A 144,179-nucleotide genomic window follows, 5' to 3' on the forward strand; every position below is an offset into this window, starting at 1 on the left:
AGCTAATTGCAATAGACATCTAGTACTTAGGAAAGGTGCTGAAGCTGTACCATATGTTACAGTGTTTAATTGTAAAACTTTAAGTGGTAGAGATGTATCTTCCAAATGACCTAAATCTAAATATTCTTTAATAAAATCTACATATTGTTTCTTAATATTAGGATTCTTATCTAACTTGTTTTCTAAACTAAAAAAACGCCTTTTGGCAATATTATATGAATCACCTAATGCTTCCTCTGGTGATTCTTTCAGTGGCATTTTAACTAAAAACCTACCACTTGGCAAGCGACTTGTATTTTGTTTAAAACTGTTTTCACATGCTTGTTCTTCAAGCGTGTAAGATATTTTATTTGAAGGCAATTCTTCTACCTCCCAAAATCTTTGTAATGAATCATGAATATCATCCTTTATAATACTACAATTTAAAACATTAATATATGAATTTTTATGTGACAAATTAGACTGTCCTATTCCTATAGGGCCAGTTACTAGCCAGCCTAACTTAGAGCTTTGTAATATAGGCCGATGTCTACCCAATCCTATTTGTTGGGTACCTACTATTTCCCAAAAAACGTCTGCCCCCAATAACATATCAATATCGGAGGGACAATGGAACTCAGGGTCTGCAAGGATTATGTTAGCCGGCAGCCCTAAACTTTTAACATCAACTTTTAGTGTTGGTAAACTACTAGTTATTTGTGGTACTACTAAACACATCATTTCTAAGTTAAATGATTTATCAATACATGAAAATAATTTCAAACTACAACTCTCTGTAATGTCACACTGCACATTACCAATGCCAGCGATACGTATTGGGTTTGAACATGGTGTCTGTAGACCTAGCTTTATTTTGAATTTATTTGTAATAAACGATGATTGACTACCTGTGTCAAGGAGAGCTCGAGCACGGTAAGAAATATTATTTTCAGGATTTACAATTTCCACTATAGCTGTACATAATAGTACCTGACTTGCAGAGACTGCTGAAAGTGTTGTGGGTAAAGTATTTGAAGGTAAGTTATTATTATTTGTATTTGAACTACTACTACTACATCCTACAGTAGAATCTTTATGCAACAAAGAGTTATGTTTCTTATTACAATATTTACAGGAACCTTTTAGGAAGCAATGTTTTGCAGTATGTCCACTTCGCAAACAGTTGAGACATAATTTCAACTTTAAGGCTGTATCTAACCTAGCTTCAGTTGACATATCATTAAACTTTGAACATGCATGCAAATGATGACTTTCATGACAAATATCACATGACTTTTTGTAAGAATTGTTGTTACTCATTGAACTAACAAAAGACTTAGAATTAGAATACTTTTGCTCCCTAGGACCTTGTGATTTATAATTATCATTCCTACTTATATTTTGAACTTGTGTTGTTTCTAAAACATCTGCCCTGTTACGCAAGAAATCATTGAATTGCTCTAAAGTAGGTAATTCTGGTAACCCATTTTTTAATTCTTCCCACTTTCTACTAGTGGTGCTATCTAGCTTTGTGGACACCATATAAATAATTAAAGCATCCCATTTATCTGTTGGCTGCCCTAAAGTATTTAGTGCTCTTAAGTTTTTTGAAACTAAATCAATTAAGAATCTTAAAGCTTTGTGAGATTCTCTTGTTAAGGCTTCTATATTAAATAATGCTTTTAAATGATTATTTATAAGTAAATTTTTATTATTATATCTTTGACAAACTAAATCCCATGCTACTTTATAATTGTTAGATGTGAATTCTATTGATTTGATAACTACTAGTGCTCCTCCTTCCAAGGATGACCTTAAATAATGAAACTTGTTTATGTTAGGAATATTTTCATTACTATTAATTAAACTGTCAAAAGTGTCTCTAAATTCCAGCCATTTAAGGTAATTTCCATCAAAAGATGGCAATTTTATTGTGGGCAATTTTACTGAACTAAACCTATGACTACATTGACTATTATTTACACTACCATATTCTGACTCATGCTTTTGATGTTCAGTTTTTGAAACACTTGCTCGATTCCTATTATTTCCTATCCTTTACGCGGCCAGTGGCCCTCCTCCCGCGCGTCCCGCATCCCCTTCTCGTACTGCACGGTGGATCGGTTTGGCGCGCCTGCACAGTGTGCGCGTTAACACACCCTAAACGCATATACCTGCTCCGTTCCGTCGTGGGTAATAAACGCATATACCTGCTCCGTTCCGTCGTGGGTAAAAACCGGTGGCGATCACCGAATTGTAAGAGCTTCGCTGAATATCAATGTTAAACTTGAAAGGTCCAGTCTGATGCAGTCTACGCTCCGACCTACTCGGTCCCATATTCAAAACCCGGAAAGCTTTCAACTCGAGCTCTCTAATCGCTTTGCTTGCCTTGAGAACTTAGTGTCAGTGGACGAGATCAACGACGGACTAGTGGAAACTGTCCGCACGGTAGGGTCTAAGTTTTTTAGACCCTGCCGTAAAGATAGACCTCAAAAACTGACTGAGCAAACCTTAAACCTCATGGCTGAACGACGCTTACTACAGTTGCAGTCTTCCAACGACGCGAAGTCATATAGGCAGCTCAATAGACGAATATCCAAGTCCTTGCGACGAGATCTGCGACTCTTTAATACGGATCGTGTTAAAGAGACCATACAGCGAAACCAAGGCTCCAAAGTGTTCGCAAAGGACAAGTCTATTGAACAAAGCCAGATGACTAAGCTGAAACGGGATGAATGGAACTCTATGCTGGATGCTGCCATCCAGCATAGCGTTGACCAAAGCAGAGGTTGTAGGCGAGATCGAGAGGTTCTATGGGCAGTTATACACGTCGGTTGCAAAGTCCGTTAACAGCGTGGCAGGAGATCCAAGAGCCAAGCTGTCCCGACATTATACTGAAGATATTCCGGACATCAGTCTGTACGAGATTAGGATGGCCCTGAAGCAGCTTAAGAAAAACAAGGCGCCGGGTGAGGACGGAATCACTTCGGAGCTTCTGAGAGCGGGTGGAACACCGGCACTTAAAGTCCTCCAGAAGCTCTTTAATTCCGTCCTGTCCGAGGGCAAAACGCCTGAAGCATGGAGCAGGGGTGGGGTGGTGTTGTTCTTCAAAAAAGGTGACAACAGCCTATTGAAGAACTACAGACCCATCACACTTCTAAGCCATGTTTATAAGCTGTTTTCAAGGGTTATCACGAACCGTCTCGAACACAGACTTGATGACTTCTAGCCTCCCGAACAAGCCGGTTTCCGAAGAGGCTATAGTACCATAGACCACATCCATACGCTGCGGCAAGTTATACAGAAGACCGAGGAGTATAACTTGCCATTATGCTTAACGTTTGTGGACTATGAGAAAGCCTTCGATTCGGTGGAAACATGGGCGGTACTTGAGTCACTCCAGCGATGCCATATTGACTATCGGTACATCGAGGTGTTGAAGTGTTTGTATAAAAACGCCACCATGTCGGTCCGAGTACAGGAGCATAGCACGAAGCCGATTCATTCCATTGAGAAGAGGCGTAAGACAGGGGTCGTTATCTCCCCGAAACTGTTTACCGCCGCAATGGAAGACGCCTTCAAGCTCCTGGAATGGCAAGGACTTGGCATCAACATCAACGGCGAATACATCACTCACCTTCGGCTTACCGATGACATCGTAGTCATGGCAAAGTCGATGGAGGAACTCAGTATGACGCTCGAGGGCCTCGACCGAGTTTCACAACGGGTGGGCCTAAAAATGAACATGGATAAGACGAAAATTATGTCAAATGTCCATGTTGAACCCACCCCAGTCTCTGCTGGAAGCTCGGTACTCGAAGTTGTTGACTCATATATCTACCTAGGACAAGTAGTCCAATTAGGCAGGTCCAAATTCGAGAAAGAGGTTAACCGTCGAATCCAACTCGGCTGGGCAGCGTTCGGGAAACTACGCAATGTCTTTTCGTCCGACATACCCCAGTGCCTCAAGACGAAAGTCTACAACCAATGTGTGTTACCAGTGATGACTTACGGCACCGAAACGTGGTCTCTCACTATCGGCCTCAGCTCAAAGCTCAAAGTCGCTCAACGAGCTATGGAGAGGGCTATGCTCGGTGTTTCTCTACGTGATCGAATCCAAAACGAGGAGATCCGTAGACGAAACAAAGTCACCTATATAGCCCACAGGATTAGCAAGTTGAAGTGGCAATGGGCAGGCCATATTGCTCGCAGAGCAGATGGCCGATGGGGCCGAAAAGTGCTGGAGTGGAGACCACGGACTAGGTCTGTCCACCAACAAGGTGGACAGACGACCTTATAAAGGTCGCCGGAAGACGCTGGATGCAGGTTGCCTCCAACAGGTATCTGCGGAGATCTAAGGGGGAGGCCTATGTCCAGCAGTGGACGTCCTATGGCTGAGATGATGATGATGATGATATACAGGGTTATTGGTAAAACACTAACAACCTCTCAGCACCAAATTACTAATATCATAAACTAAAACTTTTGTTCTAGGACTTTTAATAATTCTCAGATTTTAGAGTCATCTCACACAAAAATTAAAATATTTCAATTGTACGCTCTAAAATTTACGAAGTCTATGCGAAGCAAAAGAAAGCGCTAGTTAGGTAATCAGTAGTACAAAAGACAAGGGAGGGGAGCGGGGCTCGGGTGACGGCGGAGGAGCGTTTGAACTTGACCTATTTACGAGCTGCTGTCAGTCGGTTTTATGCGCCCGCGTCGCGTCATACGTGTCCTTGTAGCGAAATTGGATGGTGAGAACGTAATTATCTTTACAGTATGGCGTATTCAAATGTCGAGTACACGGAAATGGTGCGAATGCTTGCTAGATGTGATGACAATGGGCCATACGATTCCCAAACATCCCTACACCTAGCCGTTACAATGCTAGCCGCCACACAGTGCGCGGGAGGCGTGGGTAGATAAAGATCTTGCATTCATTCTAAAAATGCAAACCACCAAACGAATTTTTTGTAATGTGTGATAATCTCGACTCGTCCGCATCCTCTAAGGTCGACTAATCGCTCGACTGGTCTCGATCGGGCCTTTAGTTGGTAAAGAAATGGTAGGGGCGTGCAAAGGACAATGCTATTCTTTGTATGGAAGTTGGGCTCAAGTGTTGCCCACAGTAACTGCATAGTGTATTAGGTTCCATCGGCTTATATTAGATCCCAGACCAATTTATTTCGAAATCTATCCCAGGAGTCCTGAGAAAAACTGGTTTAACTCTTATTTAATATTACATAAAATAAGCTTACGAACTCTTAACTATTCCACTTTTATTACCTTAATTGAAATCAATTATATTCATTAACAAAAACGAGGTATTGTAAACGACAACGTTTTTAACCGACTTCCAAAAATGGAGGAGGTTCTTAGTTCATTTGTATTCTTTTTACGTTTGTACATGCATAACTCCGTCGTTTACCAACATATTTCAACAATTATTTTATTGTTTGAAAGGGCTTACTTCCTCAATGGTTCCTCTGTCATCCGGCCCAGGGTCTGGTGATGGAATCTCTAAAAAAACCGGGAGCGACTCTCGAAAATTGTAGGCACATATCGAGCAAAACCTTGTCATTCGGGTATATGTCTCAGACACCACAAAACAGTAAAGGTTAAGATCTGACCTGACAATGGAGACGACAGAGAGACGAGGGAACTCCTCAACGGTATCTACTAACTACCTCGTGTTCGAGCTTATTTGATTCGTCTTGATAAGATTTTTCTAGAAGATAGCTCATAGCGCAGGCGCCTTGTAGACTTAAACCGTAAATTCCAAAATATTGCGGCAATTGCCTTTTTTTCAGGAAATCAGGGTCAGTTCTTATTAGAATCCAACGCTTTTAGATTTCATTATAAAATGACAGTAAAAAAAAATAACCCTTTCCCACATTTCCCGGTACTGGATCCTGACAGCCAGATCCTGAGCATTGAGATTGACAATTTGAATAAGACTTATTTGGCCGAAAAGTCTTATCAGACCAATTTCTCGGGACCCCTTTGACCGATTTCAAAAATATTTGAATTTCGTGTTAACAGTGAAGTAAATAACCTATTTTGACCATTCCGACTACTGGGCAAATGCCTAAGACTTTGTTAAGTGACTATCTAAGGTGAACATTTGAACCGGTTTTCCTTGGGATCCCAGGGACCGATTTCAAAAATAATTTAATTTCATGTTAAGAGTGAAGTAAATAACCTATTTTAACCACTCCCACTACTGGGCAAATACTTAAGACTTTGTAAAGTGACTATCTAAGGTGAACATTTGAACCGGTTTTCCTCGGGACCTCAGGGACCGATTTCAAAAATATTTTAATTTCATGTTAAGAGTGAAGTAAAGAACCTATTTTGACCACTCCCACTACTGGGCAAATGCCTAAGACTTTGGTAAGTGACTATCTAAGGTGAACATTTGAACTGGTTTTCCTCGGGACCCCAGGGACCGATTTCAAAAATATTTTAATTTCATGTTAAGAGTGAAGTAAACAATCTATTCCAACCACTCCCACTGCTGGGCAAATGGCTCAAGCTTTGTATAGTGACTGTTCATCGAGAATATTTGAACCGGTTTTCCTAGGGACCCCAGGGAGCGATTTCAAAAATATTTGCATTACGTGTTCAGAGTGTACCAAGGAACCCCCTGGAACTACTCCCACTGCTGGGCAAACTATGAGCCCAGACCCTGGCATTGTCCTTTTATGTCTACAGTAAAATAGAGTTGAAATGTGGTAGATAGAACAATGAAATCTTGTATGTTTGTTTTTGGCAAATGTATCATGTTTTATAAAAAGTCATAGAACAAAAGTTGTAGTTTATGATGTTAGTAATACAGTCCTGCAAGTAGAGCTGCCACCTCTCCGGGTTTGACCCGGAGTTTACGGGTTTGCATGGTTCATGTCCGGGCTACGGGTTTAACATCGATATCTCCGGGTCCGATGGAACGGGAAGCGACAACACGTCATCACGCACCGGGCGCACGGCGCGGAGTGCGAAAATTAAACCAAGTATTTCCTCAGTTCGAACAATCTATTGATTCAACATTATCTGTTGATTTACGATGGGTTCAGCTTTTCAAAGTCACCTCAACTTTCACCGAACTGCCAAAAATAGTTGGTAAAATCTTTTCAGTCCCTATAAGCAATGCTTTCGTAGAACGCGTCTTTTCTTTAATGGGAAATTTGTGGACAGACGAGCGAAACTGCTTATCAGTGGACATGGTGAAAGCTGAGTTAATTGTAAAGATTAATTACAATATGAATTGCCAAGAATTTTTAAAATTTTTGAAGAAACCTGAGCAAGAAGAAATGCTGAAACAATCCCTGCAGAATAAAAAATATAATTTTAAGTGTCAAGCTAGTTCAAGTCAGCCTAGCACTAGCTAGGTAATTTATATTAAAAAAAAAAACGTTACATACCTACCTATATTAATTTACCATTACTTTGTACTTATTTCATTAAATACTTAAATCTTTAAAAAAATGTTTTATTTTATAATAAAAAAACGACATTTTTAAAATCTCCGGGTCTACTGTTTTTGAAAAGTGGCAGCCCTACCTGCAAGGTCGTTGGTGTTTTACCAATAACCCTGTATAATTTAGTGGTATATAATTACTACTAATGTTAGGCTATCCCCCGACACGACAAAATTTAGTTTAGTCTGACATGCTTTAGTTGGTACTTACGTAGTGTTAAAAGTTACCTATTTTTTTGCTTTTTATAGGGTTTAGCGTTTGTAACCTTATGTCATAATAATTGCGTACTTTTTTTGGGTCGGGGGTTTTTTTGTGCGGTGTTTTAAAATGCGCGCCAATCGGTGCGAACACGGTCTTGTAAGACTTATCGCCATTTACGGGAGTTCCTCGAACGAGACAGGTCGATTCTTGTTCGTGTGATGAAATAATATTTATGTTTTGATACAGTTTAGATTTAGTGGTATGATATTTAGTTTTAAGTACTTATACTCATAATATATTATCTCCAACAATATTATAAAACATGAATAATAGCAGATCAAAGTTATTGGTGGATATTGCGAAGTCCAGAAATAATGTTTTATGCGTTTCTGAAAATGGTAACATAATCCTACATTATTGGTCATAGAATTATTTCTAGAGCGTTTTGAACACAAATTACGCTCTCCTGTAAACCTCGGTTTTTCATTTGACCTTATGTACGTAGGATTCGTCGAATTGCACTAGCTTCCGCCAGCGTCTTCGCCCGCATGGTGTGTGCATAAAAAGTAACCTATGTGTTAATCCAGGGTATCACCTACATATACCAAACGAAATCGGTTCTGCCGTTTTTGCGTGATTGAATAACAAACATACATCCATACATTCTCACAAACTTTCACAATTATAATATTAGTAGGATTTATAAGTTGATACAAAATGCTATGCAATAGCTTTACCGCGGAAGTCCCCGAGTGCCACACGTCTTTTTTTATTTATTAACGTACGCTTTAAATTGAAATAAGTGTTTGCTTACAGATTTGATCGATATTTAATAAGCGCGCAAGGGCATATGACGCACATCGGATGTGGTGCACTGCAGTATGTGTTCGACAGGAAATGGTATAGCAACCCGTCAGCCAAGACAGGGGCAAACGTGAGTAGCTCATCTTAACTGTTTCCTGCACCTTAACCCGCTTAAACCGTCAAAATATCACGTTTATTGCATTCCATTATGCACTTAAGGTGGAAAATATAAAATAATAGAGATTGTCACAATTATGGACCCTGATGGGCACAGCAAAATAGTTATGTAGTGACCTACATAGGTATATAATATGTATCTATTTTATATATTCTAATTTGTCCACTCAATCTTAAATCTAAATTCTATTTCTAAATTATGTTTACTTTTATTATTTAATTTAAATTTTATATATTTTTTTTTATTTTTTTTTTTTTTATTTATATATTTCCACACTTACATCTATCTTTACAGGATCTTAACCTAATGCGATAGAGAAGTAAATAAAAATTCTAAACATATCAACTAAATTGAAACATAACCCTAAAAATATATATAATTAACAATTAAAGTTCTAGTTCGTAACATACTACCCTATATGCAATCCTTGTGAAGTCGTTCAACGAACAGGAAAACAAATCAACATGCTCAGCGATCGCGTTGAGCGTGCGCAGCGCGCGCGACATCGGCGCTTGCTGCAAGAGGTTAGTGCGTGCTGTTGGCACCACCAGCAGCCGCGGCCGCCGCCGCCGTCCCACATACTCATCTGGCACGCACAAACGAAGTTCTCCCAGTATTGCTGGATTACAATTTTTACCACGTAAAAGTTGAAATAAATAAGTAGCCAGCGATACTTCACGTCTAGCTCCTAGTTTATAATAGCCCACCATACCAAGCAAAAACAATGTTGGATATAGTAGCGGATAACCTGGGTAAACACTATGTAATTTAAAGTAAAGGAATCTTACGAACTTGTTCTGAATTCTTTCCAACATTGTTTTGTACTTGGCTTCACTTGGACTCCAAATGGCCGCATTGCATTCCAAATGACTTTTCACTAATGCCTCGTACAAAGCTTTTAAAGCTCTGACATTAGTGAAATCAGTGGCCTGACGTAAAACGAATCCAAGATTACGGTAGGCTTTCTTACAAACTTCAACAATATGCTTCCTGAAAGTTAGATCTGCAGTAAAGTGAATTCCCAAATCTCTGACCTCTGTAACACGTTGTATGGGTTCCCCTTCCATTTGATACGGGCAGTGACTAGGGTTACGTGTACGGGTGAAGGACAGTACCGAGCATTTTTTGACATTGAAATATAACTTATTCTCCTTACTCCACTTAATAGCATTATTTAAGTCCTGCTGCAACAGACTATGATCCACAGCTTTGTCTTTAACTATCATGCTTAGTTTGAGGTCATCTGCAAACAGAAGGCACGTGGAATATTCAACTACTTTTGGCAAATCATCAATCATAAGAACAAAAAGTAACGGTCCTAAATTACTCCCTTGACTGACGCCAGATCTTGTGTAATAAGGCTCGGAATGGTATCCACAACAGTCAACAAATTGACGTCTCTCGCGCAGGTAACTGGCGAAGAACTTCAATGTGTGAGGTGTAAAACCCATGTCAGCCAGCTTAAAGAGTAAGACGTCATTGTCGACTGTGTCAAAGGCCTTCCGGAAGTCCAAGTATACGACATCTACCTGCAGCCCAGCATCGACTGCTGGAATCATAGTCGCCATTTGATGTAGGAGATTGCCCGTCGTACTCCTTCCCGGGCGGAAGCCATGCTGTGCTTCAGATAAATGTCCGCTCAACTGTGCGTACAAGTTGTTGTGGATAGCCGCCTCAAATACTTTGGCTGGTGTTGAAAGAATAGCTACAGGTCGATAATCACTAGCTTCCTTACATACTTTACCCTTAGGTACCGGTACCACTCGCGTCAACTTCCAACGGTCGGGAAACTTCGCTGTTACAATGCATGTGTTAAACAAATGTAACAATGGTTCGACTAATGTAGTTCCACAGTCCTTAAATATAAAAGGAGGTATGCCATCCGGGCCCACTGAACGTTTGGCAGGTAGGTGCGCGAGCGCGCGCCGCACCTCGGACCGCTCGAGGCGGCCGAGGTGCGTCCATGCACCGGCGCCGCTGTGACTCCCCGACGCACTCGCTGCGGCTACGTCCAGAGAAGCCGGCTCCGTGCTGTACACGGACTGAAAGAACTGTGCAAACTCATCTGCACATTCGTGATCTGGTATTACATTTCCGTTTCTAAATAGTTTATATTGTCTGGTGTTACCTTTTTTTGACCTTACATAGCCCCAAAAAGCTTTTGGGTCCGAAGCCAGATGTTGCTGTACGCGGTCACGATAACCATCATGCGCTGCCTTAGTTTCCGCTTTGACTCTCGCCCTACACGCTGCAAACGCCTCGTAATCAGTGGGTGACTTGCTAATTTTATACTTTTTGTGTAAATTGTATTTAGCTACAATATCTTTAATAATATCGGATGTATACCACACTGGATAATTACGATTGCTAGCTTTAAAATTCTGCTTTTTAAGAGGTACACATGTGTCAATAGTCTCCATGATCCTATCATAAAAAAAATTTAAAGCTAAATCAGGATCTTCAATATTGTAAATATCCTTCCAATCTATTGTAGATAATAAATAATATAACTGAACAAAATCAGCTTTGGCAAAGTTCCACTGTTTAAATAATACACGTTGTTGATGAGTGTTAGTTGGAGAGGGACTTAGCGGCAAGGGCGAGGGAGTCGCGGAGACTTCGACGGCGACCGCGAGCGGCGGGTGATACGCATCCACTGGTTGCAAACCTGCTTGCTCTGCACAGACCGTCACACCACTACGCCCGCTCAAAACCAAATCTAACTGCCTGTTATTACAATTAGGTACCCCGTTACATTGGTGTGCGTTCGCGCAGCGGAATGTTGTTGAATTTAAAGATTTTAATTATGCAGATAATTAGTGTAAGACGTCCTATAATTGTGTATGGTAAATAAAAATTTGTGTATGCAGCCATTGTGGAGAAATTCACCTAAAACAGATTCCGCTGGGCGAACGTTGGCGAACGTTGTCCTGGCGGAACTTTTTTTAATCCATAGACTTTAGAAGAAAAGAGATGTGTCCGAAAATTAGTGTGTATTTGTGTATAATTAATTATGTATGAATGAAATCAGTGCATGCATAAACTTCGGAGAAATTCAAGTTTCCGCTACGCGAACGTTTAGCCATTAGCTAGTTTTCATATAAAGCGCTTACATAGAGAGCTGTAGATTTTTACATACGTTGTTTTGAATTTGTTTATATTTGTTTAAAAAACAGATTTAGAAAAAGTCGCAGGGTTTAAAAGATAAAAATATAAACGTAAAATACACTTATTAGGTCTTAGTTCTTAAAGTATGCAGTTTGGGGTCTAGATTTTCACGTTTACACAAACCTTGTAAGTGTCTCCAACATGTTGCCAAGTATCAATGATGTTCCGTTAGTAATTAAAAAGTTATAGGATATTTTACCATGAACAGATCACTGTTTACAAAGCAGTCGAATATCACGACGTTCTAAAGGAATTGCATGGTAAAATGTATGCCAATAATTAGTTTAATCATTCAACTATTCACTTGCAAAATTTCATGTCATTAAATTCAGTAATTAAAGAAAGACAATAAAAATATCGAAACCCTACATAATCCGACCAAGTTCGGATTGCTACAAAAAAGCGGCCGTGCCATATGTCTAAGCAACGTTCTTAACTTGGTAGGTTAGTATTTATTAATATGGTACAGTTGCGTACACAAGCGTTAGAAAAAAATAAAACAATTGTATTTCGTGATTGAAAAATATTTTTTAATAATAATGCCACTATCTACGATAAAAATAAATCTTCAATTAACAAGTACTTTTCTATTTAAATATCCGTGTACAAAAATATTTTTATTATTATTACTTACATAAATTACTTGACTACGTGATTAAAAATAACGTTAATAAACGTTATGTATTTTAACTAAAATGTCGTAGATAGTGGCATTATTATTAAAAAAATATTTTTCATTCAAGAAATGCAATTGTTTTATTTTTTCCTAACGGTTGTTTACGCAACTGTACCATATTAATAAATATACTAACCTTCCAAGTTAAGAACGTTGCTTAGACATATGGCACGGCCGCTTTTTTGTAGCTATCCGAACTTGGTCGGATTATGTAGGGTTTCGATCATAAAGTAAATAACCACTAGAGAGCGCACTCGCCAATTTCTTCTAAGAACACGACTCACCGCTGCGGGCGGGGGGAAGCGACATAATCCGCGGCTACTATTGGTCAGTTCAAGGTCGAGTTGCATGAGTACGCTCAGCAAGGGATTGCTCTCTTTCAATTAAAAAATATCGATAAAATGTATTTCATCGTAGTAATAAATACTCAATAAAAATCGTATAAGAATAATTAATAAAAATCAGTCTATTACAAAAAAGACCTCCGTACAAGAAAATTATTGATTCTTAAAATGTTATACTAAATTAATAAAGGCGAATGGCAGGCTTGTATGGGACTTTCGTACCGCTAATAAAATTTCGTGTTTTGGGATATTTTTTGTTTTAATTGATGGGTAATATGATAGACAAGCCCTTTGTAAATTCTTAGATTTTTAGAACTTGGGAAGTAAAAGTTATAACCAGTTTTGTTTTTTAAGGTTATGTACCACAGTATACCCATATAAGTTGTTTTAGCTAGGTACATAAACATTGTTATGGGTTATAATTGGTGGGTAATATGATAGGCAAGCCCTTTGTAAATTCTTAGATTTTTAGAACTTGGGAAGTAAAAGTTATAACCAGTTTTGTTTTTTAAGGTTATGTACTACAGTGTACCCATGTAAGTTGTTTTAGCTAGGTACATAAACATTGTTATGGTAATGATAAAATAAATGTTCTACCTAGCTTGTCTCTTAATCTTGGGTCTGTTTTAGGTAGGTACGTACAATTAGGGAAATAGATAGATAGATAAGGATCGTACCCACTCAGTAGAGTGCATTTAGGAGATACCTGTCCAGCAGCGGACTGCAACAGTTTGATAATGGTCAAGTTCTCGGGTTTCGAGTGTGGTATAATAAAACAACTTTGTTTTTGTAGGAATATACATCTATTTTATTGTTCTTATAATTATTTAATCTATTCTTAGTATTATTTCATCAACATAGAAACTCATGTGCAGAAATACCCAGACCCAGAACAACTACTTGCAGATCATTCAAATATTTGTTCCGTGCGGCAAACATGGTCAGCAGGTGTTATCTGGAAAATATTTAAGTGATTTTGAGTATGATTCAACATTGCTTTAAATAACTATTTTAACAGTGTTACACAAACCAAGTTAGGCAAGTAAACAATACATGTAAGAGATCACTCATATGTTTGTTAATGTACAAACACAACAATGATCGTTTACAGGACAAACTGTAAATATTATTACAACCACAACAATGTTTGTTATTTTTTCAAATAATGTTAAGATTAGTTTTAGGTACATTCATATTATTTTAGTATGAAATCGTGTAGTTTATATGGTGAGTCTACTTTTTAACACGTAAAAGTTCTCACTTCGTAACTGGCACACTCGTACGCAAAATGTTATTTGAAAACTACTTACATCTCTAGGATATGTCCACAGCCGAATAGTATTGACGATATCTTCACTCTCATCGGATAAAGCGTGCCTTCGTATTCGCGACAAGCGAACGTTGCAATTGATGCATTGCAAACTCGTCATTTTAAAGCACGTACACACACACACAACACAAGTAATAAAGCGTCCTTTCGCGAAAGTACTATCAACAGATAGAGTACGGAGGAGCAGTTCCTCGACTCATCGTAAAAATGACCAGATAATTTGCTTAAATTGCTCAGATGCAGTAACAAACCACAATCCAAAACAACAGCAAAGAACTGAACAGACACTGACAGACAGAGACTAGACACTAGACTCTGAAAGATATCCGTTACCTGGTTACCTGTCAATAAAATAATTGCCAATACAAAATAAAAACATTGATGGTGAAAATAATTTATATAATTAAATTGTTAATTATTAAGATAGTATGCAATAATTATTCATTTTAAGGTATAATATGTAATTGGTTAATTATATTTACAGTTATTTCTATGTTTAAATAATTATTTATCATTTCGAGCCTCGTGATATTTTACAAATGGCAACTTCTAAAAACAGAACTACGTTTAGTAGCGTTTAGTTTAAGATTATATTACGTTTAATTACTTGAATCTTTTAATTGGTATAATTAATTAATCCGGAGTTCTAAAAATACTACACTAACATGAAAATAAATGACTTAGTTGCCTTAATAATTGGTACAAATTCTATAACTGAACAACGACAAAAATATGCGGTACGAAATCTGCCATTCTCCTTTAGTATAACTTTTTCGAATTAACGTTTTAGGGCCCTGATTGTTTTTGGTAAAAAACGATAATCGAACGTCTACATATTTCTTGATATATTTTAAATAGGTACACGATGTAATTATTCCAAAATTATGAGGTTTATAAAAACTAAGATAGGCAAAAACATTCTTGGAATCGCTGAACTAAATAAACGTCGGCATTGTTTTAAATATTCAAAACAATTGAGAGTGAAGTGCCTCGAGCAAACAGCACTTTGTTATTGTTGGGGACCAATTTTCCATATTTCTGGAATCTTAAAAAATCTAAAATGAAAATATATTTTTTTATTACATTAAAAGTAATTTGGTCCATGGTCAGTTAATTAAATCATTAGCCAAAATAAAACATTTTTAATCAATGTAAATTTTACTATTATCGATATCCACTTCATCCTTAAAGGTAACAGCCCAAATTTCATCGATAAGAATACAAAGGGCAAGAAAGAGATGGACTTATTGGAATTTCTTAATGAAAGAAAGGGACTTTTCCAAAAGACATCAACGAGCGTGAGCGCGGTTCACCAACCACCAATTTAAATAGACCCCTGTGGTATTTCGTAATAAAATTAAATCAAAGCCAAATTTTGGTATTGATACTTGCCGATGCCATCCTTTTTGTAACTAGATGTCCTGGATTGTTTCCCGCACCATTTCATCGCGCATGTAGGCATTTTTTTTGTTTTTTACTAAATAAAATCCTCAATAATTTAGCGTGTTCGGAGGTCATAGACTTGGTCGCTACTAAAGGATCGTACTGATCGTAGCCTTATAGTACGCGCAAAATTGCTAACTTTTGGCGAGCGTCGGGGCACTGTATGCGCAGTCAAGTGGTTTTATAGTCTTTGGTTTCGATGCTCCGTCAGTATTATAATTGTCTTTCTTTAATTACTGAATTTAATGACATGAAATTTTGCAAGTGAATAGTTGAACGATTAAACTAATTATTGGCATACATTTTACCATGCAATTCCTTTAGAACGTCGTGATATTCGACTGCTTTGTAAACAGTGATCTGTTCATGGTAAAATATCCTATAACTTTTTAATTACTAACGGAACATCATTGATACTTGGCAACATGTTGGACACACTTACAAGGTTTGTGTAAACGTGAAAATCTAGACCCCAAACTGCATACTTTAAGAACTAAGACCTAATAAGTGTATTTTACGTTTATATTTTTATCTTTTAAAACCTACGACTTTTTCTGAATCTGTTTTTTAAACAAATATAAACAAATTAAAAACAACGTATGTAAAAATCTACAGCTCTCTATGTAAGCGCTTTATATGAAAACTAGCTAATGGCTAAACGTTCGCGTAGCGGAAACTTGAATTTCTCCGAAGTTTATGCATGCACTGATTTCATTCATACATAATCAATTATACACAAATACACACTAATTTTCGGACACATCTCTTTTCTTCTAAAGTCTATGGATTAAAAAAAGTTCCGCCAGGACAACGTTCGCCAACGTTCGCCCAGCGGAATCTGTTTTTGGTGAATTTCTCCACAATGGCTGCATACACAAATTTTTATTTACCATACACAATTATAGGACGTCTTACACTAATTATCTGCATAATTAAAATCTTTAAATTCAACAACATTCCGCTGCGCGAACGCACACGTTACATTGAACCACTTCACAATAAGCTATAAAATATTCATAACAGTTACTTATATTATTATTGCACGAAAACAAATTAAAATCTCCTAATATTATCACATTATTATTGTATTTATTACATATTGTTTCTAATATCCTAAACATTAACATGTACTCGTCCTCATTAGTTTGCGGTGGAATATACACTACACAACAAGTAAAAAGAAACCTATTTTGCTTATAAACAGTAGCACAAATTAATTCGAATTGACATTTGCCTATATCAATACTATGTGGTGTAGGTACCTGTCGCAGTTCAAACCTCGGTGTGGCCACGAGGAGCACTCCGCCTTGTTTGCGTCCATCTGTTCTGTCACATCGCAATATTCGGTATCCTGGTAATATTAATTCGGCGTCGTAAATGGACTCATTACAGCCAGTTTCAGTGATCGCAAATAAATCTGAAGCTGAAGATTCCAATAGTGATAAAAATTTTGAGGTCTTTGTTCTAAGTCCCCTCACATTTTGGTAAAAGATGTTCAAAGTTCTTCTAGATATTTGCTTGTGCTTGGCCTGAATTTGAGGTTGGGCGTCGAAAAAAGATCCATTCACTGAATTCCGTGTTTAATGGCCATACCTCCGAATCACATAGTTTATTAAATTTACTTTCTATTAAGCCTATTTTAAATGAGGCATAATCTCTTTCAGTTTTCGGTTTTAGTTTCTCGATAGTTATTTCCGAGTCCTCTCCTATTAGTTTCTTAATATACTAATAATATCTAATAAATTCTCCTCAGTTGTTGCTTTGTCTAACCTCCAGACGTGCAAGTATTTCTTACGTTCTATTGCTTTTATAGATACAACCATACTGTTTCCTCCTCTCTTAATCGGATTTTTTCTTTTTACTTCCGTCCAACTACTGTAAGTTTCCGCTCCCGCTGCGCTCTTGGCCACACTCGCATAGGTAGCTTCCAACGGCTGCGACTGCAGGGGCGCGGGGCGCACGGGTGCCGCGGCCGCCGCGACCAACACAGCGTTGCCGTCGTCTGCGCGTGCGCGAGCCGCGCTCTGGAATGGCTGCGACAGCAGCGCCGGCGATGAGTTCATGTTGACAACTTTTATAATCTCTTGCGGTATATTTTGACTCTTAGGCACAGATTTCGCGGGCAACTTTATTTCGGAACTACTAGTATTTACCTCCTGGTGCGTGTTATTTCTCCTTTCCGATTTAAGAACTTTAATTTCATCTTCTAAAGTGACACATTTCTTACTGGCAGTATTCAGGTCTCGTCTCAGTTGACTGTTTTCATGTACTAAATCCGAAACCGTAGTCTTGATCTCGTGAATAAGTTTAGTTTCCAAAGCATTTATATTAGTGGCAATAATTTCCTTAACCATTTCTAGAAAACCTGACATATTATCTTGAATTGTCTTTTGTATGACTAACGAGATTCCCTCCATGTTGCTATTATTCTCCATAGATTGACTAAATTGTTGCTTTTCCATTGAACTTGATCTAGTGTTCATGCCTCGTACCGGCGTATCATCTGTTACCCGGACGCGTTGTGTTATATTTAAGCATGAATCGCACTTATACTTGCTCTTTAATTGAGACTGTTTATCCGAGTACTGGGCCGAGGTAATATTTACACAAGAGTAGTGGTATCCCACCTTACATTTTGTGCATTTAAGCAGCTGCCCGAGTTCAACTTTGTTGTTGCACACAAAACAATTCATTCTTCAAATTCGCTAAATCACCGCGCGACCGAGATGGATAGACGTACTCGCTTAAGGAGTGAAAGAGAACGGTGCGCGCTCGCGGCTCGCGCGCCACTGACCACTACAATTATTGTCACTCAATGTTCGCTAGCAATTTATAATGTTTAATAACTAAAGAAATCCATTGAATTAACACTGTACTCCATTTGTGCGAGTTTATAATTGTTCAATAAACACATTAACCATATTTTTAACACTGCACAGTCATTATTTACCAAATTATAAACAAACAATCCGGAGCCGGCGTGCGATCGGCTGACGTCGACACACATGTGGTCAAACACATTTATTTTATTAGTAGTGAATCTCATTAGCAACTAGCGATCGACCGACCTTCGACAGCTACGTCCCAGCATAGACACAGCGGCGCGCGAGCGAGACCGCACTAGGCGGCGTCGCACTCGCGCACGCGGGACAAGGCCTGGGGCCCGATTCTCCTAATTTTTAACCCCCGACGCAAAAACGACGGGGTGTTATAAGTTTGACGTGTCTGTGTGTGTGTGTGTGTGTGTGTGTATGTGGCATCGTAGCTCCCAAACGGATGATCCGATTGTAATGCGGTTTTTTTTTTGTTTAAAAGGTATGTCATTCGGGAGTGTTCTTAGCTATGTTTGGTGGAAATCGGTTCAGGTCTTCAAGGTCATCAGCTCGTTTGCTAGATGTGATAGGAATGTTACACGCTCAGTTTACTTGCAAGTATATGTGGGATCTGAAATTTGAAACACAAATGTCTTTTGGAACCACTGAGCTGGTCTGCTGTTAGGGCACGAAGGTAGGAGACGTAACCCTGAACTGCCTTTTAGTAAACCCATCGAGTTTGGGCTCGTTGAATTTGTCTTGACGAGTTCTCTTCATGTTTCTGATTGACGAGAACCTGATGCTGGAAATGGGATGTGGCGGATGAAACCCTGGAATGCCGGAATTAAACGGATAAACCGATTTATATTTTTGCTGAAAATCTAGAATGTCCAAAGGTGAATCTTTATTGTTTCTCAATCTTTGCAATTCTCCCAGAGCCAGTTTGTCATGAGGATTGTTAAACAGCTTCCATTGGCGGAGATCGCATACAGCGACCCCATCTTAAGATAAAATAAATTAAATGAAAGAAGGAAAAATTAAGGAGCTCCTTTAAAAAGCATGAAATAAAATTAAATTATAAATTAAAAAAAAAAACCCCGACCCAAAAAAAGTACGCAATAATTATGACAAAAGGTTAATAAAAACGCTAAACCCTATAAAAAGCAAAAAATAACTTTTAACACTACGTAAACTAAATTTTGACGTGTCGGGGGACCGCTTTTTACCTTCATAAATACTTACATAAATCAAATGATACCTACCTAATTACAACATTCGTTTAAAAAAGTATCACGTATCTAAAGTAATGAATTAGAGCGGTCCCCCATCATCCTCCGAGCCTTTTCCCAAACTATGTTGGGGTCGGCTTCCAGTCTAACCGGATTCAGCTGAGTACCAGTGCTTTATAGAAAAGTTGCATTGGTACTTGCCTGACCTGGAATCGAACCCGCGCCCTCATACTCGAGAGGTTGGTTCTTTGCCCACTAGGCCACCACGACTTTTTGAATTAGAGCGGTCCCCCGACACGACAAAATTTAGTTTACGTAGTGTTAAAAGTTATTTTTTGCTTTTTATAGCGTTTAGCGTTTTTAACCTTTTGTCATAATTATTGCGTACTTTTTTTGGGTCGGGGTTTTTTTTTAATTTTACTTAAGCAACATACGATTCACGTTCGACTGCGATATGTTTTAAATCACTGAGTACCTGGTGCCAGTTTTAGTCACTTAGTTCAAAACATTAAGTTGTCTAAGCTTATCCCAGGTTCAACTGTTATATTAATTTATGGTGATAGCTTGGCAGTAAGTAGAAAAGAGTTATTAGATTATGTAAGTCTAATAATTTTTTCAGATTTTTTGTGTTTTTTTTTTGTAAATCAAATCCTATACCTCTTAAAAATCACCCGTTATAATGGGTGGAGGTTTGTTTGGGCGTTTCTCTTTGTTTTCAGGCTCATTATCTACCTGATCAATCTGAAGGCTATTCCTAAGGTTATTCCTATTGTTAGTTTCAATTGCTTCAGGAGATGGGGTTTGTGACAACTTTTTCCGCTTGTTGCCTCTAGTTGTTGGTACTCTTCGCCATTCCGGTGGGCAGGGTGTGCTATTGCTTGATGTTTGCATATTGTGTTCCTCTGTCAGGGGAGTAGCGTTAGTTGTTACTAGCTGATCTTCTAAGGGAAGGACTCCTTGGTCTATTCATAAATAAGCTAGGGTGAAAAGCTTGCTGGACATATCGTTTTCCAGTAGCATTCGCTATTATAGGTGGCTGGTTACTCATAACTGGGTGAATTTCCCGGGACCAAAAATTGCGTGGCGTCGATGAAATCGGTACTAAAAATCATTGTTATAATATTCTAATAATTTTTTCTAAGTAGATGAAATAGTAATCTATGTGTAGCACTAAATATTTTGTTAATAGGATTAATTGGTTCTCCAAAAAAAAAAATTAAACCTCAAAATCTTTCATTGCCGTGTTTGTCCACACGTCACCTTGATGTGTACTAGACCTTATTGATAAAAATGTATTAGTTATTTATATTAAAACCTACTTTTATTTGATTCGTGAATAGTTAAAGTATTGTTACGGACTACATTTGTTCAAATATTTAAACAATACAACAAATGGTAAATAAAAAATAGTTTGTCCCAGAACTACCATTCATCACCATGTCCTAAACATATTTGAGAATATTGCCTTTTCTAACGGTTTGCGTCCCTCCCGCTGTGCGCTAAATGTTGCATATTAGTAGACGTCAAGTGTTCGACGTGGAATGACGTGTGCACGTGCCTGCGTTTTCGCGCCATAAATGCAAGTATGCAATTTTTTTATCACTGGTCATTTTTTCTTTCATCGCCGTGGATAGGTCTTACTTCTGTTTGAATAAGTTTGTCCTCTTAATTGATCATTCGGTACAATGCCATCTATCTTATGTTTATTTGTGACGTGTTAATTACTGTGAATTATTAACAGATTTTTAGTTTTTTGATGTTTTTGCCTTGATATTCATTGCCGTGCTCTCATTCCCGTGGTTTCCGTGGTCAAAATTTGCTATGGAAATGAAAAAAAATACACAGCAATGAAACAATTTTCATTGCCATGCCTTGTAAAACAATTTCGTTTCATTGCCGTGGCCGCATGTTTCATTACCGTGACTTATGTTTTCATCGCCACGGCATGATTAAGAAAAAAAACATTTTGTACTATATAGTCAACTACAAAAAGATATTTCCACGTTCACCTCACAAAATGATAAACTTACACACCACTTCAGGTTCAGGTTCACTTAGGTTGTTTTACTAGAGGAGTATTTAAGAAAAGAAAGAGAAAGATATGTCAAAACGATGGCTGCAGGAATAGTTTTCATTGCCATGGACGCATGTTTCATTGCCGTGCATGCAAGTTTCACCGCCGTGGTATGAAAATTTTAGTCTTGTATATCTCGTTAGTTTTTTAAGCTATCTACTAGATATTAAGTAAGAATACATATCTTATCAAAAACTTTAGTAAACACTAATTTTTCTTGTTCTAAAGTTGAAGTATAAAAAATCCACGGAAATGAAGATTTTATTGGACCTGTTGAAATTCACCCAACTACGCAGTCGGCGCTTGTTTCATTTGGTGCGTGATTCCCAGCTTCCACTAAATTTCCAACATTTTCCGAGCTCATAGTAGAATTTTATTTATTATCACTATTGCAACACTTTTCCATATGTCAGATGAAATATTTATTTCAAATGTCAAAGACAAATAATTAAAATTATTAAAAAATATGAGGGTGGTTAAAGAAAAATTTGGAAATTTGATTGTCACTCTGGGTTTTTAGATAAAGTTTTCTGCTTTAATCACTATCACTTTTCTTTCACTAACAATGTCACATCGAAAACACTGACTAAATAATGTTTTTATCACTATTCTATAAAGATTTGTACAGTTTTATACTAGTTTTCACTAAAATCTCCAACAGCACTTTCGCGCGTGTTGACAGTTGACAGTTCTAAATAAATTACTACTAATAAATTACTAATTTTTTTGATGTCACTTAATAGTAGGCATTTAAGAAGGGGAAATAATAAGTGTAGCCACAAAATTATTTATTGGACACATCATTAAACTTCTAATTTTATAACTAAGCAACGAGGAAATGACATAGCCTCTAATAAACTAATTCGTCTTTTTTACAACGCCATCTACTAGAAAGCTTCAATAAAAGATCATCAATTATTGTAACTTGTCCTTCTTATATTTATACATTGTCATCTAATTTACTAATTCGGCCTCATTTTTCCAAAAACGAGCTGGTGAGGCGTGTAAATAGCCTCATCAGGGGAAAATAATAAAAATTAATTAATGTAATTGGGAGAAATTTAAAGGGTTGAAGGAAGAAAGAAAGAGAAATGCGGGGGCGGTGATTTCAAATGTTGAAAATCGAATGCGGGACAAAACAATATGGCGGTGAAACTCAAATCGTAATTCAATTAAATCCCTGCTGATGATATTCCGTTAGACACCAATACCCACTACAACTATTTGCAGCAATAAAGCCCACGTACCTTGTGAATCCAGGGACCTCACTTACAACCAGCGAGATGTGAAGATGCCTCGTTCCAGGGCGCATGGTCGCGGTAATTGCTGCCGGCCGGCGAGCTAAATCTAGGTTCATCCACCGGTGGACTGGTTAAAACTCGTGAAATAAGCACTGCACTATAAGTCCGCAATGTCTTCTAGCATAGGTTCAATTATTACACGAGAATCTTCAGGAAATCACATATAGGGAAATAATGACGCGGAGCGGTATGTATTCGACACAATGCGAATGGCGGCGGGAGAAGTACTACGTCCGTCCTTGGCGGTGGCCAGACGCAACTGCAGGCTTGATGCGAGTATCTTCTAGAACACTCGATCCCACCCAAAACAAAAATGTGAAAGACTGCCAAGTTCGATAATATGGGAATGCTTCGCCTATAAAAGAAGTGAGATCTGAATAAGTACCAAGTTCCATACACATACCTCAGTTAAAATAGTTACTTTTTAATGATGTTACTTGGCAAGTTTTCATACACCTTGTTTTAAACCTACTAAACGCAATGAATCAAGTATTTAATTTTCTATTAAAACTTGCCAAGTAATCATCATTAAAAAGTAACTATTTTTAACTGAGGTATGTGTATGGAACTTGGTACTTATTCAGATTTCACTTCTTTTATAGGCGAAGCATTCCCATATTATCGAACTTGGCAGTCTTTCACATTTTTTTTTTTGGGTGGGATTTCATTTATTTTTGTAAGGTTGTTTATTTTATTTTTTTCTTATGATGAAGTTAGTTAAAGAAATGTCTCATTTATACTATCTTTTAGATTTTTTAATATGCACTATGTTTCTTACAAAGAAATGAACTAGATTAACTATGACTAGATTTACCAACTGACTGACATGACATGTTATCATATTCTAGGAAAATAAGACCAGAAGTGATTTTTTAAAAACAATTTTTAATACTACCTACTAATCAATAAATCTTAACAAAAGAAATTCACAAGCGATACAACAATTTGTACACAATACACAAAAATAGAACACCAGACTACACTAATTACAATGAAAATGCATTAATTACAAAATAGTCACACAGTAATCGGACAGAGTAACACCCTACCTCGACAACAGTTGGCAGCAGAAAGAGAGCTGTGCTGTCAAAGCACGGCCTTTTATAGACAACCCCCTTCCCTCCTAACTAATATCCTACACGGCCTTTCCTGACGGGAGGCCGTCCTCGGGCTCCATCTTCTAACTCTGGAGATCAGTCTCTAGAGTTGGCATTGATGCTCCTGATTCTTGATCCGAGGAAACGCTGAGCGACGCCAGCAGAGCAGGCCTGTCTTCGCTTCTCTGTTTCCCGGACGTGCTGGGCTGTGGCTCCATCATGTCACCAGGCACCTCAACTCCAGGAGGCTGGCCGACACTCGGAGTGGTGGACTTCTCATTCTCATCGTCTGCTTCTGTAAAAACGAAAACAACGGCACAGTACTATTTTCAATAATAAACACAACAGGACAACTATGTGCCCACATAACGCTACTTTACGACACATATCATATAAGTGTACCTAAGTGCACATTCGGCGTTATGTAAACTAAACTCGCCTAGCTCAACACTAGCACAACGGTATAAAACAAACTAATATCCGTACCAATCACCTGGGGCATCACCCGTCGGGGGAGTGCCACCTCACGACTCGCTAGAGATCTACGCGTACTTGCGTGAGACATAACTTTGCGTGTGTGATTTGGTTCCACATATAAGCGTGTTTTTACCCAAACTATCAATGACTCACAAACAATGTTAACTACTCAAACAATGGTATAAAACAAACTAATATCCGTACCAATCACCTGGGGCAAAACCCGTCGGGGGAGTGCCACCTCACGACTCGTTAGAGATCTACGCGTACTTGCGTGAGACATAACTTTGCGTATGTGATTTGGTTCCACATATGAGCGTGTCTTTACCCAAACTATCAATAACACACATACAATGTTTACCACTGAAACAAGTTTCACACCACGACTCGTCAGTCAACCCTGTGACATGATCAAGCGTGTAAGTACTATACATAGCTCCAGGACCATAAGTCCGAACCACAAAAATAAAACAAAAACACCCAAAGCATGTCTCATATACTAGGATCGCATATCCGAGCACACTCCAGGACAGCATCCAATAATATGAAACCCTACTCCACTTGAAGCGTATCCGTCAGTCAGGATAGCATATCTCACTCTGAGGCAAGCTATACCAACTGCAAGATAAGACTTCCCTTGGCATGTTTACTCTCTCAGAAAATATTTCACCCCTAGGTAAATTATCATTCTCACTTACTTAAAGTTTACAAAAATATAATAAAAACAGTTTGAACAAATATCAAGTATTGAAATAATTCGGATAACTCACCACAAAAAAAATCAGCGCACAAATCGGGAGTCCACTCTCCTTGCCACGGAATCATATACTCCGCAGCCGCTTGTGTCGACTTCCCATACGATCCAGCCAAGAGTCGAAGCTCATAACGACCATGTGGGAGTACTTTCACCACACGATATGGCCCTCGCATGCAGGAGTCCAGCTTCCCAGTTGACTGCGCCTGTTTTCTAACAAAAACTAATGAATTTAGTTCGAAAGTACGAGGCAACTTACGACCTTGGTTGACGTAGCTATCTTGACCCTCTTGATTTGAACGGAGGCGTTCAGACGCCCTTTGCCGACTCATCTCGCGAAGAGCCTCTCTGTTTGGACTGGAACCTTCTATAGCTACATCCCGTACCAAACTTCGAATGAGTGGAGTTGCCGCATCGATACCTACCAGCAGATTAAGCGCCGACAGCTGAGTGGTTCTGTGTTTGGTCATATTGAGAATCAAATCAAATCAAAAATATTTATTTGTCAGAATATGGTACAATAGATGGTACAAATTTCTGGTTCCAACATATCCTGCCATACTATGGCGTACAAAATATTTATAATGAAATTGAAATTACATTATATTATTATTGTAATTATATTATTATTGTAATTATGTCATTTTTGAATATTATATAGTATGTACAGTCAAATATATTTATTTATTATGTCACTAGCGATTCATCCTCCAAGTATTCTTTGATACTGTAGTAATTTTTTTCTAATAACAGTCTAAATAGCACTCTTTTAAATAATAACAATGGTAAAGGTAAAAGAACCAACTGCAACTTCCACAGGACGGTTGGCCACCTCTGTTGCCTGTAATTGCACTCGATACGTACCATGTTAAGTACAGTCCGACAGTATCGTTCCACCTGTCCGTTGGATTGATGCATCTCTGGTGTTATCAGATGTGTATCGCACCCCATATCCCTAACCCAATTGAGGAATTCAACACTCTGGAACATTCTACCCCTATCTGCTACTAACAATTTAGGTGTACCAAACAGTGAAATTAAGTTCGTGAAATGATGTTTTAATTCGCCAGCATCTTGGCGATACATTGGGTATAATAAGGTGAATTTGGAAAACGCATCAACGGCGATTAGAACATAACGATAGCCATCGGCTTCGGGTAAGGGGCCTAGTGCATCCATATGGATCGTTTCAAACGGGACGTCTGGTTTTTCCCAGGAGTGAATGGGTTGAAGAGGAGCACGGGCAACTTTCTTGTGGGAAAGGCACACCAAACAATGTGTTATGTACTTCACTACAAAAGCTCTTAACCCTGGGAACCAGAAATGTTTTGTGATAAGGTCGACAGTTTTATCTACACATGGATGGTCATGTTCATCATGAAAGATGCGGAGAAGGCTAAGCCTGTGACCTTTGGGGATAAAGCAGAGGAGCTTTGGGTTTTCACCAGTAGGTGTGGACTTATAATAAAGGATGTCATTCTTAAGAATGTAACGCGAAGAGTCTAACTGGCCATCTGACAAGCTCTGTATGAGAGACCGCGTCTCTTCATCCGAAGCCTGAGCAACTTGAGCCCAGTTCAAAGGTTTCGGAATGGAAATCACATTTACCGGGTTCCGACTAAGATAATCGGCATGGGACAAAAGAGAACCCTTACGGTAGTCAAGGCAGAAGTCAAAATCTTGGAGGTACATCCACCACCGAGCCACTCTAGGCAACAAATCCTTCTTGCGCTGAGTAAGTTTTAGCGCGTTGCAATCAGTGACTACAGTGAAGTGGCACCCCACAAGATAATGCCTAAAATTTTGGAGAGCTTTAACGACGGCAAGTGTCTCCAGCTCATACGAGTGGTATTTACTTTCAGCCCCTTGGGTAAGCTTGCTGAAGTATGATACCACTCGCTTGCGATTACCCTCATGTACCTGGATCAGAACAGCTCCATAACCAATAGAGCTCGCGTCTGTGTGGACCTCTATTGGTAACGAAGGGTCATAGATCGCCAATACTGGCTCGCTCGTCAGACATTCTAAAATGTACTTTCGAGCTGCCCGTTGTTCTAAACCCCAATTAAAAGGAACACCCTTTTTAGTTAATGCAGCAATACATGCAGTTTTCTGGGCAAAGTCAGCTATATACCGTCTAAAATAGCTGGCTAAGCCCATGAACTGCCGGACTTGTTTAATGTTTTGCGGTTGGGCTGAGTCAATCAAAGCTCTCACCTTATCATGACTCGGCCTAACCTGATTTTCACTAATTGTCCGACCCAAATACTCGATCTCAGTCGCCAAAAACGAGCATTTCTTCAAATTAATAGAAAAGCCAGCTTTTGTCAAAGTATCAAGAACCTTGCGCAATAAAATGAGACCCTGATCTATCGTTTTACTTAATATTAGGACGTCGTCGATGTACACTAGGATGTCACCAGATTCGATGAACTCGCGAAGTGTTTTCGTGATAATTCGCTGATAAACAACCGGGGCATTCGCCAAACCATAAGGCATTTTCAAATATTGATAATGGCCCTCAGGCGTGACGAATCCCGTAAGCGGTACCGACTCCTGGTCCAAAGGTATCTGGTGAAATCCAGTGGCCATATCAAGGCTACTGAAGTATTTATTGCGCCCCAAACGATCTATGTGATCATCTATTCGAGGTAGTGGAAACCGATCCTTAATTGTAACATCATTGAGCTTACGAAAGTCTACACACATCCTATCCGACCCGTCTTTCTTTTTGACGAGTAGGATAGGACTCATACTCGGAATCTGATTCCTCGATTATGCCCTTATCCAAAAGGTCTTTGATTATATCACGAACACGGAGAGTCTCAGCGTATGAAAGTCGGTAAGGGCGATAGTTAACGGGTGTGTTGGAATTAAGTTTGATTGACATACACCCTGTATTGACAGTTGAAGTTGCAGTACCGGAAATAAAAAAATGTGAAAAGTCATTAATAATTTTGAGCAACTCTTGTAAACGACTGTCAACAAGGGGTGTATTAATTGGAATTGAAGCCTGAGTTTCAATCGTCATTACCCTATTCAAACAACTATCATCCCTTGTTAGCGATTGATAATCCTTAGTTCGCACATATTTAACACCTTCTCTATTCAAAATGTCTGTACCTACAATTACAGGAATGTTCATGTACTGGGACGATACTATGAATAAGTCTACATCAAGAGTCAATCCATCAAACTCAACAGGCAATGTAACATAGGAGGTACTTTCGACTTCTTGACTACCTAATCCTTTTAAAATCCTAAAAGCGGGTTTTACTGAGCACTTAAAATGTTTTAGTAAAGATGACGACATTAAAGAGATACTGGAACCACTATCGATTAAGACATCTACCGGTACGTCTTGTATAATAGCTGCTACTACATCACTATTAGTTGAAGTTACTAAAATATTACAACAATTAACCGTGTTCTTGTTTGTTGGTTCGGATCTTTGTTTGGCAAAACAAGTGTCAACTCTGTGACCCAGTTTCTTGCAAAAAGAACAAGGTTCAGGCCTATTCGGAGTGAAAACAGTCTTTGTAGACGAAGCACCCGACGTACTTCTCGTACCCTGATCAACTTTAGGTCGTTTATTACAAAAAGCCTGCCTATGACCTAACTGACCACATGAAAAACACTTAACATCACTACTGCTCCGCTTTCGTAAAGAATCTGTAGCAAAGTTACCTTTAACACTGTTGTTCTGAATTGGACGTGAAAAATGATTCTTAGTACTAGGCGGTTTAGTGTAAATAGAGAAAAATTCGATTAAATTATCAGGCAACAATTTGGCATTTGTTGCAGCCGCTCTGATATTAGGATCAGTAATACCGCGTATAATAATCGCCACAATCAATTCGTCACTAAGTCCCCGCACTATACGCAAACGAAGTAAAGAACGACGTGCATAATCCGCATATGTAGGGTACTTATCACAGTTCGTATTTATAACATCAGCCAGTATATTCGCAATATCGGGTGTCTTTGGACATAACGGCCTAAATTCCTTTTTAAAATTGCTCCACGTGCGATCGTTAGATACCCACTCGTTTAGCCATGATCGAGCTTCCCCTTTCAGGCAATTACCGATACGAGAAAGACACTCATAATCACTCCAGTTATTAATAGATTTCGCACGGTCTACCTCCGCACACCAATCATCGATATTATGTAGATTCGGATCAAAACTTGAAATATAAAAATGTTGATTCGATCTCCCTGCGTAATTAATTGAACGGATCGCGTCAACAATACGATCAGTAACCGTAGAATGCTCCGGTGCTCTGCTAGAAATAGGTTCCGAGTTACGTAGCGGTGATCTGGAATAAGCACGTTGGTGTCGACTTTCACAAAAAGTAGGCGACGCTAATCTACGACTACGGCTCGACGGCGGCGCACGCGGTGACCTGCGATGCACACGTGATTCCCTACGCTCAGGTGATTGTGACAGAACTCGTTTGGACGACGGTGACACTCGGTCACGCCGCGATGGTGACCTGTGATGATCAGCAATCTCCGACACCCTCGTATCACAATCGCCCGAACGTCCTGGCTTAGGTGAAGACCGATACCTTTCCTCCAATGCCCTAAGACGTGACAACATCACTTCCATCTCGAGTCTCAACCGTAGATTTTCATCAGGCGACCCCTCACGAAGCCTACTGTTCCGATGACCACGACTAGGGCTACGGCTGCCGCAGCGATTTACACTAAGCTCACGTTCACGATTCGACATAATGAAAGAAACACTACCAAAATCAAATGAATAGAACTAACACAAATATACCACTAACCAAAACCAAGGTACGAGAACAAAGAACGGCTGTAAAACAATCCAACAATGCTAACCTATATGCAAACTACCCTGCTTTAAAATAAAATCACGCGAACTGTAAACCAATAACTCTCTAAGCTAAAAAAAATAAGTGGGCTAAGTAAGAACTATCCCACTTCTGATCTAGGAAAATAAGACCAGAAGTGATTTTTTAAAAACAATTTTTAATACTACCTACTAATCAATAAATCTTAACAAAAGAAATTCACAAGCGATACAACAATTTGTACACAATACACAAAAATAGAACACCAGACTACACTAATTACAATGAAAATGCATTAATTACAAAATAGTCACACAGTAATCGGACAGAGTAACACCCTACCTCGACAACAGTTGGCAGCAGAAAGAGAGCTGTGCTTTTTGGTATGGCATCTCGCAGTTCAGCCTAGGAGGCCGTGTACTGCTTAACCGGACTTTTCCCTGTGGATGCCTAGAATTTAAGGCCTCCAGCCAGGGGCGTAAAACAACTTATAAACTAAGCGACTGCGCTAAGGGTACCCCCTGTGGGGTCGGACCTCGGCTTAGGGCGTCGCTGGGGAGGCAGCAAAGGGACAGGCTGGATCATATGATCATTATTATTAAATGGGGAATTTAAAGCTACTGGCTCAGCTCGCGGGCTGGCTCGATGAGCAAGGGTCGGGAGGACAGAGAACGGGTCGTCGCGGCGGACCTCGGCGGCGAGGTTTGTACGAACGCGGTTTGTGTTTGTATAGGGTGCTAGTGAGTTTACTACTCTCTTGGAGGACAGTTATCTCATCGTCAGGTTCTAGAAGGGCATGCCTAGGGCGGCGAATCCTACTGATGCGGGAGGGAGTGTAATTACTGGCTGACACGATAAGTGAGTTATCGTGTTTCTCAGCGCGTTCGAAGTACCGTATGGCGGCACGCTTCATATACTGGCGGATGGTAGGGATTTTTAAGTCGACATGAAGAATCTCATTTCGAACATAATAGGGAGCTCCTGTGATTTTCCGTAAGGCACGGTTTTGAAGGGCTTGCATTCTGTGAAGGAGGCGATGGCTTGCCTGTGCGAACACAGGGCAAGCATACATCATGACGGGGCGTATGCACGATCCGTAGAGGCGTAACTTGGATTTAAGAGATAACTTGCTCTTTGAATTGAGCAAGAAGTGCAATCTGCCGTACACAAAGGCTGCTCTAGAGCGCACCTTACGTATGTGCTCGGCGAATGAGAGGCGCTGGTCTAAGATTACACCTAGATATTTGGCATGCTCCTTCCAAGGAATCGGCCTACCAAACATGGTGACTGACGGGGGCGCGGGAGGAAGCCTACGGTGGGGGCTCGAAAAGAGTATGGCCTGGCTTTTGTCGGGGTGGAGTTCGATTCTCCATAGCCTAGTCCAGACACCTAGGGTGTTGCAATAGGCTTGGAGATGTCTCACTATGGCGGCTGGGCTGCGGCCTGAGCAGTAGATTGCCGTGTCGTCGGCGAATAGGGCTAATTGAACATGCTTGTTCTTAGGAATATCGCTAGTGTATAGCGTGAAGAGAATGGGGGAGAGTACCGAGCCTTGTGGGACGCCAGCTTTTATAGGGTGGGCCGAAGAAAGAGTGCCGTCTATGCGATAGCGAAAGGTGCGATTCGACAAAAAGTCTCGTAAGATGACGACGAGACGGTCTGGGACACCGAGTTGGTAAAGCTTGTAAATCAAGCCTTTGTGCCAGACTTTGTCGAATGCCTTTGCTATGTCGAAGAGAATCGTGCCGGTGAGTAGGCCACGTTGGAATCCGTGGCTCACACCTTCCACGATGCGGTGGACTTGTTGGACACAAGAGTGATGGGTTCGAAAACCAAACTGTTCTAATGGAATAAGACTCTTTGCTTCGACGTAATCTTTGAGACGCTTATAGATAAGTATCTCGTAGATCTTGCCGAACACATTGAGTAAACTGATAGGGCGATAGCTGGACGGGTCTGATTTTGGTTTACCGGGTTTGGGAATACCGATTACGGTTGCCTCTTTCCATGCCTGTGGGAACAGGTTATGGGTCATGGCGCAATTGAAGATCGCGGTCATGAGTATTACGAGGGAAGCGGGTAGGATTTTGAAAACTTTATTGGTTATTCTATCTGGGCCCGGAGCTTTACGGGGTTTGAGACGTTTGATGATCTCTGCCACTTCGTCTGGAGTGACGGGAGGCAAGGGATCGTCGGGGTCTTCTTGCGGTGGTAGGGAGGATCTGCGCTCGACCTCGGCTTCGACCTTTAGTAGGTGAGCCGGGTCGACCGGTTGGGTACTAGGCGAGCATTGAGCCTCGAGGCTGTCGGCCAGACATTCCGCTTTTTCATCGTCCTCGAAGGCGAGGGAATTGTCGGGGCGTTTGATCGGCGGGGTGGAAGCTACTTCATCGGATTTGAGTTTCCTTTGAAGCTGCCAGAAGGCTTGATGAGTCGGCTCGAGTTCGCTCAGCGTCATGTCCCAGCGCGTTTGACGCATCTCAGCAAGGCGTTCCTTTACAGCACGCTGTAAGTTACGCATGTGAGACTTGTTAGCGTCGCAGGAAAAGTACTGTAGGCACGGACAGCCGCGTTCTTCTCGGTCACCAGAGCACGCACGTCATCCGGGAGCTTGAAGCGATGAAAGCTCGTCGCTTCAACTCTACGTGAACACTTGTCCACGGTGGATTGTACGTGCTCGGTGAACGAGCCGATCGCGCCCGTCATGTCAGCGACTGAGTTGATTTCATCGGGAATTGATTCTAACTGGGCGGAGGAGGATTTCAAGCTTTCGCTTAGCATTCTCCAGTCCGTGACAATCTGGGTGGGAGGAGGGCGATCCGGGTCGAGTGGGCCTGAGCGCGAGGCTAGTTCCACAAGAACCGGTCTGTGGTCGGAGGTGAGCTCGTGTAGTACCTCGATCGAATGTAAACGTAAGTTTACGTTCTTGAGGAGCGCTACATCGAGAACGTCGGGAAGGTGGTCGACTATATTAGGAAAGTGAGTGGGATGCATCGGAGCGATGACATCGAAGTTGAGGGATTCACACTGATTGAATAGCAACCTGCCTCTTGGAGTAGTGTTGCTATTCCAGGCGGGATGTTTGGCGTTTAGATCGCCTGCTATTATTACAGAGTCGCTCAGGCCTAGTAAGGCTCTGAGATCGTTCGTGAAAGGATCGGGTCGTAGGACTGAAAGGATGAGGACGTGGGAGGGCAGTAGGCCGATACGAGAGTGATCGACTGGTGCTGGGACATGGCTAGTCGACAGATCGAGGCTTCAATGCAGCTTAAGTCGGGGGTGATCTCTACACAATGTAGCGATCTTTTATAATAGATAAGCGTGCCGCCCTTGTGGCGTGTGATCCTGTCATTTCTAATTAACTTATAGTTAGCTATATTAGGGCCGCGTACACGCGGCTTTAGGAAGGTCTCTTGTACGAGAAGAATGTCTATCTTATGGGATTGTAGGAAGGCGGAAATCTCGTCGCGTTGGCCGAGAATACCGTTGGCATTATAATAGCCAAGCCTAAGGGAATGGGGTTTAATTTTGGATGTATTATCCATTTCTATTTCCTAAAGTGAGGCAGGTTTTGAACTGCCTGGGCGACGTCTGAATACTCCTGCATAACGGAGTAGAGTTTGATAAGGTCGCCATTGCTGGCGACTATCTCCCTCGAAAGTTGTTGAGCTCTGTCGCTCGTGAATACACTGAACGTGCTCAGTATAACGTTCATAGAACTGAGCGCTGATACTGGGCTAGAAGAGGGCGCGACGGATTTGGATGGCGCTTGCGCTTGCGCGGGCTTGGCGGCTATAGGAGCCGCGGAGGGCGCGGAGGGCGCGGAGGGCGCGGAGGGAAGGACGGGAGGGACGCGAGGTAAGCTCGCGGGCGCCGCGGTGGAATTATTCACCGGGGCGGGAGTTGGATGGGGCTGAGTTGGCCTCGGGGTTGGAAAGGCTCTCTGATGGTTGAGAGGGTTCCATGGGGAGGGCCGTTGTGGGCTGAGACGCTCGGGAAGTTGAGCGGTAGGTAGCCTCGCTGATGGGCTTTCCCTTAGCTGGCGGGCGTTTGCACGCTTGGCCAGCTTGGGAGACGTTTTTGGGGCCTTTGGGCAGCCGCGGTAGTTGGCGGGATGGCCTGAGGCGCCGCAGAGTACACAGCTCGGAGGCTCGGTGCACAGAGTGCGGTCCTTGGGTCGCGGGCAGTCGGAGGTGCCGTGTTGGCCTAGGCATTTCACGCACCTAGGCTGGGCGAAACAGTTGCGCTGTGAGTGACCCCACAGTTGGCAACGGTGGCATTGGGATACAATGCCAGATCTATTTGGCTTCTCGATTGAGATGCCGGTTAAATTACACACCGATTTGATGTTAAAAATCGGGTGGATTTTGGAAGGACACGGCTCGCATACTACGAGCACCATGTCGAAGGCGTGGCCGCTGCGGGCGCGGTGCATCCTATGGACTTGCGTCGCAGGGATGTTTTGTGACTTAAGGTCACTTAAAATGTCATCCGAAGGGATTTCCTTCGGAATACGGGTAATGACGACCCGGAGAGGTTTTTCCTCAGGGAGGGAGTACGTATGGAACGAAATGTTCCTCGCTCTTAGCGCTTTAGTTATTTCCCTATAGTCGTCTGACGTAGGGAGGACGATTTTGATACCGTTGCCGGTATTGGAGGCCGATCTGTAGTTGATCTTACGATCAACACACAGCTTGGACACTTCGGTCCATTTCGCCTTGTCCTGTAAGTATACAGGCGGCGGAGGTTTGCTTTTAGGTGCGCTTTTGGGCTTAGCGGCACCTTGGGAGGAAGCGACCTGCGAGGTCGAGGGTGACGGGCGGGGATGCTGTAGACACAGCGGGCGGGCTAGGGAGAGGAGATGCGGCAAGGGCGATGGTCTTGCGCGCCTTGTCGTTGTTTTTGTTCTTTTTCCTCTTACCTCCCTGTACGACGGTGAAGTCTTCGTCGGAGGAAGAGGAGTCAGAGGGCTCGGAGGGTTGAGCATCCTCAGGGACGGGTGAGGCAGAGCGGGAGGACGAGGTGTCCATGCATTCGGCGTCGACGTTTGACGCAGGTGCACTCGCCTGAGTTATTTCCATTGTCTGTGAGACAATGGGATTAGAAACAATGGTCGAGTGCAGCTGGGCATCGACCATTGTATTGGGGATTACCGTTTCCGCTAATGCGGCGGTTTTCCCCGAAGAGACAATTATAGGCTCGACAATGGGGCGCGGCACAGCTGCGCCGGCCTCCTTTGTTGAGCCGTTATCTATAACACAATAGCGCGCTAGGCGCGGGTCCTTGATATCAAGGTTACTAATAATGTCGCCATATTTGGCGACGATGTCTTGGTCCTTGAGGAGGACCTCAAAGAAGAACTTAATTACTTCGGTAGTCATTTTCCCGTGAGGGAAGAGGGCTACCGAGCTAAAAGAGGTGGGGGCCTAATTATAAAAACCTAACAACCTATCTCCTATCTCCCCGGGTGGATGGGCCCGGGGATGTGTAACCCTCCCTGCCGGGTATAGGCAGGGAGGTGAGTACCTATTGGTGAGCCCTAAGCTTGTAAACCGTTCGCCAGTCTTATTGTGCGAACGGGCCCTAGCCAGTCTAGTGCGAAGGGTATAGAGATACCCAACCGACACCAGGTGTGTAGCTGTGAAAGCAAACCAGATGCAAGGCACGACTAGGAGATCCCCCAAGGCCGAAATCCGAGCTCCCGTCCAATTGACTGCCTTGCCCTGAAGGGGTTCGGCGGGTGTGATTGGGTCAACACCCTCTCGGCTTCGTTGTCACCGTATGGTTTCAACCGAGAACCACGAAACTGTGGCTTTTACCCAGAAGGGGTCAACTGAGTTTACTTGACACAAACGTTTTAGAAACAGGATAATCGTCCGCCGCTTTGAAAAAAGCAGCTTTAGATTGATATATTTGTAGTCGGCAGAGCGACTACGGTGAGCGTTACGTCGGGCGTAACAAAGACAAAAGTCGTAAACGGGCGAGCGCAGAGCGACACGTCCGTACACGACGAGAGTCAGAAGTGGAGTCATCAGAGCTGTGCTGTCAAAGCACGGCCTTTTATAGACAACCCCCTTCCCTCCTAACTAATATCCTACTCTTAAAAACCAGAAGCAGGTTTGTTTAACGAGGAAATTACAAGAAATAGTTTTAACATGAAAATCAACTAAGATTAGTCAAGAACGCGGCAAAATCGCATTCTGTCAAACGATAACATGTCTTGTCACAATGACGTTCGAAAAAAGAATCTTCCAAGCATAGATGCACGGCTGAATGGCGAGGTGTCTATGGTCGCTCGTCTCTGCTGCCCTCTTTGTAACTACTGGCAGCTAACACGGCCTCTCCTGACACCCTGACGTCCTCGGCAGGATCTGGGTGAGCCTGGTTGAGTCTCGGAACACCTGCACATTCAATAAGCGAGTTGGACCTGGCTCAATTTCGTCATATTTAAATCACGATTGGTTAACGTGGTCATCATCGGTTTTCTGAGCACATGACACTTTCAGAATAAAAATTATTCGAGGACTTACAAACCTCAAACAAAATACTAATCCATTTAAAGAAAGAAAAATAAGTAACATCAACTTTAAATCAAATAACAAGTGCAAAATGAATAACAGAACACTGGTATACCACCCAGTGACTCGCAAATAAATAACGTCAACTTTAAATCAAATAACAGGTACAAAATTAATAACAGAACACTGGTATACCACCCAGCGACTCGAAAATAAATAACGTCAACTTTAAATCAATTAACAGATACAAAATTAATAACAGAACACTGGTATACCACCCAGTGTAAGTGTGTCGAGTGTAAGGCTGAAACATATTAGTTGTACACATATAAACACACAACATACAAAGAAATCATGTAAAATATTAACCTGGTTTGGAGTGTAAAGCTGAAACATATTAGTTGTAAGAAGAAATACGATTACTTTTACTTATAGTTAAACCGTGGGTGCAAGCGTGCACTCAAGCGCAAGAAATATGTTATCAAGAACAAATACTCGAACTATACGGTATAAGTCATAGTCAAGCCAGGGGCTCAAAATATACGGAAGTCATGGTCAAGGCAAGTCATAGTCAAGCCAGTTGTTCAGACTATACGGAAGCCATAAGCCAGGGGCTCAGACTATACGGAAGCCATAAGCCAGAGGCTCAGACTATACGGAAGCCATAAGCCAGAGGCTCAGACTATTCGGAAGCCATAAGCCATGGGCCCAGACCATACAGAAGCCATAAGCCAGAGGCTCAGACTATTCGGAAGGCATAAGCCAATAGAACCAGCAGGAGCAGCAGCACAGCAGCGCTCGTGCCGCGATCAAGAGCAGCACCGGCAGAGCAGCGCTCGTGCTGCAATTAGCAGCACCAGCACAGAAGCGCTTGGGCCAGGACACGGCCGGTACACATTCTCGTGTATAAGTCTGCGAACAAGCACTTACGACAAACATTTCGTTCGGCCACTTCTGACCATTAAAATCTGGAAAGCTTTTCGCTCTCAAAGAAATAAATTCAAGGCATAACTTTGAAACTATGTCTCAGAAATATCATTATTACTAATCATGTATCAGCAACGCTGAAAACACAACTACCATTACGGTTTTATAAGTTACGTGTAGTTAACTTCACTTCAGCTTTTGCCACACAGAATACTCAATACCAATGGTTGGTACATTATTACACATTTTTCCATTTAATACAGCTAAGAGCATAATTACTTCCGATGTGTAATCAAAACAATAGAACAGATCACCTGACCTCAAAGCATGATACGCCAGGTCTACTATCCACTGGCTTTCATTACCGGAGTATGCCAAACGAGATACTGGCGGTCAACACTCCGTACAGCATGCAAAGCTTGTGCAGCAGCACAGCACCCGGGGAGCATGAAGTGTCACAGCACTCTTACTATGTCAAACGACACAGCACCTGGAGCGCTTACACCATCACCTCACACAGCTTAGGCTTATCCTCAATACCTGTAGTTAAAAGACAAGCAAGCAAGCATCTGGCTAAGGTAACCAAACGTTCATTTGACAGACTCTCAAGCATTGTCATGGTACAGATTTGAACATTAGTTAACATCAAAAATTAATGCAATCGAATTACATAATCAGTAAAAGAAAATAAAAACTAAGGTCTGAAAACAGACTTTCAATTTGTAAATTGTAAAATGGCACCAAAAATCTAGAGCCTGATGCACAATTTTAACTATTCCATTTCAATGAAAACAATTTGAGTAAGTCAATATCAAATCAGTGTGCATTTATACCACAAAAGCAGTAAACTTATATTTCTGTGTAGGTACTTGTTGAAACTCTCATGAGCAGAAAGTTTAGAAATAAATATTATTGAGCTCATTTACATAGTAAGCCTGTTAGTTATCTAACTCAAGTTCTCATACACATTCAGTATGTCTTTAACCAATAAACCACCAAGATGGATTACAAGACATGTATTACATAAAGGCTATAAATCGGATTGATCTCACCATTCACATACAGGTAGGTACATTACAGAATTCTTCCCATAACATCTGGAGCATAGTAGGAGCAAGGCATGTTGTTCACGGATACCACAGCAATACATAGGCAGAAACTTATTCCACCCAAAACACACGAGAGCAGCATCAGCGTACTAAGCTCGGGCAATTCTCGAGCTGTCTGCATAGCATTTGAATCTACCGTTGCGTAGATTGCAACGCACTGCAATCCATTACAAAATAAAATAGAACGGCAAAAGCTTCAGTAATGGCGGTTATCCTTACACCGCGTCGTACTTAATAAAAGTGCCAATGAATCTAAACTGAAATCAAAAACTTTATAGTGGGAGTGAGACTATCCCACTTCTGATCTTAAAAACCAGAAGCAGGTTTGTTTAACGAGGAAATTACAAGAAATAGTTTTAACATGAAAATCAACTAAGATTAGTCAAGAACGCGGCAAAATCGCATTCTGTCAAACGATAACATGTCTTGTCACAATGACGTTCGAAAAAAGAATCTTCCAAGCATAGATGCACGGCTGAATGGCGAGGTGTCTATGGTCGCTCGTCTCTGCTGCCCTCTTTGTAACTACTGGCAGCTAACACTACAATATATTATATTATGTTCGTGGATCAAAGTTACACATTCGTTATTTTCGAAAGTGATTCACACTTGGCCGTTTTCAGATTTTTACTTTACTTTGACTAAATACAAACCTTTGTACCATTCGAAGATATATTATATAAATATAGATAAATTTAGTTCGTTTTAGTTCCTTAGGGGTATAAATTTACACCGGGTATAAAACACCTTCATTATTTTGAAACCGACTCACACTTGGCCATTTTCAGATTTTTCCCTTTACCTTGACATAAAGACCTACCTCCATGCCAAATTTCAAGTCAATACGACCATTGGAAGTGGTCTAGGTTTTTGATGAGTGAGTCAGTGAATCAGTGAATAAGTGAATAAGAGAATAAGTGAATAAGTGAATCAGTGTATAGTAAAAATAGCGATTTTCTGACGTCAATATCTCAAGACCTACAATAGGTATATTAATGAAATTTTGTATTTTAGATAAGTGAGGGGGTCTCAACAGATACTAGAAATTTGATATGCGTAAATAAAATAGATTTTGAGTTACAGGGGGGTCGAATTTGGCCCGAAATGGTTCGTGTAATATAACCCACGGCCGGTGTGTCGCCTTTTTTGCTCGAACTTGGCGGACACACTGCCGTGTGTCTAGATACGAACCAATGGGCGCTGCGGTAGCTAGTATAAAAACGTTGATCTCGTTTTTCTTGGCTCGTTTTTTTTTTGATGGTAGAATTTCATTTGGATTAATTTTATTTAGCATATTGCCATTTATAACCTTCAATTAAAAAACATTGTATTAAAAATTTAAGTTAGTGACGAAAACGAATCACTGCAAAACCGACTCCACGTAGTCTTGTCTGCCCTACCCCTAGAGTGCAATTCAAAACCGCGTAGGCGCGGAGGGGCGAGGCGGCCTGCGAGCTGAGGCGCAGGTAGTTTTAACGCCCGCCGACGCGGCTGAGGCTGGCCGGCTGTGACGGCCAGCAAGCCGAAGCTGCGGTGGTGAGCGTGAAAACCATCTACGACGATAAGCTCGCATGGGACCGCCGCCACATTGGTCCGGATTTTCAAAAAGGTGGACATAGGATCGAAAATGCATATTTAACTCAACAAATGTATAGGAAATTTAACACTGATTAATACTTATTACTGCAACTTTTCAAAAAAACTGCTCCTTCACCTAAAAAAAAATAAATATCGAAAATAAAAAACCGGCCAAGTGCGAGTCGGACTCGCGCACCGAGGGTTCCGTACAAATCCTGTATATCTAGACCCACCAAAAACATTAAGTGTAAAAAAATGCCAAGTCTCTCGACGCAGTCTTTCCATCGTAAAAAGTTTTGAGATCTCATAGAAGCCAAGTCCTAGTCAAAATATTTTGTAGTTATAAATCAACATTTAGTAATTGTATCAATAGTTTTCTTTATATTATAATTATAGTGACTTGGCAATGAGCACAAATTAAAAGCTGCTTGCTGCCTGGAATTATGTGCAAATGTTACTGACGAGACCAGTGATCAGATTATTTGTTATGTGTGAATCATGATGGTCACTACCGACTACATGCTCCAATACAATAATTAAGAATACCTTACGGGCCATCGCTTTATGAAAGTAAATGAATCGAGAGTACACTAAGACTGACTGCCGTTGCCGAAATTCGGTTGGGACGACACGGATAAACCAAAAGAAAATTAATTTTGTGATATTAATGTTTACGCATGCGGTGTGTGTAACTTTCAACTCCTCCAAATATGCCGTTTTATTTGTTTCTTCTTGTGCTCATTGCCAAGTCACTATAATTATAATATAAAGAAAACTATTGATACAATTACTAAATGTTGATTTATAACTACAAAATATTTTGACTAGGACTTGGCTTCTATGAGATCTCAAAACTTTTTACGATGGAAAGACTGCGTCGAGAGACTTGGCATTTTTTTACACTTAATGTTTTTGGTAGGATCTCATTTATTTCTTGTAAGTGTATTTCTTTCTTTTTTTTTAGGTGACCTCATAATTTCTTGGACTTCAGCTACTGCTTTGCTTAGAACCCATTCTCTATCTCTATCTCTTTTGTTTCTTCTCTGAGGCTTCGTTACTTCTAAGGTAGACAAGTCATTCTAACTATGTCATTACAAGTCATTATATGCATAGACTTGCATAATATCATCCCAATTCTCCACTACATAATGGACGACAGCACGACTAATATCGTTTGACGAGTGAAAACTCCCATACATGCAGTATGACAACGAATGAAATAAACACGACCCATCTCCAGGAATAGAGATGCCTCTGTGTGGACAAAGGTCGCCATTTATGTACAATATTTCACGTTCCATTACACTATATTATTTACAATTACTACTATAACAATATATTAATAGGGCTTAAACGTATATATATATGCATATGTATATGTATAATAAATAACTAACAAACTAAACCAACTAACAAATAACTAACTAAATAAATATATATCTACTAACTTACAAACTATAACTAAACTAAACTAAATAACACGTAAGTAAAGTTCTCCGAATATCAATTATCACTACAATATTTTTTAGTTTCGAAATGGTTTTTCATAGACAGATGGCGCTATCAAATGAAAATTATTGAATTATTTTGAAGTACTACTTAGACTGCGCTTTGTAACGAAACCATAGCGCGATTCAGACAAGTACAACGCCATCTATCGAGCGCGCATACAATATTTATCGCAATACAATGGAGTTTCAGCTTTATTAATTTAATGAATTATGAACTTTATGTATTAATTTGTATTAATGATAGTCTATGTATTACATTTATATTATTCTTTTCTATCCTATGTATGTATTCATCCAATTGAATAGGTACTTAAACAACGAACAAAGTTAACAATGCAGTCAAAATCCATACATAATGTTCTTGCCAAACCGCAAATATAAAATTGTTTTCTATGGCATATTATTTTTTAATGTTTTTATAATTTTTCCTTTATATGTGGCTAATGACCTATCTTGGTGCAAAATTTGAAGTTTCTACGTCTGCTAGAAGTACCTTAGATTTTTGATGATCTGTCAGTGAGTCAGTGAGTGACAAAATGGTGTAACTTTGATCGACCGTAACTCCTAAACTATTAATTCAATTGGCATGTAATTTCGAACTTAAGCTTGTTCTAATGCCTACTATGATTCACCGAAAACCTAAACTCCTAGCCCTGTCCACGTCGAAGATATAGGGGGGGCGAAACAGCCGCGAATCGCTTCGAGAAAAGATGGTACGGCCGTGCCCGTTTTGCTCGAGACTTGGCTGGGGCACTGCCGTGCCCCCAGATAAAAAGTGAATCTCGCGCCAACCGTTCAGTTTAGAACAATCATAGTTATGGTAATTTCGTGAGAGTCAAAATAGTTAATATTTTTTATTTTATAATATAACTAAAATAGTTGACCAGTAACTTGTAAAAGTTATTTTATTAAAGTTATTTATATACAGCATTTTATAGTAATCATTCAGAAATTTGATTGAAAATAACTAATTATGTCTTAAAGGTCATTGGGCATATCTGACCCGCTTTGTAAAAAGTGGCGGACATGAATCAAAGTAGTTTTAAATCGTGGAGAATGGTATGACGTTTCTTTGAATATAAATATTTTATTAAAATTCCATGGAGACGAATGTCCAGGATCGTTTGAAAAATATTAAAGACTTCATAAAGAAGGAAAATGCCAATTCGGATGACCAGAATCTGATGAGAATCTGGAAACCCTGAGAAATCGAGGGCAACTCTTGAATATTGTAGGCACGCATCGAGTCATAACTAGACATGTGAGTGTATTTTTGAGAGTACTGGTAAACATTGAAGGCTTGGAGCTGATTTGATTATGGAGACTACAGAGAGTCGAGGGAACTCCTGAGCGGTATGTTTTAGTTACGTCGTGTTTGGGCTTATATTATTCGTATTGAAGAGAACTTTTCACAAAAGTGAAAAATAAAAACTTTTTACAAAAAAAAAACAACTTCTAAAAACAACAAGAAAACTGTTTATATGCATATTCTCGTCAATACGAAAATTATAAGCCAACACGACGTAACTAAAACATACCGTTAAGGAGTTCTCTCGACTTTCTCACGTCTCCATCATCAAGTAAGCTCTAAACCTTCACTGTTTGATAGTATCACCAGACATACATCTGACAATCAAGTTTTAATCCTATGCATGCCTACAATTTCTGATAGTTGCCCTCGATTTCTCAGGATTTCCATCATCAGATCCTGACCTGATGACAATGGAAATAAACTGTGAGTATACTCTTTCGTAGTGAAAAAGTATACTCACCGTTTTTTAAAGAAATGATTTCTCAAATCCGTCAAACGTGGTCGTTTAAATTCCCCATTGAAATGAGGAAAATATTTGATGTTTACACCTGATTTGCTCTAGATTCCCATGGTTCACATTGATGCGACTAATGCCATAGTAAATCAGAGCCTTTATCATTATACTGTGCTATATTTCGTTCGTATTCGCCGTGGGTATGGTTTTCATACTAAGGTGCCCAATGACCTTTGAATGATTTAAAATTTTTCACAGTTTAGAGGCAATTATATTTAAGAAGTGTTAGATATGAATTTCACTTTTTATTCAAAACTTTAATATCTCTACGCGTTCATGTGGAAAAGGGTAGGTAGTAAGTTCATAATTATTAAAAAAATATTTTATGTCATGTAAGCAAAAATAATATTTTAATATTTTATGTAACTTCAAATTTATCATTTTCGCAATTTTCCCTTTATCTGTACTATATAACGTTGCTTCGTGCCGAATTTCAAGATTCTGAGTTCACGGGAAGTACCTTGTAGGTTTTGATTCCCTAGCTTTCTTTCTTTCTTTCTTTCTCCTGCCCTGTTCCCAAATATTACTTGGGGTCGGCGCAATATGTCATTTTCTTCCATTTTCCCCTGTCACACGTACTCCCTTCCTATTCATATCATCTTTCAGGCAATCCATCCATCTTTTCTTAGGTCTTCCTCTTCCTCTCCATCCATCTACATTCATACTTAGCACACACTTTGTTGCATGCGTATCATCCCTCCTCATTACATGTCCATACCACGACAATCTTCTACTTCTCATCTTTTCTGTAACTGGCGCTACTTTCAGACTTCCTCTAATGTAATCATTCCTCACTTTATCCATTCTTGTAACACCACACATCCATCTCAGCATTCTCATTTCTGTTACATGCACTCTCTTCTCGTCCCTCTTTTTCAATGCCCAACACTCCGATCCATACAGGACGACAGGTCTAATGACGGATTTGTAAATTTTGCCCTTCAGTTTGAGGGGCATCCGCGGGTCACAAATAGCGCTAGTTACCTGTCGCCACTTCATCCATCCAGTATTGATCCGATGCGTAACGTCCCTGTTCACCTCACCGTCACTTTGGACGAGTGAACCAAGGTACCGGAAGTCGGAGCAAACTGGTAGGGGCATGCCGGCTAAAGTTAGTCCCGAAATACCGCCAAAATCACAATGAAGGTATTCGGTTTTACTCCTGCTCACCTTTAAACCCACTGTCTCCAGTCTCAGCCGCCATGCCTCCAATCTACTCTGGACCTCTGGCCCACTCTCCCCCACCAGAACAATGTCATCGGCGAAAAGCATACACCAGGGTGCCTCCTCCCGTATATCTGCCGTAAGCGCGTCCATTACAAGCAGGAAGAGATACGGGCTGAGGGCCGATCCCTGGTGTAAGCCAACACCTACACTGAAGCTGGCGGTAGTGCCCGCTGCGGACCGGACTTCTGTACGGCATCTGCCGTACATCGCTCGGATCAACTGCACATACTTCCCTGGTATACCTTTCTCCTCAAGGGCCCACCACAAAACCTCACGAGGTACCCGGTCATATGCCTTCTCGAGGTCAACGAACACCATATGCAAGTTTTTGTGTGCACCCCTGTACTTTTCGCACAATTGGCGAATACAGAATATAGCGTCCGTTGTACTCCGACCAGGCATAAAACCGAATTGATTTCGTGCGATATCACTCTCTTCTCTCAGCCTCCTTTCAATAACTTTCTCCCACACTTTCATACTATGTGACATTAGCTTTATTCCTCTATAGTTGTTGCAATTCAACACATCACCCTTGTTCTTAAAAATGGGCACCAGGAAACTATTGCACCACTCGTCTGGTATAGTTTCCTCTTGCAACAACTTATTGAAGAATAAAGCCAGCCATTTCCATCCATCCATCTTTAATAATTTCCACACTTCCACTGGTATTCCATCTGGCCCTATCGCTTTTCCATTTTTCATTCCATTCACTGCTAATCTGACCTCATCCTCACATACATTTCTTACAAGGCCCTCGTTCACCGCTTTATGATGGAGCACACCGCTCCACTCATTTTCTTCATTCATCAGTCTTTCAAAATATTCCTTCCACCTACCTTGAATCACATCATTCGAAAGGACCGTTCCGTCTCCATTCTTTACACACCTTATCTGGCATACATCTCTTGTCATTTTCTCCCTAGATTTAACCAATCGGTAAAAGTCATTTTGACCAGCTGGGCTATCTAGAGTCATATCCTCCGCTTTTGCCCTTGAAACAGCCACAATCTTCTTTGCTTTCTTCTTACATTCATCATATTCAGCCTTTTTTCGTGCTTTTTCACTATCATCATTGTCTTCCGTCCGCTGCCATTCCTTGAATTTCGTCTTCTTTTCCTTTAATACACTCTGCACTTCTTCCACCCACCACCAAGTTTCCTTCTCTATCACTCCATTCCCTTTTGATTCTCCTAGAATGCTTCTTGCCGCTTTCCTTATACACGTCGCCTTTCCACTCCAGCATTCATTCACATTCTTTTCATTCATTTCTCCCATTTCAATCATCTTATCAACCACTACTCTTCTTAATTCCTGGGCCAACTCAGCCTTCCCCAACAGATGCCATTTGATTTTGGGGGGCCGTCTCTCTTTGGCTTTTGGCCGGGAAGTTAAAATCACATCCATAATTAGGGGTCGGTGCTGCGAGACTACGGCTTCGCCTGGTATTACCTTGCAGTCTTTGATGTTCTTTAAACTACTGCGTCTGACCAAAAAGTAATCTATTTGTGTCACGTGGTGACCGCTTTTATAGGTGATCAGATGTTCGATGTTCTTTTGAAACCACGTATTTACCACTGCTAGGTCAAACGCAGTAGCAGCCTGTAGCAGGGCTTCACCCTCGTCGTTCTGGCAACCGAACCCCCACCCTCCATGCACTCTTTCATAATTCCCTCTCATTCTGCCAACATGGCCATTAAAGTCTCCTCCCACAAATACCTGTTCATTCGTCGGCACATTCATCATTACTGCATCGAAATCCGTCCAAAATTGTTCTTTCACCCTGTCATCACAACCGACTTGAGGAGCATACACACTTATAACATTTATTATCAAACTTTCATACATTATTTTAACAACTATTATTCTATCATTCACTCTCTTTACATCTATCACACTTTCTTTCAAGTTCTTATCTAACACAATGATTCCCCCATTCCTTTTCCCATCACTTCCACAATAATAAAACTTGTATCCTTCCCCAATTTCTCTAGCTTTCGTGCCCTTCCATTTAGTCTCTTGCAAACATGCCACATTTATTCGTCTTCTCTTTAATACATCCGCTAACTCTCTGGCTCTTCCAGTCATCGTTCCTACATTCCAACTTGCATACCTCAATCTTACTTCCCGGACTCGCTTCTTACATTGCACCCGCCCAGGTTGGTGCAAAAACCCTTGTCCACTTCCCACAGGGGCCGGGTGCTGCCCCTGCGCGTCGCCTGAGGGGTGCGCCCTAGCCCTATCGCTCATCTCTTCAACATTCGACATATTGCTATATGATTTGGCATTGTGTTTTTACGACCGGCCGCCTGCCTGACGTCAACCCTCTTTGGGAATGCAATTGTTGGTGGTCACTCTCCTGCCACCTAAGGATTGGTGTATTTTAGGATACATACATTAAAATATTAAACATATGTTTTGATTATGTTTTGATTCCCTAGCGTGTGACGGAAATTATCTAAGGTGTCGGTAAAACTGCTGTATCTTTTGATCGCTTTAACTTAGAAGTTTGATTTTTTCATTGCTTAAAGGGACAATAGACCTAGGTATTTGGTATAAATTTCAATTTGGTACCTTTATTCGTTCGTGAGAAATAAGGTAGTAAGTACATTAAATGACTAATAAATGTGATTTTCGCAATTTTATATAGCAATGCTTCATGCCAAATTTCAAGATTCTGAGTTTACGGGAAGTACCCTGTAGGTTTTGATTCCTTTGCGAGTGTCGAAAATTTGTTGAAAATATCGACATAATCGGTTGTATCTTTTTATTGGCTTGGCTTAGAAGTTTGATATTTTCACAGCTTATGGGGGCAATAGATTCGAGTATTTCATGTTGAATTTCAGCTTAATACGTCCACGCGTTCTTAAGAGAGACAGACGGACAACAAAGTGATCCTATAAGGGTTCCGTTTTTTCCTTTCGAGGTACGGAACCCTAAAAATATATGGGAGAAAATCTATTTTTTTTTCTCCGTTCGGTATCAAAGTATAGCAACCAAATCTTATATTCTGGTAAGTACCTATTGTCCTTAATATGACAAAATATAAATTGCTTGCGTATCCCTGCGGCCTTGGCGCCTACGATGCTTCAAAGTTTACAATTTTAAAGTTGAATTATCTTAACATTATTAACGAGGTTTTCTAAGTTTTTCTATTGAAATTAATACAGAATATCATTTTTAATAAAAAAAAGCCCCCCGCGCGCACCAACCGTGTTTTAGACTCGCCCCTACTATTTGGGACTTAAATATACCTACTACTGGCGAAATGACAGTATACTTTTGTGTAGTATACAACTTTGCCGAACCCTTCGGGGATTACCTTTAATGCGTGACTGCCATAATTGACCTCCTCAACCCAGTTACTCGGACAACACAATACCCCTTGGTTAGACTGGTGTCAGACTTACTGGCTTCTGACTACCCGTAACGAAGTTCACAAAGAAGTGAAGATGTAGACTTCAGTGATTCATTGGTTTTCATGTCAAGTCTTGTCCCTCTTAAATTAGTTTCAAATAATAGCAGCATATGGGAAAACCCAGCACCTTCTTTAACACATTATAGCAGGCCCATTAAGTTCGAGTTTTGTAAAGAGACAGCAGAATACATCAAGCAAGAAGAAGCTGCATTGAAGGAAGAAATAATTAAAAGCCAAGTGCGTGTCGGACCCGCGCACGAAGGGTCCCGTACCATTCAAAATAATATTCCATTCATGTATATATGTCACCGTAAGATTACAAACATCGTTAGATTACAATCTATCTCGAGAAATTGTAAACGGTCGAATTATTGTGAACCGTAACAACTGATTGCAATTTAACGCATTATTTTTCGCTATATTTTAGTCTATCGATGAGAAATTGTCAAATTGTCAACTGGCGCAGAACGGAATGCATCTTGCGCGCTGATTGGTAGAACGTAATGTGCCCCCGCGCCGCTCCGGCTTTCGCCATTTTGTTTGTTTATTTCGTTTGTTGTCGATTGTGTAAATTGGGCATTGTGAAATGTTAAAACTAATGACTATATTCAATAATCCCCCGCAGCTAGTTTTTTTTCGCTTTATCCGAATCTCGGGCGGTATGATCCATAACAAGGACTGGCCATCTAATTAAAGACACTCCATTTGCTCAGAGGAAGAAATACAAATTATTAATATTATTGGAGTTACCTTTCCACAACAACATTCCCTACTCTAAAATTAAACATTCGAATAAGTAATAATATTTGGTTTATTTCCTTTTACCTCAATAACAGTACGACATCCCTGAACGAGCAAGCGGTCAGTTTTGTAGAAGTCGCTAAGGAAATTTTCTTCCATGCTTAATTAAAATCTGTGAAAAATTGATCGGCATTCCATGTACGACTTATTGCCATGGGATTTGTCGCCCATTACTAGTTTTTGTTTCATTGGATTTGCGATAGGCCAAACCAAAACCGTCATAAGTTGCCCAATCAAAGAGTTATTTTTACTACTCTTGCAGTGTTTTTCAGAACTTTTCTAATTTGGAAAGTCCTAATGGCCGGTAATTTATGCTTAGCTTATAATAATATGCTTGTTTCTGAAATATTATAGTTCTTGAATTCGCCTGTTTTTAATAATACCTTTCTGAAGGGTCTTACACTAAACAGTGGCGAGCAGCCCCACACTATAACATTTTCGCCTCCTACTTTTGAAAACTTTCTTGGTGTACTTTGGTTCCATCATATGTTTTGGAGGTGAGTAAAATCAATTTATGTTTTTAGAATTCATCAAATTCCTTTGTTTTATGACATAAAAAAATCATTTTTCAATACTTGTTCAGAGCAACTTTCACCTTTGATAGAAAACGCCAACTACAGTATGGACTCGCGGTGCTTTCGCAAAAGTAACACCTTCAGATACCCATGCCCTACAACTTTTCCCGACCCGGTTAAAGTCTAAAAGTTCTGCAGACACATTTGTTGTCCTTTTAGCATCAGAAGACTCCCAAAAGAACCAGTACCGAATCATGTAAATGGTTCACTATCTTCTTATAACACCACTGTAAAGTCTGTTTGCGGACAAGTTTTCCTTGGCGTCGGTTTTCAGTTGCTCTCAAACCTTGACTTTTTTAGTGCCATTAACAAGGCATCTTTAATGATAAACTTATTACCATGCCCTTATTACATTTCAAGTGGTATGAATGAATCCGCATGACAACACTTTATTTAAAAAAGCCTAAAACATTTTACTTACCAGAATTTTTGTTTTAGTCGTATTGATTGGACTAAAATGAAAAATTTGAATGAAGGAAACCTAAATTATTACCTAATTTGAGTTCTCATAAATATTTTACTCACTTTAAGAAAAAAGAATGGCGACTATTTTTATCTTTCGTTTTTTTTCCTTAACTTAGCTTCTACTGTCTTTAATTAGCTGACCAGCCAAGTATCCGCTACAAAAGTTAGTGTTCAGTTCCCATAGAGCGGTATATCTAAAGTATTAAAGAAAGTAATTATTTTTTGTCCTTAATTTAAAGAACATAATGTAATGTTTGTTTTAATAATAATTACATTACATTTTATACCGTTCTTAAGCTCATGTCAGTACCATAACTATTTGTTTCACTTCGAGTCATAGTTGACCATGACTGTATATGTATTTATCGAAATCGAGCAAAAATTAGCAAAACAATCACGTTTGTTGTATGGGAGTCCCCCAAAATATTTATTTGATTCTAGGTTTCATTTGTTGTTATAGCGGCAACAGCGAGAACATCATCTGTGAAAATTTCAACTCTCTAACTATCACGTTTCATGAGATACAGCCTGGTGACAGACGGACGGACGGATAGAGGAGCGAAAACAATAGGGTCCCGTTTTACCCTTTAGGTACGGAACTAAGGAACCCTAATAACATCGATTCTACAAAATGGGCAGAGCTTGAGATTAGTCACGAGCTTCATATGACAATGATCGACGGAAAAGTGGCCACTATTATAACGGATACTTCGTGCATCTGCCTGCAATATTTGCCTTTAGCAAGGCCGACCGAGATGAACAAGCTGTCAGAAGTATTTTAAGACCTGTTCGAGAAGATGTTTATAAATATGGACTTTCTACTCTTCATATGTGGATTCGTTGTATGGAGTATTTTCTACACATATCTTACAACATGGACTTTGAGTTGTGGACTGCACGAGGTGCTAACAAGCAACTAAAAGCTGCGAAGAAACATTTGACTCAAGAAGAATTCGTACAGCAAATGATAATACTTTTGGATTTTGTGAAGCAAGGCTTTAGAACCACAAACGACGGAAACACAGCCAGAAGGTTTTTTAGAGATTATGATAAATCTGCCGAAATAACTAAAATTGACAAAGGCCTACTAAAGCATTTGCGGTTATTCTTCAAACGATTTCATCAGGATGTGCTATAGATATTGAAAGATTCAGGACTTATTGCAGAGAAACAGCTGAGATCTTTGTGCATTTACACAAGCTACTCATACACGGTGCAGACATTTGTCATCACTTTGGCCTCCTACCAATTAGCATTCTTTCCGAAGAAGCGGGCGAAGCAAGAAATAAAGAGTTTCGAAGAGTTCGTGAATATCATACAAGCAATATCAATCATGCAAGCACGTTAAACTGTAGGTCCCAGCTGTTATTGAACATCTTTGGCAGTCGTTACGGGTAGTCAGAAGCCAGTAAGTCTGACACCAGTCTTACCAAGGGGTATTGTGTTGTCCGAGTAACTGGATTGAGGAGGTCAATTAGGGCAGTCGCTCCTTGTAAAACAAATCCCACCCAAAACAAAAATGTGAAAGACTGCCAAGTTCGATAATATGGGAATGCTTCGCCTATAAAAGAATTGAGATCTGAAAAAATAGTTACTTTTTAATGATGTTACTTGGCAAGTTTTCATACACCTTGTTATAAACCTACTAAACGCAATGAATCAAGTATTTAATTTTCTATTAAAACTTGCCAAGTAATCATCATTAAAAAGTAACTATTTTTAACTGAGGTATGTGTATGGAACTTGGTACTTATTCAGATCTCAATTCTTTTATAGGCGAAGCATTCCCATATTATCGAACTTGGCAGTCTTTCACATTTTTGTTTTGGGTGGGATTTCATTTATTTTTGTAAGGCTGTTTATTTTATTTTTTTCTTATGATTAAGTTAGTTAAGTAAATGTCTCATTTATACTATCTTTCAGATTTTTAAATATGCACTATGCTTCTTACAAAGAAATGAACTAGATTAACTAAATGGACTAGATTTACCAACTGACTGACATGACATGTTATCATATATTATGTTCGTGGATCAAAGTTACACATTCGTTATTTTCGAAAGTGACTCACACTTGGCCGTTTTCAGATTTTTACTTTGACTAAATACAAACCTTTGTAACGAATTTCAGATCGGTACGACCATTCAAAGATATATTATATAAATATAGATAAATTTAGTTCGTTTTAGTTCCTTAGGGGTATAAATTTACACTGGGTATTTTACACCTTCATTATTGTTACTTGGCAAGTTTTCATACACCTTGTTATAAACCTACTAAACGCAATGAATCAAGTATTTAATTTTCTATTAAAACTTGCCAAGTAATCATCATTAAAAAGTAACTATTTTTAACTGAGGTATGTGTATGGAACTTGGTACTTATTCAGATCTCAATTCTTTTATAGGCGAAGCATTCCCATATTATCGAACTTGGCAGTCTTTCACATTTTTGTTTTGGGTGGGATTTCATTTATTTTTGTAAGGCTGTTTATTTTATTTTTTTCTTATGATTAAGTTAGTTAAGTAAATGTCTCATTTATACTATCTTTCAGATTTTTAAATATGCACTATGCTTCTTACAAAGAAATGAACTAGATTAACTAAATGGACTAGATTTACCAACTGACTGACATGACATGTTATCATATATTATGTTCGTGGATCAAAGTTACACATTCGTTATTTTCGAAAGTGACTCACACTTGGCCGTTTTCAGATTTTTACTTTGACTAAATACAAACCTTTGTAACGAATTTCAGATCGGTACGACCATTCAAAGATATATTATATAAATATAGATAAATTTAGTTCGTTTTAGTTCCTTAGGGGTATAAATTTACACTGGGTATTTTACACCTTCATTATTTTGAAACCGACTCACACTTGGCCATTTTCAGATTTTTTCCTTTACCTTGACACAAAGACCTACCTCCATGGCAAATTTCAAGTCAATACGACCATTGGAAGTGGTCTAGGTTTTTGATGAGTGAGTCAGTGAATCAGTGAATAAGTGAATCAGTCAGTGAGTGTATAGTAAAAATAGCGATTTTCTGACGTCAATATCTCAAGACCTACAATAGGTATATTAATGAAATTTTGTATTTTAGATGAGTGAGGGGGTCTCAACAGATACTAGAAATTTGATATGCGTAAATAAAATAGATTTTGAGTTACAGGGGGGTCGAATTTGGCCCGAAATGGTTCGTGTAATATAACCCACGGCCGGTGTGTCGCTTTTTTTGCTCGAACTTGGCGGACACACTGCCGTGTGTCTAGATACTGGTACTGTGCTACATTCGTTAAGACTGGAAGCCGACCCCAACATAGTTGGGAAAAGGCTCGGAAAATGATGATTGTTATATAAAAAATGTAATATATTTCTTGTAATATAACAAATATGCTTATTTTGTCATAACATCACGCTTTATAGGTATTCCCCGAAGGGTTCGGCAAAGTTGTATACTACACAAAAGTATACTGTCATTTCGCCAGTAGTATATTTAAGTCCCAAGTAGTAGGGGGCGAACCTAATACATGGTTGGTGCGCGCGGGGGGCTTTTTTTTATTAAAAATGAGATTCTGTATTAATTTCAATAGAAAAACTCAGAAAATCTCTTTAATAATGTTAAGATAATTCAACTTTAAAATTGTAAACTTTGAAGCATCGTAGGCACCAAGGCCGCAGGGATACGCAAGCAATTTATATTTTGTCATATTAAGAACAATAGGTACTTACCAGAATATAAGATTTGGTTGCTATACTTTGATACTGAACGGAGAAAAAAAATAAAATAGATTTTCTCCCATACATTTTTATTTTCGATATTTTTTTTTTAGGTGAAGGAGCAGTTTTTTTGAAAAGTTGTAATAATAAGTATTAATCAGTGTTAAATTTCCTATACATTTGTTGAGTTAAATATGCATTTTCGATCCTATGTCCACCTTTTTGAAAATCCGGACCGCTGTGCTACGTGCTTCCATGCTGCATGCCTGCTTGCATGCTTCGTTTCAATCCCCTTCCCTCGCTCCGCTATCCCCCGCTTACCCCTTGATATCTTAATTATACATTTCCGATTACTATTTAGGAAATGTAGAGATTTCCTAGGAAATGTGTCTAATGTAATTTATTTCACACATTTTGTATTCGAAACACTTCATTTAAGATAAAATGCCGCTCAGTATAAAAAATACATTTGCCAAATATTGAAAAAAATGCAGGACGTAACGTTGACACTCAAACAAATATTAAGTCGCTCAAATATTATGAAGCTGCTCATTTTGTATTTTAAGTAACTCAAATTAATGTTTGTAAGATACTATTCTGTTGATTTTTCGTCACTTACAGTCAGTCGCTCACTTAGTAATTATATAAGTTATACGGCTAGTATTATTATTATTATTTCGTTAGTGTTCTTTTTTGTCTCCCTTTGAAGGGGTATTGTAAATCTAACCACACGGGTCGTGGCCAAGCGTGGTTAGGGGGTTACCTAATGGAATATGTTTTTGAAACGGACGATGTTGTTAAGAATTTCCTAGTTATGCGGCATGTGTTTAATATCACGGCTTTCTGGACTGTGTGGAGTGTATGCTGTGGGACTTGTAGGATATCAAGGCTGCATGTCAGGCTCTTGGGGATAACTCCAGTTGCAGATATGACTATTGGGACTATATGGATGGTTTGTGCTTGCGTTGGCGTTTAAGCTCAATGGCTAAGTCCTGGTATTTATTTAGTTTGTCGGCTATTGTGGATTGAATGTTGTGTGTATTTGGTACAGCTATGTCGATTAGGTAAGCAGTTCTGTTGTCTTTATCAAAAAATGTGATGTCCGGTCTATTAAAGTGGATGGTTTTATCAGTAATAATAGTTCTGTCCCAATACAACATGTAACTTAATTAACGCACATCCTGAAATTAGTTTGTTCAGAATCGTTTACTGAATTGATTTATATCATTTTTAATATAGTTAATTTTTTATCCCAAAAATAATTAAAACTACGGAAATTATTGTCTTATTGTCCCTGTACAGTCAAAACAAATTCAAATAGACCGTAACTCAAAGTAATAAGACTTCGTGTATTGTCGGCTTTTTCCGTAGTTTCGTTATGTTGTGTCGAGTCGAGCGGCGCGCGGCGCGATATTTGCGTGCGTAGTAGTATGACCAAAAAGTTCTCCAAGAATTGGTATAACTAATTTAGTAAATAACAATGCATATACATGTTAAATTAAAAATTCAGTATATGTATTATGATTGTAACATAATATTCTAATTAGGGTGTTTGAGGGTGTGCGTTAATTACGTTACATGTTGTATACATATACGGTAGTGATTATTTTCTAGTATAGTGTCTGGTTTGTACTTGTATTATGCTGTTTTTTAGGTATAAAGGACCATGAGACAAATTGGGCTCATTGTCCAACAGAGTTATAGCATATGCCGTTGTGAAGGTTTTTGTTTGTACTAAAATTGTTACTATGGGCACTACCTTCAATTCCACGGCAAAATAATAGTTTAAAAAAAACTAAAAAACACGCTTTTTATAGAAAACCGAATTAAAAAAAGGAAAATAAATTTTAATGAATTTAAATTAAGAAAATAATGTTAAAAATTTCAATGAATATAAATTAATAATAGTGTGAATACAAAAAAAAATATTTAAAAAAGCGTGGGGTGCATGGTGTCAATAGTTATAAATATTTTATTGACAGATATGAGTAGAGTGATTTTCATTTCGATAATATCTTAAAAAGCACCCCACGCTTTTTTTAAATATTTTTTTTTGTATTCACACTATTATTAATTTATATTCATTGAAATTTTTAACATTATTTTCTTAATTTAAATTCATTAAAATTTATTTTCCTTTTTAGTTCGGTTTTTATATAAAAACTATTATTTACTTTTAGTTTGTTTTAAAACTATTACTTGTTTTGTAGAATTAAAATTCTCTTTAGTATACAAAAATTTGTCAATATTAGAGAAAACGGCTAAAGATAATATTATTGGAAATAAAAATTAACATCGAGTCCTGCCTTATCGACTGTAGATGAAAATTATATAAAATAACAAAAATCATATTTTGCAAATTGAAAACCCTAGAAGTCGGTGTCTAATGGATGTTACTAAGTTAATTTTGCCACCGACTTCTAGGCCGATGCGCTTAAAATTATTTTTTTTTGCTTTTTAGTGTTTTGGGAAGTCGGTTTAATTTTTTTGTAAAAAAGTTTTTTATTTAAAGCTTTTCAGTGATACGAATAGTTGTCACTATCCATACAAGTAGGAAGTTCTCATCAATACAAAGAATATAAGTCCAAACGAGGTATTTTACATATTCAGTTGTCGAGTTCCCTCGACTTTCTCTGGTCTCCATCATCAGGCCAGCTCCAAACCTTCACTGTTGCATAGGTCTTGTCAATACAAATAATTTGAGCCCAAACACGAGGTAGTTTACATATTCAGTTGTCGAGTTCCCTCGACTTTCTCTGGTCTCCATCATCAGGTCAGCTCCAAACCTTCACTGTTGCAAAGCTCTTGTCAATACAAATAATTTAAGCCCAAACACGAGGTAGTTTCAAATTCAGTTGTCGAGTTCCCTCGACCCTCTCTGGTCTCCATCATCAGGTCAGCTCCAAATCTTCACAGTTAGAATAGTGCTTTTAGGCGTACACCTGAGTGTCAAGTTTTTACCCTATGTATGCCTACAACTTTCGAAGGTTGCCCTCGATTTCTCAGGGTTTCCATCATCAGATCCTGACCTGATGACTATGGGACCAACTGGCAGCTATTCCGAGTCGAACAAAAAAAGAATCACGTAAATCGGTCTATAAACCTCGGAGTAATCGATGTGTATGTGAAATCTCCTCCTTTTTGGGAAGTCGGTTAAAAATCTAATATGTTATGTTACAGCCTTTTTATCGTCCCACTGCTGGGCACAGGCCTCCTCTCACACAGAGAAGGATTGAGCATTAATCACCACGCTTGCTCAATGCGGGTTGGTGATTTCAGACTTTATAGTCCAGGTTTCCTCAAGATGTTTTCCTTCACCTTTTTATCAGCCATTGGTGTCTAAGTATACTTAGAAAGTACATACAAACTTAGAAAAGTTGCATTGGTACTTGCCTGACCCTGGAATCGAACCCACACCCTCATACTCGAAAGGTTGGTTCTTTACCCACTAGGCCACCACGACTTTAAAAATACGGTTAAAAATCTAATAATTTTATCAAATTAGTGTATTGTCATCGGTCCTCAATAAATCTACAAAGTTTGAATGAAATCTGGCCGTTTAAAGTGGGTCAAAATCGCGCCCAAAGAAGTCGGTTACAAACATACAAACATACAGGTGAAGTTAATAAAAAGCGTGTAAAAAAATAATAGTTTAAAAAAACTAAAAAACACGCTTTTTATAGAAAACCGAACTAAAAAATTGAAAATAAATTTAAATTAAGAAAATAGTGTTAAAAATTTCAATGAATATAAATTAATAATAGTGTGAATACAAAAAAAAAATATTTAAAAAAAGCGTGGGGTGCATGGTGTCAATAGTTATAAATATTTTATTGACAGATATGAGTAGAGTGATTTTCATTTCTATAATATCTTAAAAAGCACCCCACGCTTTTCTTAATTTTTTTTTTGTATTCACACTATTATTAATTTATATTCATTGAAATTTTTAACACTATTTTCTCAATTTAAATTTATTTTCAATTTTTTAGTTCGGTTTTCTATAAAAAGCGTGTTTTTAGTTTTTATTCTACTTTTAGTTTGTTTTAAAACTATTATTTGTTTTGTAGAATTAAAATTCTCTTTAGTATACAAAAATTTGTCAATATTAGAGAAAACGGCTAAAGAAAATTATCTATACATATAATAAATCTGTAAAAAAACTGTGTCTGTACATTGAATATATTAAAAAAATAATAATTGGGTGGGGTTTAGAAACAGTAATGGAGCACAAATCCAAAAAAAAAATTCTGTCTGTTTGTCTGTATGTCTGTATGTCTGTATGTCTGTTTGTTTGTACACGCTAATCTTCGGAACTACTGAACGGATTTCAATGATTCTTTCTTTGTTGTATCGGTATTAAACCTGGTCAACATATAGGCTATAATTTATCTTCGAAACTTGAAGACCTGATGCAGAACTCCAACAGACCAACAAAACTATAAAAGATACAAAATTGGTGCCATGGCAAAATTGTTTCATGGGATAAGCATTTTCTGCTGAGATAATAAATTTGAAGATCTGGAACACCTGATGTGAAACCCCAAGAGCTCAGCTACTCTGTACCATATAAAGGTATGACGTTTGAGCAAAAGTTGTTCAATCTGATAAGCACTTTCTATTGAATTACAAAAATTGAAGATCTAAAACACCTGATGTGGAACTCCAGAAGCCCAGCCAGACTATAGCATATAAAGGTATGACGTCTTAGCAAAAGTTGTTCAATCTGATAAGCACTCTCTAATGACTTATAAAAATTGAAGATCTAAAACACCTGATGTGGAACTCCGGGAGCCCAGGTAGACAATAGCATATAAAGGTATGACGTTTTAGCGTTCAATCTGATAAGCACACTCTATTGACGTAAAATAGGTATTGTGAATCAAAAAATTAAGTCGTAGTCAGAGCGGCTGAAGGGCGAGGATACCTCGGCGGACTTAAAACGCAGATCACGCGCTCCCTGTGGGTCCAGCATCACCGGCCCAGTCGCCACTTACCAGGAAGCACCTGCCCTCCGAGAAGGGCTACTAACCATGCTCTAGCGACTCCACTCTGGACGGCAAACCCCCGTCATGGTTCACTCTGGCCGGCCGGAGGTGGGAGACAGTATACTCTCCCTGGAGCACTCGGTATATATAGCCCCGCGGGGTCGCTACTCCCCGTCATCAGCCTCAGATGTCCTGCGGTGCTTATATCTCATTATTATTGTCGTTATTATCTCAAGAGCCTTTGTCCCAATTATGTTAGGGTGGACTTCCAGTCACGATGCAACTGAGTACCAGTGTTATACAAGGAGCGACTGTCTATCTGACCTCCACAACCCGGTTACCCGCTCAATCCAACACCCCTTGGTAAGACTTATTGGCTTCTGACTACCCATAACGACTGCCAAGAATGTTCAATGACAGCGGGAACCTACAGTTTAACATCCCCTCCAAATAACGGTCATTGGTATCCAAAATATACGCAGAAAGTACATACGAACTTAGAAAAGTTGCATTGGCAGGTACTTGCCAGATCTGGAATCAAAGTCACACGCTCATACTTGAGAGATTGGTTCTCTACCCACTAAACCACCACGACTTCCACTAAGTCACCACGAATTAGTCATCTTAGTTATATTTCATTTTTTTTACGTAATAATACGTGCAATATTTTCGTCACACACAACTTAAATGCGGACTAATTAGAATCACTACTTTTATCCCTATGGTCACGTCTATTGCGCTTCAGTTCTCAGCGTTTTGTTTAGTCTGCTGTGCTTTTGCCGTTGAAGTACAAAAATTAAATATATGGAACGTTTCTAATGGTTATGCGTATTCCGTTGTTTTCAAGTCAACGGGCCCTTAAAATTCAATATCAGACGATTCAGATCTTTGATTTTGCTGACCCCGTGGTCGCTGGCATAAGGGACTGGATCCGCGTACGAAGTCGCGGGCAGAAGCTAGTTGGAAATAAAAATTAACATCGAGTCCTGCCTTATCGACTGTAGAGAAAATTTTAGAAAATTGTAATAAATTTTCCTACCTTATCGACTATAGATGAAAATTATATAAATCATATTTTGCAAATTGAAAAGCCTAGAAGTCGGTGTCTAATGGATGTTACTAAGTTAATTTTGCCACCGACTTCTAGGCCGATGCACCTAAAATTAGTTTTTTTGCTTTTTGTGCTTTGGGAATGGGTTTTTTCTTTAAAGCTTTTCAGTGATACGAATAGTTGTCACTATCCATACAAGTGGGAAGTTCTAATCAATACAAAGAATATAAGTCCAAACAAGGTATTTTACATATTCAGTTGTCGAGTTCCCTCGACTTTCTCTGGTCTCCATCATCAGGTCAGCTCCGAACCTTCACTGTTGCATAGGTCTTGTCAATACAAATAATTTAAGCCCAAACACGAGGTAGATTACACATTCAGTTGTCGAGTTCCCTCGTCTTTCTCTGGTCTCCATCATCAGGTCAGCTCCAAACCTTCACTGTTGCAAAGGTCTTGTCAATACAAATAATTTAAGCCCAAACACGAGGTAGTTTACATATTCAGTTGTCGAGTTCCCTCGACCCTCTCTGGTCTCCATCATCAGGTCAGCTCCAAATCTTCACAGTTGAATAGTGCTTTTAGGCGTACACCTGAGTGTTAAGTGTTTACTCTATGTATGCCTACAACTTTCGAAGGTTGCTCTCGATTTCTCAGGGTTTCCATCATCAGATCATGACCTGATGACTATGGGACCAACTGGCAGCTATTCCGAGTCGAACAAAAAAAGAATCACGTAAATCGGTCTATAAACCTCGGAGTAATCGATGTGTATGTGTAACCTCCTCCTTTTTGGGAAGTCGGTTAAAAATGGAATAATTTTATCAAATTAGTGTATTGTCATCGGTCCTCAATAAATCTACAAAGTTTGAACGAAATCTGACCGTTTAAAGTGGGTCAAAATCGCGCCCAAAGAAGTCGGTTACAAACAAACATACAAACCTACAAACCTACAAACATACAAACATACAAACATACAGGTGAAGCTAATAAAAAGCGTGTAAAAAGATATGCACCTAAATAGGTTTTGTAGAAAAAGACGATTGTTAGGAGTCGTAGTGCGCTTAATTCGCAGGATTTATATTATTAACCGACTTCTCAAAAAGGAGGAGGTTCTCAATTCGTCAAGATCTTTTTTTTTCTTTTTTTTGTATGTTCACCGATTACTCGGAGACTCCTAGACCGATTTGGCTATTAAGAGGAAGGATATAGTCAAGACATGTTCGTGCACGTTCATATTACGTATACATCTAGACACACGGCAGTGTGTCCGCCAAGTTCGAGCAAAAAAGCGACACACCGGCCGTGGGTTATATTACACGAACCATTTCGGGCCAAATTCGACCCCCCTATAACTCAAAATCTATTTTATTTACGCATATCAAATTTCTAGTATCTGTTGAGACCCCCTCACTTATCTAAAATACAAAATTTCATTAATACCTATACCTATTGTAGGTCTTGAGATATTGACGTCAGAAAATCGCTATTTTTACCCACGACGGAACGGAGCAGGTATATGCGTTTGGGGTGAGAGATGTGCGTTTGTGTGTGCGTTTGTGTGTGCGTTTGTGCAAAGTAATGTTCCCACCTATCTTCTAAACTAATGATCTGATTTTGATGTGGTTTTCAATAACAGATTTGCGTTCAACGTGTTCATGTTCTTAGATAGGTGTCATGGCTGAAACTCACTAGGGGGCGCCACAATATTAGTGCAAACAGCAAAGTAATGTTCCCTCCTATCTTCTAAACTAATGATCTGATTTTGATGCGGTTTTCAATAACGTATGGCTTATGTTTAACTGATCACCAGAAATAGTAACAAATAGCAGACAAAAATAGTAAATGATCACCAAAATGAAACTCGCATTTTAATGTAAAATGATAACCAAAGTTTTAACACTTTGCTATCCCATTTAAGTGAAATTACTCCAAAATAAATCATGCGCAAGCCAAAAATAGTAAATGATCACCAAAATTAAACCACCATTTTAAAGTAAAATGATAACCAAAGTTTTTACATTCTGCTATCCTATTTAAGCAAAATGAGTCCAAATAAATCATTGTTATCCCAAAAGTAGTAAATGATCACCAAAAGTAGTGAATGATCATCAAAATTATACCAGCGTTTTAATATAAAATGATAATCAAAGTTTTTACATCTTGCTATCCTGTTTAAGTAAACTGACTCCAAAAAAATAAGTTCGGCCTGATACAATAAATGTAATTACATTATGGGGACCCTTTTCCTGCACTAGGGTGGAAAATTGTCTATTGCATGCCTCTAAACAGTGCGATAAGAGTGTGTTTTCGAGGGAGTGTATTGAGAAACACATTCTTCTTCTTCTTTCTCCTGCCCTGTTCCCAATTTTACTTGGGGTCGGCGCAATATGTCATTTTCTTCCATTTTCCCCTGTCACTCGTCATACTGACACTCACGCATGCATTGCAAGCCGGACACATAACTTAATATGGCATCATAATACTTTATTTGATAATAAGCCTACATTTTATGGCAATCACAGTGACTTATTTAGGCAAAAATAATACATTAATTTGGTCGTCAAGAGTTGGTGATCATTTACTAAATTTGGTGGTCGAATACAATTTAAAGTGAAGTCGTGACTAAAATAGCTGGTACTATTACATTTTTAGACTTTATTTTTCTGGTGTTCAGTAGATTTTTCTGGTTGCAAAACTAAGGGTATCAAAGCATTTTATGGTGGTCATTATATTTGTTCCCATAACGTATTTGTGTTGGATGAGTTCATGTTCTTAGATAGGTGTCATGACTGTAACACACTAGAGGGCGCCACAATATTAGTGCAAAACAGCAAAGTAATGTTCCCTCCTATCTTCTAAACTAATGATCTGATTTTGATGCGGTTTTCAATAACGTATTTGTGTTGGATGAGTTCATGTTCTTAGACAGGTGTCATGACTGTAACTCACTAGAGGGCGCCACAATATTAGAGCAAAACAGCAAAGTAATGTTCCCTCCTATCTTCTAAACTAATGATCTGATTTTGAGACAGTTTTCAATAACGGATTTGTGTTCCATAAGTTCACGTTCTTAAACAGGTGTCATGGCTGTAGCTCACTAGGGGGCGCCACAATTTTAGTGCAAAACAGTAATGTTCCCACCTACCTTCTAAACTAATGATCCGATTTTGATGCGGTTTTCAATAACGGTATTGTGTTCGATGAGTTCATGTTCTTAGATAGGTGTCATGGCTATAACTCACTAGGGGGCACCACAATATTAGTGCCAAACAATGTTGCAATATAATCAAAACGTCTGATTACAATTCTGTTTTCATCAGCAATGTGTACGTGCTTAATGCATGTTCCCAAATAATAAAAATTACGCCAGTAACTCACTAGAGGGCGCTACAATATCAGTGCAAAATAATATTGCAATAACATATTATGTAGACTATAATTCGTATATGCTGTCGAAGTCGAATTCGAAGTCGTGGTGGCCTAGTGGGCAAAGAACCGACCTCTCGAGTATGAGGGCACGGGTTCGATCCCAGGTCAGGCAAGTACCAATGCAACTTTTCTAAGTTTGTATGTACTTTCTAAGTATATCTTAGACACCAATGACTGTGTTTCGGATGGCACGTTAAACTGTAGGTCCCGGCTGTCATTGAACATCCTTGGCAGTCGTTACGGGTAGTCAGAAGCCAGTAAGTCTGACACCAGTCTAACCAAGGGGTATCGGGTTGCCCGGGTAACTGGGTTGAGGAGGTCAGATAGGCAGTCGCTTCTTGTAAAGCACTGGTACTCAGCTGAATCCGGTTAGACTGGAAGCCGACCCCAACATAGTTTGGGAAAAGGCTCGGAGGATGATGATGATGATGATAATTCGTATATGCTCTCTAAAAAGTCTGAAATAAAATTAAGCAAAATTAAAAATTTTGAAAAACCCCCGACGGTAAAAATCTTATTGAAAAATAATAAAATAACTCAAAACCCCCGACTTAACCCAATTATATAGGAATAACCGTCGGGGGCTGCCTTTTCTATATGAAAATTCAATAATTACTATACACTCACTGACTGACTCACTCATCAAAAACCTAGACCACTTCCAATGGTCGTATTGACTTGAAATTTGGCATGGAGGTAGGTCTTTATGTCAAAGTAAAGGGAAAAATCTGAAAATGGCCAAGTGTGAGTCGGTTTCAAAATAATGAAGGTGTTTTATACCCCTAAGGAACTAAAACGAACTAAATTCATCTGTGTTTATACAATATATCTTTGAATGGTCGTACCGATCTGAAATTCGTTACAAAGGTTTGTATTTGGTCAAAGTAAAGTAAAAATCTGAAAACGGCCAAGTGTGAGTCACTTTCGAAAATAACGAATGTTGATCCACGAACATAATATATATGATAACAATGTCATGTCAGTCAGTTGGTAAATCTAGTCCATTTACTTAATCTAGTTAATTTCTTTGTAAGAAGCATAGTGCATATTCAAAAATCTGAAAGATAGTATAAATGAGACATTTCCTTAAGTAACTTAATGATAAGAAAAAAATTAAATAAATAACCTTACAAAAATAAATGAAATCCCACCCAAAACAAAAATGTGAAAGGCTGCCAAGTTCGATAATATGGGAATGCTTCGCCTATAAAAGAAGTGAGATCTGAATAAGTACCAAGTTCTATACACATACCTCAGTTAAAAATAGTTACTTTTTAATGATGTTACTTGGCAAGTTTTAATAGAAAATTAAATACTTGATTCATTGCGTTTAGTATGTTTATAACAAGGTGTGTGAAAACTTGCCAAGAAACATCATCAAAAAGAAACTATTTTTAACTGAGGTATGTGTATGGAACTTGGTACTTATTCAGATCTCACTTCTTTTATAGGCGAAGCATTCCCATATTATCGAACTTGGCAGCCTTTCACATTTTTGTTTTGGGTGGGATTCTGGTTAACAGAAACGAAATGTGTCGAGATGCCATCGCTCAGTATTACTGCTCGTGTCTAATAGCTAGACGCACAGTAGGAAGTTGTGCTCATATCATTTCAATAATATGATATCTAGGGTTAGGCAGGCACACACAATTTAATCCACCGGCAGGATATTTAGATGACATTATTATTGATATTGATTGAAATGTTAACAAAAATATTTTTAACTGATAGCAGCTGCTTTTTTTTTCATGTATACATTAAACCTGGAATTAAAACTAGTTAAAGGCGTTCAATAACAAAACCTACAATGCCATAACAGCACAACTTTTTGCAGAATATTAGTTTATTTATGGTTGGAGAAAAATATTTATATAGCAAAATAACCCCATGGATTCTTCTCAAAAATGAGTTTAAATCTTTATATTTAGTGCTTTACAAGTATATTCAAAGTGGTCTCATCTCTGTTGGTGGGTGAGCCCAGGCTTCATACATTTTTGCCCATGGTCCTTTATATTTGTGTGCTAGATGTTGATGTATAATAGATGCTACCTGGTCGTGGTGATGCTTATAATCGGTTTGCGCGAGAGATCTGCAGGCAGAAATTATATGTTGGATGGTTTCAGGGCTAGAGTGGCAATGTCTACACGTGTCTGTGGGAAGGTTGGGTATACGTATAATGTGTTTCTGGTAGTTACGGGTGTCAATTACTTGGTCTTGAATCGCCATCATAAAAGCTTCTGTCTCCGGGAACAGCTCGCCACGCTGCAGCCACGCGTTCGACGCTTGTTTATCGATATATGGTTGCAGATCGTGGTAGTGCCGTCCGTGGAGAGACTTCTGCCTCCATAAAGCGGTCTTTTCCTTGGTATCGGTTATCTTTTCGTTTCTTTGCAGGTTTCGGTCAGCAAGATTTAGTGGGGTGAGGTGGTTGTCTATCAGTGCTGCAATTTCGTGAAGTATAGATTGTTGTGAATGATTGTGAAAGTATTGTCTTAGATTTGAAATTTGTTTATTATGTAAATTAGCTATGTCTATTACCCCTCGTCCACCTTCGCTCCTTGAGAGAGTCATCCTTTGCACGCAAGATCTTGGGTGGTGCTTTCGGTTAGCTGTCAGCGAGGTGTTTATTAGGCGCTGTAGGTTCAGAAGATCACCTTGAGACCAGTTTATTATGCCGAACGACTATGTCAGTACAGGGATTGCATAGCTGGGATCTAAATAGTATATTGAGGCGGTGTTTCAACTTTTTCTTCAGGCTTTCCTTGGTTTCCTTCTGATTAATTTGTCTTGCTTGTTGAAAACCTAAATATTTGTAAGATGTGTGTGGTTCCAAAGGTTCGATTCATCAGCATCATCATCAGCCTATCGCAGTCCACTGCTGGACATAGGCCTCTCCAAGTGCACGCCACTGAGATCGATTTTCGGCTTCTCGCATCCAGCTCCTGCCAGCCGTCTTGCGCAAGTCATCACTCCACCGTGCCTGAGGACGTCCTACACTACGTTTGCCGAGGCGTGGTCTCCACTCTAGAACTCGTTTACCCCAACGGTTATCGGTTCTTCGGCTAATATGGCCAGCCCACTGCCACTTCAGCTTGCTGATTCGGTGGGCTATGTCGATGACCTTGGTTCTCTGACGGATTACCTCATTTCTGATGCGATCCCTCAGAGAAATGCCGAGCATAGCCCTTTCCATAGCCCGCTGAGCGACTTTAAACTTGTGAACCAGCCGTACCGACAGTGTCCACGTTTCGGCTCCGTAGGTCATGACAGGTTTGGACGCACTGATTGAAGACTTTTGTCTTTAGGCACTGTGGGATCGACGATGTTAGGACTCGACGTAGCTTCCCAAATGCAGCCCAACCCAACTGAATTCTCCTATTCACCTCGTCCTCAAAGTTGTTTCTACCTAACTGCAATGTCTGCCCGAGGTATACATATTTCCGAACAACTTCGAGAACGGCGCCGTGTATCGCAATCGGTCCCGGTAGAACACGTTCATTGAACATGACCTTGGTTTTGTCCAAGTTCATCCGTAGGCCGACGCGTAGAGAAGATTCAGCCAGGTCGTTCAGCATCTGTTGTAGGTCCTGCAGCGTTTCCGCCATGATGACGATATCGTCAGCAAATCGCAAGTGAGAGATGTGTTTGCCATTGATGTTGATGCCGCGTCCTTTCCAGTTCAGCGTCTTGAACATACCCTCCATTGCATTAGTGAACAGTTTCGGGGAAATAACATCCCCTTGTCTCACTCCTCGATGCAACGGTATGGGCCTTGTTTGCTGATTCTGTACTTGGACGGACATTGTAGCGGCTTCGTAGAGACATCTCATCACTTGGATGTATCGCCAATCTACTTGACAACGCTGCAGGGACTCCAGATGGGACCAGATTTCAACCGAGTCAAAGGCCTTCTCATAGTCCACAAATGCTAGACACAGGGGCTGATTATACTCTTCGGTCTTCTGTATAATCTGCCGCACTGTGTGGATGTGGTCTATGGTGCCGTATCCGCTCCGAAACCCAGCCTGCTCCGGTGGTTGAAATTCGTCGAGTCTTCGCGCAAGTCGGTTCGTGATCACTCTTGAGAACAGCTTATAGACGTGGCTTAGGAGGGAAATGGGTCGATAGTTCTTCAGCTGGGTTTTGTCTCCCTTTTTGAAGAACAGGACGACAACACTCCTACTCCACGCCTCTGGAGTTCTCCCTTCAAACAGGACGGCATTAAAAAGCTTCTGGAGCTCCCCCAGTAAGGGGTTTCCTCCTGCTTTTAATAGCTCTGTTGTAATGCCATCCTCGCCAGGGGCTTTTCCATTTTTGAGCTGTCTCAGAGCGATCTCGATTTCGCCACTGCTGACTTTTGGCAGGTCTTCGGTGAAATGGCGTGTTAATGTGGCTCTAGAATCTTCATTTCCGGGATCAGGTCGAGATGCATGAGATGCGTATAACCGGCCATAGAAATTTTCCACTTCCGAAAGGACTGCCGGCACCGAAGAAACGACTTCTCCACTTGTTGTGGTCACCTTCGTCAAGTGGCTTCTTCCAAGAGATTGTACGAACACCTTTGACCCCCGATTCAGCTCAATTGCTCTTTCAATGGCAAGAGTATTGGAGCACCGGAGCAACGGATATTTAATATTTTGCGCAGACATTTGAGGTGGAAGCGGTCTAGTTGCTTGATGTGGCGTCGGTACGGTGTCCATGTTTCCGCTGAGTAGAGTATACAAGGCAACACAACTGCCATATACACAGAGACCTTTGTGGATATCTTTAGGTCATGGGAGCTGAAGACCTTCTTGTCGAATTTGCCGAAAGCAGCGGCTGCAGCACCAATTCTGCTATTGATTTCGGCGTCAAGGTCGCACTTTGATGTTATAGTGCTCCCCAAATATCGAAATTTATCGACCTGCTTCAGCACATCTTCACCAAGCATAATGCTTGACGTCCGTGATTGTTTAAAGACATCACTTCTGTCTTTTTGATGCTGATTTTTAGACCAAATGTACAGCACTGCTTGTGAAGGTTCGTGACTAGCTGTTGCAGGACCTCAGGGGATTCAGCCACGAAACAGAGGTCATCTGCATACATAATGTCCTGTATATGTGCATAGGACACCTTTGTGGTCGCCTTGAGTCTATTCAGGTTGAAAAGTTTGCCGTCAGTCCGATAACGAATACGAACTCCTTCAGGAGAAGGAGTCAATACTTCCCGGACTACAACTGCGAAATATAATGCAAACAATGTGGAAGCCAGGACACAACCTTGCTTCACTCCACAGGTGACGGAGAAGAAGCTCTATTGGTCATCTTCAACCGCTACACAACATTGTGAGTCGCAGGAGTCTTATGAACTTCTCTGTACACCCCAACTTTCTCAGTACATTCCAGAGGGCCTCGCAAGGGACGCAGTCAAAGGCTTTTTCCAGATCAATAGAGCAGAGATACAAGTGCTGTCCCTGCTCTCTACTTTTTTTCCTGGAGTTGACGGACTGCGAATATTGCCTCACAAGTTCTTCTGTCTGGTCTGAAACCAAATTGGGTTTCCGGCAGAATCTTTTCAGAGAGGTTCCTGAGGCGGTTTAGAAGTACTCTGGCGAAGACTTTTCCAGAGACAGAGAGCAGTGAAATACCGCAGTAAGAACCACATTCCGACCGGTCGCCTTTGTTCTTATAGAGAGCCCTGACGCGTGATAACTTAAAAGTTTCAGGAACTTGTTCTTTCTCCCACATAAGCACAAACATTTCCCGGACGCGCGAATTCAGTTCCTCGTCGCCGTACTTCAAAAGTTCACCTGGTATAAGGTCTAGGCTGACCGCACGCTGATTTTGATGTTGTTTGATGGCACAAAGCACCTCATGTTTAGACAAGGCATCATCCAATTATCTGCTATTTGAAGTTGAGGCAAACTGTCTATGTAGTGTAGATCGGCTGTTCGATCTACATTAAGTAGATTATTTAAGAGTTCTGCCCAACGATCTAACACTTCATTTTTGCTTTTCAGCATACTTTTACCATCCAGCGACTTCAGTGGTACCTTTATGAAGTTGGTGGTACCCAGGAGATTGCAAATTTCGCTATAGAAATCACCGAGCTGATTACTATCAGGAGGCCACTGGATGTATTGAGCCTTGTCTTGCCAGCATTTATCTTTAGTGTGTCTCGTGACACGGCGGTGTGGTCATGTATCAGTTCAGCTATGCATCCTGTGAGTATTTTATAGATAGTCTGCAAACAAGTAATTGGGCGATATTTTGCGGGATTTTGATAGTCGTTAATGTCTTTTGGTATCATGTATGTTAGAACCTGAGTGATAAAATGCGGCATAGAATTCGACGTCTGTAAAAAGTTATTTATATGTGTGTGTATTAAAGCGTGTAGTGTTGTAAGCTTCTTATACCAGTAGTTGTGTATATGGTCGCTCCCGGGTGCTTTCCAATTATGTGCTTTGTTAAGCACTCTGATGAACACATTTACTGGTATAAATTCTTCATTTTTGCTCCGTTGCAGATAGCGGCTGTGTATGCGGCACAGTATACTATAGTTGGGTGTTTTCAAAATTTTGTTCTGCTGTAATGTACTCAGGTAGTATTTTTGTGTTAATAAAATTGACAATAAGGGCTAGTTTTCTAGAAGATTTTTGTTTAGGTATATAAGGTCGGTCGGTAGGGTTTGTGTGACGAAACTTTTCTAGCGTGTTTTTAAACTCTTCTTCGATTTTGTTTGGGTCGTTAGGATTAACTTCTTGATTTTGATGAAGTTCTGGTTCTGAGTTACTGAGAGTCGGCAGTAACTGCGAGTGAGTGAATGTTGACTGATTTAATGTATTGTGTGTTCATTGATTGTCAGGCTCGGCAACGTCTTCCAATTCTATTGTTGGTGTTGTGTGTGTATTTAAAGCATTATCAGCGTTGTTAGAATTAATTATATTCGTTACCTCATGCCGTATTTCTTCGAGTCTCTGTTCAGAGACCATTTTGTTATTGAATACTACGCGAAGTTGGTCTGAAATTCTTTGTTGTGACACTCCACTTAGCTCTGGGTGTTCTGCTATCCTTCTCCGTGTGAGAGGAGGCCTGTGCCCAGCAGTGGGACGATAAAAAAGGCTGTAACTGTAACTGTACCTGTTCTGCTATAACTGCTTGATGTAGGGGTTGACGATAAGCTGATCTATTGCGTTCTATTTCGGTTATTTTGTAGTAGTTTCGAACAATACTTTCGTTTTGTTCTGTAGTCCACCGTCTTCTCTGCCCATTCGTTGGATGAATGTCAATGTGTGGTTGTGTGCTTATGTCTGTGTGTTCTTCGTTAGTTATTTGATTTAGTGTTTCTTGTGAGAGTAGGTTATTTCTCTGTATAGCTCTGCACTGGTCCCCCAGCCTTTGCCTAGATACTTGCATTTCCGGAAACTTTTTCGTGAATTCTGTGTGTAAGTGTTGGAGGTATATTTTACTAGTGTTTAATTTCATAGCTATTAGATACGTGCGCCAGATGAATTTGTTCATTTCTTCTGACCATCTTTTGCGTGCACGGCTTGTATCCGAGGTGGGTGCAGGTTCAGTGGCATAAGCCTCCTGCGCAACATCCTCAGATATGGAGTTAGTGGTTGTAATTTCGTGTGGGATAGGATTATTTTCAGAATTTAAGCTAATTGTGGAGGGAGATGACAATATTGAAGGAACATAAGATGCTGTACTTGGACTAAATGGTTCTACTGGGCTATTTATTATATCTAATTCGTCGTCGGCTGTAGCATATTGCATGATGGGAGCCCGCCTGCTCAACTCCTCACCACTGACGGATCGCATGCTGAGACACCCAGCGTCAGCTCCAGGTGTGCCCCGGAGATCGCCCCCGGGCAGCGGCCCTAAACGTTTCTTCTTTTTTGACCTAGTTTCCATATTGCAGGGGTTGTTTTGGGACCGTTAGTTGGAAGGGTTGTCGAGATGTTAGTGACTGTTATTTAGAACCTCCTGACTTTGTTTCAGGGTTGGGTCTAGCTGTTACGACCTCTGATTATTAGGTAGTTCATGCCTCCTCTAAGCCCCCACCGCGGCAAGGTGATCCCTTGGGGGGGGGTTATTATTATTATTTTGTATGTCTCTACTAGACCTCGAGACTATGGAGTCCCGGATTTTTGGGAGGCGAACGTGGGGCCGAAGCCAACACGCTGAAGCCCTTTCGAGACAACTTTAATGAAATGGTGACACAAAACCGACGATTATCCCAGTATACACTATAGAAATGTAGCCAAGGATAATCCCCGGTTCTGTGCTAAACTATTGCTAACTATGGATGAAAACTACTTGGGCTATTGTGATGGACTAGGAATGGGGAAACTACGGGAACTATGGCACCTGCCGATAACAATGTAATAAATACACGTAAAAATGGCAGGTGGAGACTCGCCAGCTCACTTACCGGGCCTCCGGGAATCAGTCACTGAATAGCAACAAGAGGGCAACAGGTACATGAGCGGCTGAAGGGTGAGGATACCTCGGCGGACTTTAAACGCAGAACACGCGCTTCCTGTGGGTCCAGCATCACCGGCCCACTCGCCACTTACCACGAGGCACCTACCCTCCGAGCGGGCTGCTAACCCTACTCTAGCGACTCCACTCTGACGATGAAGGCAAGCCAAGAGGCGGGAGACCCATCCCCAGTCATGCTTCACTCCGGCAAGCCGGAGATGGGGGACAGTATACTCTCCCTGGAGCACTCGGATATATAGCCCCGCGGGGTCGCTACTCCCCGTCATCCGCCTCAGATGCCCTGCGGGGCTTATTATTATTGTTATTTTAGCCCATACTGTCCCACTGCTGGGCAAAGGCCTCCCCATCTTGCTTCCACACTTCTCGATCTTTCGACCGAGCCCACCAGTCTAGGATAGGCGTCAAGGTCGTCACGCCATCTCTTCCGGGGCCTACTCCGCCTACGGTGTCCATCCTGAGATGTGGGCCGAAAGTCGGCAATATTAAAGTGGAACTAAGCCGGACACGTCAGCCGAATGCATCCAGAAAGATGGGCCACTATCGTCGCTCAGTGGACGGCTAGTATAACTAAGAAATAAACAAATTAGCCAACAATATGACAAAATGTAGGATAAGCGACGAGCCAGTATTGACTAGTTATTCTAACAATACTGTGATTGATTGTTTAAACTAGATTCTAAGACAATAGAAAAGCGTAGCGATAACCTCATCCTATTTCATCAGAATGTAAACCGTTTTTCTGGCAAAATATTAGACATTGAACTTTTAACTGATAAGTTTTCTATAGATATATTATGTCTTTGTGAGACATGGCTCAAGCCTGAGAAAATGTTATTTAATATTAATAATTTCAAGGTCGCTAGTGTATTTAATAGGGTAACTGCAGAGGGTGGGGGTACATTGATATTGTGTAAAAATAACTTAAAATTTAAGGATAGAAGCGACATCACTTCGAGCTCTGTTAATCGCCTGTGCGAGGTAGCATGTGCAGAAATAGGAAGTCATTTATTCTTATGTGTATATAGACCACCAGCAAGTAACTTTTCATTATTTATTACAAATATGGAGGAAATACTTAGGAAGATTTTTAAGTCAAATAAACTAGTTTTCATTTGCGGTGACTTTAACATAGATATATCTTCTGAATCTTCTGATAAATATCAACTGTTATCTCTATTCCAATCTTTTAATTTAAAACATTTGTTTAATGAACCCACAAGAATTACAGCTTCCTCAAGTTCATGTTTAGACAATATTTTTACAAATTGTGTGGTTCAGCATTCTTCCATTATTGCTGGTGTGAGATCGGATCACTTGGGGCAGCTTGTTAGCTTTCCTGGTAATAAAAACACTCCGTCAAGCATAGTAATTAAATACAGACAATTAACAGACAGAACCTTAGAAACCTTTAAAAATAATATTGTCAATAAATTATGCAGTAGTTTTAAATCAGAGGACCCGAATACTAAATTTAATAAGTTATTTAACACACTTTGTCTAGAATTTAATAAATCATGTCCTATTAAGAAACTAAAAATCGATAATAAATTAAAATTCAACGAATGGTGTACAAAAGGGATTAGGATAAGCAGAGATGTATTGTATAATCTGTATCGAGAAAAATCAATGACATCTGATAAATCTTTTCATGATCATGTACGGAACTACTCTAAGGTATTCAAAAGTGTATGTATTCTTGCAAAGTCTAAATCAATTAGTGACAGAATAACTAAATCGGATAATAAAATAAAAACCGTTTGGAAAATAATAAATGCGGAAACGGGTCAAATTAAAGTCCGGGATACTGAACTATCGTTAACGATTAATGATGCAACTGTGTCGGAGAATGTGCAGGTTGCTAACGCGTTTGACAATTTTTTCTCTAATGTACCAGTAGAGGTTACTAAATCACTTAACTCGTCCTCTACACTTGCAGAGTCATTACTTAAACAAAATTTTACTAAAGAAGTACCGGATTTCGGATTCCATTACATAACTTCAAATACAGTAATAAAAGCTTTCAAAAACCTAAATTTAAAAAAAACGGAAGACTTATGGGGCATCTCTGTTAAAGCCCTGAGCTCCGTGATTGACAATATTGCACCAACACTCAGTCGAATCTTTAACTCATGTATAGATGAAGGCACCTTTCCTGATTTGATGAAACACAGTAAGGTAATTCCAATATTTAAGTCAGGTTGTAAGAAAAATCCGTCAAACTACAGACCCATTTCTATTCTCCCGGCTCTAAGTAAAATATTTGAAAGGATCATGCTTGATCAGATGTTAAACCATTTCAACTTAAACGATATACTGCACGACCGTCAATTCGGCTTTACAAAGGGTAGGTCCACTACGGACGCAAGTGCGCGGTTAGTCACTCAAATTTTGGAAGCGTGGGAGAGTTCGCAGGATGCCGTCGGTATATTCTGTGATCTCTCCAAGGCGTTTGATTGTGTGGACCACGATACACTCATTTCTAAGCTGAGACACTACGGCATTCGTGGAAAATCTCTTGAACTTGTCCGGTCTTATTTATCCAACAGACAGCAAAAAGTGGATGTCTGCGGCTCAACATCTTCGGGGACAGTTGTAAAAATGGGCGTGCCTCAAGGCTCTATACTGGGTCCATTTCTGTTCCTAGCTTATATAAATGACCTTCCATTTGTGTTGTCTGATATTTCGGATGTTATTTTGTTTGCGGATGACACTTCCCTTGTTTTTAAAGTTAAGCGTAAGAACCCCAATGTTAGTCACATTAATGAAAGCCTAGAAATTCTCTCCAAATGGTTCGCAGCCAATAATTTATTATTAAACGCTTCCAAGACTAAATGTCTTAAGTTCTGTTTGCCTAACGTCACTGCGGTTGAAACAAATATAATGCTCGATAAGAGCAAATTAGAGTTAATTAACAGCACAGTATTTCTGGGCATTACCATTGACAGTAAATTGCAATGGGGTCCCCATATATCCTCCCTATCAGGGCGACTTGGTTCTGCTGCTTTTGCAGTCAGAAAAATCAGACAACTGACCGATATAGCTACGGCCAGGCTTGTATACTTCGCCTATTTCCATTGCGTGATGTCATATGGCATTTTGCTATGGGGGGCAGCGGCTGATGTCCAATCAATTTTTGTTTTGCAAAAAAGGGCGATCCGAGCGATCTATGGCATGGGCTCTCGCGAATCTCTTAGAGAATTCTTTAAGGAAATTAATATACTTACATTACCTTCCTTGTATATTTTTGAAAATATTATGTTTGTTCGCAAAAACATCCATAAATTCACAGTTAAAAGTGACATTCACCAGATAAATACACGTAACAAACATAAATTAGTGGTTCCCAAGTTTAGGCTAACAAAAACAAATAAGTCGTTCTTAGGGAATTGTGTACGTTTTTATAACAAGCTACCTAAATGTATCCTCGATCTCACTGATAAAAAGTTTAAGAATGTAGTTAAAAACATTTTGATCAAAAAGGCGTATTATAAAATTCAGGATTACATTAATGACAGTGATGCCTGGCGTTAAATTAATATTGTTTTTTTTTTTTCTCTGCACATGTGGCTCCCCCGGCGACCACGGGCACGGGAGTGCCTCCGCCCAGACCAGCCAAGCCCAAGCCAGCTAGACCCCAAATTGCATTATATAAAAAATTGGTTACTCAATTTATATATATATTTTTTTCTTTGAATTGTATAAATTATTTTTCCAGTAACGATTGCACTAAAATTATTTTGTATAATTTAATAATACATTTTTAGCTCAATTTGGATTGTATAGCATTCTCAGGACTAGATAGAAAACTGTATGTTTGTAATTATTTTTATTTTCTTTTAAAAAGAGTGTCCATGGAGTTTCTTGCCGGTTCTTCTCCATGAGACCAACTCTTTGGAACCGTGCACCTAGCTTTGACGTTTCGAAAGAGCTTTCATAGGCCTATTTGAAATAAAAAATTTTGAGTTTGAGTTTGAGTTTGAGTTTGAATTAAATACAATAAAAATGTCATTACAAACGACTGAAATTCTCCCTTAAAAACTGACAGCTGTCAACTGGTCAAAACATTCAATACACCTAACCTTATCTCTGCTTTACACATGATGTTGTGAATTATGAAAACGAAAAATGACTCCTGTGGCTAAACCACTGAATGGATTGTATTTTTTTTTTACAATTCGCCATCGATACTATTTATACAGTATATGTGATAGGATTTAATGTGATTAGGTACGACACACCTGATTTAATATGTACCTAAAGTGTTATTGTCACACCTCGATCTGTGTCGCCATAATAAACAGCGGCAGGTTATATCCGCAGATTGTGTCGGTTGTGTGCTACGGGTCGACGACCACCCGTCCGGGGCAGCCGTATTTCAACACGACGCGGCCCGTGCTCGGCCACGGGTTCACGCCGAACTGCGGCTGCCCGCGCAACTACCGGGAAGGAGACGGCTGCCTGTGCGAAGAGTATTTCCCATCCTGTGAGTTACTGCACCCCTCGTTCCGCACCCCTGTCTGTCCACCTGCCTCGCAACTTTGCACACCAATCAACAGAATGTTTTGTTTCGCAGCTCTCTCGACACCACCGGTTTACGACAAAGCGACTCACAGTGATAGAAAACTAAGAGGTACCTTCCTCTAACGTTAGCTCACAAACTATGTATGTATTTAACTATGCTAAAAACCCAATCGCGTTAAAAAAGAGTGAAACAACAAGGTTACAAGCGCAGCTGCGCACTCCGGCGCCGAGAGCTCCGCTGTGGAGCGCAGTCGTGACGTGAGCCAAGTACTGCTGCATTTTTGAATTCTTGGAATTGTCGATACGACGTATCTATGACTCCTCGTAATTTCAATTTTTGAAATATGTTTAGTAAATTTCAATATTGTGGTTAACTTGTCCGACAAGGTCATGCTGCATATGGAGTGTCAACCATACCAAAAATGTTGATATGGCGTCAGTATGTATCCCCGTACATACATGCGGCTGTTCTCATGTGAGGATATCAGCCAACTACGTGTGTGTGCAGTGCACCAGCATTTGCTTGGACACAGGTGCACTCCCTATTCCTTCACTCTCATAGCCCGATGGGACAGCAATCCGACACGACCGGAGAGAGATCAGACGCAGGGCGGACATTTACGTGCTCTCCGATGCACGGGTGTATCAATCACCAACTTCCAGGCTCCGGGCTGCTTTGTGAAAGTCTTCTAAAACCCACAAAGCGATTTCGGCCCGACTCGGGAATCGAACCCGAGACCTCGTGCTCAGCACCCTCACTTGTGACAGCTAGACCAACGAGGCAGTTAGCGAACAATAATAGGAACGATAGATAATATAGATAACGATAGATATTACTTATTCTAAATGCAAATATTGACTTATCCGGAAGTGCGTAAAATAAAGATTCCAAAGAAAAAAAGGCAAAACATTGAAATGGACAAAATAAAACTTTTTATATGGCCCCTTGTGGCTGGCAAAATAAACACTGTGAACAGACCTTCATATTACATTGGTGCATGGCAGAGTCGACGGTGCTGGAGGCGCCGAGCAGCGCCGCCCCGAAGGCCTGCGGCCGCACGGTAGTGCTGCTGCCCGTGATCCCCGTGCGCCCTCGCCCCCGCGTGGACCCCCGCCCCCCCGCGCCCCTGCGCCCCCGGTAACTCCATACTTACCTTTTCCAAAGACATTTAAAGCAGAACCAAAATCACTTGCATCATACATTTCGAAAATTATCGCTCCGAAGGTAAAAAAAAATCACCCTCCTCCGAGCCTTTTCCCAACTATGTGCGGGTCGGCTTCCAGTCTAACCGGATGTAGCTGAGTATCAGTGTTTTACAAGAAGCGACTGCCTATCTGACATGTCAGTGAACCTGGCAGATCATTGTCTAGCAGATCAATTTTTTTTTGAGTTCGTATCGCATGCAGATGAGTTCTATAGTTCCTGATAGTTTTCAGGAATAGTTCTGCCATTTTCAGCTGAAAAACGATAGTTCACCAAATGATCTGCTAACTTCCGGTAGCAGAGCATTTCTCAGAAAATAAAAAAAAAAACTGAGATATTGTCACATAAAGATGAGTTCTATAGTTCCTCATACTTTTCAGGAATAGTTCTGGCGTATTTCAGCTGAAAAATATTTTTTTCCCAATTCACGTTTGAGTGTTAAAAGAGCATGAATAAAGATTAAAGTGTTATTTTCAAAGTTCAATCCAGATAAAAGGGCGAAAACTCATTTGTTTTCGATAGATGCTTCATGAACTGTAATCTAGACTTCAATTCAAATCTAGAACTGTCATTAAAGTATCAGCAGAGCATGGCTGAAAGTAAGAAACTGTGAAATTTCACATTTTAATATGAAAAAATATTTCCATAATATAACAGCAGATTCAAACTCAGAACTCTCACTAAAGTATCAGCAGAGCATGGTTGAAAGTAAGAAACTGTGAAATTTCACGTTTTGATATGAAAAAATATTTTCGCGGTTCCAATTACCCAAGAAGGCGGGAACTATCGCGTTTCTGATAGAAGAATACTAGCACCATTATATAGATACAGATTCAAAACCAGAACTCTCACTAAAGTATCAGCAGAACATGGTTGAATGTAAGAAACTGTGTTTCACGTTTTGATATGAAAAAATACTCAAAAAAATATTTTCGCGGTTCCAATTACCCAAGAAGGCGGGAACTATCGCGTTTCTGATAGAAGAATACTAGCACCATTATATAGATACAGATTCAAAACCAGAACTCTCACTAAAGTATCAGCAGAACATGGTTGAATGTAAGAAACTGTGTTTCACGTTTTGATATGAAAAAATACTCAAAAAAATATTTTCGCGGTTCCAATTACCCAAGAAGGCGGGAACTATCGCGTTTCTGATAGAAGAATACTAGCACCATTATATAGATACAGATTCAAAACCAGAACTCTCACTAAAGTATCAGCAGAGCATGGTTGAATGTAAGAAACTGTGTTTCACGTTTTGATATGAAAAAATACTCAAAAAAATATTTTCGCGGTTCCAATTACCCAAGAAGGCGGGAACTATCGCGTTTCTGATAGAAGAATACTAGCACCATTATATAGATACAGATTCAAAACCAGAACTCTCACTAAAGTATCAGCAGAACATGGTTGAATGTAAGAAACTGTGTTTCACGTTTTGATATGAAAAAATACTCAAAAAAATATTTTCGCGGTTCCAATTACCCAAGAAGGCGGGAACTATCGCGTTTCTGATAGAAGAATACTAGCACCATTATATAGATACAGATTCAAAACCAGAACTCTCACTAAAGTATCAGCAGAACATGGTTGAATGTAAGAAACTGTGTTTCACGTTTTGATATGAAAAAATACTCAAAAAAATATTTTCGCGGTTCCAATTACCCAAGAAGGCGGGAACTATCGCGTTTCTGATAGAAGAATACTAGCACCATTATATAGATACAGATTCAAAACCAGAACTCTCACTAAAGTATCAGCAGAGCATGGTTGAATGTAAGAAACTGTGTTTCACGTTTTGATATGAAAAAATACTCAAAAAAATATTTTCGCGGTTCCAATTACCCAAGAAGGCGGGAACTATCGCGTTTCTGATAGAAGAATACTAGCACCATTATATAGATACAGATTCAAAACCAGAACTCTCACTAAAGTATCAGCAGAGCATGGTTGAATGTAAGAAACTGTGTTTCACGTTTTGATATGAAAAAATACTCAAAAAAATATTTTCGCGGTTCCAATTACCCAAGAAGGCGGGAACTATCGCGTTTCTGATAGAAGAATACTAGCACCATTATATAGATACAGATTCAAAACCAGAACTCTCACTAAAGTATCAGCAGAACATGGTTGAATGTAAGAAACTGTGTTTCACGTTTTGATATGAAAAAATACTCAAAAAAATATTTTCGCGGTTCCAATTACCCAAGAAGGCGGGAACTATCGCGTTTCTGATAGAAGAATACTAGCACCATTATATAGATACAGATTCAAAACCAGAACTCTCACTAAAGTATCAGCAGAGCATGGTTGAATGTAAGAAACTGTGTTTCACGTTTTGATATGAAAAAATACTCAAAAAAATATTTTCGCGGTTCCAATTACCCAAGAAGGCGGGAACTATCGCGTTTCTGATAGAAGAATACTAGCACCATTATATAGATACAGATTCAAAACCAGAACTCTCACTAAAGTATCAGCAGAGCATGGTTGAAAGTAAGAAACTGTGAAATTTCACGTTTTAATATGAAAAAATATTCAAAAAAATATTTTCGCGGTTCCAATTACTCTAGGTTAATTAATCTGTTTCTATATTATGATGCTGATATTCTTCTATCAGAAACGCCATAGTTCCCGCCTCCTATAGTAATTGGAACTGCGAAAATATTTTTTTCAATATTTTTTCATATTAAAACGTGAAATTTCACAGTTTCTTACTCAACCATGCTCTGCTGATACTTTAGTGAGAGTTCTGGGTTTGAATCTGCTTCTATACAGGGTTATAGGTAACACACTAACAACCTCTCAGGACCATATCACTAATATCATAAACTAAAACTTTTGTTCTACGACTTTTAATAACTCTCAGATTTTAATTCATCAAAATTTTCACACAAAAATGAAAATATTTCAAGTGTACGCTCTAAAATTTACGAAGTCTATGGGAAGCAAAAGAAAGCGCTAGTTAGGTAAACAGTAGTACAAAAGACAGCGGAGGGGAGCGGGGCTCGGGCGACGGCGGGGGAGCGTTTGAACTTGACCTATTTACGAGCGGGCGTCAGTCGTTTTTATGCGCCCGCGTCGCGTCATACGTGTCCATGTAGCGAAATTCGGTTGTGGGAACGTAATTATCTTTACAGTGTGGCGTATCGATATTCAAATGTCGAGTACACGGAAATGGTGCGAATGCTTGCTAGGTGTGATGACAATGTTTCGAAAGCCTGTCGCTAAAACGCCATACGATTCCCAAACATCCCTACACCTCGCTGAGTAACAATGCTAGCCGCCACACAGCGGTTACGAGATTACGGGCAATTCCGGCATGCCATCAAGGATAGTGGTCGTCCACCGAGGCACACAGTACGTGAAGAAGACGATATTTTTTTTTTTTTTGACTTGTTACCAATTCAAAAGTATGACTAGGTACGAGAATAGTGCGCGGGAGGCGTGGGTAGGTGAAGATCTTGCATTCATTCTAAAAGTGCAAACTCTCTACACCAAACGAATTCATTGTAATGTGTGATGATAATCTCGACTCGTCCACACACTCTAAGGTCGACTAATCGCTCGACTGGTCTCGATCGGGCCATTAGTTGGTGAAGAAATGGTGGGGCGTGCAAATTTTATCACTATAGCAGAATAGAGTTGAAATGTGTTAGATAGAACAATGAAATCTTGTAGGTTTGTTTTTGGCAAATGTATTATGTTTTATAAAAAGTTGTTGTTATGATGTTAGTAATACAGTCCTGAGAGGTTGTTAGTGTGTTACCTATAACCCTGTATAATGGTGCATGTATTCTTCTATCAGAAACGCGATAGTTCCCGCCTCCTAGGGTAATTGGAACCGCGAAAATATTTTTTTGAATATTTTTCATATTAAAATATAAAATTTCACAGTTTCTTACTTTCAGCCATGCTCTGCTGATACTTTAATGATAGTTCTAGATTTGAATTGAAGTCTAGATTACAGTTTCATGAAGCATCTATCGAAAACAAATGAGTTTTCGCCCTTTTATCTGGATTGAACTTTGAAAATAACACTTTAATCTTTATTCATGCTCTTTTAACACTCAAACGTGAATTGGGAAAAAAAATATTTTTCAGCTGAAATATGCCAGAACTATTCCTGAAAAGTATGAGGAACTATGGAACTCATCTTTATGTGACAATATCTCAGTTTTTTTTTTGATTTTCTGAAAAATGCTCTGCTACCGGAAGTTAGCAGATCATTTGGTGAACTATCGTTTTTCAGCTGAAAATGGCAGAACTATTCCTGAAAACTATCAGGAACTATAGAACTCATCTGCATGCGATACGAACTCAAAAAAAAGTTGATCTGCTAGACAATGATCTGCCAGGTTCACTGACATCTATCTGACCTCCTCAACCCAGTTACCCGGGCAACCCCATACCCCTTAGTTAGACTGGTGTCAGACTTACTGGCTTCTGACTACCTGTAACGACTGCCAAGGATGTTCAATGACAGCCGGGACCAACAGTTTAACATGCCATCAGAAACACAGTCATTTTCACTATACTCGGGAAACGAAACCCTACATTGAGCGTGTATACGCCTATAACACGTAGTCTATTTATACATGTGCAAGTCTGTGATATTTTTTTTTAGATTTGGTGATGCCAATAAGATATCGAGCGCAAAATCAAGACAGGATACAAGCATGCTCTCCAATATTTCGGAAGAACAAACTGAAACGGTATACCTAATATTTAATTAAAATAGTTTGATGATGTCTGTAGTGTACTGTATTATCACCGATATCTGTCGTCTCGTTGTCGCATAGACGCGGAGAGTGCACACTATACTCTATGGCCAGTTGGCGGGAAACCGGGAGAGTGTGTGGCACGGGAGTAAGACGTTATGTGGGCAAGCGAGCCGATATCCTAATTATCGGATGGTAATTACAGAGACACAGGTAGGGCGAACACTACATTTGGCGACGAGTGAAAATATTATATTGGCGGCGTGTCTGTAAGTAGCAAACATTATTTCTTTTGAATTGAAAAGAAAGGAAGGGGCAGGTATGGTAAGTTCAGTTTGCGGATTAGAAGTCCCCCTAAACAGCCGAAATCTGAACAAGTTGGCCGTCTGTCCAAAGAACGTGCAAGTTAAAGTATCTAGTAAGGATGCTAGTATGGTATCCAGTCACCGACTCGACTATAAATTATTGTACGAGACTTTAAAGAATTGTCACACCAGTGCTCATGTCTAGGTTTTACTTGGAAAGTTTAATTGTGTGTTCTTTGAAGCATATAAGTAAGTTGTACGTTAGTAATTGGAGCATTTTTGTACTTTAATTAATTCCCATTAAGATTTGTTGGGACAATGCTGCTTTATTTACCTAACTGGGGTTTCACATCTGTGACAAAATCTTATAAGAATGAAACATGGAAGGAGTTTCAATATAGATACTTACTCTGGGTACTGTCTAATGATTTAGATTTCATAATTTGGTGATTGCTTGTGCTTCTAAAATATAACCTTCAAGATTCAGGCTTGAGTGGATTTTAATTGGTATCACAATTGACTGACATTGGTGCAGTTTAACAGAGTAGCCCTCATTGTAATATTGCTATTTATTTGTAAATTATACTTTACAGTATTGCAGTGCCCAACAAGAATTATAAGTGTAAACTAAATAAACTTACATAGAAAGTTGTTGGGAGAATAACATAACCAAGACATGAAATAGAATCCATTTATTGATTTGAGATTAATACATCTATCTTTTGAAGTAGGTACAATGTGTAGCCTTCTCAGTTGTTGGCTACAAATGTTCTTGGCATACTGATTGTTGTTGTTGCTTTGCCGCCCACTTGTGAAACCTGGAGATGCCTGCTGACCGAACAGTTTCTTGAAATTTTCAAAGCAGCGGCACCGAGCTGCCTGGGTCCTGTGGCACCTGCATTTTATCTGCGGCGCTTGGTTGTTCACTAAGTAGGTACCTACTTCATAGGTTCTAGGTTTCTATTCGGCGTTGGTGGGCGCATGAATTGGGAATCCTGCGGCCAATCTATAGGTGGACGGACGTTGTAGAGGGGTCGGCGATCGTTTCTACAGGGGGAATTGTGTATCGACGGGAGCGCTGTTTGTGAGTTGCTGTTCACTTTGATGAAAGGAGGAGGAACAGTAGTTGAGAGTCTCTATTGATGGATTCTATTCTATGTTAAGGTGTTTGTTTGTGTTTTGTAGTTTCACTGAATGTCACTGTGACATTCAGTGAAACTGTGACATTGTCACAGCTACAGATTACCATCGAGCTTAGAATTATAAGGAGACGCCGTTTTGATATTGACGTATCTATAGTTATATAAATATGAAACAAACTATGCAACATAGTTCTGTCTCACTCTTTCTAAGCAGATAAGTGTATTTGAAAACAGGGACAACAATATTTTTGTGATTGCGTAAAATGGTGACATTTACTTTTGAAATCCTCCTGTTTGTAGGTGCGTGCCATATCTGGCCATATATATGTCATGGTAGTTGTGCTGTCAAATAAGTGCTCTTCGTGATTTATTTTTGCTATTTTATAGAATATCACTCGTGTTTACTTTTAAGACTTTACTATTTCAATAGTGAAATAATCAACGAATATGCCTATGTGTTGTATTGTGAAGTGTGGTGCTAGGAAGCACCAAAATCAAGCTGGATTGTCTTTACACAGGTTAGGAACCTATTTTTGCTAGAAACTACATAAAATAATTCACATTTTATAAAAAATATGTTACGGGAACATGAATTGATGGTGAAAGTACTTATATTTTGGTTTATTTATAGTTATATGTCAATGCAGATTACAAAGCTGATGACACCTGTCAAAGCGCGTTTCGTTGCACGACGTAGTTGTTAACTAAAATCCTAAAATCTGATAAGTTAAACGTAACTATAAAGCAACGGCTTTATAGGTGCCTACGTTATAATCGTAACGTACACATAGCACTAAAGTTAAATTTGTAGAATTGCGCCCTGGACACTCATTGATGTAGAACGCTCGAAGCTTAGGTATATCAGAATTCTTTTAGAGAGTGTATCTGCAGAAGCATGCAAGTGCCAGCGCTGATCCATACGGTTGAAAACCAGATTACTTGTTGCAATGCTGAGATAAGGAATTAAGCTTTGAAATATTCCACTCTCAATTAATAAAAGGAAACTGTTACCAAAATTAGTTGAGTTTGATTCATATTATGCTTTAAGCATTTGCTATTAATTTCATTTGTAATAATTTAAATAATTTTGCAATGCGGTGTCAAATTAGATGTGAACGGTGGCTGGTCCAAGCGATCTGTAACTATGTAAACATGATTGCTAGGTAGGTTGGTTCCGAGTCTAATAGGAATACCTACCTTTACTTAACACATTAGTAGTGCACTAAACTGTTAGTGCTCTGTTGTCATCGAGATTAAATGTAATTCCCCTAGTAGTACAATTTTTAGAACAGTTAACGATACAACATGAGTAAACGAGATATCTTTTCCGTCAGGAGAGCTGCGTTTCGACCGTTTAAGTTTTAAACATTGTATAATAGGTATACTGGCACCTAGACACGTTGAAAAGCAGATTGGAAATACAAAGGTATTTCATTTGTAGACACAATTTACCACTTAGGTACAACCGTATAAATTATTGTGTTATGTTGTTATCAATAAAAAAAAAAAACTTCTGAACTATAATTCTACTTTTAGTCATTATGTATGTGTAGGTACTGGCAGAAATCTGCTAGTTCACGGGCCCACTGCGGAAGTCAACCGGGTACGTACGTTTGTGTGATCATAATTACTATGTATTTATGTACATGTTTGAAAAACTAGAGATCGTACGGCAGTACTAAATAGTAGAACTATTATATTTGTATTCGTAAAGCTTTGCGAGGCACGTTCCACTGTTGCTAACAGTAAGGTCCGTGAGAAATCGTAAAGTTGCGCGAAAGTATTAAATAGAAGAACTATTATATTTGTATTCGTAAAGCTTTGCGAGGCACGTTCCACTGTTGCTAACAGTAAGGTCCGTGAGAAATCGTAAAGTTGCGCGAAAGTATTAAATAGTAGAACTATCATATGTACCTATAGACCTATATGCCTGAGAGGCGAGAACTTGTACAGCTTTACGAGGTGTGAACAGCAAGGTTCGCGAGGATTCGTATATGTTGTGTGCAAGTCTTGTACAGCTTTACGAGGTGCGACCAGCAAGGTTCGCGAGGATTCGTATATGTTGTGTGCAAGTCTTGTACAGCTTTACGAGGTGCGACCAGCAAGGTTCGCGAGGATTCGTATATGTTGTGTGCAAGTCTTGTACAGCTTTACGAGGTGCGAACAGCAAGGTTCGCGAGGATTCGTATATGTTGTGTGCAAGTATAAAATGGCAGGGCCTGGCATGGACTTGAAAGTCACGTTCCACTGTCGTGGAGTCCTTGAGTAACACTCAAAGGTTTGCTTTAAACGGCGCGGCGGTAACTTGTTGGTAAGGTTATTGAAAGTGGTAATGGTAAGGTAATGTGTGAGTAAAAGGTAAAGGTAATAATTTCCATAAATCGTCAGTGTAAAACGATTCGACTGTAGTGACATTTCAAAGTTGTCCGGTTGTTCATAAAACACTAGCAAACGCTACGCTAGTAAAATGCACGTAAAAGTCATTACGGGGCTTTAATCGCAAGTACGAAGCTTCAGGAAAAACTTCATTTCATCATTATTGTTTCAACTCTGAAGCTAGAAATAAAATTCTTACATTGGGACAATGCATTCTGAAACTGTTTTTCAAGTAAGTGAAGTAAAATTATTCAGTCAAAGCCCGACAAGGGCAAAGGCAATACTTGGTCATTTGAAGGAAAAGGGAAAGGAGTAGGTAGCTAGAGTGAAATGTGAGGAAACCACTGGGAGTATGAAGATTTATTATATTCCATTAATAGGCAGGTACAGTTTGGTTTTATCTATTTTATTACACGCTTTTTATTAGCTTCACCTGTATGTTTGTATGTTTGTATGTTTGTAGGTTTGTAGGTTTGTATGTTTGTTTGTAACCGACTTCTTTGGGCGCGATTTTGACCCACTTTAAACGGTCAGATTTCGTTCAAACTTTGTAGATTTATTGAGGACCGATGACAATACACTAATTTGATAAAATTATTCCATTTTTAACCGACTTCCCAAAAAGGAGGAGGTTACACATACACATCGATTACTCCGAGGTTTATAGACCGATTTACGTGATTCTTTTTTTGTTCGACTCGGAATAGCTGCCAGTTGGTCCCATAGTCATCAGGTCATGATCTGATGATGGAAACCCTGAGAAATCGAGAGCAACCTTCGAAAGTTGTAGGCATACATAGAGTAAACACTTAACACTCAGGTGTACGCCTAAAAGCACTATTCAACTGTGAAGATTTGGAGCTGACCTGATGATGGAGACCAGAGAGGGTCGAGGGAACTCGACAACTGAATATGTAAACTACCTCGTGTTTGGGCTTAAATTATTTGTATTGACAAGACCTTTGCAACAGTGAAGGTTTGGAGCTGACCTGATGATGGAGACCAGAGAAAGACGAGGGAACTCGACAACTGAATGTGTAATCTACCTCGTGTTTGGGCTTAAATTATTTGTATTGACAAGACCTATGCAACAGTGAAGGTTCGGAGCTGACCTGATGATGGAGACCAGAGAAAGTCGAGGGAACTCGACAACTGAATATGTAAAATACCTTGTTTGGACTTATATTCTTTGTATTGATTAGAACTTCCCACTTGTATGGATAGTGACAACTATTCGTATCACTGAAAAGCTTTAAAGAAAAAACCCATTCCCAAAGCACAAAAAAGCAAAAAAAAAAACTAATTTTAGGTGCATCGGCCTAGAAGTCGGTGGCAAAATTAACTTAGTAACATCCATTAGACACCGACTTCTAGGCTTTTCAATTTGCAAAATATGATTTATATAATTTTCATCTATAGTCGATAAGGTAGGAAAATTTATTACAATTTTCTAAAATTTTTCTCTACAGTCGATAAGGCAGGACTCGATGTTAATTTTTATTTCCAACTAGCTTCTGCCCGCGACTTCGTACGCGGATCCAGTCCCTTATGCCAGCGACCACGGGGTCAGCAAAATCAAAGATCTGAATCGTCTGATATTGAATTTTAAGGGCCCGTTGACTTGAAAACAACGGAATACGCATAACCATTAGAAACGTTCCATATATTTAATTTTTGTACTTCAACGGCAAAAGCACAGCAGACTAAACAAAACGCTGAGAACTGAAGCGCAATAGACGTGACCATAGGGATAAAAGTAGTGATTCTAATTAGTCCGCATTTAAGTTGTGTGTGACGAAAATATTGCACGTATTATTACGTAAAAAAAATGAAATATAACTAAGATGACTAATTCGTGGTGACTTAGTGGAAGTCGTGGTGGTTTAGTGGGTAGAGAACCAATCTCTCAAGTATGAGCGTGTGACTTTGATTCCAGATCTGGCAAGTACCTGCCAATGCAACTTTTCTAAGTTCGTATGTACTTTCTGCGTATATTTTGGATACCAATGACCGTTATTTGGAGGGGATGTTAAACTGTAGGTTCCCGCTGTCATTGAACATTCTTGGCAGTCGTTATGGGTAGTCAGAAGCCAATAAGTCTTACCAAGGGGTGTTGGATTGAGCGGGTAACCGGGTTGTGGAGGTCAGATAGACAGTCGCTCCTTGTATAACACTGGTACTCAGTTGCATCGTGACTGGAAGTCCACCCTAACATAATTGGGACAAAGGCTCTTGAGATAATAACGACAATAATAATGAGATATAAGCACCGCAGGACATCTGAGGCTGATGACGGGGAGTAGCGACCCCGCGGGGCTATATATACCGAGTGCTCCAGGGAGAGTATACTGTCTCCCACCTCCGGCCGGCCAGAGTGAACCATGACGGGGGTTTGCCGTCCAGAGTGGAGTCGCTAGAGCATGGTTAGTAGCCCTTCTCGGAGGGCAGGTGCTTCCTGGTAAGTGGCGACTGGGCCGGTGATGCTGGACCCACAGGGAGCGCGTGATCTGCGTTTTAAGTCCGCCGAGGTATCCTCGCCCTTCAGCCGCTCTGACTACGACTTAATTTTTTGATTCACAATACCTATTTTACGTCAATAGAGTGTGCTTATCAGATTGAACGCTAAAACGTCATACCTTTATATGCTATTGTCTACCTGGGCTCCCGGAGTTCCACATCAGGTGTTTTAGATCTTCAATTTTTATAAGTCATTAGAGAGTGCTTATCAGATTGAACAACTTTTGCTAAGACGTCATACCTTTATATGCTATAGTCTGGCTGGGCTTCTGGAGTTCCACATCAGGTGTTTTAGATCTTCAATTTTTGTAATTCAATAGAAAGTGCTTATCAGATTGAACAACTTTTGCTCAAACGTCATACCTTTATATGGTACAGAGTAGCTGAGCTCTTGGGGTTTCACATCAGGTGTTCCAGATCTTCAAATTTATTATCTCAGCAGAAAATGCTTATCCCATGAAACAATTTTTGCCATGGCACCAATTTTGTATCTTTTATAGTTTTGTTGGTCTGTTGGAGTTCTGCATCAGGTCTTCAAGTTTCGAAGATAAATTATAGCCTATATGTTGACCAGGTTTAATACCGATACAACAAAGAAAGAATCATTGAAATTCGTTCAGTAGTTCCGAAGATTAGCGTGTACAAACAAACAGACATACAGACATACAGACATACAGACAAACAGACAGAATTTTTTTTTTGGATTTGTGCTCCATTACTGTTTCTAAACCCCACCCAATTATTATTTTTTTAATATATTCAATGTACAGACACAGTTTTTTTACAGATTTATTATATGTATAGATAATTTTCTTTAGCCGTTTTCTCTAATATTGACAAATTTTTGTATACTAAAGAGAATTTTAATTCTACAAAACAAATAATAGTTTTAAAACAAACTAAAAAGTAGAAAATAAATAATAGTTTAAAAAAACTAAAAAACACGCTTTTTATAGAAAACCGAACTAAAAAATTGAAAATAAATTTAAATTGAGAAAATAGTGTTAAAAATTTCAATGAATATAAATTAATAATAGTGTGAATACAAAAAAAAAATTTAAGAAAAGCGTGGGGTGCTTTTTAAGATATTATAGAAATGAAAATCACTCTACTCATATCTGTCAATAAAATATTTATAACTATTGACACCATGCACCCCACGCTTTTTTTAAATATTTTTTTTTTGTATTCACACTATTATTAATTTATATTCATTGAAATTTTTAACACTATTTTCTTAATTTAAATTTATTTTCAATTTTTTAGTTCGGTTTTCTATAAAAAGCGTGTTTTTTAGTTTTTTTATTTATATTCATTTTGATTTTGCCGCTAGTGGATCTCAAGTGTTCGTAATTGTTTCGAGCATGAGATACCTACCTGAATATGTCATTGCCTAGATATATAAGTAGATGATTTCGATAATAAACTGTTTGAATCGGACCAAGCAAGATGAGTGATCGTTGGCTGAACGTGCAGCAATATTTGAGACTGTTTGATTCCACATGGACTAACAGGCGGGATATCGGTGTCCATCGACTGATCACCAGACTGGTTATTGATGTCGGCAAAGTGACGGAGTTTAATTTGTTTTTACTAAACAAAGGAAGGGATGTAGTGTACTGTATTATCACCGATATCTGTCGTCTCGTTGTCGCATAGACGCGGAGAGTGCACACTATACTCTATGGCCAGTTGGCGGGAACCGGGAGAGTGTATGGCACGGGAGTAAGGGTCAATTCACACTGAAAGAGCAGCGGCCGGCAGCGGCCGGCAGCGGCCGGCAGCGGCCGTAATTGCAAGGGATTGAGCGCGAGCGCGGCGGGCCGCGCGGCGCCGCACCGCGCCGCGCTCTTACATTTTCCGTGCTCTTACGGCCGCTGCCGGCCGCTGCTCTTTCAGTGGGAATTGACCCTAAGACGTTATGTGGGCAAGCGAGCCGATATCCTAATTATCGGATGGTAATTACAGAGACACAGGTAGGGCGAACACTACAATGTCCTCCTAGCCTAGCCGATTATTGGCCATGGCCATATTATAGCGAACAAGTATTTGCGCATACACAGGTGCACTCACTATTTGATCACTCTGCACAAAGAGAGCTGTGACAGTGTTACAAGGGAGCCGCATCTGCCCCAGTACGCTCGGGGCCGGTGCCGCCTGCCGAACCTTCACCCCAGCCCCAGGCCGGCCGCACTATCCGATATTTTTTTTTGTCAATTTTCAAAAAGCTGCATCTCCCAGTAAAATTAGAGTTCAGCAAAAACAAAACAGCTCATTGTAAGTGGGTGTCTAGCTAGACCGAGGTGCTGGCCGCATACCACGTGATCCGTCACGGTCTTGTTGCCGTCGGCGTGCCAGCCGTACTTGAACCAAATGGTTTGGCACGCGACGATGGCAAGAGACCAGACGGTATGTCGCTATTTCCGTGGAAGATGGGTAGGACTTTAGTATGGGACGCGACCTGCGTCGACACTCTTGCGCCATCCCATTTTCCTAGAACTGCGTGTTGTGTTGGCTCGGCCGCTTCACAAGCAGAGGACCTCAAACGGCGCAAATATAGTAGCCTTATCGGGAATTACAAGTTTGAGCCGTTTCGGGTTGAAACTCTCGGGCCGTGGGGTCTGACTGCTCACGCACTTGCGAAGGAAATTTCTAAGCGCCTTGTTGACACTTCTCGTGACCCAAGGGCTGGCTTTTATTTCGGCCAACGTTTAAGCATTGCCATTCAACGTGGCAATGCAGCCTTTTGGGTACGCTGCCGGGTGACAGCGATGAGGATCAATTTTTCGACGCCCTTTATTAGTTTTAAGTTTTCTTTTTAGGGTTCCGTACCGAAAGGGTAAAACGGTACCCTATTGTTTTCGCTCCTCTGTCCATCCGTCCGTCCGTCCGTCTGTCTGTCACCAGGCTGTATCTCATTAACAGTTAGAGAGTTGAAATTTTCACAGATGACTGATTTGAACAAAAAATACTGAAAACTATATTTTGTATAAAGTATTTTATTTTTAGTTTTGTATAAAGATAAGTAGTTTAAGTTTGTATATCGGGTGTGTCGTTCATAATCACATTAAATGAAATGCGTTAATATACTGGTTGATATATGTCGATTAACACAAAGAAAAAAGAAAAATACGTAAAAATAAAAAAATGCATTTTTCAAACAAAGTAAATAGAATAAAAATGTGCGAAAATTAGAACACCATATAGAAGTCAGTCATTACAAACAGCTGAAATTCTCCCTTGACTGAACTAAAAATGAGTCCTGTGACTAAACCACTGAATGGATTATGTTATTTTTTTTACAATTCGCTATAGAATATCGTGAAGTACATGTGATAGAATTTAATGTGATTATGAACGACACACCCGATATATAGTGTGTACATTGTATAAAATAAATACATATACAAAGACTGAAAACTAGAATAAAATAAATATTTCGGGGGGCACCCATACAACAAACTTATTATAGAATATTAGTTTGGATGGTACGGAACCCTACGTGCGCGAGTCCGACTCGCACTTGACCGGTTTTTTTTATGTAAATATAGATTTAGTTTATTTTAAAATATAATGTACAGATTTAGTTGTTTTCGATTAATTAGTGAAGGAATTGTATTTTTTTAATTACAATTATTCATTACTAACTTCTGCCAGCGACTTCGTCCGCGTTAGATTCGGACTTTGTGCAAAGAGAGGAAGAAATAATGAACACCAACTTATCCAATTATCTAAACTTCTTCTACTTCACCTAAAAAGTAATTCCACCAAAAACATTAAATGTAAAAAAAGCCAATCCTCTACGCAATTCCTCCACCGTAAAAAGTTTTGAGATCGCATAGAAGCCAAGTCCTGTTCAACTTTATTTGTAACTAGCTGCATATCTTGGAGAGGTGATAGTCAATCATGAAGTTTAATATCACAGAATTAAATACTTTTAGTTTATTCAATTGTTACTAAATGACCGAAAGTCAGTATCATCCAACATCAATGAACTTCACATGTACTATGGCGCATGTTTAGTCCATGGTGATCTCAAATTCCAATCAGTCCATAATCAGTCCAATCGTAAAATCATGTCCATATAGAATGTATCAATTCAATGGTATTTACACATTATTTCAAGGAGCGACTTTTAACTTGTACTCATGGCCAAGAGAATATTATAGTAATGTGAACAAAACTATTGATATAGCCATAAAATATTGATTTATTATCTATATACATATGTCGGAGAATGAATAATTATTTATTTTTCGAGTAGCAACACTAGACTGAATGTTGTGAGCTTCATATTGATGTTTGACAGTGACAGTTGTCTGCGTCATTTCAATCTGTCAGTAGTGTGAATGTCGATGGAGCTCGCTCTCTTGCTCCTGAGACGTCGCCGGCGCCGGGTGTGCGCACTGACCGAGAAATATTAAGATGGCGGATGAACATCACCAACACGTGGATTCAAATCCGTTTGAATCTGCGACACATATAATAAATCTGTAAAAAAACTGTGTCTGTACATTGAATATATTAAAAAAATAATAATTGGGTGGGGTTTAGAAACAGTATCATCATCATCTGAGCCTTTTTCCCAATCATGTTGGGGTCGGCTTCCAGTCTAACCGGATTCAGCTGAGTACCAGTGCTTTACAAGAAGCGACTGCCTATCTGACCTCCTCAACCCAGTTACCCGGGCAACCCGATACCCCTTGGTTAGACTGGTGTCAGACTTACTGGCTTCTGACTACCCATACCGACTGCCAAGGATGTTCAATGACAGCCGGGACCTACAGTTTAACGTGCCATCCGAAACACAGTCTGTTGTTGTTACTGTTACAGCCTTTTTTTTTTATCGTCCCACTGCTGGGCACAGGCCTCCTCTCACATGGAGAAGGATTGAGCATTAACCACCACGCTTGCTCAATGCGGGTTGGTGATTTCAGACTTTATAGTCCAGGTTTCCTCAAGATGTTTTCCTTCACCTTTTTATCAGCCATTGGTGTCTAAGTATGCTTAGAAAGTACATACTGGAAAATTGTATCTTTAGATTCTTCAAGATTGTGAATTAAAAACTCCTTCGCCTTTTTTGTCTTGTATTTACATTGCAATAGAAATTTAAAACATAAAAGTTGTATTAAACACATGGAAAAATAAAAATCAATAATTCTAACAAAACATTTTCTTGTGACAACTGTCATTATTCAATCTTTTTTATATTTGTTAAAGGTTGCATACCTACATATACATACTTATTTGGACATACCGCCCAGCAAGGACATATTCGCATGAATTGTCCTTAACCATCAAGAGCCGCCCACCATGAGGTAATTGGACAAATAAAGAGCATACAATAAAACTAAAAACAAACATATTCAAAACAAAACTAGTACCTAATCAATAGGCAAAACACGTAACTTATTTGTTGGTCTCTTAATTCTAGACCCGTTGCATTTAAGGGTCACAACCCTAGTGAGTCCGTCAGAACCCGGATGTTTCTCTATGACCTTTCGGAAGTAAATTATCCTTGCAGACTCCCAAAATCCGCCAAAATTGGGGGCATGAAGAGGAATAAAATGCCACTTAACGCTTTTAGTACTCAACCAACTTCGAATTTCATTAGCAACTGCTGACTTTTCAGTAGCAACCAATGATTGTAGTTCTTTGGAAGCACCAACGAAACTTTTTCCATTGTCGCTCCAAATGTCGTTGCATTATCCTCTCCTGGCAACAAATCTCTTAAAACCGGCTATAAATCCTTGAGCGGCGAAATCACTGATAGCTTCTCTGTGTACTGCCTTCGTAATCATACACACAAAAAGACAGATGTAGCCTTTTTAATATTTGTTGCCACGACCTTTAGATACTCTAAGGTTGATGGGACCGGCAAAGTCGACTCCAACATGGAAAAAATCAATAATTTTAACAAAAACATTTTCTCTTGACAACTCCGAACTTCTTGATGCTATTTATATCTTCCTTGAACTCTTGATATTTTCTGATACAGATTTCCAAAGCGTCCGTCAATTCTTCGCTGGTCAAGTATGCTTCCCTATGCTCTTTATGCCTTAAAAACGTCTACAGTATGCTATAACTCTAATCAACCTTTGAAGTGACGAATACTTTATCCAAAACGGATTATCTTCATTGGTTGTTAGATGTGCTTTAACAGATTTTGGCGCTGGTTTATACTCTAAACCAGTTGAAACTGATTTCAGTTTAGTGAAGTCAATTGTCTCCCTAATCTTCTTGAATAAATGATATCACTCGACTGTGAACACATACTAACTAATGTGTTGTGAGGTTGTGCTGCATCGACATTGCGATCAGCATGAGGTTGTCCAGATAAAATCCAGCCCAGGGATGTGTTTTGCGCTATTATAGGCCCTGAACCGCATTTAACTAAACCCTCCTTAATGACTTGGCCATAAACCTCGGCTCCAAATAAAATGTCAATTTTACTTGGAGTGTGGTATTCTGGATCCGCCAGAACCAAATCTCTCAGTCGAGGCCAAGTTTGTATTAAAATCTTTGTAGATGGAATCAATGTTGTAATGGTTCTCATTACATATGCTTGGACTTGAATGCTAACTGTAGGATCGTGACGTGATTTAATAGTTACAAAAACTATGAACTTTGAGGCAAATGCGCTCTCGTCACCTCCAGAGATACCAGAAATGACGCTCCTGGTTGGTATCTTCTTTAGTCCCAGCAATCTAACTGCCGATTCTGTTATGAAGGATGTTTGAGATCCTTGATCTAGCAATGCTCTCAGCATTTGCTTATGACCGCTCTCAGTCTGTGCTTCGACCAAAGCGGTTGGTAACAGAACTCGGTTAGGCACTACTCTTCTCGAGAAGTGTGTTGATTGTGTTGGTAAATCTGATTCTTGTGCCGTACTGGAGGCGGTGGGCAACGCAGACGTTGCTGTTTTGACAGCTGCCGCTTCTCCGGACAGGCCACTTGTGGTAGGCGAAGTGGATCTTGAAGAAACCTTGGGGTGTAACAATGAGTGGTGCTTACGTTGACAAAGCTGGCAAGTAGTTTTAACTCGACAAAACTTGATCGAATGATTGGAACTTAAACAATTATAACATAATCGATGTGTTCGGACGAACTCGCTTCGGGTTTTGTAATCTTCTTTACAAAACTGTTTACAATGACTCAAACTATGATCTTGTGAACATAATGGACATGTTACAGTATTATCGCTATCTGAACTTACTGCGTGAAGGTTCTTTGACTTAACAACTGTGGATTTTTCGTTTCTCATACTCGTAAGGTTGGTTCTTTACCCACTAGGCCACCACGACTTCACAGTCAATGGTGTCTAAGATATACTTAGAAAGTACATACAAACTAAGAAAAGTTGCATTGGTACTTGCCTGACCTGGGATCGAACCCGCGCCCTCATACTTGAGAGGTTGGTCCTTTACCCACTAGGCCACCACGACTTTTTTTTTACTTTTGTTTAGAAACAGTAATGGAGCACAAATCCAAAAAAAAATTCTGTCTGTACCTATGTCTGTATGTCTGTATGTCTGTTTGTTTGTACACGCTAATCTTCCGAACTACTGAACGGATTTCAATGATTTTTTCTTTGTTGTATCAGTATTAAGCCTGGTCAACATATAATTTATCTTCGAAACTTGAAGACCTGAGGCAGAACACCAACAGACCAACAAAACTATAAGAGATACAAAAATGGTGCCATGGCAAAAATTGTCTCATGTGATGAGCATTTTCAGCTGAAATAATAAATTTGAAGATCTGGAACACCTGATGTGGAACCCCAAGAGCCCAGCTTCTCTGTACCATATACAGGTATGACGTTATAGCAAAAGTTGTTCAATTTGATTAGCACTTTCTATTGACTTATACAAATTGAAGATCTAAAACACCTGATGTGGAACTCCAGGGGCCCAGCTAGACTATAGCATATAGAGGTGTGACGTTTTAGCAAAAGTGGTTCAATCTGATAAGCACTCTCTATTGACGTATATACATCGAAGATCAGGAACACCTGATGTGGAACTTCAAGAGCAATACTACACTTGAAATGTATAGAAATGCATGTTATGAAATAGGTATGGTGAATCAAAAAAAGTAATTAATCCGTCTTTTAGATAACCCTAAAATATTTATTTAATTACAACGTGAAAGGTATTTACAACACACAAAAAAAAAACTATCCTAGTAGAACAATAAAAAAATAAATATATATATATATACACTATATATAAAAGGCGTCAAAAAATTCATCCCCATCGCTGTCAACTGGGAGCGTACCCAAGAGGCTGGCAGCATTACCTCGTTGGATGGCCAAGCTGATCCTTTGTCCGAGGTAATAGCCAGACCTTTGGTCACGAGAAGCGTCAACCAGCCGCCTAGACAGGTCTTTAAATAGGGTGTGTGCATTCGGACCCCACGACCCGAGGGTTTCAACCCCAAACGGTTCGAAAATATAGTTGCCGACAAGGCCACTATATTTCCGCCGCTTGAGGTTCTCCGCAGCCGCAGCGGCAGCAGCAGCACAGCACGCAGAACTTGGAAGATGGGATGGCGCAAGAGTATCGACGCAGGTTGCGTCCCATACTAAAGGCCTACCCATCTTCCAAGGGAATAAAGACATGCCGTCTGGTCTCTTACCGTCGTCGCGTGCCAGGCCATTTGGTTCCAGTACAGCTGGCATCCCGACGGCAACAAGAGCCCGACGGATAATGTCGTTGATATTTGCGTGCCGCGCAATACGGCCTGCACTACGGCTGCACGACAGGCCGTGGTGTCCGAGGCTGGTGACAGCCTCACCACAGTGGCAGCGATGAGGGGAGCAGCACGGTGCTCCTAAACGTAAACAAGTAGCGAGGCGGAAAGTTGTGTCGTCAAACATGGTGCCAATGTAGCCAAAGTCCCGACTCCCATCTACCCACAGCCAGTAGGCGCGCTCGCTCAGCAGGAGTAATTGCCGTTTCTATTAAATTATTCCGGGTTACTCTGCAGAGTGGCTCATCCCACTGTCTCTGGGAAGACGGGTTGCTGGGTAGATTTTCATTCGGGCAAGTAATTTTCCATGCATCCATAGCCTCGGCTATGTGCGGCATCTCAAAATCAACCAGTGTTGAAGCAAGAATATTCCTGGCTAACTTTTCGGTGCCGTGAACCGAGGATATGAATGCCGGTAGACTAATACTGGTAATTTTGCGGACGCCGAGACCTCCCATCCGGATGGGTAATGTGGCTTGTTGCCAGGCTCGGTCGTCCAGGGCCACATTGAGAATGGAGCTGAGGGTATGGCGGATAATATTATCAATTGGGTCCAAAAGGTGTCTATGTTTAAAGAGATGAGAAGAACGGAGGTAATATGTAAATTTAGGACCAAAACAGCAGTGTCGAATAATTGTGATGGCCGAATGCATTGTAATTTTCTGTAGGCGTACCGAAATATCGTTGAAATTATCATTTTTTTCCGAAATAAATGTAGAAAAAGATTGGTCTAGGATGGGAGCCCCAAGGAGGCGGAGAGACTGTTTATCTATAATTTTAATCTGTGGTGCTAATGATTGAAATTTGGATATTGTCATTTGTCTGTCAGTCGTGTCAGTAATAAATAATTCGCATAAAATACCCTAAAATAATGGACACGTATTTTTTCTTTTCTCCTTCTCACAAATAAGTAATAACGAAGATATAACACGCTTGAATTTTGTGTTAAGTAATTGCTTAGTACAAATTTTACATACCTAAACGTGGCGGCACGAGCCCCCACTCTCCGAATTTGTTGCGTTATATCTCATTATTATTTTGTATGTCTCTTCCAGACCTCGGGACTACAGAGTTCCGAATTTTTGGGAGGCAAACGTGGAGCCGAAGAAATGAACCCAAGGACAATCCCCGGTGGTCGTCGTTAAAAAAAAAAAGATAATCTCCGGTTCTGTGCTATACCATTGCTAACTGTCGATGAAAACTACTTAGGCTATTGTGATGGGATGCTAATGGACTAGGAATGGGGAAACTACGGGAACTATGGCACCTGCCGATGACAATGTATTAGATAGGTACATGTAAAAATGGTGAAATGGTAAAAATGGAAGGTGGAGACTCGCCAGCTCACTTACTGTGCCCCCGGGAATCAGTCACTGAATAGCAACAAGAGGGCAACAGGGACATGAGCGGCTGGAGTGTGAGGATACCTCGGCGGATTTTAAACGCAGATTACGCGCTCCCTGTGGGTCACTTACCACGAGGCACCTATCCTTCGAGCAGGGCTACTAACCCTGCTCTAGCGACTCCACTCTGGACGACCAAACCAAGCCAGAGGCTTGAGACCTACCCCCGTCATGGTTCACTCCGACCGGCCGGAGATGGAGGATATACTCTCCCTGGAGAACTCAGTATATATAGCCCCGCGGGGTCGCTACTCCCCGTCATCAGCCTCAGATGTCCTGCGGTGCTTATATCTCATTATTATTGTCGTTAATATCTCAAGAGCCCTTGTCCCAATTATGTGTAGAGTCGACTTCCAGTCACGATGCAACTGAGTACCAGTGTTTTACAAGGAGCGACTGCCTATCTGACCTCCACAACCCGGTTACCCGCTCAACCCAACACCCCTTGGTAAAACTGGTCAGACTTACTGGCATCTGACTGCCAAGAATGTTCAATGACAGCCGGAACCTACAGTTTAACATCCCCTCCAAATAACGGTCATTGGTATCCAAAATATACGTAGAAAGTACATACGAACTTAGAAAAGTTGCATTGGCAGGACGTACGCTCATACTTGAGAGTTTGGATCTCTACCCACTAAACCACCACGACTTCCACTAAGTCATCACGACTTTGTCATCTCAGTAACATTTAATGTTTTTTAACGTATTAATATGTAATAATACGTGTAATATTTTTGCCACACACAACTTAAATGCGGACTAATTAGAATCACTACTTTTATCCCTATGGTCACGTCTTTTGCGGTTCAGTTCTCAGCGTTTTGTTTAGTCTGCTGTGCTTTTGCCGTTGAAGTACAAAAATTAAATGTATGGAACGTTTCTAATGGCTATGCGTATTCCGTTGTTTTCAAGTCAACATATCAGACGATTCAGATCTTTGATTTTGCTGACCCCGTAGTCGCTGGCATAAGGGACAGGATCCGCGTACGAAGTCGCGGGCAGAAGCTAGTTACAAATAAAGTTGAACAGGACTTGGCTTCTATGCGATCTCAAAACTTTTTACGGTGGAGAAATTGCGTAGAGGATTGGCTTTTTTTTACATTTAATGTTTTTGGTGGGATTTAAATTATTTTTTGTAGGTCTCTTTCTTCTCTAAGTACATAACAGATTAAATTAACTTACATGCAACTAACTAAATATATAACAAACTAAATATGTACACCTAAAGTACATTTTTTTTTAAATAAACTGAAAAAAATCGAAATTGTCGAATTTTTAATCGAATATCTTTTAAAATAAAAGAGATTTATTTCAGAGGTAGATGGCGCTATCACATTTTTTTTTTTTAAACGGTTTTATTTAGCTTACCCTGTTTGTTTTATTATTTATTCTTGGGTCAAATTTAGTAATTCAAATTTAAGTACCTTGCTGTTGTCAGATTGATCTGAAGTTTTTTAAGTACTACTTATACTAAGCTATGTAACGAAACCATAGCGCGATTTAGACCAGGACAACGCCATCTATCGAGCGAGCATGCAGTATTTATCGCACTGCATTAATATGAAAGATTTTATCATTATTCATTTCATATTAACCAAGCTTTTCTATTCAGATGTATGTATATTTAATACATAATAACAATATACCACACTACGTAACAATAAAACAAATAGGTAGTAACATTTTGTACATAATGGCGTCCACGGCCGATTTCGGCCACGGCGGCTGTTTTCATTTAAGGAGATCAGCCAGCTGCGCAGGACATATTATAGTGTACGAGCATTTGCGCAGACACAGGTGCACTCCCTATTCCTTCACTCTCATGGCCCGATGGGACGGCAATCCGACACGACCGGAAAGAGATCAGGCGCAGCACCGACATTTACGTGCTCTCCGATGCACGGGTGAATCAATCACCAACTTCCAAACTACGGGCTGCTTTGTGAAAGTTTAAGAAAACCCACAAAGCGATTTCGGCCCGACCCGGGAATCGAACCCGAGACCTCGAGCACAGCAGCCGCGCTTGCGACCACTAGACCAACGAGGCAGTCTTTGTACATAAATAAATAACAAAGTTATCAATGCAGTCAAAATTCATACACAATGTTCTTGAAAAACCGCAAATATAAATTTGTTTCCTTTTTTTTTATAGTAAGTTGTAAGGTTTTTATAATTTTCGTTTTATTTGTAGCTAATAATAACCTATCTTGGTGCCAAATTTGAAGGTTCTAAGTTTGCTAGAAGTACCTTAAACTTTGATGATCGGTCAGTGAGTCAGTGACAAAATGGTGTAACTTTGATCGCTCATAACTCGTAAACTATTTATTCAAATGTCTTGTAATTTTGAGACTGAGTTTGTTTTAATACTTACTCTTGGTCATCAAAAACCTAAACTCCTAGCTTTGTTCACATGGAAGATACAGGGGGCTGAAATAGCCGCGAAACGCTTCGAGAAAAGATGGTACGGCCGTGCCCGCTTTGCTCGAGTCTTGGCTGGGGCACTACCGTGTCCTCAGATACTAGCTTCTGCCAGCGGTTTCACCCGCATCCCGTGGGAACTACTTTCCGTACCGGGATAAAAAGTAGCCTATGGCCTTCCTCGATAAATGGGCTATCTAACACTGAAAGAAATTTTCAAATCGGACTAGTAGTTCCTGAGATTAGCGCGTTCAAACAAACAAACAAACAAACTCTTCAGCTTTATAATATTAGTATAGATATACTATGGCCTGATAACATCTATAAAAGATGATTAAAGCCTCAGATCAAAGAACTGTGATTAAAGATGCATCAGGTGTGTCAGGCTCATTCAGGTGTTTTGGCTTTGGCACTTGCGCTGATGGCTTGATATGAATAATGTATTTATTTGGATACGGATTAATATCATATTTATAAAAACACTTTCGCCAATAATGCATTATTTTAGAACAGGGATTTATCTTGAGACAAGCTAATGAATTTAGTAATATTGGGGCCCTCGAGGCTTTGTATGATGCCATTGGTTAGATCTCACCTCGAGTACTGTGCAGTGATATGGGGACCAAGTGAAGCCAAATACAAATTCATGGTTGAGAGGACACAAAACAAAATCCATTCGATTTTTGTATTTAAAACTATATAAGGTACTAGCTTCCGCCCGCGGCTTCGTCCGCGTGGAATAGTTACTTTGGGCTAACGCTGACTGTAACTTGCGACTTAGTTTATGTGTGTAGGTGAGTAAGTACTGGGTCTTATCCAATATCCTATATCCTATAATATTATAAATGTGAAAGTTTGTGAGAATGTATGGATGTATGTTTGTTATTCTTTCATGCAAAAACGGCTGGACCGATTTGGTTGAAATTGTATATTTATGTAGATAGGTGATACCCTGGAACACATAGGCTACTTTTTATCAACACACCACGCGGGCGACGCCGCAAGCGGAAGCTAGTAATCTAACATTATGTAGCAGTACTCGCAGTACTCGATCATTATTATGCTGAGTTGTAATTTTGAAATTACAATATTTCCTAAGATACTCATGGATGTGTCTAATGGATGTACCTGAGTTTATACGTCACCGACTTCTAGGCCGATGCACCTAAGAATAGTTTTTGCATTCCAGTGTTTTGGGAGTCGGTTTTATTTTTCGAAAAAGGTTTTTATTTTAAGCTTTTCAGTGACAAGCATAGTTGTCACTATCCGCATAAGTGGAAGGTTCTCATCAATACGAATAATATAAGCCGAGGTAGTTTACGTATTCAGTTGTCGAGTTCCCTCGACCTTCTCTGGTCTCCATAATCAGGTCAGCTCCAAACCTTCACTAATGCAAAGGTCTCGTCAATACGAATAATGTAAGCCCAAACACGAGGCAGTTCACACAATCACTTGTCGAGTTCCCTCGACCTTCTCTGGTCTCCATCATCAGGTCAGCTTCAAACCTTCACCATTGTATAGTGTTATCATATATACTCTTTAGTGTTAAGTTTTTACCCTACATATGCCTACAATTTTCGAAAGTTGCCCTCGATTTCTCAGAGGTTCCATCATCAGATCCTGACCTGATGATTATGGAACCACCTGGAAAGTAAACCCTATCGAACAAAAAAAAATTTGCAAACGTCTTCAGTAATCGGTGAGCATACATAAAAAAAAAGCTCCCGACAAATTGAGAACCTCCTCCTTTTTAGGAAGTCGGTTAAAAATTAGCTGTGTTTGAAATAAAGAAATTATTTAGGTAGTTGGTAGGAGTCCGGTACGCCCCTCCGCCTCTCCCCAGGCGGAGGTCCTTGAGCATTTCCCCCAAAAGACGAAATGCTTTACTTGTGCAAAAAAATCGTCGTAAATCGAGGATCATAGCAACCGCATTGCACGCTTAGAGGTCTTAAAGCCTTAAAGCATACCGCCGTCAGTCACGAAGGTGACGCACAGCCACACGACAGCTGCGTGACGTGTGCGCACGAAGAACAAGGTGCTCTATGCTTTACCTTCTCATTCCAGGTACCGTGGGTATTCAACAAAATCAGAAGGTCTCAATTTAATACTGCTATTAATAAAGTGAACGCCTTCCCAAAAGTTCTGACAAGCAGCCCTCTCATTAAAGATATCATACTCAATAATCCATTTGATATAAGAAATATTATGCACCGAGACCAAGCGCAAATGAGAGATAGCGAGAGGTTTTTGCATAGTAACCACGAATACATTAATGTACAACAAAATACCGATGACCGCAATGTGTCTCGACGAGTGGCCGACGAGAACACCTATTTGAAGCCCCTTCTGGACATCGTAGACCCGCAAAGACGGCAGCGCCAATCCGAAGCGGGCACTACCGTATCTTCCTTAGAGTTAGACGAGTACTAACGCTACAGTGCGCTTTCCTTCGTCCGGGCGCAGCCACTCTGGCGAGGGTGGGCGTGTCACAATGCTTCAATGTGTGTACTCGTGTAAGGAAAACACTGTTTGTTTACTAATAAATGTAACATTGTGACAATTTTTTTGCCTCTTTTACATACGCCTGTGTTTTATGTACTTTATTTTTTTATTAATGCACCCGTCATCACAGGGCATTGTTGCTCCTACCTGCAGCAGTAATGCTGCAGACTGTATCTACATTTATTACCTTTCATGCCAATTTCTTTATTTCTATATCATACACTCTCGCTCTATTTCTCTTGCTCATAAATTGGGTGGGGTTCCCATTTTTCTCCTCCTACCGTTTTTATTTTTATTAAACTTTTTGATAATCTTAATTCTATTTCACAATTTCTTAGTTATAACATCTATTTCTTCTTTTATACAATTTTGCACTTACATCTAGGTATTTTCTATACAAACTTATACATTATTATTTTTTCTACAGACTTTTCGTACAATACATTTTTCTTATTCTATATTCTTATTCTATTGGTTTTATATGTTAACTAAAATATTTTCAAAATATTTTGTGAACATAATTTATTTACTTATTTATTTCTCTTAATTACTTTATCGGCTATGTTTTTACAGTATTCTAAGAAGACAGGTCTGTATTTACCTAGCATTAAACTGGCTATGTTGGATGACTCCATCTTGGTTTCAATTTTATTTTCAATGTCGAATCTTTCCATCGAGAAAATGGGACATTCTAATAAGAGATGTGGGACAGTTTCGGCTCTACCAGGTTCGCAAATGCACGATGGGTTCTCTTTGCATCTAAAGCGATGAAGATACTCCGAGAAACCACCGTGCCCCGTCATTACCTGCGTTATGACTCCACTTGGTTGAATCTTCCTGACTACCCTGTGGGCTATAACTGCGTCTGGAAAGAAGATTTTTGTAATGCTCGCGGTATCACCGTTCCTGTATCTCTCATTCCATTCGCCCAGCGACCGCATTCGTATGCATCGCTTGACGAATGAAATTGGACACTTGTCATAATTAGCACTCTTTTTGGACTTCAAGGCCGCTTCTTTTGCCAAATAATCCGCTCGCTCGTTAGCCTCTGTCGTTTTGTACTGGATTAACGTGAGCCTTAATCCAGTACAAAACGACAGTTTTATTGTCCTGTGATAAGGTTCTCAGGTTTGCGCGTGTTTCTACAGCCAGAGGATGTAGGGATGTTAGGTTGGCTATGGTCTGGAGAGCTGCCATGGAGTCACTGTATACCGCGTAAGTTTTCTCCTTTCTTCTGAGGATTTCCCTAGTGGAATGGCAGATGGCAAGGAGCTCCGCCTGATATACCGTACAATATGATGACAGACTGAGTTTGACGGCCTTGGTTTCGGCCTCGCATTTCCACACGGATAGTGAGGCCCCCACCTTGCCGTCAATCTTGCTGCCATCAGTGAAAATACGGATGTCATAATTGCTGTTGTCATCTAGCTGTTGTTGATCCTCCAGGGTTCCGAACGCTATGCTCACTTGTGTTGCCGGGTGTGGTGTTTCGGTTGCGGGTGTCAGAAAATGCTACAGACTACATTAGTGATGAGAGGTCAGGACAGCAATATAAGCTTTATTTTGGATGTTTTACTCGTGATGTAATTTTGACATTTGACTAATGAATTTTACTACGGGGAAAATGAAATAATTAGGAGAATAATTAGGAAACAAATATGTATATGAATATGTCGGAGGCGAACATCAAAGATGAGACTATCGTCCGACATCAGTTAGGGTAATGAAGCAAAGAGATAACTCAGAGAAACTCAAAAGTCAAACGAACTCAAAAGTCAAACGTTTATTCAAATTAGTCAGAACAAAAGACAGCCCCCAAAACGCCCGCCCTTCGCCACTTCCTATGTGTTTTGGCTTGGGGAGAAGAAGTGGCGGAACAAACTCCCCAGCAACACATGTCTGTCTGTTAGGTTAGAAGAACCTTTACACTTTAATTTCAAAAGACACTTTACACACTTTACAATATGGATCTACAACAGTACTACAACACTAGGCAATAACACTAGGTACACTACACGTAACGAAAGGCAGTATCGAGATGTGCGCAGCACGACGACTCGACCAAGACTGAGCTCCGCGGACGCCACGCCGACCACCACTACTCTGCCAAGCGCGCCAAAATGTTGTTTCACCGGAAACGCCACCAGAGGGCGCGCTTGCGTGACGTTTAGTGTCCGTACTATTGACAGTCTCCGACACGGCCATCCTGCGTAGACCCACGTCCTCGTGGGTTAATCTGCAACAACACAAACACAGCACAGTATGCACAGTACAACCTCGGCCTCCTGACCACTATGTAGCACACAGGCTACCAACTGCCACACAGGCTCCTAACTGCCACACAGGCTCCTAGCTGCCACACAGGCTCCTAGCTGCCACACAGGCTCCTAGCTGCCACACAGGCTCCTAGCTGCCACACAGGCTCCTAGCTGCCACACAGGCTCCTAGCTGCCACACAGGCTCCTAGCTGCCACACAGGCTCCTAGCTGCCACACAGGCTCCTAGCTGCCACACAGGCTCCTAGCTGCCACACAGGCTCCTAGCTGCCACACAGGCTCCTAGCTGCCACACAGGCTCCTAGCTGCCACACAGGCTCCTAGCTGCCACACAGGCTCCTAGCTGCCACACAGGCTAGTCATTGTCAAGTTTGTCTGATCAATCTAAACATTTTCAATGCAATAGAATGCTTTCACCTTGTGCGATGACATGCGATGTCCTGGCCTGTCGCAACTCATACGGCCTCCACGACGAATCCGGGGGAGGACGACGCTCCAAACAGCAACTGCAGCGCACCTCGCGCGCCGCTTGACTAGTGGACCTCGTCCTGTTCTCCAGGCTCGGTTCACCTTAGATGTTATCGTGCACTCAGAAATCCAGAAAGTTTGTCTTCACGTGGCGAATTCTCTCGAAACTAATCAACCATCGGCCGCCACACATCACTCCGAACGAGCACATCACTTTTTCACTTTTTGAACAATGGCATGGCAATCCTTAACACATGTGGGCATTGGGATTACATCCCACTTCTGATGTCGGAGGCGAACATCAAAGATGGGACTATCGTCCGACATCAGTTAGGGTAATGAAGCAAAGAGATAACTCAGAGAAACTCAAAAGTCAAACGAACTCAAAAGTCAAACGTTTATTCAAATTAGTCAGAACAAAGACAGCCCCAAAACGCCCGCCCTTCGCCACTTCCTATGTGTTTTGGCTTGGGAGAAGAAGTGGCGGAACAAACTCCCAGCAACACATGTCTGTCTGTTAGGTTAGAAGAACCTTTACACTTTAATTTCAAAAGACACTTTACACACTTTACAATATGGATCTACAACAGTACTACAACACTAGGCAATAACACTAGGTACACTACACGTAACGAAAGGCAGTATCGAGATGTGCGCAGCACGACGACTCGACCAAGACTGAGCTCCGCGGACGCCACGCTGACCGCCACGACTCTGCCAAGCGCGCCAAAATGTTGTTTCACCGGAAACGCCGCCAGAGGGCGCGCTTGCGTGACGTTTAGTGTCCGTACTATTGACAGTCTCCGACAAATATATTATATTTCTGCAATTTACAGTTTACTAAATGTAAATATAGTTGTAGTCTCAAGGTCTGTTTTCCATGAAACATGATAACTGTATATTTTAATTATAAAAAGGCAAGGGGAATAGACAACTACATAAGTGATGTTGTCATTCTCCATTTATATGTCGGCGCGGCCCACAGCGCGGCCCAATATTGCTGGCTGGTCCCTTGTTTGTGGTCGTCTTGGTGACGTGAGGTGCCAACGTCAATTGAAATAATTTTAAATGGAATCTCGAAGAGAAACCAAGTTCAGACTATGTGATCTTGGAAATGTATCCGATTTATTGTAACCAATGTGATTATTGAAGTACTGAACGATAATAGACGATGTGAACAACTACTGTGGTATTATTTCATATCCTGACAAGATGCAAGTGTATCAAAAGATTCTAACCACTTCTGGTGCTCCGACATCAGAAGTGGGATGGATGACCTTGCCCACTGATTGCTGCCTTGTTCGCATATTGGCTTTCTGATGTTGGTGCAGCGCTAAAAGACGAATACTCGTACTGCAGATGCAGTCGCTAATGAGAACACTTTATAAGATATCGATATGGTTACGGATCGCTGAACGCAAGTACTACTGATGGAGTGCAGCATTTAATGAAGTGTGTGACGACCGAAGCGGATTGATTTAGAAAAGATTGTCCATGGAATCGTCATGCAATACGGAATATCATGTTGAAAGAAATTGCGAGAAGGAAACTGACAACCGCCGTTCCTTTGTTTGTTAAAATTAAGTGATCGAATTCTGAAGGCACTGATTACAGTCCTCCAGGTGGAACCGCCTGAGTTCAATGATTTGAACTGTACGCACGCATTACGAAGTTTATTTGGTGCGAGAGCGTTCGGACCAAGTATTCGTTATGGACAGTGTTGAGAGCTTTTGAGAGCAATATTAATGGTGAAAAATGAAGTGAAGATGTTCGGCGTAGCAAGCGAGATGATATTCCTCTGGTTTACACGATTCTTATGATTGTGTGTAAAAGGAACATTACACCTGGAATGTGTCACGTCGTAGAACAGGCTAATTCTAAGGTTGGGGGAAGAAACACCGGGATGTGCCTTTGATAATGCTATCAGAATCCTATCCTAAAATGATACCCTAATCTTAACAATTGTTGCAAGAATTTGAATGATTTGTTCCGTTGAAGGAATGCGTTTTATGGCATTGAGTGCTCGAAGAGCTAAAAGAATAGCATCGCACATCGATGTTTCATAAATTGCATTGTTGGGGAAACGAAATAGTGGATATTTTCATAGTCTTAACGGAAAATAACAGGACTTGGTTACCATGGTTACTAAAACAAGATTGGTTGCTATGGTGACAATATCAGAGTTGTTATCAAAATGTTGTGATAAAATTAACCGATTTATGATATCTTTTGCATGTGATGATCCCGTGAGCCTCTCCTGCTTCCTGTGGAAGAAGTCTCTGCTCGCTCTTCGCTGCGGGGTCCGCGAGCGCAACGCATGACTTCTACCGCGCGCTGTCTTCCAGCGTGATCAAACACGATACGCGATGTTTGTTACGTACAGAGATACTAAGAGCAACATGAATGATGAACCTGGTGAGATCAATCCAATTTTGTTTTGCGTCTTTTATAAAGTCGTACATCCGTAACGTTGATAATTGTCGACTATCTCCTTGGTTTAGTAGTGATATCTAAGGACTCGGGTTTGATCCTCGGGCTGCGTCATATTGCTTGATGGACCTAGCACCTCATTCATTGCTTTCAATGACTTCCAATTCGTACACGCTAGTTTTGCCGTAGGCAGAACATTGTATGTAGCGTTTCACCGTTCAGGTGATACTATTACCCTGTACGATAACGAAACTATTATAGCAAGACTATAGTTAGCCTCGTAGGTCTAGCTGTCATAAGCGCGGCTGCTCAGCACGAGGTCTCGGGTTCGATTCCCGAGTCGGGCCGAAATTGCTTTGTTGCCTTAGAAATTTTCACAAAGCATTCCGGAGCCTGGAAATTGCTAATTGATGCACCCGTGCATCGGAGGGCACGTAAAGTAAAGGCAAGTAAAGGTCCTTTAGTATGTTAGGTCCTGCTTGTGATCTCTCTCCGCAGCGTTCCCACAGTTCTATGTTGGAGATTTTCTCGGGCCAGTATATACTGAGAATACGACGAAGGCAGCGATTGACGAAGACCTGGAGCTTACGCTTAAGCTTTTGCTTATCTACTTGCTCTATTTACTTACATTGAGTTGCTCAGCTTTACATTGTGCGTCAGACTTTACATTTGCTGGTAGACTGTACCTAATCTACTCGAATAACTATTTAGTAATTTCATCGTGTTCAGATGTACCTACGATGGATACGGGTTGATTCGGAATAAACCCATGTAAAGCCTGTGTGATGGCATAAGGGTCGCCGGGAACAGACCTGAGTAAAATCTGTGGTACAGTTGGTGTCATGTCACTGTGGTTGTGATCGTGTACCCTACAAGGCCGGAATAGGCTGTTGGCACTGTCAAGGGACACACCGACGGTGAAAATCCTGAGTAGAAGGTTTGATGTGAATTAAACGACAGCCGTAGTTGTGACGGTTCCTGTAATTAACGTGTTGAAAGTCTGACTACCAAAAAGAGCAGAAGCCACAAAGTTTGATAACTAGTCTTGCTGAAGTGTGACTGGTTGCCTAGGTAATTGTGTTGAGAAATCGCTCCCATTACATTCGGTTAGAATGAAAGTCAATCCAAACTTATTGAGAGAAGGCTAGGACTGAGCTGGATGTAGTTAGTTAACTTAAGCTCTCATCTCTAACAATAACGGATGGTAAGTCTGAAGTCTAATGTTTGGTTACCGATGCGCATGTTTGTCTTATCACTACAGATGTTGATGGCCGAGGCTGAAGGAGAGAAGGTGATCAACTACGTACGCTAACGCCGTGTGAGCTGATGGCTCGCAGCTGCGGTTGCTGACACGCGCTGTTGCAAGCCAGGATACCGTGCGATTCTGCGGTGGTAAAGGCGAACCAACAGTGAACTGTCAATTCGACACTTTACGAGTTTTCCCTATGCTAGTTAATCAGGTGATCTGTTTTGTTGTTAATGTATTATGAACGTCGCGTTAAAATATGAAGCAGTAGTGTATTTAAAAACATTGCATTTGACGTTTATCGATTGAATTAGCAGACTATTGAGATTCAGTTGTACGTTTGTACGTTTAAACGAAGTTTTTAGTTTCGACGTGCTATTTGAACTTGATTATTTATCAGATACAGTTGAAGATAATGATACCGATAGTGAGCATTTAGTTTTAGCAGTTGAATTGTTGATAGTTACTGTATCGAATTCGCTAAGCTGTAACGAGTGAAGTCTATCCCTGATGAATTGTCTGATGAACATCAGATAGAAAGTATGTTGTAATTAGACCACTATTGGTTGTTTGATAAAATCAGATCTAAGCTTGCTTTGATCAATGAACTAAGTTATTGAGTAAAAAAAAGAAGAATTAATGGAAGTAGTCTAGTCCTACTACACTTGGTATCATTCTACGTTGTAGTCGTAGCTCATGCAGTAACAGTCTGTAAAGAGTCTCGGTACTTTCTTGGCTCTCCCACATTACTTAGATTCGTTGGGAATGTGTAAAAATGGTTACTGGTTAAGTGACCAAAATCGTGTCGCTGGTTAAGTGGCTACGATAATAAAAAAGAGATTTAAAAAGTATCCCTGGGTTGGGAAGTCTCCGGTTAGGAGAAGCCTCCGATTAGGAGAAGCCTCCGATTAGGAGAAGCCTCCGATTAGGAGAAGCCTCCGGTTAGGAGAAGCCTCTAATTAAGAGAAGCCCCTGGTTAAGGGAAGCCTCCGGTTAGGAGAAGTCTCTGGTTAAGAGAAGCCCCTGGTTAAGGGAAGCCCCTGGTTAAGGGAAGCCTCCAGTTAGGAGAAGTCTCTGGTTAAGAGAAACCCCTGGTTAAGGGAAGCCCCTGGTTAAGGGAAGCCTCTGGTTAAGAGATGCCCCTGGTTAAGGGAAGCCTCTGGTTAAGAGATGCCCCTGTTTAAGGGAAGCCTCTGGTTAAGAGAAGCCTCTGTTTAGAGAAGCCCCTGGTTTAAGGGAAGCCCCTGTTTAAGGGAAGCCTCTGGTAAAGAGAAGTCCCTAGTGAAAGGAACCCTGGTTAAGGGAACCTGGTTGAGGGAACCCCCTATTTATGAAATGTCCCTGGTTAAGGGAGCATCCTAGTCTTAACAAATGTTTTAATAAAGTTTCACAATAGCTGAGCTTAATGATATGGTCAGGTGTGGCCGAACGAAAAGATGTTCCTTGGTATTATTTCTGTTACAGTGCTACTTACACGAGGACGTGTAAAGCGCAGGATGGCCGTGTCGGCGCGGCCCACAGCGCGGCCCAATATTGCTGGCTGGTCCCTTGTTTGTGGTCGTCTTGGTGACGTGAGGTGCCAACGTCAATTGAAATAATTTTAAATGGAATCTCGAAGAGAAACCAAGTTCAGACTATGTGATCTTGGAAATGTATCCGATTTATTGTAACCAATGTGATTATTGAAGTACTGAACGATAATAGACGATGTGAACAACTACTGTGGTATTATTTCATATCCTGACAAGATGCAAGTGTATCAAAAGATTCTAACCACTTCTGGTGCTCCGACATATACATAACACATAATGTACATAAAACATAATAATTGTAATACATGAAAAACACATCGTCACAATATCATAATCAATTAATTAATTAATCAATTAATAATAAAACAAGAAACTTAACTTTGATGAGAAGTGGTCCGTTCCGTAGTCGAAGCTCAACTGACTGGCGGCGCACCGTCCATCGCTTTTATATTGTACCATCTAAGTCAATTGACAACTAATAACAACATCCGTTAAAATAAGTTATATTTTAAAATTATTACTAACACTTTAAATTATTATTTTGATAATTCGTAATTATATTTGGCTAAATATAATATTCATAGTTTGTAATTAATATTTAATATTTTATTAATATTTAAATAACCGACATAATAATATTTCATTCATTCATTTGAATCTTTGAGGTGTGCTGTGCTGCTGCTGCCGCTGCGGCTGCGGAGAACCTCAAGCGGCGGAAATATAGTGGCCTTGTCGGAAACTATATTTTCGAACCGTTTGGGGTTGAAACCCTCGGGTCGTGGGGTCCGAATGCCCACATTCTATTTAAAGATCTCTCAAGGCGGCTGGTTGACGCTTCTCGTGACCAGAAGGCTGGCTATTACCTCGGACAAAGAATCATCATGGCGATCCAACGAGGTAATGCTGCCAGCCTCTTGGGCACGCTCCCGGTTGACAGCGATGGGGACGAATTTTCTGACGCTTTTTAGTTGTTTGTTTTACTAGGATAGTTTTTGATTTTTATTGTAAATATGTATTGTAAATATCTGTGTAAATAAATGCCTTACATCTTTGAGGTTAGATCAATTGACAATTTGAATCACGTGACACACATCATATCAACAGAATTTTACAGATACTATCACGGCCATACTGACATGTACTTCGTTCTCGAAGTACAAATTACCTTACATGAAATGATCAACATACATAATACTTAGTCTAATACATTTTTTACATTGTTACCGTCGATCTTTTCACATTAAGATGACGAAATAACAACGGTCAGTTGTTTTAGACATCAATCTAGCCCCACACCTGCTGCGCATGAGACAGGCTAGAACAAAACAACTAACTTCAGCAGTTCCAATTTCACATACATCATAACATGTGGTGTTGAAAGAAAACAAATATTTAAACAATAACAGTTTAATTAAACATGATCAAACATCCATCGTTCTTAACAAATCATTAATTATAATCACTATATGACACAAATACAATTTGTAAACTTAAATCTATATAATTTTAAACATTATTCTCGTCAACCCATACACCTGGCCATAATCTCAATTTATCTTTAGCTATGGTTATGTTCCTTAGGTCACCTACTCCTCTAAGAGAATACCTATCATGTGGTAGAATGCCAATTATTTCGTAAGGGCCCTTGAACCTGGGACTTAGCTTATCACGACGCCTATGGTCTTGGTTTACATATACGGTGTCACCAACATTAAAAACCTTGTTATCTCGCCTTACAACATCAAAACGGTTTTTGAATTTATCGGCCTCTGAACATAAACGCTGATAAGCTAGTTCGCGGTCCGCCCTTACATCAAAGTTATTTTCGGGAATAATAATATCATTTAGATGAGCTTGGATAGACGGAATATTAGCATTACAACCAATGAGCAAACGGATTGGTGTGAAACCGGTAGATTTCTGGACAGTGGTATTAATTGACTGCTGTACTTTCCACAACCCGCTTGGCCAGTCTGACGAGCCATTACATGTAGTATTTAACATGTCGATAACAGTACTAACATACCGTTCCACTTGTCCGTTACCCCTTGGTGTACCCGTGGAAATCATATGGTGTTCAATATGTAATTCATTAAATAAAGAACGAATTTGGGTGGAGCTGAAATTAGTTCCCCTATCTGTTATTACTGTTGATGGAGTTCCGAATAAAGTAATGGTTTCTCTTATAATGGGTACAAGTTCTAAGGCATTAAGAGTTTTGAGAGGTTTCAATAAGCAAAATTTTGTAAATCCATCCACTATAAGTAGAATATATGTATTTGAAACCTTCATTGGTTAGTGTAAATGGACCTGTACAGTCTATATGAATCGTGTGAAAAGGAATTGGACCTTTATTAATTGGATGTTGTTCATGGTTGTGTGTGGGCAGGTAAGGCTCTTCAATGAATTGTTTTAATTTTCCGTAGAATGACAAAATATATTTGCAAACTTAAACTCAAAATTACAATAAAAGAGAAAATGCAGTATGCACAACGTCGCTTGTACGGTCGAACGAGCACTGGCGAGGCGGGGGGGACACACGCGGCGGGCGGCTTCGTCGCCCGGTCGCGGCGGCGCACGGCGTGAGGCGAGCGTCTCCATTTCGTGGCGCTAGATGGCGCCCGTTGTTATTGAGCGAAGAGCTAGCTCGCGCAGTTCCGCCGTCGTTCAATAGATGGCGTTGTTGGTAGCCAACATACCGGCCGCCTTGGAAGATCCGTCTTCCAACTGAAGAGGAGTCACGCTGGCTTCCATTGTGGAGACAGGTAATGGGCAGATTGTCGATGAGGCACGCCTGATTGTGCCGGTCGCGGTTCGGATGTCTGCGACTCTCGAAACTCCATCCTTCCCTGGGAACAGATTAATAACCCTACCCATTTTCCACTTAAATGGTGGCAGGTTATTTTCCTTGATGACAACAAGACTGCCCATTTTGATGTCCATATTGTGGGACTTATTCGCCCACTTCGTTCTGCGCTGTAGCTCCGATATATACTCCTTGGACCACCTTTCCCAGAAGTGTTGTCTTAGTTGTTCCAAACGTCGGTACCGGCAGGCAGGCGTTGAAGTGGCCACGACGTCCTCGCTGGCAGGCGCAGACAACGGCCGGCCGAGTAGGAAATGGGCAGGTGTTAGTGGTAAGTAGTCATCAGGGTCTGTGGAAATGGGTGATATAGGACGGGAGTTCAGGACGGCCTCGACCTGAGTCAATACCGTACTAAACTCCTCGTATGTTAACCTGGCATTACCTACAACACGTCTCAGGTGGTACTTGCACGACTTCACCCCTGCCTCCCATAAACCACCAAAATGAGGAGCGTATGGGGGGATGAAACAAAATTTTATATGATTGCTGGAAGCGAAATCAACAATATCGTTGGAATTTTGAAATACAGCCGAAAGTTCCTTCTCTGCTCCAACGAAATTCTTACCGTTATCAGAAAAAACTTGACACGGTTTACCGCGTCGAGAAATAAATCGTTTGAATGCCAGTAAATAATCTTGAGTTGACAATGAACCAACTAATTCCAAATGTACAGCTCTAGTAGCAAAACAAACGAACAAACAAATATATCCTTTAATTAGTTGTGAACCTCTGCCTTTCCGGTTCAGTATCGATATTGGTCCAGCATAATCAACTCCGCATCGCATGAATGGAAATCCAGATTCTACGCGTTCAGCAGGAAGGTCGCCCATATATGGTGTTAACGTATTTCCTTTCATGCGAGTGCAGGTAACACACTTGTGAACTACTTGCCTAGCTAAATTACGTGCTCCCAGCACCCACCATCTATCACGCATGGTTGCCACTAGAAGTTGAGGCCCAGCATGAAGTAAACGTTTGTGTTCGTATGAACACAATAACCAGGTAAAACGATGTTTATGACACAATAACACTGGATGCTTCTTATCATAATCAAATGTAGAATTACTAAGTCTCCCACCAACACGAATAATATCATCCTTATCCAAAAATATACCTAAACTAGTTCTATTACTAGACTTCTTATCAAATTGTGAATTTTCCCTTAGAGTTTTACACTCATAACTAAACGATTGTGATTGAACTAAACGTGTCAACACAACTAACGCATCACTAATCTCACTATAGTTCAATGAACCGGTTTTACGACATTAACCTGCACGCGATGCACGTAAATTATGAATAAACCGTAACATAAACGCGGCTGTCCTTTGCAAACGATTAAAACAGGAAAACCTTTCAAAATCTATTACAATATTATTAGGTTCTACGTTAAGCAATGTTGTAGTTTTTGAACATTTTAATTCCGGTAAGTTAACTAAATTAATTTCATTATTAGTGTGCTTTGGCAACCAACATGAAGTTGGTTCACACAGAAACGTAGGACCACACCACCACAAACTAGAATTGTCACCCTTCATTGACTCAAAGGTAACACCACGTGATAAGATATCAGCAGGATTTTCCTTTCCCTTAACATGTAACCAAGTAGTGTTGCTAGTTAAATCATTTATTTGTACAACCCTATTTTGAACAAATGTTTTAAGTAAATGTGGTGATGTCCGAACCCAGGCTTGAACTATAGTTGAGTCAGTCCAGAAATAAACTTTATCAAATTGTAATCTAAGAGAATTTTTAATTTTATTATATAGTTTAGCTGCAACTAAAGCTCCACAAAGCTCGAGGCGTGGAATACTCAACGCCTTAATTGGTGCAACTTTACTTTTGGCACATAATAATCGGCTAGTAACTTGTGACTCATCAATATTATTGTAAGAACGTATATAAGCTACTGCACCATATGCAGTCTGACTTGCATCAGAAAATATATGCAATTCCTTGTATACAGCATTTGGACACATGACATAACGCGGTACAAAAATGTCAGATAAGTATTGTAAAGAATTAATAAAATTACCCCAAGTATATGCAATTTCACTGGGAACTTCATCGTCCCAACTTATTTTAGCAAGCCATAATTTTTGTAACAAAATCTTAGCCGTAGTAATAGCTGGTGCCAATAATCCTAGTGGGTCATAAATCTGTGCAATCACTGACATAATTAAACGTTTAGTGATTTTCTTATCAATATTATTATCTATACTAGTTAAAAAATAAAATAAATCATTCTTATTAGACCAACCAATACCTAGGGTTTTAGACTGACAATGTTCTCCAATACATAAATCCTTAGTACTTTCTGAAGTAACATCAAAATTAAAAGTCCATTTCCTTAAGGGAAAACAACCACTTTGTAGTACGGCGGCCGTTTTACTGCAAATATCTAATAACCTATCGCGCTTATCATTGCCTACTAATAGGGCTGCCATCCGTCCGGGTTTCCCCGGATTTGTCCTCTTTTGGAGGCCGTCCGGGGGCCGTCCGGGCGGGGTTTCAGAAAACCGGACATTTTTCATAGGGCCATCTTAACCTATGGTGCCTGGGTATGCGAATTACCCGGGCGCCTAATAATGCAGAAGTCGAAGTGTCCCAAAACTCCAAAATTTTCGCGCTCGCTTCGCTCGCGGCTTCTTTTCTTAACACATTTTTTTTTACGTTTAATAACTTTAATATCCCAATATTAAAAAAAATTTGCGCTCGCTTCGCTTGCGGCTTCTTCACTTTGCGGATTTTTTTATTATACAAGTTTAGGTGCTTTTGTGACCCAAAACTCAAAAATTTTCGCGCTCGCTGCGCTCGCGGCGACTTCACTTTGCAGTTGTTTGTGTTTTTCAACATTTTTTTGTCTAACCTATCAAGAAGGTAACTCCTAGTTTCCATATGAGCTTTCTTAATTATGACCTTCGAAATACATTAAGTCACAATCTTTCAATACTAGGTACTACATGAGCTAGAGGCGGCCCTGACTTTTCATGTAAGTAAGGACCTCATTGAATTTAAGTAATATGGTAATATTAAAAATTAGGTCTTGTTTTGTTGAACAAAAAAAATCGGACTCGTCCGGGGAAAAAATGCTATTTACGCCAAATGTCCGGGTTTTTTTTAATATTTGTCCGGGTTTGGCGAAATTCGAAATGGCAGCCCTACCTACTAAAAGATCATCGACATAAAAATCATCATTGATAACGCTGGCGATGACGTCATCAGTGCACTCCTTCGCTAACTGCTTTAAACAGCGATTACTCAGGTATGGTGCCGACGCGGTGCCATACGTCACTGTGTTAAGACGATATATTTGAAGTGGTAGGTTTTTATCGGTTCGCCAAAATATTAACTGTAAATTACATTGTTCAGGAAAAATAAAGGTCTGTCTAAAAAACTTTTCAATATCTGCACTAGCAACATATCGATATTGCCGAAAACGAAGTAATATCGAAAAAATATCATTTTGTAACCTTGGGCCGACGCATTGTATTTCGTTCAACGAAATAATATTAGAAGTGGTCGCGCTCGCATCGAAAACGACGCGCAACTTTGTTGTTACGCTGCTTTCGCGATACACCCCGTGGTGCGGTATAATATAATAAGGTTTAGGTAAATTACCTTCTTCTACGCGCGTCATGTGACCTAACTGCTCGTATTCTTGCATAAATTCACAGTACATTCTTTTATATTGTGGTGAGCGATCTAGCTTTTTCTCTAAATACAAAAAACGCTGTTTAGCCATTTTATACGAATCACCTAAACAATCCGGTGATTGTTTGAGCGGCATTTTCACACAAAACCTACCGTGCTGATCGCGCACAGTAGTCTGAGAAAATAACTGTTCACAATACCTATCTTCCTCGGTAGTTACCGGAGGAATATCGACTTCTTCGATTTCCCAAAAATGACGTACATCGAAAGAAAGTGACAAATTACATTGAACTGCATTCATGCTATTCTCAAAAAAACGATTATTATAAACCGGGCCGGATATAATCCACCCTACCATAGTGTCTTGTAGGTACGGACCGGCTTGAAGTTTAATCTTGTCTTGTTTAAGCAAGTCCCAAAAGACATCGGCGCCTATTAATATATCTATGTCACTCGGAACATTAAACGGGGATCTGCTAATAAAATATTGCTAGGTATACCTAAAGTGTCATTATAACGTGTGTCGAAGGTAGTTTCGAAATGATACTAGGCAACACTAAACAATGTAAAGTTGTATTGAAATCATACATCTTAGAACGCATATTAATATCGCACTTGTGATTGGACTGAGAAACGGATTGTCCAACGCCACAAATACGTATAGTGGACTGTATTATAGGCAACTTTAAACGTTTACACAATTCTTGCGAAATAAAACAATTTTGACTGCCGCTGTCTAACAAAGCGCGCACCGTATGATAAGTGTTATCAATATCAGCGATCTCAACCAACGCCGTAGACAACAACACAGTCTGTAACGAATTAATATTATTCGAGAATACTACACTACGATTATCAATATTGTCAGCTGTTTTACTAACACAGTGTAATACAGAAGACTGAGGTAACGTATCATTGATAACTGAATTTTGTGACGTATTTGGAATAACACTGTTATCAACGTGAATAAGGGCATTATGTTTTTGTTGACATAATTTACAAGGCCCGAAATTACAATTTTCTATGGTGTGAGTGCTCGACCGCAAACAAATTAGGCATACCCCCTTTGTCTTAGCAAACTTTAGCCTATCTTGTACTAGCATATTTAAAAACTTGACACATGAATATAGTGCATGTTTATCAGTACATAAGGGGTATGTTACATTGTGTCTATTATGTTTACTTTTACCTGATGAGACCTTATTATTATTATTCGCGCTCGCGTAACTAAGTGTAGTTTGAGAATTTATATTATTAGACTGCCTTTTGTTATCAGTCGGTTGTTTGTTTATTTGACTATTACTATTTTTCTTCCCTGAATTTATCATGTCTAGCATGTCAGACCTACTATTTAAAAATGATAATAAATCTTCCAATTTGACCGGTTTAGAAGGTTTGTTTGAATCTGTAAGTGAACTACGGTAATTCTCCCACTCGCGTTCTGTGGCAGAGTCTAATTTGCTGACGACTAAATAAATAATGAGCAAATCTTCCAGTGACGAATCAGAGTCAATAAGAGAATTTAGTGCCCTCAAATTACGTAAAACACAATCCACTAACGATCTGATTTGCGCTGGACATTCTTTTCCTAACGGAGGTGCCGCAAATAACGCCTTAATATGGTTGTTTATCAACAGCTTATTATTATGATACCGCGCCTCTAGGAGGTCCCACGCGTTAACGTAGTTAGCTGCCGTGAACTCTAAAGAGCTTATGACATGTAACGCCGATCCGCTGAGCGACGATTTTAGATATTGAAATTTCTGTATGAAATCTAAGTCGCTGCGGTCGTGTATCATCGAAACGTAAGAGTTCCTAAACTCTAACCACTTATCGAACGAACCGTCAAAGACAGGTAGCTTTATTTGAGGTAATTTAATGCACACAGATTTACTACATTGAGAATTATTATTTTTTGTCGATTCGCTTTGCTCACCGTCGCCTAACATTTGCTTTGCTAAAGCTGAAATCGAATAATACTGGCATTCAAACGACTCTCGGTATTCTAAGTGTAATAATAAGTCTTTTTCGTCAACAATTCTTTCTATTTTTGATTGAATATCGTTAAATTCGGAAAGAAAATGGCTGCGCTATGGACGCGCATTTGCAAATGAGTAATAGTTGTGGAATCTAGGCACGATTGATCTAATTTATTAACATAGTTCGCGAATAATGTAAGTCGACCTTTAAGTACTCCACGTTGTTTTTTAAGCTCAGATAACTGATTATTAAAACGGGGCGTGGTTTCGTCGTCACTCATTTTGGTGGTCTATAAAAGTAGGTACTCACGGTTTAGCGTGTTCCGTCGTGCTTTCTCACCTGAAGACGGCCTCAGCAATGCCAGTAGGTAGATCTGAAGCTGACGATCAGCTCTGAAAAACGTTTAGGTACGATATTAACACAAGGCAAAGACACGTGGGAAGGAGGGAAAAGGAACTGGAAAACCTGACCGTTGCTGGCTGCAGCTTCAATAACTCCTGAACAGTAAGCTGGGCTCGGCTTCCGTTGTCTCCTCAACGTACTTATATTTCGAAGTTCCACTCGCTTCTTCAGATATTCAACCCGGCTCGTACCACGTGGCTGGTTTCTTCAGATTTGGCTCGCAAGGTCCATGTTCATGGTTGTGTGTGGGCAGGTAAGGCTCTTCAATGAATAGTTTTAATTTTCCGTAGAATGACAAAATATATTTGCAAACTTAAACTCAAAATTACAATAAAAGAGAAAATGCAGTATGCACAACGTCGCTTGTACGGTCGAACGAGCACTGGCGAGGCGGGGGGGACACACGCGGCGGGCGGCTTCGTCGCCCGGTCGCGGCGGCGCACGGCGTGAGGCGAGCGTCTCCATTTCGTGGTGCTAGATGGCGCCCGTTGTTATTGAGCGAAGAGCTAGCTCGCGCAGTTCCGCCGTCGTTCAATAGATGGCGTTGTTGGTAGCCAACAGATGTAAAAAACCTTGCTTGGGACCTGAATGACCTTTACGTTCGATACATATTAAGCAGTGTTTTAAGTATTTTCTAATGAAAGCGGACATGCGAGGAAACCAAAAATATTCAGAAAGTTTTTTGAAAGTCTTGTCAAATCCTACATGACAGTTCTCGTCGTGAAAAAGTCTTAAAAGTCTAAATCTTGTGCCTTTAGGAACATACAGCTTTGATTGATTGGGTCTGACCTTATAAAATAACAAATTATTATGTAAGAAGTATCGATTATCATCTAGTTCACCGGATACAACCTGAGAAATCAGATTTTGAGTTTCTGGGTCGTTTTGTTGGGCAACTTCTAACCAAGATTGTGGATCTTCAATTAAATTAACAACCTTAGTTTCACTTTGAGTCTCATTGTTATTAGATTTAAGAGGACTGGGGTTCTCAACAGGATTACGGCTAAGAAAATCAACGTGGCCTATGTATTTACCTTTTTTATATACTATTTCAAAATCAAAGTCTTGTAAAAAGGTCCACCATCGGGCAACACGGGGAGTTAAGTCTTTCTTATTCATTGTAGCTTTAATAGAATTACAATCTGTAAAAATTTTGAATTTAATACCCAGAAGGTATACCCTTAAATGTTTTAATGCATTAAAAATTGCCAAAGTCTCTAAATCATACGAACAGTATTTAGATTCTGCAGGTGATGTACGTCTGCTAAAGTAGGCTATTACTTTGTACAAGAATTGCACCATAACCTAGAGAGCTAGCGTCTGTATAAAGTTCTGTTTGAAACTTAGGATCAAACACAGTTAATAAGGGCTTAGATGATAAATGTTTTATAACATAATCTCTAGCCGCATCCTGTTGGGCTCCCCACTCCCACTTTTGATTATTTTTAGTCAGTTTTGTTATGGAAGCAGTACGAGCTGCGAAATTTGGGATAAATTTGCGGAAATAACTGGCAAGACCCATAAACTGGCGTACTTGTTTTACGTTACAAGGGACAGGGGAGTTTACTAGATCAGCTACCTTTGTCTCACTTGGCCTAACACCTTCTCGTGAAATAACTCTACCTAAATATTCTATGCTTTCGACGAAAAATTTTCATTTTTTTATATTTATAGTGAACCCGGCATGGGACAGAGCTTGGACAGTTTCGTTTAAATAACACAGACCCTCATCTATCGTTGAAAATGGAATAAGAATATCATCGATATAGACTAGTAATAAGTGTTGAACGGCCTTCGTGATTGCCCTTTGAAAAACAGACGGTCCATTACAGGTGCCAAACGGCATTTTCAAAAATTCGTAATGGCCGTCGGGAGTCACGTAAGCAGTGTATTTTATAGAATCAGAAGCTACTGGAATTTGGTAAAATCCGTTTTTCATGTCGATAGAAATGAAATATTTAGCCCTACCTAGCCTGTCTATCTGGTCTTCGATGAGAGGAAGGGGTATCGATCTTTTCCAAAATTTTGTTTAGTGCTCTATAATCTATACAAAGTCTATCACTTCCATCCTTCTTTTAACTAAAATAACTGGGTTTGCAAAGGAGAATCACTTTCCCGAATTATGTTTTGTTTCAACAGTTCTTGAACTATCTCATTAACCTTCTCCCTCTCAATCGGTGCCAGACGATAAGGGCGATAATATATGATTTCATTTTTAACTAATCGCAATTTTAATTCACCGGTCTTTACTGTACTAGTCTCATCCAAGACGGAAGGATATTTCTGAAAAATTTTCTTACTTTTTCTTGCAGTTCTAAATCAAGATGCTCAATTTTTGAAGTTAATTCGTTTAATTCTGATATATCAGTAAGTACATTTACTTCCGTCTTGGTTTGAACTGGCTTCCTAAACAATTGACTACCTAATGAATCTGTAACAATCTGTACGTCTGGGTACTGAACAGCGTTTCTGCCTTTAAGTAAATTATATTGAAAATCATTATCCCTGACAACATGTATATCTAATTCTAAACAAACTTCTTGGAATTGGACAAACACGGTAATGATAGCAAATACATAAATTTTATTTGGTCCTATTCCGTTTAAATAAATTGATGTTGGTGAAAAATGGCATCCCAAGCGTCTTGCTACTGATTCTTTTATTAAACTACAATTGGCTCCTGTGTCTATTAATGAATCGATTGGTACTCCATTAACTACGACACGAGTTAAGTTTAGTTCGGTCTTTCTAAAAAATTAACTGCCTTATTTGGTACTATGGTAATGGATGAATTTGACTCGGCTCTTTGCTTATGATAGCACACTGATTCAGTGTGACCTATCTTTTTACAATATGTACATATTATTGTACGAGTATCATTAGGTCTAGATGATTGTGGGGCTTGGAAAGTAGTGGAGCTGCGAACAGATGTTTGCCTATTTTTAGGGCAAAATGACTGCACATGGCCAACTTTATTACACGTAAAACACTTCTTTTCACCAGCAAGTTTGGGTATTTTGATTCCCGAAGGACCAGGATCACTACTTTCTAACGGTCTCTTTTTGGATTTCGAGTAAATTGAGAGGAGAGATATTAGGGCAGCAGTTGTAGTGACGCCGCTATTGAGTGAGGCCATCCTAACGTCAACATCAGTTATTCCACCGCAAACTAATTCAATGAGTTGTTCATCGGTGAAAGAAATTTTTGTGTTTCGATACAGTCTTATTTTTCGCTAGCGTACTCGCCATAAGAATCAGCAGAGTCTGATGTATGTAAAACTGCCTTGCTGAGTCTCTCGGATAAGTTTTTCTTTTCGGGATAGGCATCGATAATGTCCGTAGAAAACTTTTCCCAAGATCTGCCTTCTGATGGTTCCCAGGCCTCGAACCAAGTTACAGCGGAACCTCTGAGAGCCTTACCAGCTTTAGCTGCCGTCTTGATACTGCTCCACTTCAAATCGCCACGGAGAGCTTCAATACTGTCGCACCAACTCTTGGCTCCGCAATCATTCTTGTCAGGGTCAAATAGTGGCAGAGCGTTGTCATCATCCTTTTGTTGGGTTGTAGATACGGCATCCCGGATTGCTTTCAAAAGATTGGTAATCGCTTCAGAATCCATCCTGAAAACATAACAAAATAAATTAATTATGAGAGGCGAAGGAGGGATCCCACTTCTGATGTCAGAAAATGCTACAGACTACATTAGTGATGAGAGGTCAGGACAGCAATATAAGCTTTATTTTGGATGTTTTACTCGTGATGTAATTTTGACATTTGACTAATGAATTTTACTACGGGGAAAATGAAATAATTAGGAGAATAATTAGGAAACAAATATGTATATGAATATATTATATTTCTGCAATTTACAGTTTACTAAATGTAAATATAGTTGTAGTCTCAAGGTCTGTTTTCCATGAAACATGATAACTGTATATTTTAATTATAAAAAGGCAAGGGGAATAGACAACTACATAAGTGATGTTGTCATTCTCCATTTATACATAACACATAATGTACATAAAACATAATAATTGTATAATACATGAAAAACACATCGTCACAATATCATAATCAATTAATTAATTAATCAATTAATAATAAAACGTAGGATTCCTCGCACGTATCCGCAACGAATACGTGCGAGGAAGCCTAGGGGTGCGGGATGTAGCGGATAAGTTGCAGGAGAGCCGATTACGGTGGTATGGCCACGTAAAGAGAAGACCACCAGACTACGTGGGAAATTTGGCGCTGCAACTTTCTGTCCCCGGTCGAAGATCACGAGGCCGCCCTAAGACCAGATGGCGGGACGTGGTGTCAAAAGATATAAAGGAGTGCCAGGTGTCCGAGAACGATGTCGTGTCGATAGAGCGAAGTGGAGAAGAAAAATTAGGAAAGCTGACCCCACCACCATGTGGGATAAATAGCTAGAAAGAGAGAGAATAAAACAAGAAACTTAACTTTGATGAGAAGTGGTCCGTTCCGTAGTCGAAGCTCAACTGACTGGCGGCGCACCGTCCATCGCTTTTATATTGTACCATCTAAGTCAATTGACAACTAATAACAACATCCGTTAAAATAAGTTATATTTTAAAATTATTACTAACACTTTAAATTATTATTTTGATAATTCGTAATTATATTTGGCTAAATATAATATTCATAGTTTGTAATTAATATTTAATATTTTATTAATATTTAAATAACCGACATAATAATATTTCATTCATTCATTTGAATCTTTGAGGTTAGATCAATTGACAATTTGAATCACGTGACACACATCATATCAACAGAATTTTACAGATACTATCACGGGCGTCCTACACTCCACCTCTCTATCTCCGAGCTCCGGTTGGGGTACACCCCTCTTGGCCTCATATAAGGAGGCGGCTTCAAGAATTCTTAAATCAAGAGGGAGTATACCGGTCAGAATCAGTGTGGAGTTTAGTGAGACCGTACGGTAAGCTCTACATATCTTCTGCAAGAAGCTTCGTTGGGTAGAGTCCAGTAATTTCCGCGTGCATTTCTTGGTGGCTGCTGGTGCCCATGCGCTAGCTGCGTATAAAATGATAGGCTCAACTGTCGCTGTGTAAATGGTTCTCACCACTTCCGGGTGTAGACCCCAACTTATTTTTGCCGCTCTACTCAGTTGCTTGTAAGCGGTGGCAGCCTTCTTGCAGACGTTTTAATGTGGGAGTTGAATGTAAGCCCGTTATCGATAGTCACTCCCAGGAGTTTGATCTCTTTTGTCACGCAAATTGCAGTCCCGCCCATGGTAAGGCGTGGTGTGTCGCATTTAAGTTTCCTCGTTATGACCATAGCATGAGTTTTATGTGGAGCAAACTTTAATTTATTTGCGACACCCCACCCCCGTACATACGAGAGAGTGTCATTTGCTCGAGCTTGTATCTCCTGTGCTGTATCTCCCACAACACTACGTCGTCTGCAAAGGCTTGGACGTAGTCTCCCCGACTATGTAGACCTTTCAGCAAAGGGTCCAGCAGCAAATTCCATAAGATTGGACCTCCTATCGAGCCTTGGACGCAACCCTTGTTTGTGTTCTTGCAGTATTTTTCTCCAGTGTTGCAGTGCTTTATGTTGTTCTTGATGTAAGTTCTTGCAGTGTTTTATGTACTGTAACCAATATCGCCGAACTAGCAATTCCTTCAATTTATTCCTGTTATGTAGTAAGGTTAGGTTAGGTTAGGTTACGTTCTGAGGAGGTGGCGGCGGCCGTTGCTCGTGGCGGAGAGTGTCCGCCGGACAAGGTGCGGGCCGGCGACATACGCGTTGACGCTACCGGACTCGGCGTAGTCTGGGTTCGGTGCCCTGTAGCGTCGGCGAAAAAGATCGCCGATAGTGGCAGATTGCTGGTTGGCTGGGTTGCAGCGAGGGTGAAACTCCTGCAGCCCCGGGCTTTGCGGTGCTTCCGGTGCCTGGAGAAGGGGCACGTCCGGGCAAAATGCACCGCCGAGATTGACCGCAGCGACCTCTGTTATCGTTGCGGTCAGCCCGGCCACAAGGCGGCCCAGTGTTCCGCGGCGCCAAACTGCTGCTTGTGTTCGGCTGTGGGAAGCCAGCGGGACACAAAGTGGGCGGAGGGCCTGTGGCGCGCCTGCCAGCAAGGCCAAGAAAGAAGAGGAGCTCTAAGCCTGCCGGGGAAACCTCGCCACCCCGCAGGCCAGTAGCTCCGCGGCCGACTCCGGCCCAGGACCGTTGCCGAGGGAATGGAGTGTCAATAATAGGGCACCTCCATTTCCTCCAGGGCAACATCAACCACTGTGCCAGAGCTCAGGATCTTCTCCTCCAGAGCATGGCAGAGTGGTCGATTGACGTGGCTGTGGTCGCCGAGCCGTACTTCATCCCCGCCCGTGACAACTGGCTGGGGTGCGCTGACGGTTTGGTGGCCATTATTGGCGGGACTCTGACCGACCCGTCTCGGGGCCGTGGCTGGGTTGCTGCGGTCTCGGGCGGCATCGTCATTGTGGGGCGTATTTCTCCCCAACAAGAGTCTCGCCGACTTCGAGGGTTTCCTTGTCGAGTTGGGCGCCGTCGTAGGCCGCCATCACCCTCGCCCGTTCTGGTGCTCGGGGATCTCAACGCCAAGTCATCGGCGTGGGGATCTCCGGTCACTGACCCTCGGGGCGAGGTGCTGGAAGAGTGGGCGGTGACGACCGGTCTGGTCGTCCTGAATCGGGGCTCGGAATACACGTGCGTGCGGCAGCGGGGCGGGTCGATAGTGGACGTCTCGTTCGCTAGCCCCTCTGTCGCCAGCCGAGTCCGCGACTGGCGTGTCGCCGTGGAGGTGGAGACGCTGTCGGACCACAGGTATATCCGGTTCGACGTCTCTGCCCAGACCGCGAGCGGCCGCCATCCAACAGCCCCGATCAACGACGGCCCGCGCTGGGCGCTTAAGTGCATCGACAAGGAACTGCTCGAGGAAGCTGCCTTAGTCCAGTCCTGGATTTGGGAGTCGGCGACGGACGGCCCCGTCGACGTCGAAGCGGTGGCGCTGCGGTTTCGCGGGGCGATGACGCAGATCTGCGACGCGTCCATGCCCCGCGTCCGCCAACAGTCCGCAAGGCGCCAGGTGTACTGGTGGACCGCCGAGATTGCGCAGTTGCGCATCGCGTGCGTTGCGGCTCGCCGCCAGTACACACGATACCGGAGACGACGTCGACGGGTTTCCGCCGAGGAGGACGCGCTGTATGAGGTGTACAGCGCGTCCAAGGAGACTCTGTGGCTGGCCATCGGCGATTCTAAGTCGCGTGCCAGGGAGGAGCTGCTGGGGTCCCTGGATCGGGATCCGTGGGGCCGCCCCTACCGTTGGGTACGGGGCAAGCTGCGTGCATGGGCGCCTCCACTGGTGCAGAGCATGCAGCCCCAGCTGCTAGGGGCGGTCGTATTGGCGCTCTTCCCTGAGCGAGCGGGACACGTTCCCCCGACGATGGCTTCACCCTCGGCCACAGACTCTCCCGAAGAGGAGAGCACCGATGTCCCCGAGGTGACGCAAGCAGAGACGAGAGCGGCCGTGTCGCGGCTCCGGGCTAAGAACACGGCGCCCGGACCCGACGGAGTTCCTGGCCGAGCTCTCGTCCTGGCTCTGAAGGAGCTAGAGCCCCAGCTGAGAGGGCTCTTCACGGCATGTCTCGAGCAGGGTCAGTTTCCCAGTGTGTGGAAGGAGGGAGGCTGGTCCTGCTCAGGAAGGAGGGCGCCCGCGGACTCGCCGTCCGCGTACCGGCCCATAGTGCTGCTCGACGGGCGGGCAAACTCTTTGAGCGTGTCATCGCAGATCGCCTCGTCAGCCACTTGTGCAGAGAGGGCCGGACCTGGACGACAACCAGTTTGGTTTTCGTCGCGGGCGCTCCACCGTAGACGCCATAATGCGCGTGAGAGCCCTGGCGGAGGAGACGGTGTCCCGGGGTGGGGTGGTGTTGGCGGTGTCTTTAGACATCTCCAACGCGTTCAACACCCTGCCCTGGAGCTGTATTCGGGAGGCACTGAGATATCACCGCGTGCCTCCCTACCTCCGTCGCACAGTAGGGGCCTACCTAGAAGGTAGATGCGTCACATATCGGGGACATGACGGTGCCGGTCGGCACCTCATGACGTGCGGTGTTCCACAGGGATCGGTGCTGGGGCCGCTCCTGTGGAACATCGGTTACGATGGGTGCTGAGAGGCGAACTCCCGTCGGGCGCCGACTTGACGTGTTATGCGGACGACACGCTTGTCACTGCCCGGGGGAGCTCGCACAGGGAAGCAGCGTTGATAGCCACGGCTGCGGTGTCACAGGTGGTGAACCGCATCCGGCGCCTGGGCCTGGAGGTGGCCCTCAACAAGTCGGAGGCCATGGTGTTTCATGGCCCCCGACGCGCGCCGCCGTCGGGATCACACATCGTGGTCGGTGGAGCCCGGATAGCTGTCGAGTCCACCATGAAGTATCTGGGATTGGTGCTCGACAGCCGATGGGAATTCGGCCCCCACTTCCGGCGGCTGGTGCCCAAGCTGATGGGTGCAGCGGGCGCGCTGTCAACGTTGCTTCCTAACATGGGGGGCCCGAGCGCCGCCTGTAGGCGGTTGTACGTGGGAATCGTGCGGTCCATGGCCCTATATGGGGCCCCTGTGTGGGCGATGGACCTGGCGGCCAGCACTCTAGCCATTCTGCGCAGACCGCAGAGGGCGATGGCCGTCAGAGTCGCCCGCGGGTATCGCACGATTTCCTACGAGGCGGCTTGCGTCCTGGCCGGATCCCCGCCCTGGGACCTAGAGGCTAAAGTACTCGCGTCGCTGTATCGGTGGCGCGAGGAAGAGCGGGCACGGGACTCGAGGCCGGTGCAGCGGCAGATAGCGCAGCGCCGAGCAGAGCTCCGTCAGGTCTTGGTGGCGGAATGGCGGCAGAGGCTTCTGCGCCCTACCGCCGGCCTCGCCACCGTCGAGGCGATCCGGCCAGTGCTCGACGACTGGCTCGGGAGAAGGCACGGCTCCCTGTCGTTCAGGGTGACGCAGGTGCTGTCGGGGCACGGCTGCTTCGGCAAGTACCTGTGTCGCATAGGCAGGAGCCGGACGCTCGGTGCCACCACTGCGTCCATGGCGGGAGGACACGGCGCAACACACGTTCGTTCAGTGTGTTGCTTGGGAGGAGCAGCGCCGTGTCCTCACAAATGAAGTAGGAGGCGATCTGTCGCTGCCGGCCGTGGTACGGAAGATGGTCGGCAGCGCAGAGTCGTGGGACGCAGTGGTGTCCTTCTGCGAGGACGTGATGTCGCAGAAGGAAGCTGCGGAACGGGAGAGGGAGATTTCAACTGCCGATCCCGCCCGCAGCAGGCGCTCCGGGCGCCGGAGGAGGGCAGACAACGCCCTCTTCCGCCCCCCATGAACGGGTCCAGGGGCGAAGGACTTGGGGAAGTCCCCGCCCCCTATTCAACGGACCCGAGGCGGAGGCGCGCGCGGGTGTCGACGCGCGCCTCTGAGGCGTTGCACGGGGGAGTTTAACACCTCACCCCCCCGTGCCCGAGGCGAGGCCCGCAAGGCGGGCCAGCACCAGTGCGGGGCTGCGGAAGAATTTGGATTCCCGCGGCCCCGCGCCCACGTGGGGACACAGGGGTTTTAGCCGGTAAGAGTCCGGCACACCCTCCGCCTCTCCCCAGGCGGAGGAAGTCCATGAGGATTTCCCCGAGAAAAAAAAAAGGTTAGGTTACGTTAGGTTTTTTTTTTGGCAGGAGTGGGAAATCCTCATGGACACCCCGAGGGGTAGTGCCGGACTCTTACCGGCTAAAACCCACTCCTGCCGTCAAGTGTACCCCTGACATAGTCAGAGACCTTATTTGCTCTGTTTTCGATTTTTCAGCTTTTAATGATTAGTTTTCAGGAGGAATAATATGTAGTTGAGTATAATATATATATATATTTTAATAAATAGTTTGTATAATACCGTAATGAATTTTTTGTATAGCTTATTAATAATTATATCTAATAGGTTTTAAACATTATGTATATGTCGGAGCACCAGAAGTGGTTAGAATCTTTTGATACACTTGCATCTTGTCAGGATATGAAATAATACCACAGTAGTTGTTCACATCGTCTATTATCGTTCAGTACTTCAATAATCACATTGGTTACAATAAATCGGATACATTTCCAAGATCACATAGTCTGAACTTGGTTTCTCTTCGAGATTCCATTTAAAATTATTTCAATTGACGTTGGCACCTCACGTCACCAAGACGACCACAAACAAGGGACCAGCCAGCAATATTGGGCCGCGCTGTGGGCCGCGCCGACACGGCCATCCTGCGCTTTACACGTCCTCGTGTAAGTAGCACTGTAACAGAAATAATACCAAGGAACATCTTTTCGTTCGGCCACACCTGACCATATCATTAAGCTCAGCTATTGTGGAACTTTATTAAAACATTTGTTAAGACTAGGATGCTCCCTTAACCAGGGACATTTCATAAATAGGGGGTTCCCTCAACCAGGTTCCCTTAACCAGGGTTCCTTTCATTAGGGACTTCTCTTTACCAGAGGCTTCCCTTAAACAGGGGCTTCCCTTAAACCAGGGGCTTCTCTAAACAGAGGCTTCTCTTAACCAGAGGCTTCCCTTAACCAGGGGCATCTCTTAACCAGAGGCTTCTCTTAACCAGAGGCTTCCCTTAACCAGGGGCATCTCTTAACCAGAGGCTTCCCTTAACCAGGGGCTTCCCTTAACCAGGGGTTTCTCTTAACCAGAGACTTCTCCTAACTGGAGGCTTCCCTTAACCAGGGGCTTCCCTTAACCAGGGGCTTCTCTTAATTAGAGGCTTCTCCTAACCGGAGGCTTCTCCTAATCGGAGGCTTCTCCTAATCGGAGGCTTCTCCTAATCGGAGGCTTCTCCTAATCGGAGGCTTCTCCTAACCGGAGACTTCCCTTAACCCAGGGGATACTTTTTTTTTAAATCTCTTTTTTTTATTATCGTAGCCACTTAACCAGCGACACGATTTTGGTCACTTAACCAGTAACCATTTTTACACATTCCCAACGAATCTAAGTAATGTGGGAGAGCCAAGAAAGTACCGAGACTCTTTACAGACTGTTACTGCATGAGCTACGACTACAACGTAGAATGATACCAAGTGTAGTAGGACTAGACTACTTCCATTAATTCTTCTTTTTTTTACTCAATAACTTAGTTCATTGATCAAAGCAAGCTTAGATCTGATTTTATCAAACAACCAATAGTGGTCTAATTACAACATACTTTCTATCTGATGTTCATCAGACAATTCATCAGGGATAGACTTCACTTGTTACAGCTTAGCGAATTCGATACAGTAACTATCAACAATTCAACTGCTAAAACTAAATGCTCACTATCGGTATCATTATCTTCAACTGTATCTGATAAATAATCAAGTTCAAATAGCACGTCGAAACTAAAAACTTCGTTTAAACGTACAAACGTACAACTGAATCTCAATAGTCTGCTAATTCAATCGATAAACGTCAAATGCAATGTTTTTAAATACACTACTGCTTCATATTTTAACGCGACGTTCATAATACATTAACAACAAAACAGATCACCTGATTAACTAGCATAGGAAAACTCGTAAAGTGTCGAATTGACAGTTCACTGTTGGTTCGCCTTTACCACCGCAGAATCGCACGGTATCCTGGCTTGCAACAGCGCGTGTCAGCAACCGCAGCTGCGAGCCATCAGCTCACACGGCGTTAGCGTACGTAGTTGATCACCTTCTCTCCTTCAGCCTCGGCCATCAACATCTGTAGTGATAAGACAAACATGCGCATCGGTAACCAAACATTAGACTTCAGACTTACCATCCGTTATTGTTAGAGATGAGAGCTTAAGTTAACTAACTACATCCAGCCCAGTCCTAGCCTTCTTTCAATAAGTTTGATTGACTTTCATTCTAACCGAATGTAGCTGGGCATACGTGCCTTATAGGGAGCGATTTCTCAACACAATTACCTAGGCAACCAGTCACACTTCGGCAAGACTAGTTATCAGACTTTGTGGCTTCTGCTCTTTTTGGTAGTCAGACTTTCAACACGTTAATTACAGGAACCGTCACAACTACGGCTGTCGTTTAATTCACTTCAAACCTTCTACTCAGGATTTTCACCGTCGGTGTGTCCCTTGACAGTGCCAACAGCCTATTCCGGCCTTGTAGGGTACACGATCACAACCACAGTGACATGACACCAACTGTACCACAGATTTTACTCAGGTCTGTTCCCGGCGACTCTTATGCCATCACACAGGCTTTACATGGGTTTATTCCGAATCAACCCGTATCCATCGTAGGTACATCTGAACACGATGAAATTACTAACTGGTTATTCGAGTAGATTAGGTACAGTCTACCAGCAAATGTAAAGTCTGACGCACAATGTAAAGCTGCGCAACTCAATGTAAGTAAATAGAGCAAGTAGATAAGCAAAAGCTTAAGCGTAAGCTCCAGGTCTTCGTCAATCGCTGCCTTCGTCGTATTCTCGGTATATACTGGCCCGAGAAAATCTCCAACATAGAACTGTGGGAACGCTGCGGAGAGACACCGATCGACCAGCAGATCAAACAACGCAAGTGGAACTGGATCGGCCACACGCTCCGAAGGGACCCCGATCACATCCCGAGGCAAGCCCTAGACTGGAATCCCCAAGGGAAGCGGAAACGTGGCCGCCCTAAACAATCCTGGCGGCGGTCGATCATTGCAGAGGCGGCGACTATAGGCAGAACGTGGAGCGAAATAAAGCGCAAAGCTCAAGACCGAACACGATGGCGGAGCACTGTGGATGCCCTCTGCCCTATCTAGGGACATAGGACTCTAAGTCAAAGTAAGTCAGATAAGCAAAAAGTAAGCGATAAATAACAACAGCGTGCTATTTTGAAGCTATTTTCCAAGGTAGGAAATTAATTGCTATGGCTACGCAATAAGGTAAGAAACAGACACCTAAAAAGCTAACATGTGATTGATATTATTCCTATTTACTAGCTAAGATGTCCTCTTAGCCGATTACCAGCTACGACGGCTTTTCTCATGTAAGGAGATTAGCCAACTGCGCAGGACATACTATAGTGAACAAGCATTCGCGCTGACACAGGTGCACTCATTATTCTTTCACTGTCGTAGTCCGATGGGACGGCAATGCGACACGACCGGAGAGATCACAAGCAGGACCTAACATACTAAAGGACCTTTACTTGCCTTTACTTTACGTGCCCTCCGATGCACGGGTGCATCAATTAGCAATTTCCAGGCTCCGGAATGCTTTGTGAAAGTTTCTAAGGCAACAAAGCAATTTCGGCCCGACTCGGGAATCGAACCCGAGACCTCGTGCTGAGCAGCCGCGCTTATGACAGCTAGACCTACGAGACTAACTATAGTCTTGCTATAATAGTTTCGTTATCGTACGGGGTAATAGTATCACCTGAACGGTGAAACGCTACATACAATGTTCTGCCTACGGCGAAACTAGCGTGTACGAATTGGAAGTCATTGAAAGCAATGAATGAGGTGCTAGGTCCATCAAGCAATATGACGCAGCCCGAGGATCAAACCCGAGTCCTTAGATATCACTACTAAACCAAGGAGATAGTCGACAATTATCAACGTTACGGATGTACGACTTTATAAAAGACGCAAAACAAAATTGGATTGATCTCACCAGGTTCATCATTCATGTTGCTCTTAGTATCTCTGTATGTAACAAACATCGCGTATCGTGTTTGATCACGCTGGAAGACACCGCGCGGTAGAAGTCATGCGTTGCGCTCGCGGACCCCGCAGTGAAGAGCGAGCAGAGACTTCTTCCACAGGAAGCAGGAGAGGCTCACGGGATCATCACATGCAAAAGATATCATAAATCGGTTAATTTTATCACAACATTTTGATAACAACTCTGATATTGTCACCATAGCAACCAATCTTGTTTCAGTAACCATGGTAACCAAGTCCTGTTATTTTCCGTTGAGACTATGAAAATATCCACTATTTCGTTTCCCCAACAATGCAATTTATGAAACATCGATGTGCGATGCATTCTTTTAGCTGTTCGAGAACTCAATGCCATAAAACGCATTCCTTCAACGGAACAAATCATTGAAATTCTTGCAACAATTGTTAAGATTAGGGTATCAATTTAGGATAGGATTCTGCTAGCATTATCAAAGGCACATCCCGGTGTTTCTTCCCCCAACCTTAGAATTAGCCTGTTCTACGACGTGACACATTCCAGGTATAATGTTCCTTTTACACACAATCATAAGAATCGTGTAAACCAGAGGAATATCATCTCGCTTGCTACGCCGAACATCTTCACTTCATTTTTCACCATTAATATTGCTCTCAAAAGCTCTCAACACTGTCCATAACGAATACTTGGTCCGAACGCTCTCGCACCAAATAAACTTCGTAATGCGTGCGTACAGTTCAAATCATTGAACTCAGGCGGTTCCGCCTGGAGGACTGTAATCAGTGCCTTCAGAATTCGATCACTTAATTTTAACAAACAAAGGAACGGCGGTTGTCAGTTTCCTTCTCGCAATTTCTTTCAACATGATATTCCGTATTGCATGACGATTCCATGGACAATCTTTTCTAAATCAATCCGCTTCGGTCGTCACACACTTCATTAAATGCTGCACTCCATCAGTAGTACTTGCGTTCAGCGATCCGTAACCATATCGATATCTTATAAAGTGTTCTCATTAGCGACTGCATCTGCAGTACGAGTATTCGTCTTTTAGCGCTGCACCAACATCAGAAAGCCAATATGCGAACAAGGCAGCAATCAGTGGGCAAGGTCATCCATCCCACTTCTGATGTCGGAGCACCAGAAGTGGTTAGAATCTTTTGATACACTTGCATCTTGTCAGGATATGAAATAATACCACAGTAGTTGTTCACATCGTCTATTATCGTTCAGTACTTCAATAATCACATTGGTTACAATAAATCGGATACATTTCCAAGATCACATAGTCTGAACTTGGTTTCTCTTCGAGATTCCATTTAAAATTATTTCAATTGACGTTGGCACCTCACGTCACCATGACGACCACAAACAAGGGACCAGCCAGCAATATTGGGCCGCGCTGTGGGCCGCGCCGACATGTAGTAATTTGGATAGATATTTAAATATAATAATATGTTTATATAATAAATTCAATACATTTGATAGTTAAACAATTTTTAATAATAACTCTCAACTTGTTTATAATTCCCCATGCTTGCCAGGCCATATTATTGCTAATAAGGTGGAAGCATGGGTCGGGCTTCTTTATTCCTACCTATTTTCTCTTGTTTTATTTTTATGTATTACTATTAAAGCCACTTTTGTTGCGTATTCTAAAAATTTTGGTCTTGTCTTTTTGCTGTTTATTAAGCCAGCCAAAGTGTGTTTCCCAATTTCGACCCCCAGCTGTTGTTCCAGGTCGTAGCGCTCGCGAGCAAAGATGGGACACTCCAGCAGTATATGTGGCACAGATTCTTCTGCGAGTGGATCGCATGTGCACGACGAGCTCTCCTTACACTTGAAACGTTTCAAGTATGCAGAGAACCCGCCGTGACCCGTTAGTATTTGGGTGGTAATGCTGGAGTGTTCCATCCCCCTGACTATCCTATAAGCGTCTGGTGCATTCGGGAAGAATAATTTTGTCCCAGAGGCAGTCTCCCCCAACCCGTATCTCCGGTCCCATTCGCCAAGCGTTTCCATACAGATTTGTCGCCTGACGAATGATATCGGACACAGGTCGTAGTCCGGTTTCCTCTTTGACCGTAGGGCAGCTTCTTTTGCTAGTAGGTCGGCTCTTTCGTTCCCCTCCAGCCCTGCGTGGGCCTTGATCCAGAACAAGGAGACGCTCTTGTTCTGGAGCGTGCAGAGTCGGATGGCGTCTCTCGTTTTCACAGCTAAGGGGTGAGGGGAGGTGACGTTTGTTACGGTCTGAAGAGCCGACTTAGAGTCGCTGAAGATGCCAAACGTGGTACCAGCGTGTTTCAGCGCTTCTCCTACGGCTCGTTGTATAGCCAGGAGCTCCGCCTGATAGACGGTACAAAAGGACGGCAGCGCGAGCTTAAGGGCTTTGGTTTCGGACGTGTTATTCCATAATGATAGCGCCGCCCCAACCTTACCCTCGATCTTGCTGCCGTCCGTAAAGATCCGCACGTCGAAGGTATTGTGGGTTTGGTATTGTTCCTCGTCTATCAGGCTGTCAAACTCCAGGTTTGTTTGCTCTGCAGGATGTGGCGCTTCTATTGCAGGAGCCATACGCTCCACTTCCCTGTCTCCCAGTACTGGCTGCGGTACACCTCGCTTGGCACCGTACAGTGAGGCCGCTTCCTGTATACGGAGGTCGAGCGGAAGCAGCCCAGCCAGCACTAGGGCAGAGTTTAGGGATACGGTCCGGTAGGCCCTACACAGCTTTTGGGCGAAACCTCTCTGGACCACGCTTAGCTGCTTCCGGACTCCTAGCTTGGTCGTGGCTGGTGCCCACGCGCTCGCCGCGTACATTATGATGGGTTCGACGACTGCGGTGTAGATCGCTCTGATCACCTCTGGGTGAAGACCCCAACTCACACGTGCTGTCCTGGCCAGTTGTTTATAAATTCCTATCGCCTTTTTGCAGACGTCAGTCACGTGTGTGTTGAAGGTGAGCTTAGCGTCGATCGTGAGCCCCAGTATTTTAATTTCCTGGGACAGACCAATCTCGATCCCCCCCATGCTGAGGCGTGGGTTGTCATACTTAAGCCTTCGCGTGAGGACCATTGCATTGGTTTTGTGCGGCGCGAATCTGAGCTTTTTTTTGACACCCCACGCCTGAACACGTTCGAGTGCGGCATTGGCCCGTCTTTCAATTTCCAGGGCTATTTCGCCGTCAAAGACCATCACAACATCGTCGGCGAACGCCTGGACATACTCGCCGCGACTTTCCTGCTCCCTTAGGAGCGGGTCCAGAAGCAAATTCCAAAGTATTGGACCCCCTATCGAGCCCTGGACGCATCCTTTGTTGGTGTCTTTTCTGCACTCTTCCCCGCCATATCTGACCCTGACTGATCTATTGCTCAGGTAGCTGTCCATTACCCGCCTCAAATCAGCCGGACACCTTTCCTCAGCCAATCGCACTCTAATAGCTGGCCACCATGCACTGTCAAAGGCGCCCTCGATGTCCAGCGACACCAGGACAACGATCTTCTTCCTTGTAAGCCTTTCACGAATGTGCTGTATCAGACTGTAGAGGGCGTCTTCGGTGCTTTTTTGGGGCATAAAGCCGTATTGGCGAGTACTTATCGTCGGTAGTATGTAGTATTTGTGGCGAGCAACCAACATCTTTTCGTACACCTTCCCCAGGACAGGCAAAAGCCCAATCGGCCTGTAAGACTTTGGGACGGTGTACGAGGTTTTCCCAGGCTTCCTGAGCACCACCACGGTCGCCTCCTTCCAGATCTTTGGGAAGTAGTGGAGCGTGAGGCATTTGTTTATGAGGGCCAGAAAGAAGGCGGGGTCGCAGCAAACTGCGTGAGTGCAGATGTCAGCCGTGAGGCCATCAGCTCCCGGGGCCTTTTTCGGGTTAAAGGACTTTACGGACCGATCCAGCTCGCTTCGAGTAAACGGTGGTTCATGCTACTCATCATGACTCCACTCGTTTACTATGTTTGCCAGTTCTCTTGTGTGGCGATGGTCCGTATTGTCTTGCTCCTCGAGGTCCACCGGATAAAAAGTTTCAGCCAGCAGCCTCACGGAGCCTACGGCGTCCAAGGTGCGGCCATCCTTTTGTAAAGGTAGGTCCTCTTCCCTTTTGGCAGTTCTCCCCAAGACCCGATATATCCCTTCCCAGACTCCTTCCCTATCCTGTTTGCTGCAGAACTCTATCCAGCCTACTGTTTGTGCCTGCTTCGCTGCTGCTTCATATTTTTCTTTTTCTTCCAGGTAAAGGCCAACAACCATCGCTCTTCGAGTCGGCGCTGCGCTCCTGATTCTACGTCTTTTGGTGGCGACTAGCTTCTTCATCCCTTCGAGTTCCTCAGACCACCACGGCAAGGTAAGTGTTACATTATTCTTTTTTGTAGGTATAGTGTCTGTACTTGTATCTATTATTGCTTGTGTGTATGATTTGACTATTGTTTCTAGTTGGTCTATGTTTTGTATGTCTATTATTACCAATGATGTAAGATTTCTCTCAAGCATAATTTGAGACAGTTTCTCATGAAACTGCCTCCAATTTGCCTTCCTTGTATTGTATATTCTGGTGGTTCTTTGTATGTGCGTTCCTTTTGATTTTGTTAAATTTATTCCAAAAATTATGCCGTTGTGGTCTGAGCTCGTGAGACCTTCCTCTACACGCCAGCTGTCCACCAAGTCAAGCACGTCTGCTGAACACGCCGTCACGTCAACATGGCTGCTGTACCTTTTGCCTCCTCGGATCGTGTCGTAGGTAGGGATATCTCCGGTGTTGAGGATCTCTAGGCCCAGTTCTCCCAGGGTGTCGCATATTTGCTCTCCCCTTTGGTCCGTATTTGGGCTGCCCCACCATGCGCTTTTGGCATTGCAGTCGCCCCCGATGATTAATTTGCCTTGGCCGGTCTCCCTGTGGACTTGCCTTAAGTGCTCCAGGTATGGCCCCATGTCTTGGTCCGGTTCGAAGTAGTACGATACCAGTGTGACCGTCCAGGCTCTGGTTCGGACTCCTAGCACGACGATGTTATTCGTGGTAAGTTGTGGGTACTGTATGACGTCGAGTTCAGGCTGGTATATTACGATTGCAGCTTTAACAGTCCCGTCTCCTACTTCAGAGCTCTGGAAGATTCTGGCCCCCCGGTAGTTCCTTACTCTTCTTACCGCCCCCACATAGGGCTCCTGGAGCAGAGTTCCCACGAGTTTCCGGTTTCCAGCTTCCAGCATAATTTCATCGGTGGCGAGTTTTGAGCGCTGCAGGTTGGCCTGGGCGAATTTGTACGTAGTTGTCGCAGACAGGCCTTTAGCAGTATGCTACGGAAGCTCTTGCCAATGCATCCCATTTTCTGCGCTCTGGACAGTCGTTGCTGAACGCATTGTACCCCGTGCTGCTATTTTTAGCCAGGCGACAGTTTCGGCATTGCGGTGTTTCTCCCATCAGTGACAAGGGACAGTCGGCCCGAAGGTGTGGATCGCCACAGTGACTGCACAATGGGACAGTGTCCTTGCAATACTTTTTGCCGTGTCCGTACCCCAAGCATACCGAGCATTGGACCAGCGGCGATTGATCGGATACTCGTATCCGTTGCAGATCAACGTGTACCCGACCCGCCGCCGTCAGTCTCTGCCACACCCCAGGGGACACTTGCAGAATGATGTGTCCCATGTGCGGGTATCGAGTCCTGCGGCGATATTTGACCGACATCCTAGTTTGTTCGGCGGCTAAATCTCCCAGTAGATGGGAATTTTGGTTCACCAGCGCTTTGACTACCTCTTCGTCCGTGTGAAAGGACAGGACGTCTTTTAAGATGATCAGGGGGTCCTTGTTTATCATGTCCTGGACCATTAGTGCCTACCCTGATTTTCGGATCCTGTCCTTTACTCTGGTCAGCTCTTCTTTACTGGTGAACCCCACAATCACCTTCTGGTCCCTCGCTTTTCGCAGCCTTTCCACCTTAATGCCTTCATTTTTGGCGTCGACAGCCACCCGCAGCTTTTGTATGACCTCTTCACTGGTGTGCTTCTCGTCTGCTGACGACACCACTATAGAGTGAAGAGGCCTTTGGACTGTGGCATGTTGTCTCGGGGTGGCCGCGATCTCGGCAAAGGATGGTCCGTTTCCTGCTATATAACGAGGGGCTCGTTCCAACTGCTCCGACAGAGCCTGCGTGTGTTGTTTGCAGTCTTCCAGAGCCTGGTTGTGACTTCGGAGTGAATCCATGAGCTGGTTCACAAGCTCTGTCGGAAATTCTTGTTGTGACGCCTGGTGTAGTTGGATAGGTTCCGCGTTTTCCAGCTCGGCACTATTTCCTCTGTCTGCCTCTGCCTCCTTTACGAGGTGGTAGAGTCTCTCGGCCGCCTTTGTGATTTCATATGCTATTTCCTTTTTCAGATTCCGAGAGCTCTCCACCTGCATCTTGACTTTTGAGAGGCAGGCTTTGGCTTCGGACATTCTATTTACGTACCGAGTTGGCTTCGTTGTCTGGGTACTCCTTGGTGAAGGGAGATTATTTAATTGCTCAGGCCGTGCCTCCTGCGACAGCAGTGTTTTGGGCCTGAGCTTAGGGGGAGATCTTTTTGGGGAATTAGGCAGAGGTGAGTCACACACACTCAATATCTCTACCTCCCGCTCCTCAGGACTATGAACGGTTGATGGTCCAGCCTCTGCTACAATGGAGTTGCCTGATGCCGATCTCTCTGCTCTGGTCCTGGGTTTCTTGACCACTGGAGTTCTCATACCGAACATTGTCAGGGGTACGGTGACTATATCCCTGTAAAGGGGGGATAAGTCAGCTAAAAGAGTACAAAATAAGAAAGAAAGAAGAAAGAAAATACATTTATTCACATGGACATAACGCATAGACAAATACAAACAATAATACAAACAAAAACGAATTAATAATAACATAGAACTACAGAAGACAATACACAATAGTGGGGGAAATATGCGTCACATCCACGCGAAAAGGCCCTTGCTCAGCATGTTGCTGTCACTCTGTTGGACAGAGTCTCAGCGCTGGTTTTCAGCAAAAGCCGAAAGCTGACGTGTTAACGTCCGCCGGCAATTTAAATAATATATATTAAAAATAAAACAATAATATTATTAAAATAAATACAATAAATTATGAATTAAAATAAATAAATAAGTTAAGTAGTGATAACATTGGCAACATTCATTTGGCTCATTCGTTCCTTGTCTATGCGCTGTTGTCAAAATCGTTGGTTGAGGTTATGATGTAAAGAATGAACCAAAATCATGGCGGCGCTCAACGTCTAATATTACGTAATTGAATATTATGCGTTATGTAATGAGTGTTGTTTATGTTGTGTGTGTTAGGAAATGCGAGTATGTGGAGTGTATTAAGAATTTATGTGCTTAAGTGTGTTCTTAAACTTATTAAGAACGCAATATTTTCAAGGGCTACACCCAAGGTAAGAGTCAGAGATCAATAAATATAAATATTTGCGAGTGGCGACTAATTGAGAAATGCGACCAGATGGAACGTTAATACTTTACAGTGTTGTATATCAGATGATACAGGTATAATGTCAAAAATATTGTAAAAAGTAAAAAAGGAATTGTATAAGTAATAAAGAATTGTATAGAATTAGTATTTTAACAGATAAGATAATTATTAATATAAATTATGTCATTGACCAGGTCCATTATCAAAGCAGGAGGATATAAGTGTTTGATAACAGCAATAAAGTCATCAGACAGGGATGTACCACACAGCACTGCTGGGGATCCAAAACCAATGATTGTGAGTCAAAAAACGCAAGGTAAGCAACTTATTTTGTATTGTGTACTCAACAAAATCATTGTACCGACAGTTGTGATTGTAGGAGTAGGGTCTTGAGATGTAATTTAAAAGTGTTAACGGTTTTCAGGCCCCTCAATGGTGGTGGAAGATCATTCCAGCAGTGTGTGGCGGCAAACCTGAAACTTCCCCTGAAAGCTGCGGTTTTGTGTGTTGGTGCTCTCAGCGGGTCGACCTTAGAACGGAGTCCGCATTTGTACTGAGTTTGTCGCCAAGTGAGTTTTTTATATAAATACTGCGGCTTGTGGGTTGTTATGACACCAAACATTAAGGTAGCCAAGTGTAGTTTACGCCTGGCCTCCATTTTTAATAATTTAAGCTGATTAATATATGGAGTAACATGATGTCTCCGAGGAATGTTTACACAGAAACGGGTACAGGCATTCTGAATGCGTTGAATTAGCCTAGCTGTCCTAGCGAGTAGGCAGGGGCCATATACGGTATCGCAATAATTGAACTTAGATAGGATTAATGTGTCTACTAGTTGTTTCCTAAGTGGTAAGCTAAGATATTTGCGGATACCGTACAGGACCCTCAGCCTGTAAAAACAGTTTTTAACAATTTTGTTTATGTGAGCCTCAAAACGTAGCTCTGGATCCAGTGTTAAGCCCAAACTACAAGCCTGCTCCACCCTTTCTATATTCTGCCCCTTAATTTTGATTGCTGGCTTGGCAGATAGTATTGCCGCTACCTGCTTCCTTGTACCCAGCACCATGAACTTCGATTTTATTGGGTTCAGAAGTAAGGAGTTTTCCTCAGACCAAGCAACCACACGATCCAGATCCTCATTTACCCTTTGAACTGCAGATGCCACATCACACCCTTTGAGGGATGTGTACAGCTGAATGTCATCAGCATACATGTGGTATCTGCAGTTCACAAAGGAAGTTGTAACATCGGCGCTGTAAATGATGTACAGTAAGGGACCCAGAATCGATCCCTGAGGGACACCTCTGGACACAGGGAGTGGAGAGGATGTTACAGTTGCTCCATCTTCTCTTCGGATCTGCACTGATTGGGACCTGTCCGTTAGATAGCTATTAAACCAATCCACTGCGTCAGAGTCGAAACCATAGTATGTTAGCTTGGACAACAGAAGATTGGTATTAATAGCATCAAAGGCGCGCGAGAAATCCAGTAGCACCAGGATTGACCCCTCCCCCTGATCACGCGCTTCCAGGATATTGCCCACAACATCCATCATGGCCGTCGCAGTCCCTCTACCTTTGCGGAAACCAGACTGCAGCTCCGGGAGAATATGGTTTTCCTCTAGGTATTCAATTACCTGTAGGTACACCACACGCTCTAGGATCTTTGACAGGCAGGGCAGAATGCTGATAGGCCTGAGGTCCTTAAAATTTTCCGGGTCATTGACTTTAGGAATAGGGCAAACCGTTGCATGTCGCCAAAGACTGGGGAAAACGCGCGATTCAATTGATTTGTTAACAATATCAGTAATAACTTGCAGTGTGTTCGGTAAAGTAAGCATTAGCATGTCTAGACTGATACCGTCAACACCCCGAGCATTGGACCCCAGGTCCCTGACTATCCTCATGATCGTGTCCTGATTGGTTCCGGTCAGTGAGAAAACGGCTGTACTATGTCTATTAGATCGGAAAGAGGACATTAGTGCGAGATTGTCATTTTTGTTTCCTGGAACGTCTAAAAAAGCATCATTAATACTATCAGGATCATTAAAGTGACTTGGTAGAGACCTCTCCTGATGGTCTGGTAGAGCATCGGCCTTCAAGTTACGCCACAGTAGCTTAGGATTTGGAGTCATATCATTTATGTGTTTTGTGAAGTACGCGGTTTTTTCCCTTACTAATGCGGCTTCGGCCTCATGTTTAAAATCTAGATAGTATTGTTTATGATGCGGTTCTTTTGTTATTTTGCATCTGCTTCTAGCTTCATCCCGCAGACTGAACATTAACCTAATGTTGTCAGTGATCCAAGGTGTTGGTCTTTTAGAAAACGTCTTTTTCTTAATGGGAGCATGTAGGTCAAAAAGTTGAATCATGTAGGAGTTGAAAGTATCAACCATAGTATCCACGTTACTTTTACTTCCTATATCAGACCAAGGTATGAGGTCAAGATCCTCATGGAATTGATCTGGCAAAATGTCTGAGAGGGGACGAAACTCAATGACCCTAGGCTTAG

General features: G+C 41.2%; 2 protein-coding genes and 2 long non-coding RNA genes across 4 annotated transcripts in view; 2 read left to right on the forward strand and 2 right to left on the reverse strand.

Moving 5' to 3' along the window:
* The first annotated feature begins 8,115 nt into the window (after window positions 1-8,115).
* On the forward strand, window positions 8,116-103,824 carry LOC126055170 (uncharacterized). Its single transcript, XM_049843190.2, has 6 exons — window positions 8,116-8,592; window positions 76,119-76,281; window positions 76,372-76,428; window positions 77,325-77,457; window positions 82,154-82,241; window positions 103,230-103,824. Exons 1-6 carry the CDS (start codon window positions 8,509-8,511, stop codon window positions 103,593-103,595), a joined length of 891 nt encoding a protein of 296 aa, XP_049699147.2. The 5' UTR covers window positions 8,116-8,508; the 3' UTR covers window positions 103,596-103,824.
* Window positions 13,609-14,474, reverse strand: LOC126055733 (uncharacterized). The gene is made up of 2 exons (XR_010277603.1): window positions 14,139-14,474; window positions 13,609-13,783 (listed from the first exon to the last, which is right to left on the reverse strand). It is a non-coding gene; the product is annotated as an uncharacterized LOC126055733 (long non-coding RNA).
* A 10,217-nt stretch (window positions 103,825-114,041) lies between the features above and the next one.
* LOC126055167 (uncharacterized) lies at window positions 114,042-118,595 on the reverse strand. Its single transcript, XM_049843179.2, has 2 exons — window positions 117,651-118,595; window positions 114,042-116,913 (listed from the first exon to the last, which is right to left on the reverse strand). Exon 2 carries the CDS (start codon window positions 115,418-115,420, stop codon window positions 114,287-114,289), a length of 1,134 nt encoding a protein of 377 aa, XP_049699136.2. The 5' UTR covers window positions 115,421-116,913; window positions 117,651-118,595; the 3' UTR covers window positions 114,042-114,286.
* A 22,414-nt stretch (window positions 118,596-141,009) lies between these two features.
* Window positions 141,010-144,179, forward strand: part of LOC135118410 (uncharacterized) — a 4,556-nt gene continuing 1,386 nt past the window's right edge. Inside the window, exons 1-3 of the long non-coding RNA XR_010277573.1 lie at window positions 141,010-141,630; window positions 141,860-141,981; window positions 142,090-144,179. The exon at window positions 142,090-144,179 is cut by the window's right edge and continues 1,386 nt beyond it. This is a non-coding gene — a long non-coding RNA (uncharacterized LOC135118410). The remainder of the gene's footprint in view (window positions 141,631-141,859; window positions 141,982-142,089) is intronic.

This window comes from Helicoverpa armigera, chromosome 22 (genome assembly GCF_030705265.1).
Source record: "Helicoverpa armigera isolate CAAS_96S chromosome 22, ASM3070526v1, whole genome shotgun sequence".
Lineage (NCBI taxonomy): Eukaryota > Metazoa > Arthropoda > Insecta > Lepidoptera > Noctuidae > Helicoverpa > Helicoverpa armigera.

Bases quoted from the DNA above. Each gene is read 5' to 3' on its own strand.
- LOC126055170 (XM_049843190.2), top strand. From the start codon at position 8,509: ATGACGCACATCGGATGTGGTGCACTGCAGTATGTGTTCGACAGGAAA. The intron at 76,429-77,324 runs GTACCTTCCTCT...GGTGCATGGCAG, and splicing joins CAGTGATAGAAAACTAAGAG to AGTCGACGGTGCTGGAGGCG. The intron at 82,242-103,229 runs GTATACCTAATA...TTCTCATTCCAG, and splicing joins CGGAAGAACAAACTGAAACG to GTACCGTGGGTATTCAACAA.
- LOC126055167 (XM_049843179.2), bottom strand. From the start codon at position 115,420: ATGCGTGATAGATGGTGGGTGCTGGGAGCACGTAATTTAGCTAGGCAA.